This window comes from Pelodiscus sinensis, chromosome 19 (assembly GCF_052426305.1).
Source record: "Pelodiscus sinensis isolate ZL-2025 chromosome 19, ASM5242630v1, whole genome shotgun sequence".
In the NCBI taxonomy this organism is placed as follows: Eukaryota; Metazoa; Chordata; order Testudines; family Trionychidae; genus Pelodiscus; species Pelodiscus sinensis.
This window is the reverse complement of record NC_143070.1, coordinates 21,544,166-21,661,766: the sequence shown is the minus strand read 5'-3', so window position 1 is coordinate 21,661,766 and position 117,601 is coordinate 21,544,166. Positions and strand designations below refer to the sequence as shown.

Below are 117,601 nucleotides of genomic sequence, written 5' to 3'. Positions count from 1 at the left end.
GCAGGCACCAAGGCCATAGGCATGGTGCCCACTGGGGAAGAGACAAAGGTAGGGAGGGCATCAGAGATCAAAGAGGGGGAGGAGAAGGGGCAGGCAGTAGGGCACAGACCAGGGAGAGGGGAGGGGCTGGCACCAGGGGAAGGTGCAGGTGACAAGGAGACAAAGAGGGGTGAAGGGGTGGGGCAGGTGCTAAAGGGGCATGGGGAGGGTGAGGTGTGGGGCAGATTCCGGGAGGCAGCAGGGCAGGGAGGGAAGGGGCACTTACCCAGTGGGAGGGGGCATGAGCGTACCGGTGAATGCCAGGGAGACAGAGATGGGCAAGGGAAGGGCCAGTCCCCAGGAGGGCTGGGTGATGGGGCAGATGCAAGAAGAGCCAAAAGGAGAGGGGCAGGCACCAGGGAGCAGAAGGGGGAGGAAGGGAGCAGGGAGGCAGAGAGAAAGAGGGGTGTGGGGAAGGGCAGGCCTGAGGGGTGAGGAGATGTGGGCACCAATGCAGCAGAGATGGGGTTGCTCCCAGCCCCTCCCTGTGGGGTCCCTGCACAAGGGTGGGTCCGAGGGTCTGGTGGTATTGTCCCCCCACCCCCACCCCCACCCCAAGGGCCAGGTTGTGCCATCTCCCAGGCCTGGGGCACTGGCACAGTGCCAGGGGGCTGCAGGGAGGCAGTGTCGCCCCGGGGTGAGAGCTGGAGTCATCGACACCAGAGCAAGGCCAGTTTCCTGCAAATCCTCAGGCTTGCCTGAGTCCTGGAACAAGCAGCAGAGGGAGAGGTGATCAGAGCCCCCCAGAGTGGGAACAGGGATGTCCCAGCCCCTCCCGCTGCCCCCGGCTCTGCCCTGGCTCCCCACAGAGCAGGGTCCCACCGCTTCTGACTCCCCTTGGCTGCTCCGTCCCACGCTCCCTGGCTGGGCTCCCCCCGCGATGATCCCCTTGTGCCCACCCAGCCTAGGGGCTGCTCCGGGCGGGGTAACAGGCTCCCAGCAGCTTCCGTGCCCGGCCCTAGGGCAGCGCCCTGGGCTCCTCACCTCTCTCTGCAGCCTGGAAGGGAAGAGAAAAACCTACCACTTGTGGGGGCAGTGCCCAGGGCTCATGGCCCAGCTCTGCCCTGCGCTGCCAGAGGGACCCTGGGGAGTAAGGCCCAGGAGTCAGCTTCTTTCAGGCATTTCCACCCCCAGCTACGCAGAGAGGCCCTTGGGATTTCACACACACCAGTATGGGGAGGTGCCCAACTCCTATGGGCACTAATGGGAGTTAGGGGCCAAGCTGCTCTGGAGCTTCTGAAACTCCTGACAGGCACCTGTGTGACCTGTCAGGCACCTGCCCAGCTCTGAGCGTTTGGCCTAAGGGCAGGGGTGGCCCTAGACTAGCTGCCAGCAACTGGCGCCCTAGCAAACCATGCAATCGGCGCCCCCACCTCCAAACCCCTCAATGATATTGTGCTACCATTTGGCACCCCATTTAACTTGGCGCCCTAGGCAACCGCCTAGTTTGCCGCCCCTGCCCAAGGGGCTCGGACACTGGGCTCAGGTGCAGCTGGTGTTGGATAGGGAAGCTCCATGAATATCCTGGGAGCTGAAACTTGGGCCCTGAGTCTGTGACATCTCCCATGGCAACCAGCTGCCAACGTTCCCCAGAAACCTCCCCCTGCCCCTAGGCCCACGCAGGCTGGGCTGGGGGACTCTCTGCTTGGCAGCAGGAGGGGGCAGCTGCAGAGACTGGGGCAGCGAGAGAGGCACCTTCATTCCCTGCCCCTGTTCTCTGCCATCCATGTCCCTCTGGGATCCTGCCGTTCTGCTAAGAGCAGCCCCCCCGCTGGGCTCAGGAACCTGCCTGCCCCCCCCCCCCCCAGGAGCAGACTGTGCGATCTCAGGGACCCATATGGGCCTTTCCACGCCCTCCCCACACCCCCAGACAGTGAGAGAGGAGCCCCCAGCAGCACCGTCCCATACCCAGGAATCCCATCACGGCCCCCTGGAGACTGTTCTCTCCAGGAAGTCCCAGATTCTCCGCTTCAGCTCCAGGCACTTGGGCGCTGGATGCGGAGACATCGCCTCCTCACCCCTGCAGAGACACGAGGGTGTTAGTGGTCTCCTACCTCGGCCCCCCCAAGCCAGACAGGGGATCGGGTGGGGGCTGGGCCACAGGCAGAGCTCACAGGGCCCTGACCTCAGCTGCCCAAAGAGTTTCCTGCCAGCACAACCTGCTGGGCCCAGCCTGAGGGCCATGGGGTGGGGGCTCTGGGATGGGAACACTGCCCCCCATGGCCTGCCCTGGGACATTCAGCTCTTTCCCCACAGCCCCCCACCATGGGCCATGCCAAAGTTGGGGCCAAGTCCCAGCTGGGCCCTTGCGGTGACCAGCCTCAGCCCTATTAATAATCACCTGAGCTGGCCAGGTCCCAGGGAGGGTTTCTCTGCCCAGAGCTGTGGGGCAGTCCCTTCCAGAGTGACTCACACCCCCACAGTGCCCTCTCCTCAGCCAGAGGGAAAACAGCCTGGGCAGCACCCGGCCCGGCTCCTTCACACCTGGCCCAGCCCATGTGCCCCACTGGGATCTGGCTGGGCCACTCCAAGGGCTGAGAGATGGGCTGGTTCTCCAGCCCCAGCTGCTCCTCAGCTTCTCTGCTCAGCCCCCAGGGGCCTGCGCACAACTAATTTTGAATTGGTACTCTTTGTGGAGCAGCTACTCACGAGCAGCAACACAGGTGAGTAGCTGTGATGGGATCTGTTGGGTCGGGAGGGCTGAAACACCCCAGCCAGCTGGCTATGATGAAGGAGGCTGTGCTGCACTCCAGCTGATCCGGCAGCTTTCCCTCTGCTCCAGCCCATGTGGAGCGTGGTGCACCCTGGCTGCACCACGGCCAGCTGGCCAGGCAGCCGCTCCTCTTTGCTCCAGCCCAGATGCACTGCGCTCAGTCCGGGGAGGGTGCACCATGCTCCTGCTGGCCAGGAAGCTCTTCCTCTTTGCTCCAGCCCAGCTGGAGCAAGGCACAGCCTCCCCGAGCTGAGCACGGTGCAGCTAGGCTGGAGGAAAGAGAAGCAGCTGGCCGTGGTGTTCAGCTAGGGTGCACCACGCCTCACATGGGCTGGAGCAGAGGGGAAGCTGCCTGGTCAGCTGGCCGTGGTGTTCAGCAGAAGCAGAGGCTGCACCACACTCCAGCTGATCAGGCGGTTCTCCTTTGCTCCAGCCCAGGTAAAGTGTGGTGTACCTGGGCTGAACACCATGGCCAGCTGGCCAGGCAGCTGCTCCTCTATGCTCCAGCCCAGCTTCACAGCACTCAGCCCTGGGAGGCTGTGCCTCGCTGCAGCTGGGCTGGATCAAAGAGAAAGGGCTTCCAGATCAACAGGAGCACAGCACAGCCTCCCCTGTCTGAGTGCAGGGCAGCTGGGCTGGAGCAAAGAGAAGAGCTGCCTGGCCAGCTGGTCATGGTGTTCAGCCCAGGTGCACCCTTCTCTGCTGCAGGGGGGAGTCGGCCCCAGAGGAGGCGCCCACTGGGGCTTCCCTGCCTGCGAGGAGGAGTCCTGGGATGAGGCTGGTGCAGAGGACTCCCTGCTCCCACTGGCACCCTGTCTCCTGCTGCAGAACCCTGTCTCCTCTCCCCCATTGGCACCTTGCCCCCTGTTGCAGAACCCTGTCCCCACCCCAGAACCCTTGTCTCCACTGCCACCCTGTCCCCACCCCAGAACCCTTGTCTCCACTGCCACCCTGTCCCCTGCCCCAGAACCCACTAATACCCTTTCCTAGTACCATGTCCCCTGCTCCCACCAGCACAGTTGGGGCCACATTAGTGAATCTTGGGGGTTTTGGGAGGAGGGTTTTTTTTGCACCTCCCTTGTGTGGCCCCAACTGACTTTTCTGTGGGTCAGTGACTCCTGACTCAAAAAGGTTCCCTGCCCTTCTCATAAATAAAGACAATGCAAAAACTTTCTGTGTTTGACATAGTTTTTTATTTAAAAACTAGACAATTAGCTTGTCATAAGACAGGATTTTCAAGTCTCTCCTCCACGTCGGTCTTCTCTCCTGAGCCTCCGGTCTCTCTCTCTCTCCTTCGCCTCCTCCTCCTGCCTCCCCCCTCTCTCTCAGCTCTCTTCCGCTTTCTGCCTCTCTCTCCGTCTCTCTCTTTCTCTTCTCCCTCTCCTGCCTCTCACTATCTCTCCGCTCTCCTCTGTCTTCGTTGGGGATGCACGCTCATCCAGGCCTCACCCCCCTTTGCCTCCCACCTTGGTGCTCGACTGATTTCTGCGCTGCTCAGCCGGGCTGCTGCGCAGGAGCAAGTGGTACAAACGGCCTCTCTCTCTCTCTTCTCCTACTGCCTCGCCCTCTCTCTCTCTCCGCTCTCGTCCACCTCCTGCTTCTCTCTCCGTCTCTCTCTCTTTCTCTTCTCCCCCTCCTGCCTCTCACTCTGTGTTTCTCTTCTCTGCCTCCTGCTGCATCTCTCTCACTCTTTCTCTCACTGTCCTCTGCCTCCTCCGTTCTCCTCTCGGTCTCCTCCATATCCTCTGTGTCTGCTCCGCTTTCCTCCTTCTGAATCCAGCGTCCTTTCTTGACATCAGAGATGCACGCTCGTCCAGGCCCTGCCCCCTGGCTGTTCCCCCTGGGCGGCATTGTTGCCTCCCACCGTGGTGCTCGCCTGACTTCTGCACCGCCCAGCTGGGCCGCCGCAGGGGAGCAAGTGGAGCCCAAATGGCTACTTGCACTGCCTGCTCCCCCGCGGAAGCCTGGCTGAGTGGTGTAGAAGTCAGCCAAGTGCCACGGCACCGCCAAGAGGGAACAGCCATTGTTTCACTGTTACAGAGTCACAGACATTGGGCTGCTATATATATGATGAAGCCTGGCTAACAAACCCCCAATTAGGGCCAAGCCCCCATTTGGCCACAGCATCATAACACTCCTGCACCCCCCAGACCATAGATCAGAACCTAGCATACACTAGAACCCCCTGCCCTGAGCCCCTCATATATGCCAACCCAAATTCCTTCACCCTCACATCCACAAGCCTGTGGTTTGCTTAGTAGCCCAACCCTCAATCTGACCCCAACACTCCCCAGCCTGGAGCCCCCCTCTCCGAACCATCATCACCTCCCCTCCTCCTGCATCCAAATTCCCTTTGGGTATGTCTACACTACAAAGTTAATTCGAACTAACAGCCGTTAGTTCGAATTAACTTTAATAGGCGCTACACATACAAACCACTAGTTCAAACTTAATTTGAACTAGCGGAGCGCTTAATTTGAACTAGGTAAACCTCAATCTACGAGGACTAACGCCTAGTTCGAAGTAAGTAGTTCGAATTAAGGGCTGTGCAGCCACTTAATTCGAACTAGTGGGAGGTTAGCCCTCCGCAGCTTGCCCTGGTGGCTACTCTGGACACCACCAGGGAAACTGGAAGCAGTGCCAGCAGGGCATCAGATTAGGACTTAGAGCGTGGAGCTGCTGTCTCAGGCTAGCCGAGGGCTGTGCTTAAAGGGACCCGACCTCCACCCCGGACAGACAGTTCTCAGGGGTTCCCCGCTCGCTTGTCTAACTCGATGAGGGACAGCAAAGCAGTCCTGGCTTGGAGTACCCTGAATGCCCACACTCGTTACATCACAGCACTTGGCCATCAGCCCGGCTGCACTTGCCACAGGCTGCCATCCGCGGGGGGGCGGGGACGGGTGTCCATCAGGAGGCTGCAGGAGAGCTTCCACTCCGAGGAGCCCGCAGAGCCAACCCAGTACTCCCCATCGGGGGCTCGTACCCCATTCCTCCCTCTCCTCCTTCCACTTACCCCTCCCTAGTGCCCCTTCCTGATGTATAAAATAAAGGACACGTGTGTTCAAAAATAGAAACTCTCTTTATTGAATAAAACTCGGGGAGACTGGGAAAAGGAGGTGGGAGAGGGGAAGAGAGAGGGAGGGAGAGGAGAGGGCAACTAAAATGGTCCGGGGGTGGGAACAGGTCACATATGAAGAGAGGCTAAAGAGACTGGGACTTTTCAGCTTAGAAAAGAGGAGATGGAGGGGGGACAGGATAGAGGTCTCTAAAAGCATGAGTGGGGTGGAGAGGGTGCCTACAGAAAAGTTCTTCATTAGTTCCCATAAAGAAGGACTAGAGGACACCAAAGGAAAGGAATGGGTAGCAGGCTTCAAACTAGTAACAGAAAGTTCTTCTTCAAAAAGCAAATAGTCAACCTGTGGAACTCCTTGCTGCAGGAGGCTGTGAAGGCTAGATCTATAACAGAGTTTAAAGAGAAGTTAGATAAATTCATGGAGGTTGGGTCCGTGGAGTGGTATTAGCCAGGGGATAGAAATGGTGTCCCTGGACTCTGTTTGTGGAAGGCTGGAGATGGATGGCACAAGACAAATGGCTTGGTCATTGTCTTCGGCCTATCCCCTCCAGGGTACCTAGTGTTGGCCACTGTTGGCAGACAGGCTACTGGGTAGATGGACTTTTGGTCTGACCCATTATGACCATTCTTATGTTTTTATGTTCTAAGCTCAGGGCTCAGGGTCAGGGTCTCACTCGACCACCATGATTTTCATGCAAACCTGCTCCTGGGTGGCCAGGCTGGCAGCTATCCTGCCCTAGATGGCCACTTTCCTGTGCCTAGTGCAGAGGTCGTGGACTTTGGAGGCTTCCCCCCAATCCTGGATGAGGTCCACATTCTCTGCACTAGACCAGGTGGGTGCCCGCCTCTTGCAGCCCCAGGCAGGCTCCTGGGAAGAGGCGGAGAGCTGGGTGGCAGTGGGTGGCTGGCTCGTGCCGTGCCAGGTGCAGGGTCTGCTGGCTGGGTGCTGGCAGGCTTGCACCTGGCACGGGCACCGTAGCCAGACCATCCCCCTTTAAGGGCTCCGGGGCCGGAAGGGGGCAGACGACTTTCCCTGGTTGTGCCCAGAGTGGGCACCAGGGAAGCTGGGGAGGGCTAGCCTCCCACTAGTTCGAATTAAGTGGCTACACAGCCCTTAATTCAAACTACTTAATTCGAACTAGGCATTAGTCCTTGTAGAATGAGGTTTACCTCGTTCAAATTAAGCGCTCCGCTAGTTCGAATTAAGTTCAAACTAGCGATTTGCCTGTGTAGCGCCTATTAAAGTTAATTCGAACTAACGGCTGTTAGTTCAAATTAACTTTGTAGTGTAGACATACCCCTAGAGAGTGCAGGAGAGTGCTCAGCTCCCCTGGGGAATCAGCTTGGCTGTTCCCAAGGCAGGGGGAATGCACCTTTACTGCAGGTGAGTGTGTCCTGGGGTCTTGTAGCAGCCAGAGCCCAGTCTCTGCAAAGTGGAGAAGGAGCCTCTCTAGGTGGGCAACTCGGATCCTGGCTCTGGAAGTAGTAATGGCACAGACCTTAATGAACAAGATCAGCACTTGGTTAATTGCTCCCCCGAGCAATATTTCCGGTCTCCAAAGCTCATGTGCTCTCCTGGGTGGTGCGAGGGAAGAAGCTGTGAATCCCAGATCTCCAGGGCTGTGAGGAAGGAGAGATCATCAGTGACACCCACACAAGTTAGCAATCTGCTAAACTGACTCAGAAACCAATTTCTGGGTCCTTGTAGCAGGTGTCACTTGTGCATTTTCATTAAGTCTGACTGACCCTTCAGCCTGTCTTCACTTCAGTCTGGGCAGGGGGAAGAGATATGGAGAAGGACGCTGAACTCTTCATGTGATTATTCAATCTTTCCAGCCATTCTTTGGGCGTGTTCCCCCTTTTCTGTTTCTCATTCAGAATTTTTCTTTCAGCTCAGCACTCCTGTCTGGATTCTCTCTCTGTCCCAGCAGGTGATTGGATGCTGAGTGAGAACAGTGAGAAGAGTCTTCAGCCGGAAGCACTGGAGCTTCACATGGGATGTTATTGGGAGGATCGGAAGGGCATGTTTCCCAGATATGTGAGCAGGGAGAGACCTGTGAGAGTCAGCGTAGCCCACAAAGGCAGCAGGGAAATCATCTAGGAGAAGGACAGGGAAAATCCATTCACAGGAGCAGAGGGATGAAAACAAACACAGAAACTGTTAAACCAAAAAATCCCCCATCAACAGTCACCCTGCACTTGCAGTGACTGTGCAACTGTTATTAAACATGAAAGATCCCACACGGTCAGGGGTGGCCTGAGGCGGGCTGCCACAGCTGGTGCCCCATGTGGAACGCTCAATCGGCACCCCCTCAATGGCATGACGTAATCATTGGGCACCCTGGGCGCCCTGTTGAAGGCGGTGCCCTAGGTGATGGCAGAGTCGGCCTATATTCACGGGCCGCCCCTGCACACAGGAGAGAAGCCATTCAAATGCTCTAATTGTGGGAAAAGCTTCAATTGAAGGTCAAGCTTTGTTATCGATAGGAGAGCCCACACAGAAGAGAAACCATTCAATTGCTCTCACCTTTGGAAATGCTTCAGTCAGAGCTCAAATCTTGTTAGACATAAGAGAATTCATACGGGGAGAACCCCTTCAACTGCTCTCATGGCAGAAAAAACTTCAAGGAGAGTTCAAACCTTGTTAAACATGAAAGAAATCTCACAGGAGAGAGACCCTTCAGCTGTTTCTGACTGTGGGAAAAGCTTCAGTTGCAGCTCACACCTTAATATGCATTGAATAAGCCACACAGGGGAGAAATCCTTCACCTACTCTGACTGTGGGAAAAGCTTCAGTTGGCGCTCGCACCTCATTGATCACCAGATAATACATACAAGAGAGAGAACCCATAACTGCTCCAATTGTGGAAAAAGCTTCAAACAAAGGTCACACTTTATTCAACATAACAGAACCTGCATAGAGGAGAAACCTTTCTCTTGCTCTGTGGTGAAAGTGTCAGTCAGAGCTCAAATCTTGTTAGACATGGGAGAATCCACAGTGAAGAAGCCCTGTAACACAAGGCTACTCAACATGCAGCCTGTACTGTAGACGGTTTGTTTGCAACCCTCAGCAAGTTTGCAAATGACACTAAGCTAGGGGGAGAGGTAGATACACTGGAGGGCAGAGATAGGGTCCAGAGTGACTTAGACAAATTGGAGGATTGGGTCACAAGAAATCTGATGAGGTTCAACAAGGACAAGTGCAGAGTCCTGCACTTGGGACAGAAGAATCCTAAGCATTGTTACAGGCTTGCAACCAACCAGCTAAGTAGTAGTTCTGCAGAAAAGGACCTGGGGGTTACAGTGGATGAGAAGCTGGATATGAGTCAACAGTGTGCCCTTGTAGCCAAGAAGGCTAATGGCATATTAGGTTGCATTAAGAGGAGCACTGCCAGCAGATCCAGAGTTGTGATTATTCCCCTTTATTCGTCTCTGGGTGAGGCCACATCTGGAGTATTGTGTCCAGTTCTGGGCCCCCCACTACAAAAAGGATGACGCATTGGAGAGGGTCCAGTGGAGGACAACCAAAATGATTAGGGGGCTGGAGCATATGACCTATGAAGAGAGGCTGAGGGAGTTGGGTCTGTTTAGTCTGCAGAAGCGAAGAGTGAGGGGGGATTTGATAGCAGCCTTCAACTTCCTGAAGGGAGGTTCCAAAGAGGATGGAGAAAGGCTATTCTCAGTAGTGACAGATGGCAGAACAAGGAGCAATGGTCTCAAGTTGTGGTGGGAGAGGTCCAGGTTGGATATTAGGAAAAACTATTTCATTAGGAGGGTGGTGAAGCACTGGAATGGGTTACCTAGGGAAGTAGTGGAGTCTCCATCCCTAGAGGTGTTTAAGTCTTGGCTTGACAAAGCCCTGGCTGGGTTGATTTAGTTGGGATTGGTCCTGCCTAGAGCAGGGGGCTGGACTTGATGACCTTCTGCGGTCTCTTCCAGCTCTATGGTTCTATGAGTACAGTGCAGTTTGGGTTTACATGGGGCTCAACATGTGGCCCACAGGTGGGAGCTAAAACAAAAAAGCAGTCAATATAATGGCCTTCTCTTGAGATGTGTTTTAATAGTTAAATTCCTGGACTGTCATTGCCCATTAAAAATGCTGTCATATGGGTTAAAATCGGGTAAATATTGATTTTTATTAATAGCAGCAGAACTGACTTAAATGGGGTGTGGATATTGTGTAGTCTTGCCTTAATCTTTGTTTTCATGCCTGTCAGTGTAAAAGAAGCTATTGGTGTATATTTGCATGTATATGCAACCATATTTAAGTTGCAGCCCTTGGCATGTGCTGTGAATATCATTGTGGCCCTCAGGGCTTGCAAAGTTGAGAAGCCCTGCTGTAACAGGTGGGCAAAAGCCTCAAAGGGCTGAATCTGTCCTGCCTAGGGCTTTGATGGGGCCTGTGAGGCAGTGCCAGGCCCCTCCTCCTAACAGGAATGTGCCGCTGGGAAAAGAGCTCAACCCACCTCTCCTCTGCCCACACAGCCTCTGGAGAGGAGGCAGCGCTGGGGATGAGGCTCCTCAAAGGTGCTTTGGCCACGTGGCCTAGGGCTGGCCCCGGGAGGCTGGAGGCACCATAGCCACAGCACCTCTGACTTCTGGGCCTGGCTCATGGCCACGGCAGTGGAATCTCCTGCCTCCAGGGGCACATGGCCATGGCAGCGACACCTCTGGACTCTGGGACTGACCCACAACTACGTGGCTGCAGCAGTGGTGCCTCTGGGGCTAACTGTGTGGCCACTGCAGCAGCGGAGCCTCCCTCCAGGGCACAGTGTATCTGGAGATGTTGCTGCAAGGGGGCACAAAGCCAGGTAATGTTCCCCCTTATCCCCAGACCCCCTCACCCCAATCCCCTCTTCCTTCCCCCCCCCCCAACATCCCCATCTTGCTCTGACATCCTGCCTTGTTCTAGCATCCTCTCTGCCCCTTCCCTTGTTCCTGCTCCCTCCACCTGGCTAGACACCCTACTCCCAGGCTGCTTCTGCACCCCAGCTCCCTCCTAGATCCTGCACCCCATCCCTATCCTACTTGCTGGCAGCCCTGCCTCACACACTGTACTCCTCATTTTTGGTCCTATCCCAGAGCCTAAGGAGGTCCATGAAATCCACTACAGAACCCCAGAAAAGTAAATCTGGTCTATGGGAAGCCCTGAACCTCAGTCCCCCCTTCCCGTCTCTTCCCTTCCCCCCGTGAGGCTGAGGCACCAGAGGAGTGAGGTGTCTCAGTTGGGGCTACATCTGTAAGTGTTGGGGGGGACAGGGGTTGGAGGAATTTTTTTTTTTGCTTCTCACTTATGTGGTCTCCAGCTGATTTTTTGTGGGTCAGTCACCCCTGACCCAAAAACGGTTCCTCTCCCCTGCCACAAATAAAGAAAACATTGATACCTTTTGTGTTGGACATAATATTTTACTATATTTAAAATGAAGTTTGATAAACTAACATGAGAGAGGTAAAACACTTAATCTGTTTCATAATTTAAATTAAACTGTTCTTACTAGCTGCAGCTGGTTCAGAAAATAAAGTCACCATACCCAGCAGGGTAGTTCTCAATCCCACCCCCTTCCATGTGAGGCCCCGCCCCTTCAGAGTCATCCTGCAGCCACTTCTGAAATTTCTGAAATGCCCCCCCCCCTTTCAAAATTATTGCCCACCCCTGCCCTATAACCTGAGTTGCCTTTAAGCCAGGCCTGGGCAAAATACAGCCTTTGGGCCTGATCCAACCTGCTAAGCCACCAGATCTGGCCCGCAGAAGCAACTGGGAGCCCCAGGCAGGTTCCCCTGCTTTTCCTGAAGCCACACAAGCCACTTAGAAATAGGAATGTTAATTTAGTTTAGTCAACTAGTCGACTAGTTGATGACATTTCCATGGACTAGTTGATAAGCAAGGGAGCTGCAGCAGGATTAGCTCCCAACCCCCGAAGCTAACCCTGCTGCAGCTTTGCCTTTTAAATGCATTAAGAGCTGGGATGGGCATTTGTCTCCTGATCAGGGCCGGCCTGAGCCCTTTTGGCGCCCTGGACCTGGGCACGCGGTGCCGCCCCTGGGCACACAGCGCATGTACGGGCTGGCCACAACCATTGGCTTGCAGCCTGGGGCCTACCCCCAGGGCGCACGGTGCATGCGCTGCCCACCCTGGCCTGGCCAGCATTGCTGGCATGTGCACCGGGCCATGCAGGGCCTCACAGCCATGGGGGGAAGGGTGCTACGGGAGCCAGGTGCATGGCGCCTGATGGTAGCTGTAAGGGAGGCTGTGTGCCCTTTACAGCTGCCATCAGGCATCCCCCATCGGTTGGCGCCCTGCCAGCTGCCCAGCTCGCCCATGCCTTTGTCCAGCCCTGCTCCTGATGTTCTGGGAAGTAGCCTGGTTGGGCTGTTTTCCCACATCAACACAAGGTTCTTCCCTTGCATTTTCCCTTCTGCACTCAGGGCTTGTGGGTGGAGAAAGTGTCACTCTCAGAGGTTCCTGGTGCAGGGTTCATGCCCCAAATTGCCAAGCAGGGGGCAAACAGAGCGTGTGTTGTGCTGTTGGAGGGAAAATCCCAGCCCCCACAGGAACTTGGCAGCTCAGAGTACAGGCTCCCAGCCAAAGGTGCTACTGATGGAGCCAGCCATGGGACCTGACAGCGCTGGCCCTTCTTCCCCCATGGGGGCAGCCCTGGGTCCTTCTGTACTGCCCAGTATGTGGGGAAAAGCCTCTTGGGGAAATAGATCCTGACCCAACTGCCACAGGAGCCCTTGTGTGTCAATGGGCAGAGGCCCCACTAGGGATCAGCCCTGATTGCCCAGCACCTTGTGATGCTGCTCTGGGAGCAGCCTGAGAGGACCTTTTGTGGGTAGGGAGCAGACTGGCTGGGATGTGTGTGGGGGTCCTTAGGCCACATGGAGGCAGGGTCTTCCCTCCTCTTGCTCTGACTTGGGTTGCTCTGGGGCCTTGGCACACAGCTGCCAGTCCCAGCTGCCATTGCTCTATGTGCCCAGAGAAGGGAAGGTGTGTTGGGGACCAGGCTGCCTTGACTATTGAGCCCTGCTGCTCCTCCCTTGAAGTGCCCTGGGGGCAAAAGGAACAGCCTGGCAGCTGCTAATACAAGGACCAAATATGCGGGCATCAGGTGAGGTAGCGTGAGACACAACCTCAGCTCCCCTCAATCTCTAGCCAGGCTATTATGTTCTAAGGCCCCAACATGCAGTAGCCACCCCACTGAACCAGCCGGGCCAAACACCTAACTCTAGTGGACGTCAGTCACCCATCGGGGGGCAAAGGGCATTTAAGGACACGGAAGCAAAACACTGGCATTACCAAGAATTTGCAGCAAACCAACATCTCACCAGCAGGTCCCACTGAGATTTGAGCTCAGGTTGCAGGATTCAGACTCAACTGCCTAGGAAGGTACTGGAATCTCCCTCCATCACAAGCTGCTCAGAGAAAAAGCTTCTAGACCAGCTAGGAGCACAAGAGAGCAGACTATGCAGTCTCCAAACAAAACAGAGAAAGGCAGTAGGGTCAGAGCACTGTTGCAAACAGGAACAGTGGCTGTGTCTACACTGGCATGATTTTGCACAAATACTATTAACGGAAAAGTTTTTCTGTTAAAAGTATTTGCTCAAGAGAGCATCTATACTGGTATGTGCCTTTGCGCAAAAGATTTGCTTTTGCACAAAAGCATCCGTGCCAGTGTAGATGCTCTCTTGCACAAGAAAGCTCCAATGGCCATTTTAGCCATCAGGATTTCTTGCACAAGAAATTAATGTTGCTGTCTACACTGGCTTATCCCTGAGTGGGAGCGTCAGAATATTTGCGGAAGAAGCACTGATTTTGTACCTTACAATGTCAGTGTTCTTGTGCAAATACTTGCGGCCAGTGTAGACAGGTGGCAAGATTTTGCACAAAAGCAGCTACAATGTAGACACAGCCAGTGACATTAAAAAAAGGCAGAAAATGGAAGTGCAGCAAAGCATCTTGAGAAACAACAATAGGAAGGACATAGGCAGAGAACAGCTGTGTTTCTTTCTTTAACCATTAGCACCAGGGGAAAGCACAAACATAGTCCCGCACTATCACAAATTGTGCAGTCAAGTTTTCCCCATTTGGGGAAATTGCAGGCATCAGCACAGCCACAGTGTAATGATGAGCCTCACCCTGGGAAAATCATCTTCATGATCATGCAAAAGCAACAAGGAGTCCTATAGCACCTAATAGACAGATGTATTGGAGCATCTGACCAAGTGGGTCTTTGCCCATGAAAGCTTATGCTCCAATACATCTGTTAGTCTATAAGGTGCTACAGGACTCCTTGTCACTTGTGCAGAGCCAGACTAACGCGGCTACCCCTCTGATACTTGACTTCATGATCATGGTATTTCCCCTTCTAGGTAAGTATGAGATTCCCAGGCACAATCGTTGCCTGCCCCCAAGCACCACTCATAGTGGACTCGGATGTATCACCCCACATGACTATGCCCCCACTGCGCCCCTCCTGCTTGCACCCACCCTGATGTGCCCCAATGCTCCAGCCCAACCCCCTCGCCAAATTCGGGCCCTGCTCACCAGCCTGCTCCTGCTCCCTTCTACCTCTCCCACCAGAGAACTTCTCCTGGCCAGTCCTGGGCACATCATGCTGCCTCTTATGGGCTTCCCTTCTCCCACTGGCAAAATGAGGCTGATGAAGCTTCATGCCCCAGCATGAGACTTGGGTGGAGAACGATGCTGATGAGCAGACAGAGGCTTGGGCAGATGCTCCCAGGCCGAGGTGCTATTAGCAGGGGTTTGGGAAGCAACTGAGAAACACAAGTAAGTCACTGGGTGTCACCGAGGGGCGGGGAGTCACCGGGCCCTGTGCCCCCATCCACATCCAGACGTGACTCGCAGCTGGCAGGTAGAACAGAAGGTTTGTTATGTCATGGGGGACAGTGTAGAACAGACTTGTTAGCACAGGGACCAGACACCACAATGTGTAGATGGATTTGGCTTACCTGGCAGGTTGGCATTTTGTGTCCCTTAAGCTGACCTGACTGGCCTAGTAGAGCGGGCCTCAGGGAGTCATGCCCGAAATTCCCATTCCCATCTAGATAGCAGTGCAGTGCCCATGGAAACTGAGGCACACACAGTTCCACAGGACAGCACAGGACAGCGGGAATCACATGCAGCATAGTGGAGTGAACAGAACTGTGTGCCGCACTGTGTGACTGCTCCACGGGCATCTCCCCATTGCAGAGTGCTCCAAGCCAGGCTGTGACTAGCCAGCCCATCTCTGGGCACCCAGGGGATGTTTGGGTTTGTTACCAGCACTGAGCTTTGTACAATAGCCCAGGGAACATTGTGAAAAGGCAAAACCCTCCCGCCCTGGCTGTCTCTGGCCAGCCAGTGAGTGGCACAAAGGTTCCCAGCAGCACTTATTTTGGGTAGTTTGAAACAACCACCCACAGTTCACGAGGTGGGCTGAGTGGTTACGGCGATGGACTGCTAATCCATTGTGCTCTGCACACATGGGTTCCAATCCCATCCTCATTGGGTGTTTGCAAACCTCTCTCTTGCTTCTCCCAGAACTCTGTTCAGTTCAGTGCCAGCCCCTCCTGTAACACTACCTATCCCTGCCCCCTCCCACTGCAGTCTGGGGAAAGGGAAAATCTCCACAGAGACCTTCCCAGATGGGACCCTCAATCCCTTCTGCCCTCAAGGGGAAACCTCACAAAGGAGATTCCAGGCAGCCAGGCCATAGGGGTGTCTGAGATTGCCCCACCCCTGCAGCCTGTCCCACCTGGCTGTTAACATGGACTGTCTGTGAGGTCACTGCCTCCCAACCAATGAGCTGAGGTGCTGCAAAAGGCCTTTGTGATGTCACTGCTGCCTGGCAGGGCTCATGTCCTGCCCCTGACCAGCCCCTTGGCATGTTTGAGCTGCTCCCCATGTCCCACTCACTCAGGGTATGTCGACACTGCAAAGTTCTTTCAGAATATCAACTCGCAAAATAGCTATTTTGGAATAGTGCATCCACACTACAGAGAAACCTGAAAATTAGTTGGAGGCCAGCTCCCTTAATGCGGATGCACAACCACAATTTAGAGTCCCAAGAAGCTTTGGGCACTAATTACTTCAATGACTTGAGGGAGTAATTATTTCGAAATAGCAGTAGTGGAGTGTCCACACTCCTGCTATTTCAAAATAGTGCAACCTCTGCAGCCATGGAGAGTGACCCTCCTCTTCCCTCCCTTGGGATGGGCAGTGGCAACATGTGGAGCAGCTTCTTTCCAAACCCTAATGAATGGTTCTGTGTCCCTGCCCCCTACATCTGCCTGGCCCTAGCCCAGCTGGGGCTTCTTCCCTTCCCCCACCCACCCACCCACATCACTTCTGCCCCAGCCCCTCCTGCAGTTCTAACCCAGCAGCCCCGTCTCTGCCCCTCCGGGCACCTCTGTGCCTCCCAGGGTTCTTCCCCCACATCCCTGGGGCTGCAGAGAAGGGGAGGGCCTCTGGGCAATCACAGATCAGCAATTGGGGAGACAGGAGCCCTTTGGAGTGCAGAGATGGGCCAGACATCGAGGAGAGGCAGGGCTGAGTCTAGAGAAGCCCATTTCTTCGTTCCTGGGGTTGTTCCCCCCTCCCCTGGTCTCAGTGACACTGTCTGGCCCTGGGATCCAGCAGCGCACTCTGTGGTTTGCAGGGCAGAGACTGCATCCATCCATCCAGGGACATTCCAAGTCGGGTGTGGGGCCCAGGCCTCCCTCCCCCACTCCACCCCTACCCCAAGCTCTGCCCCATCACAGCTCCACCCCTTCCTGCCCCCCATACCCTCTTCCCAAATGCTCTCTCTGTGCAACGTGAACCAGGGGATTACCTGGGGCCTGGTGCAGGGCAGCAGGTGTCCACCCGCCACACTCACCATGGTGGTGGGAGCTGGAGTGACCCAGCAGCTGGCTGCAGCGAAGCAGAGCATAACAGGACGGGAGATAGCAGCATTGCGGAGCAGGTTTCTGGGTTGTGAGTGCAGGGGAGTCCAACTCCTGCCACCTGGCCCCCCCACTAATACTCCCAGGCAGAGACCCCACGCAGCCTCCAGTCACCCCAACTCCAGGGCAGAAAGTCCAGGGAAAATTGCCATGGAGACTGCATGGGCCCAGAGAGGCTGCTTTTGGGGCGGTTAGTGGGATCTTCTTTCTCTTTTGCCCTTCTACCCATTTCAGGGGCACAGTCTGAGGCAGGCGTCTGTATTCCAGAGCTGGAACCAGGGTCGGATTCTCTCCCCAGGGAGGGAGCCCGGCGGGAAAGTGAAGATTGGGGCCTCATGAACAGCATCGATAAATGTCACCTGCCCCCGGTCACAGTCCAGACAAACCCGGATCTTGCTGGTGCGTAGGTACAGCGGCAGGCGGGTATTCGGAATGGTGAGAGCCCAAAGATGACCTGACGAATGCTCCACAGCCCAGATCCCCCCCTCAGGCCTAACACTGATCCGTCCTTTCCTCCTCACAGACTCTTTGGCCACCCCCACGGCCCAGTGCTCCCTGTACCCCACCTCCACCTCCCAGCAATGTCTCCCCGAGGTGAAGCCCTCACAGCCCAGCACACAGGGCACAGAGTCAAATCTCTGTGAGGAATCAGGCACTCCCTGTGGAGTATTTGTCCATCTCACACGTTTCTGATCCTCAGACAGGACAAGCAGGGGATGGGCTGTGTCTGGATCCAGAGTCACAGTCACTGAGGAGAGAGAATCAGAGCGTGAGGGGCTGAGCTCAGCCCAGGGGGCAGCTGGGACCATTTCTCACCCTCCCCAGCTGCCCTGTTCCGCCTGACACAGGCCTGGGCCCCAGGGAGCTGAGACCTGCCCCTACTGGTGCAATCCTTAGTTGGGATTGGTCCTGCCTAGGGCAGGAGGCTGGACTTGATGAACTTCTGAGGTCTCTTCCAGGTCTTTGATTCAATGATACTGCAGCCTCCACTCCCAGGCTGGGGAAGAGCTGCCTCACCCCAGACAGCAGGGGCTGGATTTGGGTGGGGAAGCCCCAAGAGAAGGGAGGAGCGGACAGTATCACAGGCAGAGCATCACCCCAAGCAGGGAGCAGCTCCAATGGGAAAGCCCAGCCCTGTCTAGAGGAAAGGCTGGAAGGGGGAGAAGAGCGACAGGGCATCCCCTGCACCAGGGTACAGCAGAGGGAGGGGGCAGCTCAGGGCAGAGAGCTCCGTGTGGGTGCTGCTCAGGGAGGGTTTCTGTGCAGCAGCCTGGGCAGGATCTCAGCGCCACAGCTGGTGTCAGGTGTGTCTGTGTGACGGCAGCTGGGGATTCCCCCTGAGTTCCGGAACCCTGGTGGAACTGGGAGGGGAGGGGGGGAGAGAGGGAAGCACGAGGTCCCACAGCATGTGACCATACCCCTCCACGGCCCTGCCTCCTCTTCCTCTTGTGAGTGAGGTCCTGCCTTCTGCTCTGGCTGGGAGCCTTGGGTGCCAAGGGGTCCCCCTGACCCTCCACCTGGCCTGGGACAAGGCCATGTCCCCGCTCCTTGGAGTACACCACCCAATGCAGGGTCCATGGCTCAAAGGGTAACCGGGCCCAATATGGGGGGGCAGGGCCTTAAGGAAAGAGGAGCTGGGGTGCAGCCACTGGGATGGGCCAGCACAGGGAAGAAGGTGCTGCCTTAGGCAGGGCTGCCTTTGTGGTGGGAAGCTGATCAAGGGCCCCACCACAAAGTGCAGCCACAGCCTGCAAAGCTCCAGGCCTGCCCAAGGGTTGTAGTTTGTGGCCCCAAAACTATCCCCATATTAGGAAATAGAGTGGCCTGGTCATCTCACTTCTTCAAGTGGGAAACCTACAGCCCCCCCGGTCACATCGGAGCCCGTGCTCTTGGGTCTCCTCATCGATAAACGAGTTTTAGGGCTCTGCGTGTCGTGGTCACTGTGGGTTTGGTTGGTAACTTTAGCTTCAATCCCATGAAGATGTTTTCACTGGAATTTTCTCATCATTTAAACCAGTGGTCCCCAACCATTTGGGGTTGCTGGGCGCAAGGGGGCATGGCCGTTCGCCCACCGGGCGCCCGGGGGGTGGGGCCCCCCCATAGCCGCATTCCGGGGCCGGCGCTCTCCCCTCAAGCGCCGCGCGCCCCGGGCCGGCGCTCTCTCCCCCCCCTCCCCCAAGCGCCGCGCGCCCAGGGCCGGTGCTCTCTCCCCCCCGTCCCCCAAGCGCCGCGCGCTTTCTCCCCCCCCATGCGCCGCGGGGGGTGAATCCGCGGCGCCCCCGGGGCCAGCGCTCACCGTGCGCCACGCGCCCGGGGCCGGCTCTGGCACCGCGCATGCGCCACGTGCCCAGGGCCAGGCCAGCCCTGAGCACTTGGCGGGCGCATAGAAATGCCCCCGCGGGTGCCATGGCGCCCGCGGGCACCGTGTTGGGGACCACGGATTTAAAGAATCTCCACCTGCAAACTCACCCTGTCTGAAAGCTCCCATGGATTTTCCTCTGGCTCTCTCCAGTGCGGAGGGTAGAGTATCTGGTGGGGGAAATGATCAGAGAAGTCAGGCTTTCATAACAGCACCTCCACTCCACACTGCTAGAACTGCATTTCAATTATGACAGAGGAACAGACCAAGACACACAGAAGTGATTAATAACAGAAGATTTCTGGGTTTGTGCCATATTCTTTACTAGAAGATATAACTGGTGTTACTTGACTCCTTAACTCAATTTATTTTTCTGGGTTTTTAAATAAAATGAAAACGTCCATGGTTCATTTTAAATCATTGCCCTGGGGTGGCACTGTGGACAAGGGGTTCTTCATGGAGACTGCCCTGGAGAGGACAATCTCAGCCCTCTCTCTCTCTGCAACAGCTTTGGGCCAAGTGAGAAGCCCCTCTCCATGGCAACTGCAGCCCCGGTGCATGTCCCCTGGCTAGGGCAGGTCCAGCTGGAGTGAGGAATGCAGCAAACTGTGCACTTTCACCTCACTCCCTGACAAGGGGGAACTGCCAGCAATGCTGTGACGTAGTGGGGGGTACTTTGCTGGTTGCTATGCTGGGCAGTGGGTTGTGAGTAACCTCCACTGGCTGCTGTCTGCAGCACTGCCCAGCAGGGCAGGGGATGAGTCATTATGCAAGGGGACTTCGAATGTGTCTGACCAGTTATCTCCCAGGGAGTGGAACAATGGGAAGAAGGGGAGTGGAGCCCTGGCTGGGGGCAGGGCTGGAAGTGAGGGTATGTCTACACTACAGCGCTAATTCAAACTAACTTAGTTCGAATTACTTAATTTGAATGAAGCTAATTCGAACTAACGCATCTAGAACTAAAAACTAGTTCGAATTAGCGTTTTGCTAATTCGAACTAGCGCGTCCACATTAAGTGGACCCTGAACCGGGCTTAAGGATGGCTAGAAGCAGTGCCAGCAGGGCAGCAGAGGAGGACTTAGAGTGTGGAGCTGCTGCCTCAGGCTAGCCGAGGGCTGTGCTTAAAGGGTCCCAACCCCCACCCCGGACAGACAGTTCTCAGGGGTGCCCCGCTTGCAAAGCAGTCCTGGCTTGGAGTGCCCGGACTACCCACACTGGGCACATCACAGCACTCGGCCATCAGACCGGCTGCACTTGCTGCAGGCTGCCATCTGGGAAGAGGGGGCAATCGGGGGGCTGCAGGAGAGCTTCCACCCCCAGAAGCCCGCAGAGCCAGCCCAGACCTCCCCATCGGGGGCTCTTACCCCATTCCTCCCTCACCTCCTTCCACTTACCCTTCCCTAGCCCCCCTTCCTGATGTACAAAATAAAGATAACGTGTCTTCCAACATTGACTCTGTCTTTATTGAACAAAACTGGGGGAGACTGGGAAAAGGAGGTGGGAGAGGGGAAGAGAGAGGCTGGGAGAGGGGAGGGCAACTACAATGATCAGGGGTTTGGAACAGGTCCCATATGAAGAGAGGCTAAAGAGACTGGGACTTTTCAGCTTAGAAAAGAGGAGATGGAGGGGGGACAGGATAGAGGTCTCTAAAAGCATGAGTGGGGTGGAGAGGGTGCCTACAGAAAAGTTCTTCATTAGTTCCCATAAAGAAGGACTAGAGGACACCAAAGGAAAGGAATGGGTAGCAGGCTTCAAACTAGTAACAGAAAGTTGTTCTTCACAAAGCAAAGAGTCAACCTGTGGAACTCCTTGCTGCAGGAGGCTGTGAAGGCTAGAACTGGAACAGAGTTTAAAGGGAAGTGAGATCAAGTCATGGAGGTTGGGTCCATGGAGTGGTATTAGCCAGGGGGTAGGAATGGTGTCCCTACCCAAGGTTTGTGGAAGGCTGGAGAGGGATGGCACGAAACAAATGGCTTGGTCACTGTCTTCGGCCCATCCCCTCCACGGTCCCTAGGGTTGGCTGCTGTCGGCAGACAGGCTACTGGGCTAGATGGACTTTTGGTCTGACCCAGGACGGCCATTGTAAGCTCAGGGCTCAGGGTTGGGGGTCTCAGTGGACCCCCTTGATTCTCTTGCACACCTGCTCCTTGGTGGCCAGGCTGGCAGCTCTCCTGCCCAAGCCGGCCACTTTCCTGTGCCTAGTGCGGAGATCGTGGACAAAGTCCACGATGTCTGCACTAGCCCAGGCGGGTGCCCGCCTCTTGCGGTCCCAGGCAAGCTCCCGGGAGCTGCCAGCCTGGTCCCAGGAAGAGGGGGAGGGCTGGGAGGCATCGGGTGGGTGGCTCAAGCCGTGCCAGGTGCAGGGTCTGCTGGCTGGGTGCTGACAGGCTTGCACCTGGTACGGGCACCGTAGCCAGCCCGTGCCCCTTTAAGGGGTCCGGGGCCGGGAGGGGGGCAGACGGGTTTCCCTGGTGTTGGCCAGAGTGGCCACCAGGGAAACCTGGGGAGGGTTAGCCTCCCACTAGTTCGAATTAAGGGGCTACACAGCCCTTAATTCGAATTAGCTAGGTCGAACTAGGCTTAATCCTCGTGAAATGAGGATTACCTAGTTTGAACTAAGCGCTCCGTTAGTTCGAATTAAATTCGAACTAACGGAGCGCTAGTGTAGCGCCTATGAAAGTTAGTTCCAACTAACGTCTGTTAGTTTGAACTAACTTTGTAGTGTAGACATACCCTTACTAAAGTCGAGGTAGATTAGATCCACTGCATTTCCTTTATCTAAAAAATTTGTTACTTTCTCAAAAAAGGAGATCAGGTTGGTTTGGCACGATCTACCTTTTGTAAAACCATGTTGTAATTTGTCCGAATTGCCATTAGCCTCAATTTCTCTAACTACTTTCTCCTTCAAAATTTTTTCCAGGATCTTACATACTACAGATGTCAAACTAACAGGCCTATAGTTACCCGGGTCGTTTTTTTTCCCTTTCTTAAAAATAGGAACTATATTAGCAATTCTCCAGTCAAATGGTACAACCCCTGAGTTTAGAGATTTATTAAAAATTTGTGCTAATGGACTTGCAAGGTCATGTGCCAGTTCCTTTAATATTCTTGGATGAAGATTATCTGGGCCACCCGATTTACTCCCATTAAGCTGTTCAAGTTTGGCTTTTACCTCGGATATGGTAATATCTACCTCCATATCTTTAGTCCCATTTGTTAAGTTACCATTATCCCTAAGCTCTTCATTAAAGACTGAAGCAAAATATTTGTTCAAATATCGGGCCATTCCTAGATTATCCTTAACCTCCACTCCATCCTTAGTAATTAGCGGTCCTACTTCTTCTTTTTTGTTTTTCCTATTTATATGGCTATAAAACCTTTTTCTATTGGTTTTAATTCCCTTTGCAAGGTGCACCTCTACCTGACTTTTAGCCTCTCTCACTTTGTCCCTACATGCTCTAACCTCAATAAGGTAGCTTTCTTTACTGATCCCTCCCATTTTCCACTCCTTATATGCTTTCTGCTTTTTCTTAATCACCTCTCTGAGATGCTTGCTCATCCAGCTTGGTCTAACACACCTGCCTATAAATTTTTTCCCTTTTCTAGGGATACAGGCTTCTGACAGCTTCTGCAACTTTAACTTAAAATAATTCCAGGCCTCCTCCAGTTTAAGGTCCATAATTTCTTTGGTCCAATCAACTTCTCTAACTAATTTCCTTAATGTCAGGATGGCAGTTGGTTTCTAGCAGGTTGCCCCAAGGTTCAGTGGATTGCACCCTCAGCAAGTTTGCGGATGACACTAAGCTGGGGGGAGATGTAGATACGCTGGAGGGCAGAAATAGAGTCCAGAGTAACTTAGACAAATTGGAGGATTGGGTGACAAGAAATCTGATGAGGTTTAAGAAGGACAAGTGTAGAGTCCTGCACTTGGGACAGAAGAATCCCAAGCATTGTTACAGGCTGGGGACCAACTGGCTAAGTAGCAGTTCTGTAGAAAAGGACTTGGGGATTACAGTGGATGAGAAGCTGGACATGAGTTAACAGTGTGCCCTTGTAGCCAAGAAGGCTAATCGCATATTAGGTTGTATTAAGAGGAACACTGACAGTTGATCCAAAGAGCTGATTATTTCTCTTTACTTGGCTCTGGTGATGCCAAATCTGGAGTACTGTGTCCATTTCTGGGCCCCTAATTACAGGAAGTATGTGGATGCATTGGAGAAGGTCCAGCGGATGGCAAACAAAATGATTAGGGGGCTTGAGCATATGACCTACGAGGAGAGGCTGAGGGAGTTGGGTCTATTTAGTCTGCAGAAGCAAAGAGTGAGGGGGGATTTGATAGCAGCCTTCAACTTCCTGAAGGGAGGTTCCAAAGAGGCTCGGGAAAGGCTGTTCTCAGTAGTGACAGATAGCAGAACATGGAACAATGGTCTCAAGTTGTGGTGGGACAGATCCGGGTTGGATATTAGGAAAAACTATTTCACTAGGTGGGTAGTGAAGCACTGGAATGGGTTACCTAGGGAAGTAGTAGAGTCTTAAACCTGAAGGTGTTTAAGTCTCGCCTTGACAAAGCGCTGGCCGGATTGATTTAGTTGGGATTGGTCCTGCCCAGAGCAGAGGGCTGGACTTGATGGCCTTCTGAGGTCTCTTCCAGCTCTATGGTTCTATGATTCATGCTTGAGATCTGCTTAAAACCCAAAATCTCCAGAGGCAGCTCTGAATTGTAAGAGAGTTTGGGCTACTTCCAGCTCCGCCTTTGGATCAGGAGGCTTGTTTATCAACAGAAGGAGGCAAGGGGTTCAGTCCCTCTGAGAACTGTCACTTTTCCCTCCTTGATCTCTTCTAGGTACCTGTGAACTCCCTCAGAGTCTCCGACAGCGCAATCGTTTGCTGGGAGAAACCCCTGACTCGCTCGTCCAGTTCAGGGGAAATCTCCTCTGGTGGCTGGAACGGCCCCGTCTCACACCTGGAGAGAGACAACCTCACATGGTGACTCTGCACTGAGTGACGCAGTTCTCCAGCTCTGGCCAGTGAGTCGCTGATCTGCTGGGCCTGGAGTTCGAATCCTCCAGTTCTCCCAGCCCGAGAGCAGGGGCAGCACAGCCCTTGGTCCTGCAACATCCCTTCAAAGGTCCCATGAATAGTCTGCAGCTCTGGCCTGGGGAGACCAGCTGGGGGACAAAAGGGGAACTGAGTCTCCATGGCCAATTCACTCCTTGGCCTCCAGAAACTGAGGGACAGGAGGTTCGCAGGTGAAGCGCTGTCGAAATCTAACCACTAGGGACTAGACTGAGATACCAGCTCCCTCCTCCCCAGCTCCTTCCATACAGGTCTCCAAACAGCCCTCGGGTGGGACAGACTTTTGGTCCTTGCTACCCTGGGCTGAATATGCCCAGTGCCCAGCAGTGACAGACCCATGTCCCACCCCACAGCCCTGAGGCAGCCAGTCCCCAGGGAGGTGACAGCTCCAGGAAACATTTGAGGTCAAACTGTGCCCTGAATGGAGAATTCCAGAGCCTGCTGTGCAAGGGTGAGACCCTCAGAATTAAGTGAGTCAGAGACATTTGTACCCGACATGTGACCTTCCCCACACACTTTACTCTAGAGCAGTGGTCACCAACCAGTCTATCGGGATCTGCTGGTAGATTCTGGAGCCTCTGACAGGTGATCCTGACGGGTTTGGCCAAGTGGCTACCAAGTGCTGGCACTTCAACTGCCCCTCCCACCACTGCTGCTCATTTCCTGCCCTTTGCCTTGGAGCATCCCCTCCCCAGGAGCCTCCTGCTTGTGGTACAGGGAAGGGGTTGTGGTCAGGGTGCCCTCTCCCACACTGTGTTCTATCTCCACAGAATAAAAGGGCACAACAGGGCTTGGGATGGAGGGAGATTTGAGAGTAGTACAGGGCCAGGACAGGGGTGAACCTGCCTTAGCCAGCTGCACCACCACCCAAGAGCCACCCTAGGTAAGCAGTGTCCAGTTGGAGCCAGCTCCAAAACCCTGTCATGAACCCCCTCCTGCACCCCAAGCCCCCTAGACCTAAACTCCCTTACAGAGCCTGTACCCTGAACCCTCTCCTGCACCCCAACTACCTGCCCCAGATTCAGCTCAGAGCCCCTCCCACACTCCAAATTCCTTAGCCCAAGACCAAAGCCTGCACCCCAACCCGCTGCCCCTGCCTGGTGAAAGGAAGGGAAGGGGGGAGGACAAAGTGAGCAGGGGCAGGGCCTCGGAGAAGGGGTATGGGGGAGGCGAGGCAAGGCAAGGGTATTTGGGTTTGAGGTAGATCGTGCATTGCACTTAAATGCAAAAAGTGATCTTGTGCTTAAAAAGGTTGGAGACCCCTGATCCAGAGTCCTGCAGAGATGTGGTGCGAAATCAGCGCCAAGCTCCTCTCCAGTGTTGTGCAGTGTGAGGGGAGTGAGAGCCACGTACCTGCTCAAGGTGCTTCTGATATCCTAGAGAAAAGAGAGACAGAAAATAATCTCAGCCCCACTGGACACGCACAGGAGACTCCAGGGAAGGGCTTTTACAAACATGGCAACAAGTGGCCCTACTCTGGCCTCAGGGCCATGGATCCCTTGAGCAAATGGGGCTTTGCCATCTCTAATAGCTGTGTCTGCAAAGCACAACAGTCACTCACATGGCAGCAATGCACCTGCCAAGTTACACGCAGATCTGACGGCTGGACCCCAGTACCAGTGGTTCAGGAGCCTCCCTTCCCTGTGTGGGGACCTGGGATGTTTCTCCCTCAATCTCACCTGCAGGAATTTACTCGCTGGCTTCTGACACTTCCCCTCCAGCTCACTGATCAGCTCACTGAGACGGGAAATCTGCGCGGAGAGTTTCCTGACAGTGTCAGTCTGGAGCCTCCCAATCTCCTCATCCAGCTTCTCCAGCTGGGCCAGCAGGAGTCGCTCTTGTTCCTCCAGGAACTGCTGCAGCTGCTGAAACTTAGCCACAATCTTCTGCCTCTCGGCTTGTGTCTGTTTCTGTATGAAAACAGGGAAAGGGCTGGTCAGGGCACGGATGGAGCCCGGGGCCCTTTCATGGGGAGCTGAGTGCACAGCAGGAAGAACTTCTCAGAAAACTCTCAGATTACTGACATTTGACTCCACCCTGTTACCCCTGAAAGTCCTGTTTCTATGTCCGCCCTGCGCAGCATGTTCTGTTATTCCTGGGTGCTGGGAATTCGCACCCAGAGCAGCAGGAGGCAGGACTCAGCACCACCCAGACACAGACGCCAGGGGAGAAAAAACAAAGATGTTAAATAGGCAGACACAGCAGACAGCCCTTCCCAGGGACATTCAGGTCACTGCGGGAGGATTTCTGGGAAAGCCACAAGAGCTGGACATTAACGCATCCCCTGCCATGGAAGCTCAGGGCCTGTTTGCACATGGGTCTAACCCAGCAATCCATGGTCATGGAGCAACTTGCTATCCCACTTTCCCAAGGCCACACAAGAGCCTGCCTCCAAAGAGCCCTCACACTGCCTGACCCTGTGTGACGTAGTGGGGGTACTTGCTGGGCTGTGGTGACCCCTGCTGTCTGGAGCAAGACCCAGCAGGGAAAGCCTCACTAGGCAGAGGTAATGCCAAACTTGTTGAACCAGTGGCCAGACACCCCCCATGGAGAGGAACAAAGGAAGGTGGATGCTGCCCTGGCTGGGGGGCAGGGCTTGGAGAGGGTTAGTTAGTTCCTATCTGGAAGGCAGGGAATAAGGAGCTGGGGAGGGGGCTGGGACTCCCCTATCTCAAGGGGGGGCACTGAGGCCTCTTAGCCCCAGTTCCTGTAACCAGATTACATCTGTGCTGCACTGTGCTGGAGGAGCAATAAACCACCCTCAATTCCACTGGCTGGTGCAGTCTGTTTGTGCCATTTCGGGGTGCAGGAGACGGGGAACCCCCAACGCGCCGTCACACTGGTGTCAGGGGTGGGATCCACTGCACCCCGTGGATGAAGCTCCCAGCGGCAAGCGACAAGGCGCTGTAGAAGCAAGAGCCCTGGAGCCAGGCATGCTTGAGGCAGAGCGAAGCGGTTCCCTGGAATCGTGGGGCGCTGCAGCACTAGACTGGTGAGTCTGCACCAAGGGGACCAGCGGGCAGATGGCCTACGCCCGACTCTTGAAGGCAGAGCTGGTAGGGCTGTGCAGAGAGAGGGGCTTGCCTGTGCGGAAAGCAACCAAGGCCCAGCTGATTACCCAGCTGGAAGATAATGACCAGCCACAGGGCCAGGATCTTGTCCCCAGGGGAAGCAGCCAGACCCCCCCTGAGAGTGTGTCAGGCTCAGAGAGGGGGAGGAGCGCTGGAACCCAACGGAGAGATGAGACAGCGTCTCCCGGGAGGCCTGCAAGCCGTAGCCCATCTAGGGCAGGGACCAGCCCAGCGGAGCTGCAGCGGCTGGAGATCCAGCTGCGGATGAAGGAATTGGAAGTACAGGACCGAGAGAAGGAACGCCAAGATCGAGAGAGGCAGCGACAGCATGAGCTGGCCATGGCAGAGCGGAGAACCTGCGGGGCCCCGGCTGCGCCAAGAGTGGATGGGCCCCAGGGTCCCGGGGCTGCCAGGGGCTTGGAGAGGCTCACGGTGGCCCAATTGAAGGACGTGGGTAACATAGACGGGTTCCTCAGCTCCTTTGAGAGGGCCTGTGGGCTGCAACAGGTCCCCCCAGCTGACTGGCTACAGGAGCTCGTCCCCGCACTGAACCAGGAGGCGGCCGGAGTGCTCAGTCAGCTGGAGGACCTACAGCCAGGGGATTACAACAGAGTCAAGGAGGCCCTGCTGCACAAGTTCGGGCTGACCCCCGAGATGTACAGGAAGAAGTTCCGGGGGGTACAGAAAGGGCCACAGGAGACCTATGTGGACCTGGCCTCCCGCCTGGCGCAAAACTGCCGCAAGTGGGTGTCTGGAGTCGGAGCCCAGACTGCAGAGGAGCTGCTCAAGCTGGTCATGATGGAGCAGTTCTATGAAGCATGCCCACCCAAACTGAGGCTGTGGCTCAAGGACCGGAGACCAGAGAACCCCCAGGAGGCCAGGAGACTGGCGGATGAGTTCATGGAGAGCCGGTCTGGGTGTGAACGGGAGTCCCGGAGAGAGAGGGAACCGCGCAGAGACCGGATCTTGGCTGAGCAACGGAGAGAGACACCTCCGAGGCGAGCCCCAGGGACCAGGACCAGTCATCGATACCCCAGAAAACCAGCCAGGGCCCGGGCAGAGCCGACCCGAATGGGCCCACAGAACCTAACTTGCCATCGCTGTGGGCAACGAGGCCACAAGAGGGCTCAATGCACCAGGCGCAAGAACAGGTCCCATGTCCTGGGACGTTCCAGGGTTAACTGGCTGGGGCGGGAGGAAGGGCCGGCTGCCCCAGTGGCAGGGGCTGGCCGGCAAACCTCCGCTCGGGGAGGGGGGAAGGATGCTCAGTGCACCTCCCCTGGGAGGTCTGACCCTCGGGAGACAGATTTATCCGTGCACCGGGTGGGGGCGGGGCGACCCCTACGGAGGGACTGCCTCATACCCCTGGAGGTGGATGGTAGGAAGGTGACGGGTTTCTGGGACACGGGGGCAGAGGTGACGCTGGCCCGGCCCAACATAGTGGCCCCAGACCGTATGCTACCCGACACTCAGCTGACACTGAGGGGCATAGGCGGCACCCCCTTTAAGGTACCCGTAGCCAGGGTGCATCTGAAATGGGAGGCCAAGGAGGGCCCCAAGGAAGTGGGGGTGCACCCGCACTTGCCCACCGACGTGCTAATGGGGAGTGACCTAGAGGAGTGGCCAGACGGACCCCACAGGACGCTGGTCACCACCCGTAGCCAGAGCAAGCGAGGGGCTTGCGGCCCGGAACTCGAGGAGGTTCCCCAACAGGGGGCCCAGGGCCCCGTCCCAGCAGACCTAGAGTTGGACCTAGGCAGTGGGGGGAACCATGGCCCTGTCCCAGCCCCAGCCGCTGAATTCCAGGCGGAGGTGCGAGCGGATCCCTCCTTGCAGGCCCTGAGGGACCGGGCTGACCTGGGTGCCGCTCAACCCCTAGGAGGAGATTGCCAGGAGAAGTTCCGGTGGGAGAGGGGATTTCTGTACCAGGAATGGCTTTCCCCCGGGACGGTAGGCAAGTGGGGGCTCCAGCGGCAGCTGGTGGTTCCCCAAAGGTATCGCCGCAAGCTGCTACACCTGGCCCATGACATCCCGTTCTCGGGACACCAGGGGATCCGGCGCACGCGGCTGAGGCTGCTCCAAAACTTCTATTGGCCGGGGATGTTTGCAGCTGTCCAGCGGTACTGCCGGTCCTGCGACTCCTGCCAACGAGTGGGGAAGGCCCAAGACAGGAAGAAAGCTGCATTGAGACCCCTGCCCATCATAGAGGAGCCTTTCCAGAAGGTGGCGATGGATATTGTGGGGCCCTTCAACAGAGCGACCCGGACAGGGAAGAAATACATCCTGGTGGTGGTGGACTTTGCCACCCGCTATCCCGAGGCCGTGGCCCTGCCCTCCATCGAGGCAGACACGGTGGCAGACGCACTGCTGACCATTTTCAGCAGGGTGGGGTTTCCCCAGGAGGTTCTCACGGACCAAGGATCCAACTTCATGTCGGCCCTGCTCCGGTGCTTGTGGGAGAAGAGTGGGGTGCAACACACCTGGGCCTCGGCGTATCACCCCCAGACCAACGGGTTGGTGGAGAGGTTCAATGGGACTCTGAAGCAGATGCTACGGACCTTTATGCACAAACACCCGCAGGACTGGGACAAGTACCTACCCCACCTGCTGTTTGCGTACAGGGAAGTGCCCCAGGAGTCCACGGGGTTCTCGCCGTTCGAGCTGTTATATGGGAGGCGAGTGAGGGGCCCCCTGGACCTATTGAAAGACGAGTGGGAGGGGAAGGTCTCCCCGGAGGGTGAGCCGGTCGTGGAATACGTCCTGACATTCCGGGAAAGACTTGCCGAGCTCATGGGCCTGGCCAGAGAGAACCTGAGCAGGGCCCAGAGGAAGCAGAAGGTCTGGTACGACTGCAATGCACGGGCCCACGCCTACGCTACCGGGGACCAGGTGATGGTCCTGATCCCCGTGCGGAAGAACAAGCTGCGAGCCGCCTGGGACGGCCCCTTCAAGGTGGTTAAGCAGATGAACGAGGTGAACTACGTGGTGGAGCTGACGGGCCGGACGCGCGGCCAGCGGGTATATCATGTTAACATGATGAAGCCGTACTGGGACAGGGAGAACTTGGTGCTGGCCGTGTGTAAGCCCTGGGAGGAGCAGGGGGAGGATCCCCTGGTGGGCCTGTTCCCTGGGACCGGAGAGGACTCTTCGCTGGAGTCAATTTCCCTCTCGGACCAGCTCACCCCGGCCCAGCAGGCCGAGATCCGGGAGGTGCTGCGCTCCCACCAGCAGCTGTTCTCCAACAAGCCGGGTCTCACCAACCTGGCTGTCCACCGGGTGCAGACGGGCACTCACCCCCCGGTGCGCTGCTCCCCATTCAGGGTCACAGGGAAAACAGCCCAGGACCTGGAGAGAGAGGTCCAGGACATGTTGGCCCTGGGGGTGATCCAGCCATCCTCCAGCCCCTGGGCCTCTCCCATGGTGCTGGTTCCCAAGAAGGACGGGTCGATCCGGTTCTGCGTGGACTACCGGAAGCTCAACGCCATCACGGTGTCCGACGCCTACCCAATGCCAAGGCCCGACGAGCTCCTGGACAAGCTGGGGGGAGCTCGCTATCTCACCACCCTGGATCTAACCAAGGGCTACTGGCAGGTGCCGCTAGACCAGGAGGCCAGACTGAAATCGGCTTTCATCACGCCACTGGGGCTCTATGAGTTCCTGGTCCTGCCCTTTGGCCTCAAAGGGGCGCCGGCCACCTTCCAGCGCCTGGTGGACCAGCTGCTGAGGGGAATGGAGAACTGTGCCCTAGCGTACATCGATGACATCTGCGTCTTCAGCCAGACCTGGGAGGACCACGTGGCCCAGGTCAGCCAGGTACTGGATCGGCTGAGGGAGGCTGGGCTGACTGTAAAGGCTGGGAAGTGCAAGGTTGGAATGGCCGAAGTGTCCTACCTGGGCCATAAGGTGGGGAGTGGCTGCTTGAAGCCAGAGCCGGCCAAAGTGGAGGCCATCCGGGACTGGCCTGTGCCCCAGACCAAGAAGCAGGTCCAGGCTTTCATTGGGATGGCGGGGTACTACCGGAGGTTTGTGCCCAACTTCAGCTCCATCGCTGCCCCGATCACAGAGCTGTGCAGGAAGGGGAGGCCAGACAGGGTGGTCTGGACGGAGCAGTGCCAGAGGGCTCTCTGTGCACTGAAGGGAGCCCTGGCCAAGGCCCCAGTGTTGGTAAACCCAGACTTCGACAAGCCCTTTATCGTGTTTACTGACGCCTCGGACACTGGGCTGGGGGCGGTGCTGATGCAGGCGGACGAGAAAGGGGAACGTCACCCCATTGTGTACCTGAGCAGGAAGCTGCTGCCCCGGGAGCGGAGCTACGCGACCGTAGAGAGGGAATGCCTGGCCATGGTGTGGGCCCTGCAAAAGCTGCAACCATACCTGTTTGGCCGGCGTTTCACAGTGTTCACCGACCACTGCCCCCTGACCTGGCTACACCAGATGAAAGGGACGAACGCCAAGCTGCTGCGGTGGAGCCTGCTCCTGCAGGACTACGACATGGAAGTGATCCACGTCAAGGGGAGCGCCAACATCATCGCCGACGCGCTGTCCCGTAGCGAGGGGCCCGAACTTCCCCAGGTCACGAGCGGAGTGACCCTGCTCAGTTCGCTCTCGGAGGGGGGAGAACTGTGACGTAGTGGGGGTACTTGCTGGGCTGTGGTGACCCCTGCTGTCTGGAGCAAGACCCAGCAGGGAAAGCCTCAGTAGGCAGAGGTAATGCCAAACTTGTTGAACCAGTGGCCAGACACCCCCCATGGAGAGGAACAAAGGAAGGTGGATGCTGCCCTGGCTGGGGGGCAGGGCTTGGAGAGGGTTAGTTAGTTCCTATCTGGAAGGCAGGGAATAAGGAGCTGGGGAGGGGGCTGGGACTCCCCTATCTCAAGGGGGGGCACTGAGGCCTCTTAGCCCCAGTTCCTGTAACCAGATTACATCTGTGCTGCGCTGTGCTGGAGGAGCAATAAACCACCCTCAATTCCACTGGCTGGTGCAGTCTGTTTGTGCCATTTCGGGGTGCAGGAGACGGGGAACCCCCAACGCGCCGTCACACCCTGCTGGTCCATAGCCACCAGAGGTGTAGCGAGGGTGTTGTGTGCCTGGGGGCAAAGGCAAAATTTGTACACCCCCCCCCCCACACACAACCTGCTACACAGCCAGGCACCGGTACACGGCTGAGCCTGACCCTGGGAGGGTTGGGGAGCTTGTACCATGTCTTTCCTTCCCACTCCAGTTTGGGGCCAGGCTCTAGCACGCACGGGCAGAGATGGAGGAGAGTCAGGCTGGAGGCAGAGAGATGGGGAGGAGGTTCCAGCCGGAGGCGGCAGGTGGGGGAGGAGCAGGTGAGCTGAGGGATTATGGGGGGAGCAGAGGGGTTTAAACTGGTGCTCCCCCCTAGAATGGCACCCGGGGCAACTGCCCTCCCATCCCCCTGCCTCCATGCTTGCTACACCACTGATAGCCAGAGGCACCTACCAGATACTCCTTGCTTCTCCCCTCGCCTGTCGCTTTCCATCTCAGCAGCTTTTCTCTCTCTTCCCTCAGAGTCTTCAAATGGGCCTTGCATTTTTCCTGAGGAAACAAAAATGAGCTGGGAGGTTTCATTGTGAGGGATGAGAGGGGTGTGGAATGGGCCATTTTTCCACTCACAGCCCAAGATGACTGCTACTCCCAATGGCTTGGTGACATCAAGGCCCCCAAGAAAATGAAATCCTGTCAATGCAGAGTGAGTGTGTGTCATATTCTCACTGTTACCAATTCAGGTTGCGCCTTTTAATTAGACAGAAATCTCAGTTATCACCAAGCTTGATTGGTGTGCACAGGTGGACTAGTGGCACAGCATGTAACAGGGCACTGGAATCACATGGGCGTGAATCAATAAACCTGTTGTAAAGAAGGTTTAACTAACAAATCCAGATTTCATATAAATTTGCCACCTGGGTTTAACAATGGTCTGGGAGCTCAGCTCTGAGGACTGGTGACTGCCATGGTTGGACAGAGCTGAGCTAAGCACCAGGACAAACCCCATGAGATGTCAGGAAGCCTTGTCTGCACAGTCCCAGTTCTGTGGGGCTCTGTCCCCGCCCGGTGGGGACTCAGCCCTGGCCGTGGCTTTGTCTGGTGAGAAAGGAACAGGAGGTTGCAGCAGGACACCTGTGAGGGCAGGGGTAAGGGGGGTGGCACCTCCATAAAGAATGACATAGGTGGGGATGGTCTGACAGGGACAGGTCCACAGACGCCAACCAATGCAGGTGGAGGTGGTTCTGGCAGACAGGCATGTCCTGTGCTCTGGGGATGGGTCAATGACCCCCTAATTAGACATGCAGGTTTGTATGAGGAATGATGGGGGTTTGCCCAGCACTGTCCTAAACCCCTGCAGTGACAACGACATCTGGTCAGGTACCTGCTGCCTCACTCCCTGGTACAGTTCTGGGCAGCAGTGCCCTGTTGGGGGCAGGATTGTCCTTCGCTGTGGTTTGTGCAGAGTCCCTAAGGGCTACTGTGATACAAATACAAATAATCAATTCCCTTAAACACCATTCTATTAAAAACCAGAGACTGTAACTTCCCCATCTGTAGTCTTGCAGCCTAGCTGGCAACTCTGATACACATACCTCATGGTTACCCCTTCCTTGCCCTTGTGTGCAAAGTTCCTGCATTTCTCCAGCAGGGGCCGCATTGGAAGAGGGTTCAGCATCTCAGAGAAAACTTTCCCACAGCCAGGTGTCTTTAAAGACTTGGTATTTTGCCGCTGTTGCTCCCTCCTCACTCCGCCAAAGCATTTATTTTGTTACAGCCTTTGCCTGGGCCAGGGAGGCTTTAGTTGACTAGTGAGTTGTACTGGGCCAGGGAAGAGTCAGGGAAATCAGCCAGTGACTAAGACCCAGAGTAATTCCCCAGCAGACAGGGCAGCAGTTCCCTACCTTGTACTCCTGGGCAGCCTCCTCTAAAGGAACCACCATGTGCGTGCGGTGCGCCCGGGACTCTCTGCAGACCACACAGATGGGGGCTTGATCCTCCTCACAGAACAGCTTCAGCGCCTCCTGGTGCGTCCCGCACACCTCGCCCTCGCCTGGCTCCTGCGCTGCTGGCAGGCTCAGCTGTTTGACTAATTCTACCATGTTTGCCAGCTGCCTGTTGTGCGGGAGGACATCCTGCTGCACAGGGTCCCTGCACTGCGGGCAGGAGGCAGCTGGGCCAGGTCCTTCCCAGCACCGGCTGAGGCAGGCGCGGCAGAAATTGTGCCCGCAGGCTGTGATCACCGGGTCCGTGAAATACTCCAGACAGAGGGGACACGTTGCTTCCTTCCGGAGACTTTCCATGGGGCTTGCTGCAGCCATGGCTCCCCTGGCCTGGGGAACAGAATTAGTTTTGATTTCCTGAGCTCAGGCTCTGCCTTGCCTTCAGCAACAACCAGCTGTTCTCCTCCCTGCAGCTAACACAGGCTGTTTGCTGGATTGGAAAGAGCCAGCCAGAGACATCCCAGCCCTGGAGGCTTTGGTGAGAAATGTCCCACTAGGGCTCTGGCCCTGGCATCCGTCCCTGTGCTGGTGTGGAGGGTCCCTGGGGCTTCACTTGTTCCCCAGAATCCACCAGGCTGTGCTGATCATCTCCCAGAACTGTGTGTACAAGGAGTGAGAGTGAGGCTTGTGCAGAATTCATTGTGTCTGATGTTGACAGAGAAAGTAATAGCTGAGTATTTATAACTATCTAAAAAACAAATGGTCTGGTAGCACTTTATAGACTAACAAAACATGAAGATGGTATCATGAGCTTTCGTGGGCACAGCCCACTTCTTCAGATGATTGGAGTCTTCCAGAGGGAATGACCCAAACAGGGAATCCCCAAGTGACACACCCCAACGCCCATTCCCAGTGTCTGGCAAACAGAGTCCAGGAGCACTTCAGAGCTTGGCTTTGCAGGATATTGGGGTGTCTGTCAAAGCACCATGGGATTTACTGGGGGCTTACAGTGGCGATTATGGGGGGGCTGCATGGGAGGCTGTGAGGGGCTCGCAGGTGCCGTGTCTCTGTCCGTCCGAGGAGACACGTTCTGTGGCCCCGGGTTCCAGTAACCCCCCCAGCCCCGCCTGCCGCCCCCAGGCGATTTAACAAAGCCCGGGGGTTCCCGAGTCCGGCCAAGCCCGCGCGCTGCAGCCGCAATGACCCGAGCAGCGGGTCCGTGTCTCGCGCCAGGTGACATCGCTGTAGGAGCCGCGCGGGCCCCGGGCAGACGATGGCCGCAGCCGGAGCCCAATGGCCGCATCCCTGGCAGGCGGAAGCGCTTCACTCGGTTGCGAGGGGACAAGACTGCTCCGCCCCGCGTGCTGATTGGCTCGTGGAGCCCCGGTCCCGCCCGCCCCCCCTGCCCTGAGGCCCTCCCCCTGCCCTCAGCTTCTCTGGGGCAGCCCGGCCCTCCGGGCTGCAGGGGAATCCCTCAGTCACCAGGGCTTGAGAGTAAGGGGCGGGGCAAGCAACGGCACTTATGACTCTACAACGGGGGCGGGGCTCGGGTGAGGCAGGCGCAACGTGCAGGCGGTGTCCCGGGTGGTGCTGTCCCAGTTCTGCCACCGGGTCGCTGTGTGGGCTAGGCGGGGTGAGAGCCAGGGGGCTCTGGGGCAGGAGTGGGGTGATGGAGGAGGCGCAGGGGTTGCACGGCGGGGGGAGGGGGCGCGCTGCAGGGGCGGGGGCGAGGCATGGGGCTGAGGAGAGCGGGGCTGGAGCAGGAGGAGGGAGGTACAAGTTCCATTTACAGACGCGGCACTTTCCTTTACTCCCCCCAGCCCAGCGCCGCGGGATCCTCTCTGCCCGGGTCGGCCCGTGGGGGGGGGGGGGGGACCTGCAGCCCGTTCGCAGCGCGGCAGGGAGTGGCCGGGTCCGCGCGTGGCTCGTGATCTGCAGCGCCCCTTGGCCCTAGCGCGGGCCCTGGGCTCTCCTTCGGGCCCCCAGCGCAGCAGCTGGTTTAACGCCGGAGCGTGTTTCCGCGGGCAGCGCAGCCGCCCCCGCTCCGGGGGTCACGTAGAAAGCTCCCACCTGAGCGATGATGCCCAATCCCACAGGGAGCTGTTCTGGACGGGGACGTGCATGTAGGATGGTGCTGCCGCTGGCTGCTGTTCCCCTCAGGACCACTCTCTTACTATCGTACCAACGAGAGCCCCCGTAGCACATTCCTGCGCCGTCGGGCCAGGCAGCTCCAGCTCCTAGCTGGGACTGGGCGCTCGACTGCAGTCGGAGTCACTGAGTCGCAGCGCATGCGCACTCTGACCGTCTTTCTCTCTCCACCCTTATTTCGCGCCGCCGCGGCCGGTTTTCAATGCGTCCCGCCCCCGCCCGTCACTCCCCGTCCCCAGGCCCCCTCCACCCAGCTGTGGCCCGCAGCAGCGTCTGCTCCGAGCGCGAGCCGAGGGACTTCGCTGCAGTTACTGCGCATGCGCCGCGCCTTGCGGTGGGCGTTCTGAGGGGGCGGTTGGTGCAGTTGCTCGCTGCGGGGCTGGCACAGCCGGGCTGGGGAGGGGGCGGCCCAGAGTGAGGGCGCTGGGGGTGGGGAAGGTTTGGCTCGGCTGGGGCGGCAGGAGTCCTGTGCTGCTCCGGCTGCTGGGGCTGCCCGGCCCTGCCTCTGCGGTCGCGTCACAAACACTCAGCCCCGCGCGTGTCGCTCCCTCCCTTGGGCTTTTGGCGCTTCCTCGTGCGGGGGGGGGGGGGGGGTGAGCGCTGAGTCCGGGCCGGGGGCGCACAGAGGGGCTGTGAGAGGGGGCTGCAGAGTGTGAGGGATTTGAGTACGGGATGAGGAGGGGGGCCCTGCCATCAGGGGCGCAGAGACGGGGGAGGGTTCTGGCTGGGGCAGGTGACTGAGGGGGCCCAATGGAGGCCCTGGCGGGGGCAGTGGGTGAGTAAAGTTTTTGGGGCTTTTTTGGTTTTTAATTTTGATTTTTTTGGTATCATCAGTTCTGGTACCTCACGTACTGCCCTCTGGACCTGCCCATCCATTGCTGAGCTGAGGAAAGTGACAGGGCCCCTGTTACCCAGCCCAGAGACAGCCATGGCTGCAGAGAGCCCCGTGGAAAGTCTCTGGGAGGAAGCGCTTCATCCCATCTGCCTGGAGGATTTCACAGCCCCTGTCACACTGGAGTGTGGGCACAATTTCTGCCAGGCCCCCCTCAGCCCTCAGTGCAGAGACACTGAGCAGCAGGGACCCCTCCGGCCCAATTGGCAGCTGGCAAATGTGGTGGAACTAGCCAAGCCACTGAGTTTCCAGGCAGCAGAGAGAGCAAGATGGGATGGGGTGTGTGGAGAGCACCAGAAGGCTCTGAAGCTGTTCTGTGAAGAGGATCAAACTGCCATCTGTGTGGATTGTGACAGATCCCAGGCTTACATGGTGGTGCCGTTACAGGAAGCTGTTCAGGAGTACAAGGTACAGAGTTGCTGTCCAGTGTAATAGGAAATAATGTTGGATTTTAATTACAGGCTAATTTCACTGACTGTTATCTGGCACAGATGTGCCAAGGCTCTTTAAAGCCTTCATGGTACAAGAGATGCTGTAAAAAGTAAATGCTCTGGCTGTGTGGCAACTTACATCAAGTCTTTACACATACCTGATGTGGGAAATATTTCTCTGAGGCTCTGACTCCTGAAACCCAGCCTTCACTGGTGACAGAAGGGGTTTTAACATAAGGGAAGGTATTAACAATCAGAAAGATTTAGATCAATGTTTCTCAATCAGTGGTATGAGTACTCTTAGGGGTACTTGAGAGAAGTCTGGGGGGTACATCAACACAACTGAAATTTGGAGAAAACCTAATTCTTGTTTTAAGTTTTACAGCACTTTATTATTTTTGTACTTCTTACACCCAAAAATTTCACTGCCTGCCCTGCTATGGTTAAATTATTTAAACAAACGTGTTGCAATGGTAGAAGAAAAATTGTGTGTTTGAAAACTCTAGATACTGGGGGTACTTTATAAAAAAAGAAAAGCTGAGAAACACTGGTTTAGATTACAGGAGCTGCAGGCCAGTCTATGGGAGTGAGCTACCTTAGGACTGGAGAAGAGGAGGTTACAAGCTGTTACTGATTGGCTGAGAAGCAGTAGTAATCTGTCATTTGCCTTATAGACCCACAAAGGCATGTGTGCCCTGCACAACACCCAGAATGGGACAGTGAGCATGTCACCGTCTAGTTAGACAAATAGTGGGAAGGGAAAGTGAGGCAGCAAGTTCCCTCATGGTCACCAAGCACATCAGTGATAGAGTATAGGCCCGAATCCTGCTCTCTCCAGGCTCAGTCCAAGGCTACACTAACCACTAGGCTGCATTCCCTGTGCCTCTTCACATCACTGAACAATGATGAAGTGTGGCCCTTAGGAGGGAAAGACGCCTTGTTACAGGCCCACCAAGGAGAGCTGGTTTCCCACTGAGATACTGAATTTCTGGGCTGCTATATGAAGAGTTAAACCCAGATGCAGCAGCCAGCACTAGAGGAGGTCACTGTGCTGGATGCTGTGGGGCCCCAAGCGCCTTGAATCCACCCATAGCTGGGCTCCAGGCAGCGCAGGGCCATGCCAGGCACTACTGGGATTTGACTGGGTTGTAGCCAGAGTTCAAACTGGTTAACTGATGAATTAATGTTTATCGGTGCCAGTTACTGGTTAAACTCCCCGCTGTCCCCAGCAGTGCCTACTTGCCCCAGTAGCAAATGTCAGTCTGGAGCTGCTGGGAGTCCCTACCTGGCGGCCACTCCCGGCAGACCCCATGAGAAAGTCCTACCCACAGGAGAGCCCACGTCTGCTACTGGCCTTGTCTGTCAGGTTAAAAATACTGTAACTGACAAATAGGCTCCCAACATCTTATGGGATTTACTCTGGTGCTTATTTCTGTTTCTTCAGGAAAAATTGGAGGCCCATTTGAAGACTCTGAGGGAAGAGAGAGAAAAGCTGCTAGGAAGGAAAACGACAGCAGAGGGGAAAAGCCAGGAGTATCTGGTAGTTGCCTGTTGTTATGAACCGGCAGGGACTGGCAGTGGGAGGGCTGTGTTAGGAGGCAGACTCCTTTATGGCCTTCGTGAGGTTGGGCTTGTTTGTGTTTTTCCTGGATCATGGATTGCTGGGTTAGATCCATGTGTAGACAGGCCCTGAGCTTCCATGTCAGTGGATCAGTTAATGTTCAGCCCCTGTGACTTTCCCAGAAATCCGCCACCAAGGGAAATGAATGTCCCTGTGAGGGACTGTCTGCTCACTTGGTGCATTAACATCTTTGCTTCTTTTTCCTCCCTGGGTATCTCTGTCAGGTTGGTGCTCCTGATGCACTTGGTCTGAATTTCCAGAACCCATGAATAACAGAACATGCTGCCCATGACAGACGTGGGAACATCCCTTTCAGAGGGACCCAGGGGCCAAAGGAGATGCTGGGAGAGACACTCTCTCCCTAGTACCTGCAGAGTTGAGTCAAATGTCACAAATTTTAGGGTTTTCTGAGAAGTTCTCCCTGCTGCGCACTCAACTCCCCATGTAAGGGCTCCAGGTTCCACCCATGTCCCTGACCTGCCTTTTCCCTGTTTTCATACAGAAACAGACACAAGCCGAGAGGCAGAAGGTTGTGGCTGAGTTTCAGCAGTTGCGGCAGTTCCTGGAGGAACAAGAACAACTCCTGCTGGCTCAGCTGGAGAAGCTGGATGAGGAGATTGGGAGGTTCCAGACTGACATGGTCAGGAGACTCTCCGCACTGATTTCTCATCTCAGTGAGCAGATCGGTGAGCTGGAGGGGAAGTGTCAGAAGCCAGCGAGTGAATTCCTGCAGGTGAGACTGAGGGAGAAACATCACAGCTCCCTGCACAAGGAAGAGAGGCTCCCGAACCACTGGTGCTGTGCTCCAGATGTCAGATCTGTGCGTAACTTGGCATGTGCATTGCTTCCATGTGAGTGACTGTTGTGCTTTGCAGAGTCACAGGCACAGAGCTATTAGAGATGGCAAAGTCCCATTCACTCAGGGGATCCATGACTCTGGGGCCAGGCCAGGGTTTTTCTTCCTCATGTTTGCAAAATCCCTTCCCTGGAGTCCCCTATGTGTGTCCAATGGTGCTGAGATGCTTTTCTGTCTGTTTTCTCTAGGACATCAGATGGACCTTGAGCAGGTACATGGCTCTCACTCCCCTCACATTGCACAGCGCAGAGCAAGAGCTTGGAGCTGATGTTGGCACCACATCTCCCCAGGGCTCTACAGCCAGATGTTGGATACAAATGTCTCTGACCCATTTAATTCTGAGGGACTCACCCTTGCACAGCAGACTATGGAATTCTCCATTCAGGGGCACAATCTGACCTCAAGTGTTTCCTAGAGCTGTCACCTCCCTGGGGACTGGCTGCCTCAGGACTGTGAGGCTGGAACATGGGTCTGTCACTGCTGGGCATTGGGCCCATTCAGCCCAGGGCAGCAGGGATCAAGAGTCTGTCCCACCCATGGGCTGTTTGGAGACCTGTGTGAAAGGTGCTGGAGAGGGTGGAGCTGGTATCTCAGTCTAGTTCCCAGTGAGCAGACTTCTACAGACCTTTAGGTGCTGAGAGACAGGAGGTTCCCAGGTGGAGGCCAAGGTGACTCAATTCCACTTTTGTCCCTCAGCTAGACTCTCCGGGCCAGGGGTGAAGAACAGCAATGGGACCTTTCAGGGGAAGGTTGCGCAGCCATGGACTGTTTTGCCCCTGCTCTAAGGCTGGGAGAATTGGGGGAATTCTAACTCCAGACCTGTTAAGAGCTGAGACTCACTCACCAGAACTTATAAGTAAATTAAATACTATCACATGAAATTGTTTCTGTCCAGGTGCGAGATGGAGCAGTTCCAGCCGCCAGAGGAGATTTTTCCTGCACTCGAAAAAGAAGTCAGCAGTTTCTCCCAGAAAACGATTGCGCTGTCAGAGACTCTGAGGGAGTTCAAAGGTACCTAGAAGGGATGGAGGAGGAGAAAGTGGTTTAAGTATCTGAGACTATTAAATCTGGCCTCTGAAGCCAACCTTCCCCTGCCCCAATTCCCATGTGGAGAACGACGGCCCCATCATACTGCTCTCCTTAGATACTGAGTGAACAGACCCAACTGCTTGCAGATTGCGCCAGGAGTTTGCAAACTCTGATCCTCTCGTTAGTGTCAAAGGGCTCAAAATGGGTAAAGCTACTAGCATAGCAACGCCTTCCGCCACCAAAGCTTTAGGTTATGACAAGAGGGGGTAAGTGACTGAGAGAAACCAAGTGGGAAGGGATGAGGAGGGAAAAGTAAATCTCATTTACAGCTTGTCTCTACTGGGTCAGGGCTGAGGCTGCAGGGATGTTGGCACCATTGCTGGGAGGTGCTTGAGTGAGAGGGGAAACAGAAGGTTTCAGACCTTTTAATATTAAACACCTGAGTGTGTGCCTGTCTGGTCTCTGATACAATTGAAACACAGAGTTCAGAGTGGGGACATTGTTATAAAGAGGAGAGCCTGGAATCTCCCCTTTCTTATTCCTTCTCCCTCCAGACACTCTGCCCTTGGCACTGGAGAGAGCAAGAGGAAAGACCCTGGGAGCGTTCAGACAAGGTGAGTTTGCAGGTGGGGATTCTTTAAATGATGAGACAATTCCAGTGAAAACCTCTTCATGGGATTGTCGTTTAAGTTACCAACCAAACCAAGTGACCATGGCGCACACAGCCCTGAATCTCACCCACTAATCAGTGAGGAGCCCCAGAGGCACTGGATTGGGGACCTGTGGACACTTTCAGAAACACTGGTCTCTGGGGTGTGATGCTTAAGGGGTGATGCTAAAGCACACAACAGAGGGCATCTTCAGGCTCAGATTTCACTGCTCAGTCAGTTTCAGTCCGGGGTTGGTTTCAAACAATAAATAGGCTGAAAGACTGAGAGCTGACTGGCTTCCACTGTATCAGTTTGTTCATGGCAAGAAACTGTTGGATCCCCATGGACTCTTCAGTCTAGTGCAGGCCTGGGCAAAATGCAGGCCATGGGCCGAATCCAGCCTGCCAAGCCATCGGAATCCACCCACGGATGTTGGGGGAGCCACGAGCTGGTTCCATGCTTGACATGCCCCGTCTGCAAGCCACTCACAAAGTGACTGTGAGCCTGGGGGAGAGGGAGGGAAAGGCTTCAGGCGTTACTTCCAACCCCAGGGCAATCCCATTGGCCGGTTTCTGGCCAGAAACTAAGCACCACATCCCCTCTATTCCAGCTCTTAATTATTCATACACGCACATGGAACTGCAGTCTGTGCGAGGGTCGGGCAGGCTCCCTGCCTGCCTGAGAAAGGTGCTTGGGTACTGGTCAGGAGTAACTCAGGTATGCTTGTCTCTGGCATCCCAACCTCTCCCTCCTAATCTCTGTTCCCCTCTCCACATACCCAAACTCTCTGTCTTCCTCCTGTATCTATATTTGCAAGAAGTTCCCAGTGGTCAGAAACCCACAGTCCCTTATTTGTCCACTCAGCCACTTCCTAAATTAAAGTTAATTTAAATATCTAATGAGTCCAGGCTAATCCAGTGCCCAAGGTCACACCTGCCTCCTTCACTCAAACTCTCTTCCACTCCCCTGTCTCCCTCCTGGATCCCTTACCCCAAGCTCCCTTCTGCTCCCAACTCCTATCTCAGACCCTGCATTTCTTCCATTAATGTCATGGAAGAGTGTCGCTCTCAGCCATTTTCCAAAATCGTGGAGTGGCCCCCCATGAAATTGTATTGCCCATCCTGGTCTAGTGGATATGGCTCAGGAAGAGCCAATATCTGAAAGCTGAAGCCAGAGAATTTCAGGTTAGAAAAAAGGCACAAATGTTTGATAGGGAAGAGGATTAGATGCTGAAACAAATGAGCAAAGAACTGGTGGATTTTCCATCTCTTGATGTCTTCAAATCAACACTGGGCGACTTTCTAGAAAACATGCTTTGGAGAAAGTGAGCTTTGTGCCTAGGTAACTGGGCTAAGTGCAAGCAAGGGCTTATGCCACAAAGGGGGTCAGACTGCATGACTAAGGATATCTTCTGATCCCAAGAATCCATGAATTTTAAGATCTCATCCTGCAAACACTCAGCACACATGTTTAATAAGCGCCTGAATACTTGTATTAACTTCACTTAATTTCTGTTGTGGAGAAGGTTTATAAAGTCTCTGTCAGATGAGAGAACCAAAGTTTGCGCTGCAAATCAATGAATGAAGACTAAGGGTTTTAAATACAGCAGCCTAAATTTAACCTACGTCTGTGTTCAAGCAGATAAATATGTGGCTTGTTATCAAAAACACTGGGACTACATCTACACTGGCGTGATCTTGCACAAAAACTCTTCCAGAAGAGTGTCAACGCTGGCATGTGCTTTTGCGCAAGAGCATCCATGCCAGTGAAGATGCTCTCTTGCGCAAGAAAGCTCAGATGGCCATTTTAACCATAGGGCTTTCTTGCGCAATAAATTCATGTTGCCTGTCTACACTGACCTCTTGTGCAAGAACAGTTGCGCAAAAGGGCTTATTCCTGAGTGGGAGCGTCAGAGTTCTGGAGCAAGAAGCCCTGATTTCATACATTAGAACGTCAGTTCACATGCACAAGAACACGTAACCATTGTAGACAGGCAGCAAGTTTTTGCGCTAGAGCGGCCGCTTTGGCGCAAGATTGTGCCAGTGTAGACACAGCCTGGCTGCTGAGAACAGAATCCCATTGTTGCAGGTGCAGTAATGTTGAAACTCAAGCCAGGTACGGAGAGAAATGAATATGGATTTAGGATCTAACTTGTTTGTGGTGTTTATGGAATATCTAGACTCAAACTTTTGCCCACCAGGGCAGAGTCTAGCACGTGTGTCACCAGGGACAGAATCTGGGGAGAATGGGTGTGTGGAAAGGATTAAAGCTCTTTTTGAAATGTCTCCAATTGCTCCTCTCCCCCGACAGGCTGCAGAACTCCCATGTCTGTCTCCAGCACAGCCCCTGGCCTGCAGAGCCAAGGGCAGGAGAGGGCTGTGGCGGAGCCGGTGAGCTTTGAGGAGGTAGCTGTGTGTTTCTCTGAGGAGGAATGGGGTCTGCTGGACCTGGGCCAGAGAGCCCTCTACAGGGATGTGATGCAGGAGAATTATGAGGCTGTGAGCTGGCTGGGTAAGGATTCCTGTCCCCTCGGGCATCAGAAGCTGGGTTGGGTTCTGGAGGATTTGGGTTGGGTTTGGTTGAGGCCCTTCAATGTCCTCTGCCCCCCAGTGTCAGGAGTATCAGCTCCAATAATCTTGGCTCCTGTGTGAGAGACTGTCCCATCCATGCCTTCTCCCAGGGGAAGCAGGTTCAAGGACATAACAGTGGTGCTGCTCTTCCCACAGCCAAGGTCTCCATGTGCTTCCCCATCATCTTGCCCATGTTGTGCCTTGGCCACAGGTGTTCATGGAAGGGGCCAGGCAAGATCAGCAGGTGGGTCTGTGTCTGGCTGCTGTTAGTGCCTGTGGGGGCACCCTTGTGCAACACTGGCAGAGTGTGCTGCTTGTCCATGCCCCACAGCTCAGGGATGTTGCTGAAGAAAGACACAGGCTCTGTTCACTCTTGGCCAGGTTTACTGTTGAAGGAACATGATGCTAGTGTCCTAGCTACTCTAGCACAGGTACAGTGAGATGTGTCCCACCCCAACAAACGTACCAGCTCAGTCAGCACCCAGAACGCTGCCCCTCAGTATGAAACAGCTGAAATGGGAGGCTGAGTGATGGGTGGGAGTTGAGGAAGCAGGGGCCTGACCTTAAGTTCTAGCGAGGCAGGTGATACAGGCACAGAGGCAGGCAACAGGGCAGCCTTTATCTCCTGGGGGACATGTTGCATCAGCAGCGCTATATACTGGGCAAGCACCCTGAGGTCCACTCAGTCCTGCCACCCATTGTCCAGGAGATCAGACTGTGGTGACACCAGCATCAGGGACACTCAAGGAACCTCCACTCCCTGTGCCACAAGCTGGGGGTGAGCAAGAGGAATTCAGGCTGGAGCTTTCCACCCTCAGGCCGTGGAGCAGGTCTGGTGACAGAGCCCAGCTTTCAGGAGCTGAGGAGATCTCTGCAGCTCTCAGGGTATATCTACGCTAGCCCCCTAGTTCGAACTAGAGAGGCTAATGTAGGCATTCAAAGTCGCAAATGAAGCCCGAGATTTAAATATCCCGGGCTTTATTTGCATGTTCTCATCTGGTCGCCATTTTGAAATTCCACTAGCCCGAAGTAACTGCCCGCGGCTACTCGCGGCAGTGAAACGGCAATTCAAACTAAGTCCTTAGTTCGAATTAACTGTTACTCCTCCTGGAATGAGGAGTTCAAATTGCTGTTTCACTGCTGCATGTAGCCATGGGCAGTTACTTAGGGCTAGTGGAATTTCAAAATGGCGACCTGATGGGAACGTACACATAAAGCCCGGGATATTTAAATCCCAGGCTTCATTTGCAACTTCGAATGCCTACATTAGCCTCCCTTGTTCAAACTAGGGGACTAGTGTAGACATACCCTCAGAGATTTCAGAGAAGACATCTCAAACAGCACAGCCAGCTGCTGGTGGTATCAAAATACTGGGCGGCAGGGGAGACAGACAAATCCCCTGGGGCCACTTTCATAGTCTTGTGGTCTGACCTTGACTTGCCCCTCTTCATTCTACAACTGCCTGTTTGTTCCTCCTGTCTTTCCCTTTCCTTAGCAACCCCTCTGGCCGCCAGCAGAATGGGGCTTCTGCTGTGTTAGGCACTAGAGGGGGTTCGGGTACGCAGGGAGCCCAGGGCCCGCTGGCAAGTTCATGGCAAGCTGTTGCTGAGATCCCTGCTGCTCTGTGGGGCACAGAGAGAAGCCCATAGAGTTGCTTGGTTCGCTGCTGCTGAGGCTACTGCTGCTGCTGCAGTCGCTGATTTTCTGGGCAGCCCCTCCTTTGCTGGGTTGCCCTGCTGCTGCAGTTCCATCAATGCCGCCTTCATTCTGGCAGCGTTCCCGCTAAGGCAGCGGTTCCCAAACTCTCATGCACCGGGGACTGCCCATCCCAGTCACAAACTGGTAGCGTTGTATTTGTATGTTCATTATGCGAGTAATAAATATGCAAATAGTTACCAGTCCCAAACAGATCAGAGTTTGCAGATATCAATATTAAAAGAAATCACAAAAAAATTTCCCTTTTGGCTGCTGAGTGGGACAGCTCCTACCCTAGGGGCAGCTGGTGCCTGCAGAGGGAGGGGTGCAAGGAGAGGCACCAACAGTGGAAGGGGGCATTTGGGGCACCTTGTTTTGAAACTTTAGATATTTTGTTGGGGCACAGGAGCTGGTGTCCCCAAGTGCTACCAGCAATCAGCTTTGCCCTCCCCGCTCCTGCTCCATGGAGTGAGGAAGCTGCCATTGTATCTCCCCCATCTCCTTCTGTACAAGCCCTGCCCTGTGTCTCCCTCTTCCCCAGCCAGGCTGCTCTTGCTCTCTCAGGATCCCCCCAGCCTTCCCTTCCTGCATCCCCCTTTCCCTTCCTGTGATCCTCCCTGAGAGTTTCCCTCTATTGTACCCTTGCTCCCATCTACTCCATGTCTCCCCTGAATTCCGCAACTTCCCTTCAGTGCCTTCTGCCTCCCCCTATTTGACGGACCAGGCCGAGTCTGGGCACAGCTGTCCACTCAGGGTGAATTGCTCAAACTCGGGGCTCTATACAGCCCCAGACTGGATGCCCTTCCTAAATAGGCCACAAACCAGTCGCACAGAGCGCTTCAGCTGCCTTTCTGGCTAGCCAGAAGCCTCATGAGCAAAACCCCTCTGACACCCCAGCCCTATCTGTGCCCCTAACAGCCCCAGGCCTAACACGCAGGTGAAGGGTTTTAGAGCCCAATCTTGCCTACCCCAAACGGGTTCTTCCCAGTCCCAAGACACCAGTCACAGGTCCCAATCAATTTACACTCTGGATCTTACCCACAAATCATGCGGAGCCAATCCTTTAGAATCCAAAATCCAAAGGTTATTACTAGAAGAAAGAAAAGCGTGAGAGTAAAGTTGTTAAAGTAGAATACATTACATGCATCCAATCTCCCAGTTCTTGATGCAGGCTCATAGCAGAGATGTTATAACTGCTGGCTTAAAAGTCTTTGGTGTACATCCTGTGTCAGGATGGGTCCACAGTTCTTTCCGGCTCATAGTTCCCTGCGAGGCTGCATCTGGGATTAAGAGCAAATCTGAGGACCCAATGGAGGATGCCACATGGCGCTTATATATCTCTTCTGACATCTTCCCAGCTGGAGTAGGTTACTAGAGGTCACATGGTCAGTGGCCAGGCATTTAGAGATCTATTGTCCCTGGAGCCTCGCTCATCAGCCTAGCCATTGAGCAAACATTCCTGGCCCATTGCTCTGCCTCAGACAGAAAATTTTCCAGCATCAACAGAGTACATGTTTATAACTCACATACAGATGTTATACAATTACCTGCATAGCATATACAGAATCAGTAAAAGGTAAGCTTTCGTTTGACACCTCACATGGCCCCCTTTGTACCAACTTTTGGGGCAAACACCGCCCCCATGGGTGCAGCAGTGATCTGGCTGCTCCCCTTAAAATTCAGTAACGTGACATCCTGCATCACTGGGACCCTGTTCCTGGGGGGTGGAGGGGAGGGCCTTTGACCTGTCCTGAAGCGCGGCTGGCCCTGGGGCAGGGACTGGCAGGGCTGGGGGTGCTTCCTTGGGAGTGGCTCCCCAAGCACAGCTTTCTAAATACCACTGGCCCTGTGGGAGATTTCACTCTCCTGGCTGCAGCCTGAGCTGTGGGGCCCAGCAGCTCCATCACCCTCCTTCCTCACAGGCTTCAGGGATCTGGCCTTTGTCTGACCCCGGAGTCTTAGCAAGCAGAGACTGTAAGTCATTTCCTGCTGCCCGGCCAGAGCCAAGAATCACTTCCTGCTGCTGCTGCCAGGTCCAGTTGAGCAACGGGCTCCCAGACTCCTGCTGGCTGCTTCTGAGTCCTAGCGCTTCACCCGCCCCTGTGCTCAGGAAGTGTGCCGTGGCCCAGCAGCCAGCAGTTCACGGCCCATCACTGGTCCATGGACCGGCAGATGCAAGCCACTGCTCTAAGGTGTCTGCCTGCATGGCTGCACCTGAAGTGAATGGCCACAGACCCAGTGAGTGGAGCTGCATGAGGGGTTCTGTTAACGAGGTGCCTCTTGGACCCTGCAGAGGATTGGAAGATGGTCATGTGATGGGGAAATAGGGAGTGTATGGGGTAGCTTGGGAGAATAGGGGGAGGGGTGACAGGGTCAGTGGGACGAGGTGGGAGTGGGCTATTTGGAGCATCCCAGCACCAGCTGGGCTGCAGCTACTGGTGTTTGCTAGAGCCTGGCAGGAGGGAGCAGGCTGCACAGTGGGTGGGGTGCCAAGAGTGAGGTCAGTCCAAGCTGAGCCTCCTTTTTCGTGTTGTTGAGGCAACTCTGGGGCTGGGGTGAGGAGCTGGTGTTAACTTCCTCCTAATATTGTCGATGTTATTCTTGGCATATCTCAGACCATGTAATTATGTGATGAGGAGGAGGAATGTGGCGGCCCCACTATGTTCCACTGCTAGAATTATAGAGTAAACCCCAAGATCTTTTCTCTGTAGTTCTAGGCCAACAGGTGTGGCATCTCCTATCAGCAGGGACAGAGGAAGCACTTACATTTGGCCAAGGTGAGTTTCAGTTGACAGCTGGTGGACATCTCGTGGGAGAGGTTCGTTTGATGGGAGGGAGACAGATCCGGTACAGAGAGCTGAGGGGTTCTACCTGAGCAGAACTTGATGCAGGATCTGACTTGGATCGGTGTGTTTTTAATTGTAAAGCCTTTACGCTGCCTTTGTGGAGACACGTCATCCTAGTGTCCTGGGGCGGGTGAATATTTTAAAAAGTGCAGAGGAGGCTGCAGTGAAGCCATAACAGTCACTTACCTGTCTCCATACTTCCCACCACTCCTAGACACCACCTCCCCTTCCCCACTGCTTCCATTGGCCAGAATTCTGGCCAATGGGAGCAGAGGGGAAGCCTACAGGTGAGTGTTTTCCAGCCAGAGGGGAAGAGAGTGGCAGCACACAGAGCCATTTCCTTCTCCTGTAAGTCATAATATGCTCACAGGCTGGCTCTCCCCCATAGTGGGAAGCTGGTGCTGGCGCTCCAACTTTGGAGGGGGGCTCAGTGCACCAGCACTGGCTTCACACTGAAGGCTCAAAGGCAAGTCCCAAGCCTGCAGCCCACCTGCAAGATGGTCACAGACCACTAGTGGTCCATGGACCACACTTTAAGATCCATTGTCCTCCAGGGTGCAGCAGAGCACTCAGGTCCTCCACGGAATCAGCCGGGCCATTCCTCAGGCAGAGGGTGATGCACCTTTACCGCAGGTGTGTCCCGGGATCTTGTACCGTCCAATCTCTGCAAGGTGGGGAAGGAGCCTCTGTGGATGGGTGGCTCAGATCCTGGCTCTGGAAGCAATAATGGCTCAGACCTTAATGAACAGGGCTTGACAATCTATGTAATCTACTCACCCATGGCGAGTAGATTACATCCCAGAAGAGCCAGGTTCAGGCGATCTGCGCCTGCGCAGAACGGTCTATGCATGCGCAGAACACTGGATAGCACGGCTGGCGAGCAGGGCTCGCCATGGCTCGGCAAGCCCTGTTAATGAACAAAATCTGTATTTGGTTAATTACTCCCCCAAGCAGGATTTCCAGTCTTGAAAGCTCATGTGATCTCCTGGGTGGAGCGAGGGAGGAGCTGCGGATCCCAGATCTCCAGGTCTGTGAGGAAGGGGAGATAATCAGTGATGCCCACACAGGTTAATAATCAGTTAAACTGACTCAAACTAATTTCTGTGTCCTCATAGCAGGTGTCACTTGTGCATTTTCATCAAGTCTAACTGACCTTTTAGCTTGTCTTCCCCCCCCTCTCTGACTGGAGTTGCAAAGGTTAGACTTTCTCCTTTGGGAAAGGGCTATGGGGAAGGAGGATGGGCTCAGCTCATGATTATTGACGTTTCTAGGATTATTTGGGCGTGTTCCCCTTTTCTGTTCCCTATTCAGAGTTTCCGTTCAGCTCAGCACAGGGAATGACTCATGTCTGGTTTCTCTCTCTATCCCTGCAGGTGATGGGATGCTGAGTGAGAAGGATGAGGAGAGTCTTCAGCAGGAAGCTCTGGAGCGAATGGCTCCACATGGGATGTTATTGGAAAGATCTGAAGGGCATGTTTCCCAGATATCTGAGCAGGGAGAGGCCTGTAAGAATCAGCATGGCCCAGACAGGCAGGAGAGAAACCATCCAGAGAAGGGACAGGGTAACTCCAGTCACAAGAGAAGAGGGGTGAAAAGAAATATAGAAACTGTTCAACAGAAAATCCCCCATGAACAAGAACCCTCCTCTTACAATGACTGTGCCACTCTTATTGAACATCAGAGAATCCACAGAGGAGAGAAACCCTTCAGCTGCTCTGACTGTGGGAGAAGCTTCAGTAAGAGGTCAGACCTTGAAAGACATAAAAGAATCCACACCGGGGAGAAACTCTTTTATTGCTCTGACTGTGGGAGAAGCTTCAGTAGGAGCTCAAATCTTTTTAGACATGAGAGAACCCACACAGGAGAGTCGTGTTTTAACTCCTCTGACTGTGGGAAAAGCTTCAGCGAGAGATCAGACCTTGTTACACATAGGAAAATCCGCGCAGGAGAAAAACCCTTTAGCTGCTCTGACTGTGGGAAAAGCTTCAGTGAGAGTTCAAGCCTTGTTGCACATAGGAGAGCCCACACAGGGGAGAAACCCTTCAGCTGCTCTGAGTGTGGGAAAAGTTTCAGTTGGAAATCACATCTTAATATACATAGGAGAAAGCACACAGGGGAGAAATCCTTCATCTGCTCTGAGTGTGGGAAAAGCTTCAGCTGGAAATCACATCTTATTAATCATATGAGAATCCACACAGGAAAAAACCCTTTCAGCTGCTCTGACTGTGGGAGAAGCTTCAGTAAGAGGTCAGACCTTGAAAGACATAAAAGAATCCACACAGGGGAGAAACTCTTTTGTTGCTCTGACTGTGGGAAAAGCTTCAGTAGGAGCTCAAATCTTTTTAGACACCAGAGAACCCACAGAGGAGAGTCGTGTTTTAACTCCTCTGACTGTGGGAAAAGCTTCAGTGAGAGATCAGACCTTGTTACACATAGGAAAATCCATGCAGGGGAGAAATCCTTCATCTGCTCTGACTGTGGGAAAAACTTCAGTTGGAAATCACATCTTAATCAACATAGGAGAATCCACACAGGAGAGAAACCTTTCAACTGCTCTGACTGTGGGAAGAGCTTCAGTAGGACCTCACATCTTGTTACACATAGGAGAGTCCACACAGGGGAGAAACCCTTCAGGTGCCCTGACTGTGGGATAAGTTTTAGTAGGAGTTCACCTCTTGTTAGACATAGGAGAATCCATACAGGGGAGAAAGCCTGATTGTGGGAAGAGCTTCAGGGAGAGGTGAGGCCTTGTTAAACATTGGAGCATTCACATAGGAAAAGCTTTTTGACTCTGGGAAAACCTTGATTTGGCACTCAGATTTTAACAATCACGATACAATCTACACAGGAAAATCATAGAATCATAAAATCAAATCCTAATACACTAGAACTGGAAGGGACCTTGAAAGGTCATCAACTCCAGTCCCCTGCCTTCGCCAGAGGTCCAACACCATTTTATTTCTGATAGCTGTCTGTCTAATTTGCACTTGACTCCAATGATGGAGATTGCACAAGCTCCCTAGGCAATTTATTCCAGTATTTAGCCACCCTTACAGTTAGGAAGTTTTTCCTAATGTCCACCCTAACCTCCCTTGCTGCAATTTAAGCCCGCCGATACTTCTATCATCAGAGGTCAAGGAGAATAATTTTCCCCTCCTCCTTGTAACATCCTTTTAGGTACTTGAAAACTGGTATCATGTCCCCTCTCAGTCTTCTCTTTTCTGAACTAAACAAACCCAGTTCTTTCAGTCTCCCCTTTTTGGTCATGTTTTCTAGAACTGTAATCATAGTTGACGCACTTCTTTGGACTCTTATTTCTCTACATCTTGAAATGTGGTGCCCAGAATTCAACACAATACTTCAGTTAAGCCTAAGCAGTGCAGAGTTGAGCAGAAGAATTACTTCTCATAAAGCTCTGCTTGGAGGGAGACGCTGATCTGTGGGGCCCAGTGGTGCATGGGAGAATGGGATGAGGGGCAGAGCTGATCCATGGGGCTGCCAGTGGGTCCCACATTTTTTTTCTATGGATGTAGTAGCCCCATGGTACCCACGGAATCGGAGTCTATGGATGCAGCATCATTGCAAAGGCCTGGATCCAGAAAGTATATTAAACAATGTAATTTTCTGTAGTGCAGGATCAGCAGAAAAAGACCTGGGGATTACAGTGGATGACAAGCTATATATGAGTCAACAGTGTGTCCTTGTTGCCACGAAGGCTAACAGTATACTGGGGTGCATTAGGAGGAGCATTGCCAGCAGATTCTGGGCCTCCATTACAGAAATTCTATGGATGCACTGAGGAAAGTCCAGGCAGGGCAACCAAAATTATGAGGGGGCTGGAGCACTTGGCTTACGAGGAGAGGTTGAGGGATTTGGGTTTATTTAATTTAAGAAGAAAGAGAGGGATTTGATAGCAGCCTTTAACTACCAGAAGGATGCAGCGAGATAGTAAGAAATGGCAGAATGAGGATCAATGTTCTCAAGTTGCAGTGGGGAAAATATAGGTTAGATCCGTGGTCACCAACCAGTAGATTGCGATCTACCGGTAGATCTCAGGGGCTCTAAGAGTAGCTCTTGAGCCCTCTCTGAACTGCGCACCTGTGCAGTACATTTACATTAGATTTCCTCATGTAATGTAGGCAGGGCTTCAAGGAAGGGGCGGGGCAGTAGATCTTTGCCTGTTCTGAGACTTAAAAAGTGATCTTGGGTGTAAAAAGGTTGGAGACCACTGGGTTAGATATTAGGAAAAACTAGTTTACTAGGAAAGTAGTGAAGCACTGGAAGGGAATCTCCATCCCTCAAGATTTTTATGTCATGGCTTGACAAAGCCCTGACTGGGATGATTGAGCTGGGGTTGGTCCTGCTTTGGGTAGAGGGTTAAAAATCAATGAACTCTTGAGGTCTCTTTCAACTCTGATTCTATGATATCAAGACCATGTATGTGTAGATGTGAAATACATATCATAAGCATCACCAGCTCTCCAGCTTTTGGCATGGCTCAGGCACTATTTGGCATATTTATGAACGTAGGAGCTGCTGGGTATGGAAAGGAGGCAGGTCTCAGTACTGGAAACAAAAAGGCAAATAAAAGGAATCAAAATGTATGTCTCTTTAAAAATTCATGATTTTTGATGCATGGCCTTTGAATGTATATTACTGTCTGTGCTATATATCTGTGTGACCCTGGGCCAGAAAGGATGAAGCAACTATAACAGTATAGTTTTTCTTTAACCATATTTGAAGGCCTAAAGCCTCCCCCTACAGCCAGAATGAAGAACAGCAGACAGCTATAAAGTTTGGAGTCTCCTACTCACATTCCATCTAAATTGTATTAAACTAATGCAGTGTTTCCCAATTGTATTTGGCCATGGAACCTTTTTGAACTCAAAAGAATTTTGCAGACCCCCTGACTGCCTGTGCGCTCAGCGCAGAGTAGTGATGTCGTCGGCCTCACTCTCAGGCTAAGCTGGCATTACACAGGGACACTTACTGTGGCAAACAAATGAAAATTGTTTTCAATAAAATTCATAAATGCATGAAAATTCTATTACAATAATTCAGGCTGTAATGGAATTTTCTCACTGAACCCTTATTTTTGTTTCTTGGCAACCCAGGGTTCTGCAGAACACCATCTGAGAAACACCGAACGAGTGTAATATCAGGGTGTTAAGAAGGAGCCTGTCCTAATGGCACCCACTGTCACCAGATAAAAAAACAGATTTCAAGACGGGTAAAGAAAACTTAGTTGAATAACATTTTGTCTGGCAAGAAACTGTTTATCAATAGCTGAGGTTGTGGAGTCCTTATTTTCTAATTATAGTCCTCACTTTCTTATGCTTTGTATGATCTCTGGTTTAATTATTTGTCTGCTGTATAATTAATTTTGCTAGGTGTAAATCAATGAAGGTGGAAGAATATGATTGGGTTAGGTAATTCTGTTACAGTGTATTATATTGGTTAGTAAAATTAAACTAAAACAATTGATTAAGATAGAGCTAAGCAGGACTCAGGTTTCACTATATAAACTTGGGTCCAAAAGAAAATTATTGGGGAACCAACTCCAGGACACAGCTGAGAGTAGAGCTGCCAGATCTCAACCCTGTGCCAATGGCAGTGGTGAAACTGAAGTCCCCCAGATGTACCTGATCCTGACTGCTCATCAAGGTGAGTTCATCTGTCTCATTGGATGCAGTGAGCACTGGGTGCCTGATGTGTGCATCTGTTTGTGATGAGTGTTAATAAATAGAGATGAAGTAGAATATTACTGCATAAGGTTCTTTCACTGATAAGAGTCCAGAGATGCGTAAAGTGTAAGGTTACACCTGAGCCTTAGAAACAGGTGAGGGTGGGCCACAAAATCAAAGGGTCATTTGACTGCACATCTAGTAATTTGATCTATGCCAGCAGTGCCCCACTGCTATATATATTGGACAAACTGGACGGTCTCTGTGGGAAAGAATCAATAGACACAAATCAGATATACGTAAAGGGAACACAAAAATTGGTGAACATTTCTGCTTACCTAACCATACTTTAACAGACCTGCAGGTCTTATCAGAGGCCATCTCCACAAGCCAAATACATAGGGAAGCATTGGAATCTCACTTCATCCACAAATTCAATTCACATGCTAATGGACTCAATTGAGATACTGGCTGGCTAGGACACTACCTACTTCATAACCACTGAAGGTGCTAACAGCTCTGAGAGTGGTATCCTTCCTGTCTTAGCATTTATCTATTTACTTTGATCTGCTTAGGTTTAAGTACCCATTCTCCAGATACTTAATTATGCCCTATCTCTCTCACCCCCTTCCTTTTTCCTTTTTTTCTTTTTTCTCCCCCCTCTCCTTCTCTTCCTATTTATTTTCAGTTTTCATATCCTCTACTCATAACTCCAGGCATCTGAAGAAGTGGGCTGTGCCCATGAAAGCTCATGATACTGTCTACGTGTTTTATTAGTCTATAACGTGCTACCAGACTATTTGTTGTTTTTTACATCGAGAGGGTTACACCTGAGCCCTACAAATGAGCCAATGGTGGGTGCCCCTAGAGAAAATGAGTATTTTGTGTGGATAACAACCAGCAGGCTAAATGACCCGAATTGAAAATTGTGCAAATGTTAATTTAAATATCCATTCCCTTTAAATATCTAACAGCCATGATAGATAAGGCTGGAGCTTAAAAATGCAAGCTCGTACTGTTAGAGAATTTGATTTACTTAGTAATTCTACTTGGAGATTGCTCGTTAGATGTTAACAATGTAACTTGTGGATGTTAATTCCCTTTTATGTCTTCATTACATTATACCTAGCAATTAGGGATTTTTACATCAAGTATAGCATGTGCATTACCTGTTCTTTGCCCAAGGAATGCCTGACACATTGTCATACTGTCAGAAGGCTGCCACTGCCTGCTAGAAATCTCTATAGCAAAGCCATAGGGGTCTCTGAGATTGTTCCTGCCCTGTGGCCTGTTCCACCTGGCTGTTGTCATGGACTCCCTGTGAAGTCATCACCTCCTAACCTCCTTTAGCCAATAAGCTGAGATGCTGCAAAAGACCCTTATGTCATCGCCACATGCACTCTTGCTCTGAAGGGTAATGTCCTGCCCCTGTCAGTCCCCTTGCATGGTGGAGCTGCTCCTAGGGGTGAAAGTAAGACTGTTGCACCTGCAAGACCCCCTCCTTGGGTGGAGAAACAGTCAAGGCAGGAGAGGGTTGTGATATGACAGGACCTGTAAGAAATGAAAGTGTGGAGTGGAGTGCAGAAAACTCAGGGAGTGAGGATGTGGGTGGGTACACAAATTGGGGCAAGATATTGGAAGAATGAAGGGGCTTGGGCTGTGTGTGTGTTGAGGGGGTCAATGGGACTAGAATCCTAGCTCCCTCTGGTTTGGGCTCCCTGAGGCCCTTTAACACAGTCTCTGCAGCACACTGAGGAGAGGAACCCTTGAGCCAGTGACACAGACTGATCTAGGCAAACAAGGTGTTTCACTAAAGCTACATGTGATTAGATCCATCTACCAACAACTACCAGCCACATGCACACTTACAGAAAGTGAAGAATGGTTTCAGTAGGTGGAGATGGACTTTACAGGTCAAAGGAGAGGGAAAAAACAAAAATTCCTTTGTCCCTGTTAGAAATTCCTACCTACATCTCTTTTGGTTGCCTGCCACCTGGTTTAGGTAAGGGACATAGTTAACCCCTTAGTCCCCAGGATGCTGGCTAACCCTCATGATAATGACAGTGACCTTGGCCCATTCAGTGAACCTCTCCCTGTCTCCTTGGCCCTGTCTATACAGCAGGGACAGCAACACTCACAGGCCCCAGAGGAGGGGGCTGGTTTGATGCTTCAATGCACAGCCCAGCAACGAGCCCTCCCAAACTCTCCTTGTGCTCTGGCAGCCAGGTTTGTTGTTTGAATTCTGTGTAGCACAGTGGTCTCCAACCTTTTAACACCCAAGATCACTTTTTAAATCTCAGAACAGGTGAAGATCTACCGCCCTGCCCCTTCCTTGAAGCCCCACCCTCTCTATTCTCCTCCTGTCCATCACTTCCTATCCCCAGCCCTTACTTACACACTGATAAACAGTTTATTTTTAAACTGCGATACATACAATTAAAATCACGTGTTTATAGTTATGAAATAAATGGTCTGTTTTTTATTCATGCTATTTAAATCTAAAATGGAGCATTTATAATTATACATTTTGTGGGGACAGAGTACTGTGGCTGGGGGCAGGGGAGAGGGAACAGGGTGCTGGGAGGGCAGGGGACAGGGTTCTGCAGCAGGGGACAGAGTGCCAGTGGGGACAGGTTTCTGCAGCTGGGGACAGGGTGCTAGTGGGGACAGAGTTCAGGGAGTGGGGACGGGAATGGGGACAGAGTTCTGTAGCTGGGGACAGGAGAGTGGGGACAGTGTTCTGTAGGTGGGGAGTGGGGTGGCTGGGGAGGCAGAGAGTCCCCTGCATCTTCCTCCTCCCAGTATTCTCCCCTGCCCCAGGGAAACCAGCACCTGCCTGCCCCGGGGCCAACCCCCCTGCGCAGGGAAGCCCCGCGTGCATGCGCCTGCCCAGGGGGCCAACCCCCCCACCTGCGCAGGGAAGCCCCGTGCGTGCACCTGCCCCGGAACTAACTCTCCCCCCCACGCAGGGAAGCCCTGCGTGCATGCACCTACCCCGGGGCCAACTCCCCCCCCATGCAAGGAAACCCTGCACGAACGCCTGTCCCAGGGCCAACCCCCCCCCGTGTGCCCAGAAACCCCCTGCACGCCTCCCACGGGGCTGACTCACCCCTCCTGTGCGGTGCAGGGAGCCAATGCTCCCTCCCACAGTATACCCGGCCGGCAGAGCAGCTAGTGCACTTCTGGAATTGCCGGAAGTAGTGCTAAGCTGCGGGGCTTCTGAAGCCGACACTACCTCTGTTTTTTCTTGAGGTAAGTAGTGGGACTTCTGGGGGGCGGGAGGGAAATGGAGGCGGGGAGGACAGGACTCCTCATGAGCGACTGGTCGAGGTCTCGAGATTGACCAGTAGCTCGTGATCAACCTGTTGGTGACCACGGGTGTAGCAGGTGATGTCAGGCCTGGACACTGGGATTATTTACCAGTTTCCCTGGCCCTAGGGCACTGTTGAGCTCACAGTTGTGATGGTCAAGTGGTCAAACCCAATAGGGTGTCCTCTGCTGGTTCAAATCCTGCACACAATAAGGACTGTGTTTTGGCCACACCCCTAACCAGGACAACAAGCTTCACCACCCCTGAGACATTCTCCCCCTATCGCCTGTCAATCCCCTTCTGCTCCTGTCAGAGAGATGCCTGGAATGATGCCTCATGTTGGGTCCCTGGGGTCTCAAGCAAACTCTCAGCCCCTGCCACTTGCCCAGAGACCCCTGGCTCAGTTGTGCTCCTAGGTTCCCCAGGGTGTGACAGGAGCAGTATGGGCTGGAGAAGCTGCCTCCCTCTTCCTCTCCCAAAAAGATAGACTTGCAGGAATCAATTCCACATGCAAAGGGAGTGATCTGCAGCTTGAGCTAATTCCCCACCTGTGAGGCCAAGGGGAGGCACCAGCCAGGCAGAAGGGTGGCTCTGGGATCTGGAGAAGTGTCAGATGGGGGAGATATTTATATCTGGGGAAGGGTCCTGAGTCCAGGCCCCCAGCCATGGTCCCTGCCTGGCATCCATCACAGGGATAGGAGTGAGCCCGCAGAACAAGCACCATGCTGCAGAAGAGACACCCTGTTGGGGATCCCAACAAACCCAGGGGCAGGCCCAGCTCAGGAGGCCCAACTGCACTGATGCAGACTCCCTGGCACAGCTCACAGTGAACAGCCCTCGCTTGGCCTGCTAGACAGCCACAGACAATATTCCCGCTAAGCTTTTCCATCCATGTACAGAATATTTGTATCATTTGCACTGAGAAATGTGCACCACCAAGAGAAAGAAACCCCAGCTAATCAGCTGGGAGGAGTTTGAATCTCTCCCAAATAGCCACCCAAGCACACAGCTCACAGAGGGTACTGCCCACAGACATGTGGCCAACACAGCCCAGGCATCCTCTCCAGCTCTCTGCCCAGACCCCCAGCAGGGCAGCTGTAAGGACCCATGAATTCTAGTTTGTAAATCCCTTTGTGACAGATACTCCCACACTCCCCGGTACAAGGTGGCACAGTCTATAAGTGCCACTTCTGTTCCCATGACCTTCCCACCTGATTTGGTCAATTTGGCTCCATATTGTTACCTGTTCCAGCCTCAGGGGGACATGCCTAGGGGTGTGTCTGCAGGCACAAGAGCATTGTGATATCATGTGTGACACAACACACAGCACTCTGCTGCAGCATCCTTGCCCTGTCGATTGCCCTGTTGATGGGCTGGGCGGCTCTGCTGCAATGTGCAGCTGCTGGTAAACATGTGCTTAGGTTGGGGGCTCTCTGTGGGCAGGGACTAGCCTGTCTCCCAAGGCCTGTGCGAGGGAGTGGCCATGTTCCAGGCTAGGTAGCCAGGTGCCAATGGTGTGTGGGAGGGGTTTGAGCTGGGGGGGATGGAGGGGATGACCAGTGGGGTTCTGTTATTTTCTGTGTCAAGCCTGTCTTGCGGCAGGTGGCTTCTGGGTGCTATTCTGGCTCTGACAGGCTGTTTCCTCCTGTCCCCAAGGGGGGGGGGGGTGTTTCAGTGTTAAGAGAGTTTGATACAGAGCTGGTGGGTGTGTCTGTTTGGGGGATGGGAGCAGAGCCAATCGGATCTTAGGGCCGAGCTGCAAATAATGGGTTGTGTGATGTGTCCTGGATGGAAGCAGGAGGCATGTAGGTAAGACGAGGGGACAGTAGATTTCCAGTATATGCTGGTGTTCATGTGGCCGTCAGCGATTGGCACTGTTGTGTGCAGGAAGGGGATCTCTTGTGTGGATGGGCCCAGGCTGAGGCTGATGGTGGGGAGGAAATTGTTCATACCCTAGTGGAATTCTTCAAGGGTCCCCTCCCAGTAAGTCTGTATGATGAAGCTGTTGCTAATGTAGCATAAGTAGAGGAGAGGTACGAAGGGGCAGGAGATGAGAAAACATTGTTCTAGGTCAGTACATTTAGGATGCTGGATCCAGTGGGATGAGAAATAACTGCTCAGTCTAGGTGGTGCCCAGCATGAGAGGCACAAGACTTAACTCTGCTACTTCTCTTTCCCTCTGGTAACTCCTGTGACTTTTTGCCTGTCCCTGAACATCTGCCTTTTAGAGTCCAGGGACTTGCTGAAAGGCTTATATTTACCAGTGAGTTCACCTGAGGAGTTTGTGTTGTGGTTAGAAAACTGGAAGACCATTGTATTTAGAGGAGTTAGTGAATCATCCCAGTTCTCTTGTCTGCAAACTAGAAAACAGGCTTTGGCCTGCTGTTAGCAAGGAAAATTCCCAGCTAGCTAGCTCGTTAGAGAGATGGCTGAGCTCATCGCATAGTTGAGATAAGCTTAGAGGTAAACAAGCCTGTCTGTGTGAGTCTTCTCAAACGGGCATATGTTTGTTTTGGGTTTTTTCTTCCTTGCTCATAATTAGTTGTAGCATCTAGAATTTTGTGCACAGGCTATATATTGTTTAATGTTGCCAACACCCTTTAGATTTCCCGAAGGACCTGGATCTGTACAGAGGTGCCTTTTGGACCTGGCCCAGGAGTCCATCCTTTGCTGAGTTGGAGTCCTTAGCAAGCCAAAGGGACGTTGTAAGCCATCTCTTGCCTTTTCTTTTTATATCACCTGTAATCTTATCTTATAAATATTTCTGAAAGTTTGTTTGTTTCTTTGTCCCAAAAGATCTCCGAAATGGTAAGAGCTAGAAACACCAAAACTACTGATTTCCAAAATTAAATAACTAGAATGGTTATATCTCAAAATCGGTTCCCCCAGAGTCCCAAATGGGCCCACTGATAATTCAGAAAGATCTTCGAAATGATAAGAGCTAGAAACACCAAATTTTGAATGGATACTACTGATTTCCTAACTTCAATAAATGAATTGGTTATATCTGGAAATCGGTTCCCCCAGAGCTCCAATTGGACCCACTGATAATTAGCTTTTAGTAGCGCCCAATCATAGGAATTTGCTGGACTCTTCTGTTAAGCATGTCACATAAATTGGAACTACAAGAGCCTAGAAGATAAAGCATGTGGGCACCTGCAGAACCATCAAGGGAAAGCCCATGGGGGAGAGGCTACAGTGGGGCAGAGAATCAGCAAACTCCCCTATACTAGGGCACCAGCAGGTCTTCAGGACAGACCCAAATGTGGCTGATGCTGGCTGGGGTCTAGCCTTGCTAATTGTGGCTGGGAGAATCCTCCAGCTATCACAGCCGTTCAACATCTTCATGCAGCTGGGCTCTGACTGAACCCCTCCTGGGCTGTGTGCGCTATCAGCAAGTGCTCACAGGCATTATGCACTTTGCAGGATTCAGCTCACAGTACAAAGAGGAGGTGGACAAGGTTTTGAACACTGTGGAGCCAGAGGAGGACACAATACACTCAGAACAGCCTGTTCTCATTAGAGCAGGTACATTCAGGTGCTGCATGTTCTGATCACCTAGATATCACTAATTGCACCTGGTCTGAAGGGCTGTGTCTAGATTGGCAACTTTTTCTGGAAAATCAGCCCTTTTCCGGAAAAACTTGCCAGCTGTCTACACTGGCCGCTTGAATTTCCGCAGAAGCACTGACTACCTACTGTAAGAAATCAGTGCTTCTTGCGGAAATACTATACTGCTTCCGTTCAGGCAAAAGTCCTTTTGTGCAAAAATTTTATGCAAAAGGGCCAGTGTAGACAGCTGAGATTTGTTTTCCACAAAAAAGCCCTGATCGCGAAAATGGCGATCGGGGCTTTTTTGCGGAAAAGCGCGTCTAGATGGGCACGGACGCTTTTCCGCAAAAAGTGCTTTTGCGGAAAAGTGTCCATGCCAATCTAGACTCTCTTTTCCAAAAATGCTTTTAACTGAAAACTTTTCTATTAAAAGCATTTCCGGACAATCATGCCAGTCTAGGTGTAGCCAAGGTGTTTTGCTTTGTCTGATCAATGTAACCAGTCCAGCTACTGCTAGGAAGTCAATTCAGGCTCCCCCATATAGCGTGCACTGAAGGCACTTGGGGAGTGGCTACTTGGGGAGCAGTGATTTGCTGCTGCTGCAGAGCCCAGGAGACATCCCTTCCATTTCTCAAGGCTTCTGGCAAGGAGGTTACAGGCAAAGAGCCCTTAAGGGAAAATGGGCCTTCCTGATTTGTGGGGTTTGAGAAAAGAGACCCTGTGGGATTTGTCATTTTGTAAGCACATCACTAGTATGTTAATTTTTCAAGTAATATATGAGAGAAAAGTATTTCCAATAAAATATGCTATGTTAATGTCATTGACAGTTCATTCATCACACCTTTTACTATATTTTCCCTGGGCGACACTGGATATTTCTGCTAGTTTTAAAGAGAGTAAAACATTATGTCCAACACAAAAGGTTTCAATGTTTTCTTTATTTAAGGTAAGGATGGAGAACCATTTTTTGATTGGGAGGTCACTGAGCCACAGAAAAATCAGTTGGGGACCACACAAGTGAGAAACCAAAAAAATCCTCCAAAACTTTCCAGTGCTCATTGATGTGATCTCAACTGAGACACCTCACTCCTCTGAGGCCCCAGCCTCATAGAGTGAGGGAAGGGGGGGCACTGAGGTTCAGGACTTTCTATAGACCAGATTTACTTTTCTGGGGTTCCAGAGTTAGTGGACTTTATGGATCTTCTTAGGCTCAGGGGTAGGGACAAAAATGAGGGGTACATTGTGTGAGGTAGGGCTGCCAACAAGTAGGAAAGGGAAGGGATGCAGGATCTTGGAGGGAGCTGGGTTGCAGAAGCAGGCTGGGAATAGGGTGTCTGGCCAGATGGAGCAGGAACAAGAGAGGGTGCAGTGTGTGGCCAGGAGAGAGGGTGTAAGAACAAGGGAGGGTGTCAGAGCAAGCTGGGGATGCTGGGTGTTGGGGGGAGGGAAGTGAGGGGATTGGAATTGGGGGCGGGGTCTTCAGATGAAGGAAGAATAGTACCTGGCTTCGTACCCCCTTACAGCAACATCTGAAACCACACTTTCCCAGTTGCCCCGGAGGACACCGCAGGCTAGAGACACTGTCATGGCTCCTTCCCCACTCTGGCATGATAAATGCAGAAGTGGGGGCCAGCAAGTGCACCCCAAAGCCTTATCTATCAGGCTTTGGTATAAAACTTCCCCCAAAATCTAAAAAACCTTGATTTTGGGAATAAAACTTCTGCTGCCACCACCCAAATATTAATAACGAGATTAGGGGAAAGATCATTTGGGAAATCTCACCCCTATTATAAAAATCAGGATACACAAGTAACCAATGCCAGGTTATTAAAAAGAAAAGAGAAAACCTTTATTATTACAACAATATTCCTGTTGCAAGCATAAGGATCAGATGGAAAGGTAACAAAATATACCCATAGAGGAATTACACCATGGGCTAGAACTTAGTTAAAAAGAAAAGCCAAACATCTCTTAAGCAGTGCCTGATATCAGGTCCCATACCCAACCCTTAAAACAATAAAGCCTAACGAAACTACCTAAACCTTACCCTACTTACAGAAAGTGAAGCATTGTTTCTTAAAGAGAGAGACATGCTTGTCCCTCCCTGTAGCTGCAGAGGACTCTCTCAGAGAGAGAAAAGGAAAAAACCCAAATTCCTTTGTCCCAGTTTGAAAGTCCTACCTACATTCCTACTGGTCACTCCACCTGGCTAGGTGTAGTTAACTCCTTAATCCCCAGGCTGCTGGCTAACCCTCATAAACACTGCCACAGTCGTGCAGTGGTGGGTCAGCTCTGGAAGCCAGAGGCATCGCTGCTGCAGCCACATGGTCCATGCCAGAGTTGCCTCTGCCACAGCCATGCAGCCCAGAACCAGCCCCAGAGGCACCCCTGCAATAGCTACATGACCCCAGAAACAGAAGACTCTGTGGCCATGAGCCGGCCTTGGAGGCCAGAGGTGCAGTAGCAGCAGTGCCTCCAGCCTCCGGGACCAGCCCCAGGTCATGTGGTGAAGCTGCAGCCCCAGCACTGCCTCTTCTCCAATGGCTGCACAGTGGGAAGAGGAGCAGGATTGAGCTCCTTCCCTTGCATCATATGTCTGCTAGAGGGTGGGGCCTAGTACTCCCTTATAGGCAAGATCAAAACCCTAGACGGGCTGGATTCTGCCCTTTGAGAGACTTTTGCCCACCACTAGTATAAGGTTTCTCCCCTGTGTGGGTTCTCCTATGTCTAGGAAGCTGTGACCTCTGACTGAAGCTTTTACCACAGTCAGAGCAGGTGAAGGGTTTCTCCCCTGTGTGGGTTCTCCCATGTCTAACAAGGTGTGACTTCTGACTGAAGCTTTTCCCACAGTCAGAGCAGCTGAAGGGTTTCTCCCCTGTGTGACTTCTCCCATGTCTAACAAGGTGTGACTTCTGACTGAAGCTCTTCCCACAGTCAGAGCAGCTAAAAGGTTTCTCCCCTGTGTGGGTTCTTCTATGTGCAACAAGGCCTGAACTCTCACTGAAGGTTTTCCCGCAGTCAGAGCAGCTAAAGGGTTTCTCCCCTGTGTGGGCTCTTCCATGTTTAATAAGAGTTGCACAGTGACTGCAAGCGCAGGGTGACTGTTGATGGGGGATTTTCTGTTGCACAGTTTCTTTGTTTTTGTTCAACCTGCTTCTGTGACTGGATTTACCCTGACCCTCTCCTGGATGGTTTCCCTGCCGTCTTTGTGGGCTACGCTGACTCTTACAGGCCTTTCCTTGCTCAGGACTCTGAGAAACATGCCCTTCAGATCTTCCCAATAACATTCCACGTGGAACCATTTGCTCCAGTCCTTCCTGCAGAAAACTCTTCTTGTGGTTCTCACTCAACGTCCCATCACCTGTTGGGATACAGAGAGAATCCAGTCAGAAATCATTCCCTGTGCTGAGCTGAAAGGAAATTCTAAAAGAGAAATAGAAAAGGAGGAACACACAGAAAGAATGGCTAGAAAGGTATAATAACAATGAGCTAAGTTTACCCTCCTTCCCGATAACCCTTTCCCAAAGGAGAGAAACCAGCCGTCTCCCACCCAGCACCCTTTAACTGGAGTTGAAGACAGGCTGAAGGGTCAGTGAGACTTAATGAAAATGCTGAGGACACAGAAATTAGCTTCTGAATAAGTTTAGCTGATTGCTCACCTGTGTGGGTGTCAGTCATGATCTTCCCATTCTCACAACCCTGGAGAGCTGGGATCCACAATGCATCCCCTTGCTCCACCCAGGAGATCATATGAGGTGTGGAGACTGGAAATCCTGCTCGCGGTGGAATTAAACAAGAGTTGATCTTGTTCATTAAGGTCTGTGCCATTACTGCTTGCAGAACCAAGATCTGAGTCACCCACCCCGAGAGACTCCTTCCCCACCTTGCAGAGACTGGGCTCTGGCTTGTACAAGATCCAAGGGCACACTCACCTGCAGTAAAGGTGCATCCCCCTACTTTAGGAATGGCCCAACTTATTCCCTAGAGGACTCAAGAACACTGCTGTACTCTCTAGTGTACAACTCAGAATGGGCTGTGAAGGAGAGTATCTCCTCTATCCCAGGGCAGGACAGGAACAGACTGCTCAGAAGGGGAGCTCTAGTGAGGGCTGGCACGTCTGACACTGAGGCCCCAGGGCTCAGATTGCAGCTGCCACATGGTAGGTCACTAAGACTTGGAGAGGAAGGACCCAACAGAGCTCTAGCTCCCCAAGGGCTCTGTCCACAAAGCTCCTGGCTGGGGGGCTCAGCTCGCCCTGCTCTTTGGCTCAGATACTCTACTGGGGCCAGAAGGAGGCAGAGGAAGTTGTATGAGCAGCAAAATGAACCCTTGGCTGGCTGTTTCAGGCCCTGCCTATGCTCCACACTCCTGATCCTGACTGACTGTGCTTGGGTGGGCCGGACCTCCTAATTGCACTCAACAGCTGTCGCTCCCGCGGCCAACCAGGGCAGTGTCGGGCTGTTCCTGCAGCTGGGCAGGGCAATGTTGGGCTGTTCCTGTGGCTGACCAAGGTGGAGATGAGCTGTGCTTCTTCTCCGGTGCTTGTAGGTGTTCCTGTAGTTCAGATCCCCCACTGCAACCTCGGTTCTACTCTGCCAGCAGCAGCCTTTATGTGGTTTCCCAGCCTTCCTCTTGTGGCCACTTTAGCCTGCCATTTCGTGCCCCTCTCGGCTGCACAGAATCTACCAGAGGCAGGAAAGGACTCTGAGTCGGCGCCTTCCTTCCAGGGGCTCAGCCCACTGGCACAAGGGGACCCTACAGGCACTAACAGTAACTGCACCCAGCCCCACAACTCTTGTATCAGCCGTTCCTGCCTGGGCCCTTCCACTCACATCGCTGGCCTGGGCAGTTCCATTAAGACCTCTGGCCAAAGGACAACAAGGGCAAGATGGTGGGAAGCACATGGAGACCCTGGCTATAGGAAGAGCAGCATCATTATGTCCCTGAACCTGCTTCCTCATGGAGGGGACAGTCTGTCACACAGGAGCCAGGATTATTGGGGCAGGTAGTCCTGACATTGGGAGCAGAGGCAATGTGGGACCCTGAACATAACCCAACCCAGCTGCTCTAGATCCCACCCATCTTCTGATACCCAAGGGGACAGGAATCCTTACCCAGCCATCTCACAGCCTCATAATTCTCCTGCATCACATCCCTGTAGAGGGCTATCTGGCCTGGGTCCAGAAAAGCCCATTCCTCCTCAGAGAAATACACAGCCACCTCCTCAAAGGTCAGCGGCTCCACCATGGTCATTTCCTCTCCCTGGCTCTGCAGGCTAAGGTCTGAGCTGGAGACAGACATGGATGTTCTGCAGCCTGGCAGAGGGAGAAGGGCAATTGGAGACATGTCAGAAGGGGCTTTAACCCTTTGCACACCCCCATTCTGCCCAGAGTCTGACCCTGTTGATATACGTGCTAGACTCTGCCATTGTGGGCAAATGCTGAATCAAGCTATTCCATAAACACCACATACAAGTTAGCTCCCAAATCCACATTCATTTCTCTCAGTACCTGGCTTGAGTTACATTACTGCGCCTGGAACACTGGGATTCAGATCTGAGTGGCTAGTGTTTTCAAGAAAGAAGACTCTAGTTATGCTGCCTGAACATGGATACTGGTGTCTAAACTTAAGTTCCTGAAGCTAAAATATCTTATTTTCCTCCATATATTTGTAGCACAGACTCAGGCCATCTCATAAAGACTAAACCAACAGAGACTTTATAGCCCCTCCCCACAACAGAGATGAAGTGAAGTTAATACCAGTCAAATGTTTATTATTAAGCACGTGTGGTGAGTGTTTGCAGGATGAGACCCTAAATTTCATAGATTCACAATATCCATGGGAATGTTAGCCATGCAGCCTGACCCCTTCTGTGGCACAAGCCATTACACTTAGCTCAGCTACCCAGGCACAACGCTCTGTTTCCCTACAGAAAGTTTTTTACAAAGTTGCCCAGTGCTGAGCTGGAAAGTGGGAGGGAAGCGACTAGTTGAGTATTGACTTTACTAGCCCATGAGCATATACTTGTCAGTTAGATGATAACTTGGCTAGCCCCTTACATCTCTACTCTGGACCCTTAAAAATAAGAGAGAATTCATTTTAAAAACCTAGATTTGGCAATACAGAACTGTAGGACTGTCACAGTGAAAAACCTCATTGGAATGTATTATAATAATAAATGTAGCACACCATGGCTGTGTCTACACTGGGCCACTTATTCTGGAAAATCAGCCGCTTTTCCGGAATAAGCTGTGAGTTATCTACACTGGCCCTTGAATTTCCAGAAAAGCAACGATGCTCTACTGTACAAAATCAGCCGCTATTCCGGAAAAACTATTCTGCTCCCGCTCGGGCATAAGTCCTTATTCCGGAATACTGTTCCGGAAAAGGGCCAGTGTAGACAGCCCAGTAGTCTTTTCCGGAAAAAAGCCCCGATCGCGAAAATGGCGATCGGGGCTCTTTTCCGGAAAAGCGCGTCTACACTGGCAACAGACGCTTTTCCGGAAAAAGGGCTTTTCCGGAAAAGCAGCCTGCCAATGTAGACGCTCCTTTTCCAGAAAAACTGAAAACGGAATAGTATTCCGTTTTAAGCATTTCCGGAAATTCATGCCAGTGTAGACACAGCCAAAGAAACTGTGACACCAAAATATGTGATCAGAAGTAGAAATATACCAGTAAAATGTCAAATATTTGTTCATACAATAAAATAATAGAGAAGTAAAGTGGGTACTTCAGTGGTTGCAGGATGGGGAATTATTTACAGAAATACAGGCAGTCCCCGGGTTACGTACAAGATAGGGACTGTAGGTTTGTTCTTAAGTTGAATTTGTATGTAAGTCGGAACTGGCGTCCAGATTCAGCCGCTGCTGAAACTGACCAGCGGCTGACTACAGGAAGCCCGAGGCAGAGTTGCTCTGCCCTGGGCTTCCTGGAATCAGCCGCTGATCAGTTTCAACAGCGGCTGAATCTGGACACCTCGGACAGAGCAGCTGGGGCGCTGTCGGGTAAGTCCCCGCAGCGCTGCAACTCAGCGCTGCAGGGACCAACCCGGCAGCACCCCAGCAGCTCTACCCCAGGTGTCCCCAAGTCAGCCGCTGCTGAAACTGATCAGCGGCTGATTCCAGGAAGCCCGGGGCAGAGCAACTCTGCCTCGGGCTTCCTGTAGTCAGCCGCCGGTCAGTTTCAGCAGCGGCTGACTTGGGGACGCCTGAGGCAGAGCAGCTGGGGTGCTGCTGGGTTGGTCCAGTAGCGCCAAGGAGCGGCACTGCAGGACCAACCCAGCAGCGCCCCAGCTGCTCTACTCCAGGCATTATCAGAGAGAAAAGCCTGGTCTGCTGGGGGGGGGCATACTAGCTGCACCCCCCCCCAGCAGACCAGGGAGACGCAGGTGGCGGAACAGCCGAGACTCACCATGGTCCCGCCCGCATCCTCCGCGGCTTTGCTCCGCGTCTCCCTGGTCTGCTCCGCGGGGGGGGGGGGGAGGGGGGCCAGCAGACCAGGGAGACGCAGAGCAAAGCCACGGAGGACGCCGGCAGCGGGACAGCCGCGGCGCGTCTGGGCTGTCCCACTGCCCGCGTCCTCTGAGGCTTTGCTCCACGTCTCCCTGGTCTGCTGGGCCCCCCCCTCCCAGCAGACCAGGGAGATGCAGAGCAGCTTTTCTTGCCCCGGAGGATGTGGGCGGCAGGACCGCGGCACATCTGGGCATCCCACCGCTCGCGTCCTTCGGGGCAAGAAAAGCCCCGTTCGTAACTACGGATCCGACATAAGTCGGATCTGCGTAACTCGGGGACTGCCTGTACAGATTTTGGTAATAAGTTTGCAAGTACAAAATTATTTTGAAAAGTATCTCACTGCTTTCGTATTTAATCACCTGGCCTGTAGTTAACATTCAGGAAGCAAAATCTACCTAAGTGGCTGGTGATGTGAAAAAGCACCGGGCTGAGGGTGACCATATTTCCCTATGTTGGATTCTGGATACCTGGTAAAACAACTCGTCTTCAAGTGAGCTCAGTGGCAATCCATCAGAGCTGAGCATCACAAAGGTTCTAATTAACATCAAATCCCTGTTAAGCATAATGACTGTGTAGTTGGAGTCTTCTTATCTTTAAGGTTTTAGGGTTCAAAAGGGCGAGAGAGACACCCCACCTACACCTCTCTCACATGACTGAATGTCTGGCAAAGCTGACTAGGGATGTTAAATGTTGGTTAATTGAATAGTCGAGTCACCTCATGAATTCTTAACGGTTAGTCGACTATTCTATAGTCCCTGGGGGCGGGGCCGGCAACCAGTGTGCTCCAGCCTCACTCCTAAGGAGCCCCTTGCCACTCCGTGCTGCTGTCTCTGTATCCGTGCAGGGTGCCAGGTGGGACCCAGTTTAAAAACCAGCTCCCCTCGTGGACCAGCTACCTGTCACCCTGTGCTGCTACCTCTGATAAAGAGACAGTAATGTGGGGTGGCAGCAGCCTCTGCCTAGGGGCAGGGTGTAAACTCCCAGACCCGGTATGAGCTGGAACTGAGCTGGGCTGCCTGCCCACCAGGTGATAATACACTTTAAATGCAGAGACACAGCAGGGGTTGGTCCCAGACCCATTTCAATCCAGGACTGAGCTGGACTGCTGGCCATCCTGCTAAAAAATGTATTGGCAATTGTTGGGGGGAAAAGGGGGTGCGTGTAGTCTATAGCATTAACCTATAAGCCTTTGTTTATCGCTTAATTGACTAATCAACTAGACTATTACATCCCTAGAGCTGACCCTGGTGCTCTCTTCTGAACCCAGTCTGGCAAGAAGGGAGGACACACTCCTTTCCTGGGTCCTGGAATCACATCTCCCTGGGGCAGCACCTGCACAGGCCGCACCACACAAGGGTAGATGCAGAAGGGTGGGGGGGGGGGCTACGGGGCATGAAGGGACAGAGCAGGGTGAGGACAGCAAGAGATGGAGGATGCAAAAGGCCAATGGGGGGCAGCAGAGGGAACAAGTCACTAGCTGCTGCCTGGCACCTGCTCGCATGGTCCAGCCCTTGCTGCTGGTAGCACAGTCAGTACTGGATGGGAACGGGATGGTGTGTGTGTGGAGGGGTGGCCCTGCTGGCTGATACTAACACACAACAGAGGCTGCATGGATGGATGAGCTGGGGGGAGCAGCCACTGGTCCCCACTTCCTGGTGGCCGGCGGGCAGCTGGAGAGCAGGGATCTGGCAGCAGCAGGACCTGCCAGCACTGATGGGGAGGGAGACAGAAAATACAGGACAATTCACTAATTTTTAAGAACAAGCCAGGACCCTGCACCTGGGCTTAAATCCATCCCTGTCCCTTTAACACAGGATGTCTGCTGAGTGCTGAGCAGGAGGCAAAACAACAGCTCTCCCAGGCAGCCCCCAGCCACTGAATCTCACCCCCTGGAGCAGCGCCCCATCTGTCAAATAGGAAAGAGGCGCCTTCTCCAGCCACTGAACACCCACACAGCCCTCGGCAGCGGGTGCTGCCAACCCCCATCCTGGAAGGAGGAAAAATCCTCTGTCCTCTCTCCTGTATGTTTACAAACACTGTGAATCCTGCCCCGCTGTCACCCCCACCCCCACCCCGGGGGTATCTTTTTCTGGAAGGGCCCAGATCCTGTTCTTAACCCTGCTGCCTGTGTCAATTTTGCCCTTTGGCCCCTCTCATGACCCTGAAGCCAGTTGTGGGATCTCCCTCACCCGGTCAGTTTGGCCCCTGCATAGATTTTGCCTCCTCTGCAATTTCATGCGTCATCTTCCCTTCACAAATAAACTGCAGGGGGGTGGGGCTTTTTTGGGTCAGGGGCTGCACAAATGCATCCAAGATGGAAAAAATTCTCTCACTGATGTGGCCCCTAACTCTCCACATTCACCACACACCGACGGGGGGGGGGGGGGGGGGGAGGGGGTCCAGCCTAATAGATTTTGAGTGGCCAGGCCCTGGGGAGCAGGGGGGATAGAAATCCAGGGCAGACTTCCCAATATTGGAGGGTTCCCTGAGCTTCAGGGGTCAGTTCCAGGCAGGCCAGGGGCCATGTCTGGCCCCTGGGCCATAGGTTCCCTGCCCCTGCTTGAGAGTGTGAGCCAGGCAGCTTTAAGCAGACACAGAAGCCCAACAGGGATTCTCTGGGCCCTGAAGCCAGGCCTGGCCACTGTGGCTATGTCTAGACTGGCATGATTTTCCACAAATGCTTTTAATGGAAAAGTTTTTCTGTTAAAAGCATTTGCGGAAAAGAGCGTCTAGATTGGCATGGACACTTTTCCGCAAAAGCACTTTTTGTGGAAAAGCGTCTGTGCCAATCTAGATGCGGTTTTGCACAATAAAGCCCCGATCACCATTTTCGCGATTGGGGCTGTTTTGCGCAAAACAATACTGCGTTGTCTACACTGGCCCTCTTGCGCAAAAGCATTTGTGCAAGAGGGGTTTTGCCCGAATGGGAGCAGCATAGCATTTCCGCAAGAACACTGACAATCTTACATGAGATCATCAGTGTTCTTGCAGAAATTCAAGCGGCCAGTGTAGACAGCTGGCAAGTTTTTCCGCAAAAGCAGAACTTGCCAGTCTAGACGCAGCATGTGGGTTTGCAGGGGCTGCAGATAAAATGTTTCCATGCACTTGCCTAGGACTGGTGCTGGGGTGTAGGGTTGCCAGATGGTTTCAGAAAAAATACCAAACAACAAAACAAAGCAAAACAAAAAACACCCCAGGAAAAATTTGTGGAGGAAAAAAAAAAAAACCCACAGCATGGCCCCTTTAAAACCTATGTGGTGAGGCATTTTGGCCCTAACAGGCTGCTGATGGCCGCCCACCATCTTGCCTCCCTGCGTGGGGCTGGACAGCTCCCCTGCAGAACTCAGTAAGCACTAGGGTTGTCAGGCTGCCTCTGTATTGAGCTGGACAGTCCAGGATTTTTGCCTCCTGGCTGGGAAAAAATCAGAAAGTACAGGACATTTTAGGTGTCCAGTATTTTCTGATTTTTTTTTACCGGACAGGAGACGAAAATACCGGGCTGTCCAGCTGGCAACCCTAACTGGGGAGAACTCTGTTTCTCTTAGCCTAATGAAGACCCTTGTTCAGTGTCCATGACAGTGTCTCTACGAGTCTTTACCATTCCCGCAGGGCATGCACCGATGGCAAACCAGAGAGAGTCCAGTTTGACACCCAGCTTGCAAGTTTGAGACACTCCCGCCATCACCCATCCCCAACATGACTACACACTCGGGACACTAGCTGTCTGGAAACCCCTGGAAATGGACCACCTTGGCAACAGAGCTGCAAAGGACATAGGGTGCCCTAGTGCTGAATTCCCAGTCCCCTTTTGGGACCCCGTGCATGATTCCTGGAGGAATTTTATATAGAGGGAACATTTTGCAAAGGGGGCAGCGGTGGTGCAAAGCAGGGAGAAAGAGCCTTCATGAGTTCTTCCTAACTATACTCTTAGCTCCTTTTTTAAAAGGATCCCTTCGGGGTCTGTAGGGGCCCATTCTGCACCCCGCTGAATTCAACTAGTTCCCTGCAGCTCCCTCAGGCCAGGGAACGCCAGGAGGAGAGAGTAGCCTTCCCTGAGCTATATAAACAGCACCCACCTGGCAGCATTTGGGCTTCCAGATTCGGTGGATCTTTGCATACAATTGCACAGCAAACAGAGAGGATACTAGCTAGTCCCATTCCTCCCACCTGGCAGAAGTGATGCCTCCTAAACCTGGGAGATCAAGGCCCCTGCTTGCTGGGTCAGACTGGGGGAGGCCGTGAGAGTGACCAGAGGTCACTCCACAGAGCCTGGAGGCCGGTAGACCTCCGTTCAAAAAACGGATGGGTTGTGGCACACCAGAGCTATGTCTACACTTGGGCTTCTTGTGTGAGAAATATGCAAATGAGGCTAAACGTGGAATATCACCAAGACTCATTTGCATACCTAACGAGTTGCCATTTTTACAGAAGAGGCTCTTGCACCAGAAGGAGCTGTCTACACTGCCCCTTCTTGCGCAAGAAAATCCGCTTACGCTGAGGCTCTTTTGCGCAAAATCTTGCCACCTGTCTACACTGGCCACAAGTATTTGTGCAAGAACACTGATGTTCTACTGTATGAAATCAGTGCTGCTTGCGCAAATACTCTGATGCTCCCGCTCAGGGCTAAGTCCTCTTGCGCAAGTATTCTTGTGCAAGCGGCCAGTGTAGACAGGTAACATCAATTTCTTGTGCAAGAAAGCTCGATAGCTGCAGCGGCACAGGAGCCAAGCAAACAGAGCTGTAAACAGGGGAATTTGAGTGGGAGTTCTGTTGGAGGTGAAGTTTGTATCTGGTTTTATATTTGTATTGTTTGTAGGGGCAGTGTGCTGGGAGAGAAGCTGAGCCCTGATTAGGGGGTGGGGCTTCACTGATTAGGGGTCCTATAAAGGTAGCCTTCTAGTTGTGCAGCGGCACAGATAGCTGCAGTGGCACAGGAGCCAAGCAAACAAAGGCGTTTGAGTGGGAGTTTGTAAAGGGAGTTTAAATATTGGAACTTGATTAGGGTTTGTTTTTGCTGTGGAGGGGGGGTTTTGGTCTGTTTTTCTGTTAACCGGACTAATAGGATTTTGGTGAGAAAGTAGATAAAACACAGAGGCATTAGTGGCCATGGCCCAAGTAGCAGAGAACACAAGGAGGATGACTGGATGTGGTAGCTGTGGTATGTACATGATTCTGGAGGGGGTACCTGAAAGGAGTTTTGTTTGCATGAAGTGCCGTCTGATAGAGCTGATGGAAGAAAAGATCCAAGGACTGGAGATGCAGGTGGAAACTCTGGTTGAGTTTAGAAGGGGTTTTGAGCAGATGATGGGGCAAAGGTGTGACGTGGCTGAAGGGGAAAGCTTAGATATGCAGATGGAAGCAGGATCAAGGGCCTCAGAGGGGGGACTGCTGGGCGAAGAAAATGGACAGTGGAAGCATGTGACTCAGAGAACCAGGCAGAGGAAAAGATGGGTCAGTGAAGGAAAAATAAAGCTCAAGAACAAGTATGTGGAGCTGGAGAATGAAGAAGGGTAGATAATGAACATAGAAGGGTAAGGAAGAAGAGAAGAGTGGCTAGTCCAATAGATAAAGGGGAAGACTTAATGGAGACAACACCAATAATGAGCATTAGGAGGATACAGGATGGGTTAAAGAGGATTACAGGGGAAAATAGGAATGGCAAGGACTTGCAGCCAGAGGAAGCTAGAGATAGACTAGAGAATGTCACTGTCACTAGGAAAAGGCAGGTCTATGTAACCGGGGACTCCTTATTGAGAAGAATAGATAGGCCTGTAACCAGAGCTGATCCAGAACATAGAAGGGTGTGCTGTCTGCCAGGTGCTAAGATACGAGATGTGGAACTGAGGTTGAAGAGGATTATTAAGGGAGCAGGAAGGAATCCATTGATTATCCTTCATGTAGGAACAAATGATACGGCTAGATTCTCGCTGGAACGAATTAAGGGGAACTATGCTAGGCTGGGGAGGATGCTCAAGGAAATTGAGGCTCAGGTGATTTTTAGTGGGATTCTGCCTGTTCCTAGAGAAGGGCAACTAAGATGTGACTGGATTATGATGATCAATAGATGGCTTAGGCAGTGGTGCTATAAGGAGGGCTTTGGGATGTATGGTCACTGGGAAGCATTTATGGACAAAGGACTGTTCTCTAGGGATGGACTTCACCTAAGTAGGGAGGGAAATAGACTTCTAGGATGGAGGCTGGCTCAACTGATTAAGAGAGCTTTAAACTAGGAATTTGGGGGAGACGGTTGGGAGATGCTCAGGTAATCTCTACGCCAGATTTTAACACAGAGGCTACGTCTACAGTGGCCCCTTTTCCGGAAGGGGCATGTTAATTTCAGCGATCATAATAGGGAAATGCGCAGGGGATTTAAATTTCCCCTGCGGCATTTAAATAAAAATGTCCGCCGCTTTTTTCCGGCTTTTCTAAAAGCCGGAAAAGAGCGTCTACACTGGCCCCGATCCTCCGGAAAAAGCGCCCTTTTCCGGAGGATCTTATTCCTACTTTGAAGTAGGAATAAGATCCTCCGGAAAAGGGCGCTTTTTCCGGAGGATCGGGGCCAGTGTAGACGCTCTTTTCCGGGTTTTCTAAAAGCCGGAAAAAAGCTGCGGACATTTTTATTTAAATGCCGCAGGGGAAATTTAAATCCCCCACGGATTTCCCTATTACGATCGCTGAAATTAACATGCCCCTTCCAGAAAAGGGGCCAGTGTAGACGTAGCCTGAGAGGGAGGAAAACGAAGTAAGAAAGGATATAGCTGGGGGTAGGAGAATGAACATGAGGAAGGGTGGGGTGGATATTAGTCTAATAGGTCATATTGGAAGCATAACGTCCATGCCAAATTGGGTAAAGAATGTGAAAGAGGCCAAACAGCAAAAATTAAGATGTTTGTACACCAATGCGAGGAGCCTAGGTAACAAAAAGGAGGAATTAGAGCTATTGGTCCAGGAAGTGAAACCAGATATTATAGGAATAACAGAAAACATGGTGGAATACTAGGCATGACTGGAGTACAGGTATTGAAGGATATGTGCTGTTTAGGAAAGACAGAAATAAGAGTAAACGTGGTGGAGTCGCATTGTATATCAAAGATGAGGTAGACTGTAAAGAAATAAAAAGTGATGGAATGGAGAAGATAGAGTCTGTTGGGGCAAAAATCACATTGGGAAAGAAAACTATCAGATCCTCCCCTGGGATAGTGCTTGGGGTGTATTATAGACCACCAGGATCCAATTTGGATATGGATAGAGACCTCTTTAATGTTTTTAATGAAGTAAATACTCATGGAAACTGCGTAATCATGGGAGATTTCAATTTTCCAGATATAGACTGGAGAACAAGTGCTAGTAATAATAATAGGGCTCAGATTTTCCTAGATGTAATAGCTGATGAATTCCTTCATCAAATAGTTGCTGAACCAACAAGGGGGGAAGCTATTTTAGATTTGGTTTTGGTGAGTAGTGAGGACCTCATAGATGAAATGGTTATAGGAGACAACCTTGACTTGCGTGATCATGAGCTAATTCAGTTCAAATTAAATGGAAGGATAAACAAAAATAAATCTGAGACTAGGGTTTTTGATTTCAAAAGGGCTAACTTTAATAAATTAAGGAAATTAGTTAGGGAAGTTGATTGGACTAAAGAAATTATGGATCTTAAAGTGGAGGAGGCCTGGAATTATTTTAAGTTAAAGTTGCAGAAGCTGTCAGAAACCTGTATCCCAAGAAAAGGGAAAAAATTTATAGGCAGGTATGTTAGACCAAGCTGGATGAGCAAGCATCTCAGAGAGGCGATTAAGAAAAAGCAGAAAGCATATAAGGAGTGGAAAATGGGAGGGATCAGTAAAGAAAACTACCTAATTGACGTTAGAGCATGTAGGGACAAAGTGAGAGGCTAAAAGTCAGGTAGAGTTGGACCTTGCAAAGGGAATTAAAACCAATAGTAAAAGGTTTTATAGCCATATAAATAGGAAAAAAACAAAAATAGAAGTAGGACTGCTAATTACTAAGGATGGCGTGGAGGTTAAGGATAATCTAGGAATGGCCCAATATTTGAACCAATATTTTGCTTCAGTCTTTAATGAGGCTAATGAAGAGCTTAGGGATAATGGTAACTTAACAAATGGGACTAAAGCTATGGAGGTAGATATTACCATATCTGAGGTAAAAGCCAAACTTGAACAGCTTAATGGGAGTAAATCAGGGGGCCCAGATAATCTTCATCCAAGAATATTAAAGGAACTGGCACATGACCTTGCAAGTCCATTAGCACAATTTTTTAATAAATCTCTAAACTCAGGGGTTGTACCATTTGACTGGAGAATTGCTAATATAGTTCCGATTTTTAAGAAAGGGAAAAAAAGCGACCGGGGGAACTATAGGCCTGTTAGTTTGACATCTGTAGTATGTAAGATCCTGGAAAAAATTTTGAAGGAGAAAGTAGTTAGAGACATTGAGGCTAATGGCAATTGGGACAAATTACAACATGGTTTTACAAAAGGTAGATCGTGCCAAACCATCCTGATCTCCTTTTTTGAGAAAGTAACAGATTTTTTAGATAAAGGAAATGCAGTGGATCTAATCTACCTCAATTTTAGTAAGGCATTTGATACAGTACCACATGGGGAATTATTAGTTAAATTGGAAAAGATAGGGATTAATATGAAAGTTGAGAGGTGGATAAGCAACTGGTTAAAGGGGAGACTACAGCGGGTTATATTGAAAGGTGAACTGTCAGGTTGGAGGAAGGTTACTAGTGGAGTTCCTCAGGGATCAGTTTTGGTTCCAATTTTATTTAATCTTTTTATTGCTGATCTTGGCACCAAAAGTGGAAGTGTCCTAATAAAATTTGTGGATGACACAAAGTTGAGAGCTATTGCCAATTCAGAAAAAGATCGGGATATCATACAGGAAGATCTGGATGATCTTGTAAATTGGAGTGATAGCAATAGGATGAAATTTAATAGCGAGAAGTGTAAGGTTATGCATTTAGGGATTAATAACAAGAATTTTAGTTATAAGCTGGGGACACATCAGTTGGAAGTAACGGAGGAGGAGAAGGACCTCGGAGTCCTGGTTGATTATAGGATGACTATGAGCCGCCATTGTGACATGGCCGTGAAAAAGGCAAATACGATCTTGGGATGTGTTAGGCGAGGTATTTCCAGTAGGGATAAGGAGGTGTTAGTGCCATTATAGAAGGCATTGGTGAGACCCCATTTGGAATACTGTGTGCAGTTCTGGTCTCCCATGTTTAAGAAGGATGAATTCAAACTAGAACAGGTACAAAGAAGGGCCACTAGGATGATCCGAGGAATGGAAAACCTGTCTTATGAAAGGAGACTCAGGGAGCTTGGCTTATTTACCTTAACCAAGAGAAGGCTGAGGGGGGACATGATTGCACTTTTTAAATATATTAGAGGGATAAATACCAGGGAGGGAGAGGAATTATTTAAGCTTAATACCAATGTGGACACAAGAACAAATGGATATAAGCTGGTTAGTAGGAAGTTTAGACTTGAGATTAGACAAAGGTTTCTAACCATTAGAGGAGTGAGGTTCTGGAACGGCCTTCCAAGGGAAGTAGTGGGGGCAAAAGATCTATCTGGCTTCAAGATTAAACTAGATGGGTTTATGAAGGGGATGGTTTGATGAGATAACATGACCTTGGTAACTAATTGACCATTCATTATCAGTGGGAAATAGGTCACTGGAGGGATGATAGGAATTATTAAAGAACTTTCTGGGTGTCTGGCTGATGAGTCTTGCCCACATGCTCAGGGTTTAGCTGATCGCCATATTTGGGGTCGGGAAGGAATTTTCCTCCAGGGTAGATTGGCAGAGGCTCTGGAGGTTTTTCGCCTTCCTCTGTAGCATGGGGTAAAGATCACAGCTAGAGGATTCTCTGCATCTTGGGGTCTTCAAAGTATTTGGAGGCTTCAATATCTGAGATATAGGTGAGAGGATTATTCTGGGAGGGGTGGGTGAGATTCTGTTGCCTGCACTGTGCAGGGGGTCGGACTAGATGATCATAATGGTCCCTTCTGACCTTAAAGTCTATGAGTCTATAAGTGGCCATTGGAGCTTTTTTGTGCAAGAGAGCGTCTACACTGACACAGATGGTTTTGCGCAAAAGCACATCTTTTGCACAAAGGCACATGCCAGTATAGACGCTCTCTTGAACAAATACTTTTAACAGAAAAACTTTTCAGTTAAAAACATTTGCGCAAAATCATGCCAGTGTAGATGCAGCCTGAATATTTTCAGGAATAATGGCATTGCTCAAGACTGTTTTTCTTGCGAGAGAAGGGGCAGTGTAGACAGCTCTGTCTGGCACAAGAGCCTCTTCTGCAAAAATAGCAGCTCCTTAGGTATGCAAACAAGGTTTGGTGATATTCCACGCTTAGCCTCATGTGCATATTTCTAGGGCAAGAAGCCGGGAGTATAGACATAGCCAAACAGTGATCAGCAAAGAGAAAGGCCGGGCTGAGGGCTGATCTACCCCGTTTCCCCAAACGAGTGAATGAGCAGCTGAGTGCTGGGGGGGTCTGAAACCACCGACTGAACCCGCCCTTGATACTGACGGGAGGAGATTGCTGTCTAACCCTTTCTTTCAAGGGTTTTTATTTTTACCTTGCTCTTGCTCGCACCTTCACAAGCCTAGCGGCAGAGCGACTGGTGGGAGAAAAGGCCACAGGTTAACAATTCAACAGTCCCAGCCTTGAAAGCAAGGGGCACTCGGTGAGGACACGGGGTGTCTGTTGTTTGTGACGCTGCATTAAACTCGCCTAGTTCAGCGCAGATTCTCCCCCTCCCCCCATCTCCAGCGGGGACTTTAGTAGGGGAGGAGGGCGCCGATGCGCCGCCTGAGGAGGCTGGGGGGGGGGGGGGAGCGGGGAGGAGGGCGCCGATGCGCCGCCTGAGGAGGCGGGGGGGGGGGGAGCGGGTGTCTCTTCGCCAGAGACACGACTCCCCTTCCCCCCAGAGGAGGCGCTGACTCCGGGTTCCCCACGCAGGGCGCTGGGGCGCTGCCCGGTCACTCTCAGGAGCCCCACGTGGCTCTTGCTCCGTGCAAAGGGCGGCGGGGTCCGTGGGGGCTGCGAGGGTAGGGGGCCGCTCACCTGCTGGTCCTGCGGGGCGCCCGAGACCCACCTGCCGGCCAGAGCTGCAGAGGGCCAGGGCCAGGGCCAGGGCCGGGCCCCGCCTCCCGCTGCCCCTATTGGCTGGTTGCGGAGCAGCGGGGAGATGTGTAGGAGGGTCCCTGCACACGTGGGTCCTGGGGGGAACAGCAGCACTTTCTGCTGCAGTTGCCGGGACATTGTCCGCGCTCAGAGACACATGGGGGGGGGGGCGCGGCGCTTGAAATCGGGGCCTGTCCCGGGGCTAGAGCCCTGACGGGATATTTCTCTCCCAATCCCCCTGGGCTGCAATTCCCAGCGGCCCCTCCCCAGCCCAGGAGCAGCCGGGTGTGGCTGGGGCGGGACGGGACATTGAAGCTGCCCCTGAGAGCGCCAAGCCCCGAAGAAAGTCTCCGGCAGTAAGCCACGTGAACCTCTGCCCGGAGTGTCACGGACCCGAGGTTACAGCCCGCGGGCACCATTTCTGCGGAGGGACCCGGGCCAGCCAGCGCCGATACACCCCCCGCGCTAGGACCCAGGGGGCGCCGGGAGGCGTTGCAGCCCCTGGACTCCACCCCCAGGGAGCCCCTCCCGCGGGGAGCAGGTGAGAGCTGCCCCTCCTCCGCGAGCGCGGGTCCCCCAGCCTGTGTGAGGGTGGGGGAGCCTACAGGGGGCGCGGGGCAGTAGGGATGCGGCAAGAGGATCTGTGAGGGGCGGGAGGAGAGGGCTGGGCCGGGGGGGAGGCTGAGCTGGGACCGGGAGATATTTTCAGTTGGGGGGGGGGTGAAGGGAAGCAGAGAGGCTGCGGGGGATGGCCAGGAGGGGGGATATGGGAACAAGTGCAGCCTGGCGGGGGAAGGGGAGAGAGACACTGGCAGCTGCCCCAGCCCGTGGGATTGGGAAGAGGGCGGTGCAGCTACAGAAACACTAACTTCTCCAGATTTGCTACTTTGGGTGCACTGAGCATGCCACCCAAACTGAGCAAACTCAGTAGCCTTCGCTGTAGCCGCTGCCCTCACTGCCTCTTAGGATTTGCTTCCTCCTCTTTGGAGGGGTTTAAAATGATTGGGGGGGCAAATAGCAGCGGGGGACTGACATGGTCTGAGCAGGGGACAGAAATTTACCGGCTGGAAGGATCAAGCTACTGTATGTAGCGTCAGAAGAGGGGCTAAAGGGGAAAAATCGGGGTGTGGGGGATGGTAGCCGGGGTTAAGTCGGGGGGGGGGGGAGGGAGGGGCTGATACTACCAGCCCCTTTTTGTATACAAAACCCCCGTTTCGGGAGGGGGATAGGGGGGAGCAGTTACCCCGCAGTATGAGCCACCTGCTGTCCTTGTAAATACCGGGTTGCAAAGGGTGCAAAGGGTTTTTTTCTTTCTCTTCCCCGGACGGACGCTGCATGTCAGCCCTGGAGCAGGGGGTGGGCTCCTGGGCTTGAGTTCTTAAAGGCACAGGCCTCCCAATTCGTAGACGTCAATGCTTAGACACCAAATGTATACAAGTGTGATAATTGTACAGACAGTTCCTGCCTCAAACTCTGCCTCTCACGTTTGGAGTATTTAAGATTCTTCTCTCAGTTTCTATGTCGATATGAAGTCACTGCAGCTCCTTTCTCTTATGTACTGTGCTGAGGTGCTAAACTCCCTCCCAGAGCCCCCACATCCATACCCCCTCCTGTACGGCAATCCCCTGCCCCAGGGCAGAGCCCTCATCACCCACCCAAACTCCCCCTAGCCTGCATCCCTCCTGCACCCAAACTCCATCCCAGAGCCTGCATCCCAAACAGGTTAACTTTTTGTGGGCCCTCACGGGGGCAATGGGGACATGGGGCAGAGTCCTCAGAGCAGGAGTCTCCAACCTTTTTAAGCATGAGATCACTTTTTGAATTTAAGTGCAATCCAAGATCTACCTCAGATATAAATACCCTTGCCCCATTTCCTTCCTACCCCTTCTCCAAGGCCCTGCCCCTGCTCCCTCTCTCCTCCTTCTCTTGCCCATCCTCACTCACTTTCATCAGCCTGGGACAGAGGGTCGGGGGTGCAGGCTTTGGTCTTGGATTAAGGGATCTGTAGTGTGAGAAGGGCTCTGAGCTGCTCTTGGGGCAGGCAGGTAGATGTAGGAGGGGGTTCTAGGTGCAGGCTTTGGGAGGGTGTTTGGATGTGGGATGCTCAGAGCTAGGATAAGGGCTTGGGTACAGGAGGGGTTCATGACTAGGGTAGGAGTTTTGGATGTGGGCTCCATTTGGGCACTGCTGGTGGCTCCTGGGTGGTGGTGCAGTGGGGCTAAGGCAGGCTCACCCGTGCCCTGGCCCTGAACCACTCCCTAAAGCAGCCAGCAAACTCCATCCCTAGTCTTGCTGTGCCCCTTCTCTGCTCCGTGGAGTGTGGAGAAAGAATGGGAGCGAAAGCACAGAAAGTAGGAGACTCTCAGAGGGAGGGGCAGCTCCAAGGCAAAGGGTAGGAGATGCGCAGCAGTGCAGGGAGGGGCAGCTGAAGTGCTGGCACTTGATAGCCTCTTAGCCAAACCACACAGGATCACCTGGCAGGGGCTCCAAGATCTACCAGTAGATCATGATCGACTGGTTGGTGACCGCTGCCTCAGAGTGAGGGGCTGGCCAGGGGCAATGGGTCATGTCACCACAGGGACAACCCTGCTCCACCCAGCCCAGTAAAAGGGCACTGTTTACAAACTGGCATCCACCAGACACACAGTGGCCCTCCTGGCCCTGCACTGCTGCCATCATGCTTCTTCCCCTTGGGGGTGAGCCCATGCTACCCCTGTCCCCCACCCAGCACCCCTCTGACCCCTACACACAGTGCCACACCACTCAGAGCCCCCCACAAATCACTATGCCCAGTGCCCTCCCACAGACTGCTATGCCTAGCACACCCCACCCACCCAGAGGCCCCCCCACAGATCCCTTGACTGCCTAGTGCCCCCAAAAAACCCCACTCCCCAGAATCTCAAAACAAACAAACCTTCCCTACTGCCAAGCACCTCCCACCCCATCACTGCCCTGCAGCCCCCCAGGCCCTCTAGAGACCTACTCTCCCACACCTGGACCCCCCCATCCACAATAGCCAGCCTTGATAGGAGGAGAGGGGCCAGACCCAGCTGTGTGGGTGGGTCTGGTGCCACAGTGCCATTGGCACCATTGTAAACCCGGTACTGATGCCAAACCCCCTCCCTTCTGTCCCTGGTGCTGCTTTACTGCTACATGAGACTTGGTGCAGTGGACTAAGTTAGGGTATGTCTACACTACAACACAAATTCGAACTAACCTAATTCGAATTAGTTAATTCTAACTAAACTAATTCGAACTAGCATGTCCACATTGAGTGGACCCTGAACCGAGGTTAAGGATGGCCGGAAGCAGTGCCAGCAGGGCATCAGATTAGGATTTAGAGCGTGGAGCTGCTGTTTCAGGCTAGCTGAGGGCTGTGCTTAAAGGGACCCGACCCCCACCCCGGACAGACAGTTCTCAGGGTTCCCCGCTCGCTTGTCTAACTCAATGAGGGACAGCAAAGCAGTCCTGGCTTGGAGTGCCCTGAGTGCCCACACACAGCACATCACAGCACTCGGCCATCAGCCCGGCTGCACTTGCCACAGGCTGCCATCCGGGGGGAGGGTCAATCTGGGGGCTGTAGGAGAGCTTCCACCCTGAGGAGCCCGCAGAGCCACCCCAGTCCTCCCCATCGGGGGCTCGTACCCCATTCCTCCCTCACCTCCTTCCACTTACCCCTCCCTAGCCCCCCTTCCTGATGTACAAAATAAAGGACGCGTGTGTTCAAAAATAAAAACTCTCTTTATTGAACAAAACTTGGGGAGATTGGGAAAAGGAGGTGGGAGAGGGGAAGAGAGAGGGTGGGAGAGGGGAGGAGGAAACCTGGGAGGAGGGAGCTGGAAGGGGGAAGCCAGGGGAACAAGGAGGAGGAAAAGTATCAAACTATGGTATGCCATATCTTCAGTACTGTGTACAGATGTGATCTCCTCTCCCCAGAAAAGATATTTTGGCCTTGGAAAGGGTTCAGGAAAGGACAACTAAAATGATCAGGGGTTTGGAACAGGTCCCATATGAAGAGAGGCTAAAGAGACTGGGACTTTTCAGCTTAGAAAAGAGGAGACTGAGGGGGGATATGATAGAGGTCTCTAAAAGCATAAGTGGTGTGGAGAGGGTGCATAAAGAAAAGTTCTTCATTAGTTCTCATAATAGAAGGACTAGAGGACACCAAATGAAATGAATGGGTAGCAGGCTTCAAACTAATAACAGAAAGTACTTCTTCACAAAGCAAATAGTCAACCTGTGGAACTCCTTTCCGCAGGAGGCTGTGAAGGCTAGAACTATAACAGAGTTTAAAGATAAGTTAGATAAAGTCATGGAGGTTGGGTCCATGGAGTGGTATTAGCAAGGGGGTAGAAATGGTGTCCCTGGCCTCTGTTTGTAGAAGGCTGGAGGTGGATGGCATGAGACAAATGGCTTGGTCATTGTCTTTGGTCCATCCCCTCCAGGGTACCTAGTGTTGGCCGCTGTTGACAGACAGGCTACTGGGCTAGATGGACCTTTGGTCTGACCCAGTACGGCCATTCTTATGTTCTTATGTTCTAAGCTCAGGGTCGGGGGTCTCAGTGGACCACCTTGATGTTCATGCAAACCTGCTCCTGGGTGGCCAGGCTGGCAGCTATCCTGCCCTAGACGGCCACTTTCCTGCGCCTAGTGCGGAGGTCGTGGATGAGGTCCACAATCTCCGCACTAGACCAGGCGAGCGGTCACCTCTTGCGGCCCCGGGCAGGCTCCTGGGAGCCGCCAGCCTGGTCCCAGGAAGAGGCGGAGGGTTGGGTGGCAGCGGGTGGCTGGCTCGTGCCGTGCCAGGTGCAAGGTCTGCTAGCTGGGTGCTGGGAGGCTATCACCTGGCACGGTCACCGTAGCCAGACCGTGGTCCTTTAAGGACTCTGGGGCTGGGAGGGGGGAAGAAGAGTTTCCCTGGCTTGGCCCAGAGTGGCCACCAGGGCAAGCTAGGAAGGGCTAGCCTCGAACTAGCTACACAGCCCTTAATTCGAACTATTTAATTTGAACTAGGCGTTAGTCCTCGTATAATGAGGTTCACCTAGTACGAATTAAGCGCTCCGCTAGTTCGAATTAAGTTCAAACTAGCTGTTTGTATGTGTAGTGCCTATGAAAGTTAATTTGAACGAACGGCTGTTAGTTCGAATTAACTTTGTAGTGTAGACATACCCTTACCTACGTTCCCTCAAATTCTGTCACACATTTTGAGAATTTAAAAGAGTCTCTTATCATTGTATATCTACATGAAGTCTCTTAACAGTTCCCAATCTGGTTTTTATCTGCTGATGTGATTCCCTGAATTGCGCTCGCTTCTTGTAAACCATTTTAATTATAGTTTTGCACCTTTACAAATGTTATTTCCATTACTCCGAACACATTGTCCTTTATCTGTATTATCACTTTGCAATGCATGTGCTGTTTATTTTTTATTTTAATAGCTAATGATCACCCAAAAATGTTAAGTAAGTAGTTGTTATTGGTTTTAGGAATTACAGATCTGTGTCTTGCTATGATTTTTGTACTTTGATTTGTAATTAGGAGTTTTTAAACCTACAGCATAGCAAAGGAGGATTTGGCTGGGGAGGAGGCGCTGGGTTGCTTAGCTCTGAAGGAGGGAGATTTAGTGGAGGGCTCTGGGGTTGCTTGTCTCTGAAGGAAGGGGATTTGGTTGGTGGAGGCGGGGGGGCTCTGGGTTTGCCTGTCTCTGAGGGAGGGGGATTTGGTTGTGGGAGGTACTTGGGGTGCCTGGCTCTGGCATCAGCTGGTAGAAAACCTGCCAGTCTCCAGCGGCAGCCCCTGGTCAGGCAGACCAGGGCCAAGGGCATGGAGCAGGGGGTGGGGGGTCAGAGGCATATCAGGGTAGGCAATGGCAGGGGGAGAGCACAAGTGGGGGGTGGATCTTGAGAGGAAGAGGTAGCTCAGGAGCATTTTTAGTGGGTGGGCAGTGTGTGTGGGGCCTTGGGGCAAGAACAGCAGGGTGGGGGATCATGGGTCTGGGTGCTTGTGCCCCCCAACCCCACATTTTGTGCAGCAGTGCCCAGCCAAGGCAAGGGACAGCACATGTTAAAGACCCAGAATAAAGTGATAGCTTGGCTGGTGGGGAAGCAAGAAGAGCTTTGTCATTTGTGAACTCTGCCCGCAAGTGCTGGGAGTGGAGGAGTGGGGAGTCCCGTCCCCGTACGCTGAATTTGCCAGTGACCTGCCGCCTGGCACCCAGTTCCCTGACCACTGACTTCCAGCCACTCACCCGCCTGTCACTGGACTTCCTCACTTGATTGCATCCAGACACAAAACGCTATCAAGCAACTGATGGCACCATCCGCCCACTGGAATGGTACCAAGCCCACGTGACCAAGGCAAGACTTATCCTTGCCAGCCCTTGCTCCGCCTATTGGTAACTGTGACGGGGCGCTCCCGCCCCGCACTCGGAGTGCCCGAGTGACGACGGGTGGACACGCCAGGGGGTGGAGAGCCGGCACGCCTCCGGGACGGCAGGCCGCGCTGCCGAGTCGGAGCTCAGTGCAGCGAGCAACAGGGAGAAAGGAGAGCCTCTGGGCAAGGCCCAAGGAGGAGGGGCTAGAGAGGCACCGACGTGTGACGTCACGGGGGAAGGGGGGTTGCTGGGCGACTCGGAGGAGATGACGCACGGGGACAGGGCCGGCGGGGGATTTAAACCCGGGGCCGGCACCACGGGAGGAGGAGGGAGAAATGGAGAGTCAGGGAGGAAGGAGGCTGGAGAGGTGAGGCTGGGATGCGCGGCAGGGGCCGGCCCTTAGGAAGGACGGAGTAGGAAGTGGCCCAGGGCGGGGTCGTGGAGCCCGTGAGCGGGTGTGTTTTGGGGCACTTCCCCCATCCGCTAGGGAGGGACCGTGAGTCCCTGCCTTCAGGGCCCTGGGCTGGGGTTCGGAGAGGGGGTGGGCCCGAACCCCCCTACTCCGTTGGCCGGAGAGGCAGCCTTGGGCGCGCATAAAGAGAGGAAAAGAGGAATGTGAACAGGGCGGGTCTCTGCGGCGGGTTGTGCCTGTTGCTGCAGGACTGTCCCGCCCGACCAGTAAACCAGGTGACATTAGCCGTGTTGGTGGTGAACTATGTCAGACTCTTTTACAGTAACACTCAAGTGTGTCTAAACTACATGGCTTCATCGACGGAGCCATGTAGATGAGGCTGATCGGCAGAGGGAAATGAAGCCGCGATTTAAATAATCTCAGCTTCATTTAAATTTAAATGGCTGCCGCGCTCTGCCAACCAGCTGACTATCAGCTGTTTGTCGGCAGATCGGGGCAGTCTAGATGCTCCCCTGCCGACATGAAAGCCCTTTGTCGACCTCCCCGGTAAACCTCATCCCACGAGGCATGCCTGAGGTCACACACCAGGCTGGACTAGAAGCTCAGTTTCCAGTGGTTCAGGGGCTGTCTACATGGGTTGCAAAGAGGTGAGTGCAGCACAGACCAGTATAACCTGGCTCGCTGCAATCTGATTCATGTGGGGAACAACCACAGAGTGGGGGAGCTTCAGCAATCACGCCCTGTCTAGCTTGTGCTTTGATCAAGCCACCCCTGCTCAAAGGAGACAGCGAAGGGCAGAGATGGATATCCGGCAGCCACCTCCTGCCCCAGCTTCTCCCATCTGCTCAGCCCTGCCCCCAGGCTTGAGGGGTCAGGAGGCTGGAGGGGTCAGTTGCCCCTGGGTACCAATTTATTCCCATTCTGCCCCCCCTCCCCTTCCCTCTCCCCCTTCCCCATCATCCCTGAGCTCACATGCTCCTACTCCGCCTGCCACTGGCACCTGGAGCCTCCTCCCTGCCTCTCTGCTCCAAGCCCAACCCTCCTCCATCTTGACTGGCAGGTTAGTGCATAGGGGAGCCCAGCCTCAAACTGTAGGGGGTGGGGAAAGATGCGGTACAAGAAGCGAATCATCTTGTGAGTGTTTTCGAGCAGAATCCCCATTCCCTCTGAATTTGCAACCCATGGACCAGGAGCAAAAGGCCCCCTCCCAAGGCAAAACACCAGCATCCCCTGAGTCCGTTAGCAAGGAGGGAGGAAATTGTGAGAGTTTTCGACCAGAATCCCCATTCCCTCTGAATTTGCAACCCATGGACCAGGAGCAAAAAGGTAGCAAGTCCTGAGCAGTAGCAACGAATTCCATGTATGCACGACAGAAACTGCAACGGTAGCAAAAACGGAGAGTAGCACTTTCTGCCTATACACCGGCGCTGCTCAGCCCAGCCCAGCCCAGCATAGCGTCTGGGGGAGAATCTGTTTTTAACACAGACTAAATTGGGCACCATGGAGGTGGGGCTGCACCGGGATATTTGCCTTGGACACACTGAGCCCTTTGAGGGAAGTTCCCTGCTCACCCCCCGTCCCCCATATGCTGATTTGACCAGTTGTAGGGAAACACGCTCAGCATTTGCGGCGCCTGAGACCACGGGGCTGATCCGGTTTCTGCCCAGGATCCGGTGTCAGACCAGAGTCGCTGCTGTGCAATACTGCCAGGGAGTGCAAGGAGGGGGGCGGCGGCTCTGTGTAGACTGGTGTTTGGTTTCCCTTCTAGTGCAACTTACCCCTGATGGTTCAATTCCTAGCAGTGCCCCAGTGTGTGGGTGGAGGGGCTGGAAATGGGCTCTGGGGCTGGCTGCAGTGGGGCACTGAATTTGGAGTGTGGGGCCTGTGGCAGGTGGAGGTAGGAGCAGGGAGGGAGGGAGGGAGCCTGTCTGGGGGAGTGCGGAATTGGTTCCCCTTGCTTTTGTTTGAAGAGTTACTGTAAAATTCTGGGGCCAGGGAGCCCCCCACAACTTCTCCCCCATTTCCTTCTGAGCCTGTGGGCTGCCCCTTATACCGCTGCCTGTGGTCGCACTCACACGCCCGTGTGTTCTCTGGCTCTCCTGTTTTACAATACCACAGTTGTTTGAGTTTTACTTGATCACACATTGTACTTGGGGACCATTTCCCCCAGTACAGGTCAGATTGATGGTTCAAGTCTGGTTCCAGCTCAGTTAAAAATCCTGGTTCTCTGGGCCTGGTTCAGTTCTGGTGTCTCCAGCTGAGCCAATGGAATATTCATCTGCTGAACTGTCCCTAGGGGCTGTGGGGCAGCCTAGAGGGGCTCAGGCATGTGGAGTGGGGTCCCTGGTTACTGTGCAGGTAGAGGAGTCTGGTGTCTATCTCTGCTCAGGGTACAAAGCCTTAGAGCTGGCTGAGTTTCCTGGGTCAGACGCTGCTGCCTCCCACGTGATCTGGGAGCCTAGGCTGAGCAGCAGGTCTGTGGTGGGGAGAGACATTCACTGCAGCCTCTCTGTGCCCACCCTGGTGGGGACATTCCCGGTGCCTGTTACTCACCCCTTGGGGCAGCCCCAGGCTCTGCTGGCAACAGCTCCAGGTGAGGGGAAGAGAACTGGGGGACAAAGCTTGGGAGGAGTAGGAAAGTGATTCAGTCAAACCAGCCTCTTCCAGCCTGAGTTTGTGTGGGGAGAGGGGGCTCCTGTGTGTCTGTGGCTCCCAGAGCTGCTGCCTGAGTGACAGAGCCAGGCTCCTACTGGAGAGAAAATGCCTATGGGTACCGGGCAGGTACCAGCACTCTCAGCAGAGGGGAAAGGGCAGGTGTCAAGAAGGGGTCTGGGGAGACCAGAAGGGAGGCAGGCAAAGGAAGTCGGGAGAGAGGTTCCCAGCTCCCAAACTTGCCCAGAGCCATTCACTGCATCACCCTCGGCAGATTGACAAGGGGTAAGAAAGGAAAATCCAGTTCCTGCTCTGTCCCAGTCCCTGTTAGGTTTATAAGAAGCACACAGGATCTTTTTCAGGGGAAAAGGCAAGATGCCACATTTATTGAGAACTAGCAGAAATACCTGGCATTGTCCAGGGAAAATATAGTAAAAGGTGTGATGAATGAACTATGTCAATGACATTAACATAGCATATTTTATTGGAAATACTTTTCTCTGGTATATTACTTGAAGAAATTAACATACTAGTGATGTGCTTACAAAACGACAAATCCCATAGGGTCTCTTTTTTTCCTCAATCCCCACAAGTCAGGAAGGTCCATTTTCCCTTAAAGAATCTATGCAGACCAATGCTCGCAGCCTCCTTGCCAGAAGCCCTGAGAAATGGAGGGGATGTCTCTTGGGCTCTGCAACAGCAGCAAATCACTGCTTCCCAAGTAGCCACTCCCCGAGTGCCTTCAGTGCACGCTCCATGGGGCAACATGAATGGACTTCCTAGCAGCAGCTGGACCGGTTGCATTGATCAGACAAAGCAAAACACCTTCAGACCAGGTGCAGTTAGTGATATCTAGATGATCAGAACATGCAGCACCTGAACGTACCTGTTTTAATAAAGATAGGCTGTTCTGAGTGTACCGTGTCCTCCTCAGGCTCCACTGTGCTCAAAACCTTGTCCTCCTACCCACCTCCTCTTTGTACTGTGAGCTGAATCCTGCAAAGTGCATGATGCCCATGGCACTTGCTGATAACTCACACAGCCCTGCCAGGAGAACGCACACAGCCCAAAGGAGGCCAAGTGGTGCGATGGCTGGTTTGGGTGTGGGGAGAGGGAAGCAACTTTAATTTCCAGAAGGGATTCAGTTGGAGCTTGGCTGTGATAGCTGGAGGCTTCTCTCAGCCACAATTAGCAAGGCTATACCCCAGCCAGCAGCAGCCACATTTGGGTCCATCCTGGAGACCTGCTGGTGCCCTAGAATAGGGGAGTTTGCTTATTCTCTGCTCCACTGCAGCATCTCCCACATGGGCTTTCCCTTGATAGTGCTGCAGGTGCCCACATGCTTTATGCTCTAGGATCTTGTAGTTGTAGTTCATGTGACACTCTTAACAGAAGAGTCCAGCAAATGCCTATAATCAGGCACTACTAAAAGCTAATTATCAGTGGGCCCAATTGGGACTCTGGGGGAACCATTTTCAAGATATAACCAATCCAGTGATTCAAGTTAGGAAATGAGTAGTACCCATGCAAAATTTGGTGTTTCTACCTCTTACTGTTTCAGAGATTTTTTGGGACAAACAAATAAACTTTAAGAAATATTTATAAGATACAGTAGAAAAACAGAATATGCTCACACACACACACAGCATCTTGCCACTTGTTATAATTACCAGTCTGTTGCTCACCTTAATGTACTGGGTAGGCAAATTAAATGCAAGGAGGAGGGGCGGGGGCTTCTCTCGGTCTGATCCGACACTCTGATACTGACAAGACTAGACCCAGAGTTTCATGCAAGATTCTCCATCATTTACAGGAGCTTCAGGGGGTAACCGAGATAGTCTGTTACAGAAAAAACCAACAAATGGTCTGGTAGCACTTTATAGACTAACAAAACAACCATCTACATGTTTTGTTAGTCTTTAAAGTGCTACCAGACCATTTGTCATCTTTTATAGAACTTTTCTCCCATTCAGGTCTATGCACTTTGCTTTGTCAGCTCTTAATCACCACCCCTTCTGCTCAATATCTGTTTATTTGAGAGTTATTCTTTACTCTCACATCAGCATGTTGGGGTCTCCTTTCAAGTGCTATTTCAAGGCTGTTTTGTTTGTAACAGGGTGCTTGCTTCTTAACACAACAAGGCTGTCCATATGTCTTCTGTCGGTCTGCTTTGTATCGGGCCTCAATTTATCGTACCTTGCTGCCTCTGAATCTTCCAGTCCCCTCCCCTCTGTATCAATCTAATTCCTAATACAAAACTTCTATTAGTACAAATTTTTAATTCATTCATTATATTTTTGTTATAAAACACTGTCTAAATCTACATTGGCAAGATTTTGCGCAAATACTCTTTAACACAAGAGTTTTTGCGTTAGAGTATTTGCACAAGAGAGCGTCTACACTGGCATGTGCTTTTGTGCAAAAGCATCTGTGCCAGTGTAGACACTCTCTTGCACAAGAAAGCTCTGATGGCCATTTTAACCATCGGGCTTTCTTATGCAAGAAATTCATGTTGCCTGTCTACACTGGCCTCTTGCGCAAGAATAGTTGCGCAAGTGGGCTTATTCCTGAGCAGGAGTGTCATAGTTCTTGCACAAGAAGCACTGATTTCTTACATTAGAACGTCAGTGTTCTTGCACAGGAACTCGCGGCCAGTGTAGACAGGCAGCAAGATTTTGCGCAAAATCTTGCCAATGTAGACACAGCCTCTATATTCTAATTACTCATAAGAGCAACAGTGTGATCATGCTGAATCACAAAGATCCTGCTGGTCTTCTGTCTTGACATCACACACACACACACACACACACACACACACACACACACAACGTCTAGACTGGCATGATTTTCCGCAAATGCTTTTAATGGAAAAGTTTTCCGTTAAAAGCATTTGTGGAAAAGAGCGTCTAGATTGGCACGGATGCTTTTCCGCAAAAGTACTTTTTGCGGAAAAGTGTCCGTGCCAATTGTGGGGAAAATCAAATAACTCCAATTGTGTCTAAGGGGGGACACTGGAGGAAATCAAAACTCTCTAAAAGAAAACTGCTGTAAGGGTTAAAAGTTTTCCAGACCTCTCTCCCTGTATCAGAGTGGAATCATCTAAACTCTAATCAAAGACCCTTACAAATGCCTATCTCAAATTCATGGATACTCCTAGTCTGTCACAAATTATCATGTAAACTCTTATCTTTGTCACAGTTTGCCTTGTAAGACTACTCACTCCACATTCTCATGTGCCTTTGTTTTGTAAAACTTACTTCTAGCACTCCTGGTGTGAACAGAAATCTCAGAGTACTTCTGCTGAGACTTTGATATGTTAAAAAAAATCAACAACTGAACTGTCTAAGCATTCTGTATAAAGGATCCAAAAACCTGTAACTCAGGGATGACTGCTATTGTTCTCTGGTAGCTGTCAGACTGCATGCATGCATAATAAAGTTTTTCCCTTTAGGTTTCTCTCCTGCCTCACTGATTTGACTTCCAGCCTCAGACCGTTCTGGGGGCTCTGTACCCCAGGGGAACGAGATTTCCCCCTCACAATCTAGATGCACTTTTGCGCAAAAAAGCCCCGATCGCCATTTTCGCAATCTGGGCTTTTTTGTGCAAAACAAGTCTGAGCTGTCTACACTGGCCCTTTTGCGCAAAAGCTTTGCACAAAAGGACCTTTCCCCGAACGGGAGCAGCATAGTATTTCCGCAAGAAGCACTGATTTCAGACAGTAGGAAGTCAGTGTCCTTGTGGAAATTCAAGCGGCCAGTGTAGACAGCTGGCAAGTATTTCCACAAAAGCAGCTGCTTTTGCAGAAAAACTTGCCACTCTAGATTCAGCAGTTTGCCTGATGCATCTTTATTAAGGGCCTGGAAGACTGTTGTTCCCTGCTACCAGAGAAGGGGGTTGGGTCCATTTCACTCCCTAGTTCCCCCATGCTCTCTCCCAGCAGACAGATACACTGGGCTCAACTGCTCAGCTGCCCTTCCCCCGTCCCAGCTTGCCCCCCCACCTCAGAATTATCTCCCTGCCCCCTTCAGCACCCCAAAACCCCACAGCTCACCCCACACTCTCCCCTGGCTCCCACTGCCCTGCCCCTCCAACTCCCCTTCCCCCGCTGATTCCCTTTCTCCCCACAAGGGGGGTCTACTTGGGGGGCAGGGTCCCAGGGGCTGCAAGGCATGAAGGGCATCCATGTCTGAGCCCCTGCAGCTCCTAGAAGTCCCTGCCTGCGGCCAGGCTGAGGGGCTGTGTCTAGACTGGCAAGCTTTTCTGCAAAATCATGTGATTTTGCGGAAAAACTTGCCAGCTGTCTACACTGGCTGCTTGACTTTCCGGAAAAGCACTGACGATCTCATGTAAAATTATCAGTGCTTTTCCGGAAATACTATGCTGCTCCCGTTTGGGCAAAAGTCTTTTTCTGAAAGACTTTTGCGCAAAAGGGCCAATGTAGACAGTACACTAGTGTTTTCCGCAAAAAAGCCCTGATCGTGAAAATGGCGATCAGCGCTTTTTTGCGGAAAACCGTGTCTAGATTGGCCACGGATGCTTTGCCGCAAAAAGTGCTTTTGCAGAAAAGCATCCTGCCAATCTAGATGTGATTTTTCTGAAAATGCTTTTAATGGAAAACTTTTCCGTTAAAAGCATTTTTGAAAAATCATGCCAGTGTAGATGTAGCCAGGGAGTGGGACTGTTCTGCCTGGTGTCCCTGGGGTCCTAGCACCCTGTATTCTCTGGGGCTCTTTGCCCCATGCCTGTCCCTAGCTGCACTGGCTACTCCTGCCTCTTCAGGCCATGGAGATTTTAAAAAAAAAAAAAAAAAATGGAGATTGCCTATCTCCTAGAACACAGGTTTGTCTCCATTGACTGGATCAGGGAAGGGCAGGAACTGCTCCTGGGCAGCGTAGCGAACAGGGCTGGCCACTGACCAGGCTCCCCCACCCCTCCCCTCCCCTCCCTTCCCCTCCTGCCTTGCTGCCTCCTTTGGCAAGCAGCACACAGGAGGCAGTCAGAAGAGCTGGCCACCAAGGGCAAAAGAGGCCAAGGCACAAGCCTCCTGGGGCTGCCCCTTTCCAGAAGTGTGATGGGGAAAAATGCTGCTGCTGCTTTGCCTCTCACTGACATTCATGGATGTTCTTTTCTGCTGCACTGTCTCTGTTCTCTGCCTCTCCCCTTTCCCCACCCCTGGCTGTGTCTGGCTCTGGCTCCCTCCCTGCTGCCTGGCTGCCTCCAGCATGGGCTGAGTGGGAGGATGAGCAGCACTGGGAAGAGCAGAGGCTCAGTAGGAGGGAGGGGTCAGCTACTTTGGTCTGGGAAATTGACAGAGAACACCAAGACCCTGACCATGACGCTGACCAGGGCCATCCTGAGGGGATCTGGAGCAACCTCCCTGCAGTGCCCCAAGTCCCTTTCAGCCCCCAGAAGAAGTAGGTGGCCACAGTCCCCTCCCAGCAGGCTGGGGCTGCACAGGGTCTGTGTCTGCTGGTCCCTGCTCCTGCCAGGACTCCTGCCTGCTGCTCAGCCTGTTTCTTGTCATAGACTCATAGGCTGTGTCTACACTGGCCACTTATTCCGGAAAATCATCCGCTTTTCCGGAATAACTTGCCAGCTGTCTACACTGGCCCTTGAATTTCAGGAAAAGCACTGATGATCTAATGTAAAATCATCAATGTTTTTCCGGAAAAACTATGCTGCTCCTGTTTGGGCAAAAGTCCTTTTCCGGAAAACTGTTCCGGAAAAGGGCCAGTGTAGACAGCAGAGATTTCTTTTCTGCAAAAAAATCCCGATTGCGAAAATGACGATTGGGGATATTTTTGTGGAAAAGTGTGTCTAGATTGGCCACAGACACTTTTCCGCAAAAAGTGCTTTTCCGGAAAAGCATCCTGCCAATGTAGATGCACTTTTTCCGAAAATGCTTATAATGGAAACGTTTTCCGTTATAAGCATTTCCGGAAAAGAGTGCCAGTGTAGATGTAGCCATAGACTTTAAGGTCAGAAGGGACCATTATGATCATCTAGTCTGACCCCCTGCACAGTGCAGGCCACAAAATCTCACCCACCCCCTCCTAGAATAATCCTCTCACCTATATCTCAGATATTGAAGCCTTCAAATACTTTGAAGACACCAAGATGCAGAGAATCCTCCAGCTGTGATCTGCGCCCCATGCTACAGAGGAAGGCGAAAAACCTCCAGGGCCTCTGCTAATCTACCCTGGAGGAAAATTCCTTCCCGACCCCAAATATGGCGATCAGCTAAACCCTGAGCATGTGGGCAAGACTCACCAGCCAGACTCCCAGAAAGTTCTCTGTAGTAACTCCTATCATCCCTCCATTGACCTATTTACCTCTGATAATGTATGGTCAATTAGTTACCAAGATCATGAGACAAAATACAGGACTATGTAGCACTTTAAAGCATTGGCCAGACCCACTTCCTCAGATCAAATAGTGGAAGAAAATTGTCACAACCATATATACCAAAGGATACAGTTAAAAAAAATGAACACATATGAAAAGGACAAATCAAATTTCAGAACAGAAGGGGTATGCGGGGGGGGGGGGGGGGGGAGGATAGAAGGTAGATGTCTGTGAGCTAATGGTATTAGAGGTGATAATTGGGGAAGCTATCTTTGTAATGGGTAAGATACCCAGAGTCTTTGTTGAGACTCACGCGTAGAGTGTCGAATTTTAGCATGAATGACAGTTCAGAGGATTCCCTTTCAAGTGCAGATTTGAAAGGCTTTTGGAGCAGGATGCAGGTGATTAAGTTGATAGCTTCCTCAATTATCACCACTAATACCATTAGCTCACAGACATCTACCTTCTCCCCTACCCCCCCCCCCCCCCCCCGCATCCCCCTTCTGTTCTGAAATTTGATTTGTCCTTTTCATATGTGTTCATTTTTTTTAACTGTATCCTTTGGTATATATGGTTGTGACAATTTTCTTCCACTATTTGATCTGACCCACGAAAGCTCATCAGCTAATAAACCATCTTGTTAGTCTTTAAAGTGCTACATAGTCCTGTATTTTGTCTCAGCTACACCAGACTAACACGGCTACATTTCTATCACTCACCAAGATCATGTTATCTCATCAAAACATTCCCTTCATAAACCCTGTCCTGGCCTCCCCTCTCAGGTAGCTAAAGGAGAAGAGGCCACCTTGCCAACAGCCTGAGGGGCCCAGCAAGGGGCTTGAACCCAGCACCCTGAAGTTAATAGCCCCCAACTTGAACCAGCTGAGCCTGCCAACCCACAGCAAAGTGACTAGCTAGTGGCCCTTTCAGAGAAGAGCCAGAGGCAGCTGCACGCACATTGTGAGCTGTGGACTAAGGTGAGTGGCTCAGAAGCCAAACATGCACCTACAGGGGAATTAGCTCAAGTGGCAAAGTGCTTACTTTGCATGTGAGAGGCAGTGGGACTGATACCCACCTTCTCCAGTGCCAGGGGTATCTCCTTCCTTCTTTTCACTGGCAGAGCCAACCCAGGGGCTAAGCTCTTCCCCCTCTTCCTACTTGGCCTCCCAAAAAGACAGACCTGGCTTCCCCTTTGTCTACCCAGTAACTGCAGGGCTGCAAAGCAGAGAGTGGAGATGTTGGGTTGCCTAGCCAGTGGGGCTTTGTGGTATAATGGAAAGCATGTTGGACTTCTAAGCTGTGGTGTTTTGTGTGAGCCACGCCAGTCATTGTGGACTCAAATCCCACCAAAGTCATATTAGCTCACTGGGCAGCTTTTACAGAACAGACAATCCCTTGTGTGTGGCCAAAGGGGCCCAGGACAATGGAAGAAGCACAAGGCTGGTCACCAGGAGCTACAAGTCTGTGCACCACAGGGAGACACAGTGGCACCCTCTGCCACACACAAAGAAGTGAAAACTGGGGAGGAGCAGAAGAAAGTTCAGCTGCCTCCTGGGGCTGCCCCTTTCTAGAATTGTGATGGGGAAAAATGCTGCTGTCCCTTCGCCACCCACTGACATTTATGGTTGTCTCTGTTCTCTGCATTGCTCATTGCCCATCTTCTGATCCTGCCCAGCTCTGACTCCCTCCCAGCTGTCTGGCTTCCTCCAGCATGGGCAAAGCTCAGAGGCCTGGGACTGACCTGCTCTACAGCTAAGATGATATCAGGTCCCTCCTACTGATCTGCTTACTCACTTAGTACATGCCAGGGAGCCAAATGATTGTGCCCTTGAATGGCATTCTCTGTTAGCCAATCAGCTTTGTGGGGAAGGCCAAAGGGCCTGGGCTCTTGTGCTTGGTCAGCAAGAGAGCAGCTAATGCCTCACTCCCAGGAAGCCAGCTGGAGATCATGTGGAGGGAGCCACTGCCTCTCACGGGTGTGCTAGCCACTTCCCCACCTGAACCACTCTGCCCCCTGGGGCCTGTCTCCACCGCTCCTGCCACTTCCAGGCAAAGGGAGGCTGGGTCCCAGCAGCTTTCTGCCCCGTATGCCTGGCTTTAGAGGAGAGCAAGTAGAAAGGGGGAGAGGCCACTGCAGGCACTTAGCCCCCTGGCAGGCTCTGCATGCTAAGCAGGCATTCTACCACTTGAGCTAATTCCCCTACAAGCAAGTGCATGTCCTGCCCAGAGATGGAACGTAACTAAGTAGAAATGCTTCATTACACTACTCAAGTACACTTTTTCGGTATTTGTACTTTACTCAGGTTATAGGGGCTTACGAAAGAGGAGGTTTTCTCTCCTAAATGGGTCAAATGGCAGAAAAGCATCTTCTGGGGAAAAAATGGAAGAAGGTATGCAAATGTGAGCACTATTTGCATACCTCTTCCAGAACCTGTCCCCTGCACAGTGTAGCCGTACCCTTTCAACCCACCCAGTCAGGGGATGCAGACGTTGGAGGTACATGCTTTCTCTTCTCTTGCCCTCCACCATGCAGCTCTTCTGGCCCTGGCCACTGAAATCACTTTACCACGCCCTGAGCATGGCTACAGCAGCTCTTCCAGCCCCACACCCCAGAGCCACTACAACCCAGCAGCTAATGGGACATGGCCAGGTTATTGGGAACTGCTGCTCTATGACACTGGAGATGCAGGGATTAGCTCCAGACTTTCTCAGCCACACAATCTGTAGCTACCATGGGGAGAGAGAAGCCTCAGGCTGTGTCTACACTGGCATGTTCTTGCATGAAAACGGCTGCTCTTGCGCAAAAACATGCCACTTGTCTACACTGGCCGTGCGTTCTTGCACAAGTAAACTGAAGTTGTACTGTAGAACATCATACAGGACTATGTAGCACTTTAAAGACTAACAAGATGGTTTATTAGATGATGAGCTTTCGTGGGCCAGACCCACTTCCTCAGATCAAATAATGGAAGAAAATAGTCACAGCCATATATACCAAAGGATACAATTTAAAAAAAATGAACACACATGAAAAGGACAAATCACATTACAGAACAGAAGAGGGATATGGGGGGGGGGGTGAAGGAAGGTGAATGCCAGTGAGTTAATGATATTAGAGGTGGGGAAGGGGAAATGTCTGTGAGTTAATAGTATTAGAGGTGATAATTGGGGAAGCTATCTTTGTAATGGGTAAGATAGTTGGAGTCTTTGTTAATTCCCCTGCGGAGAGTGTCGAATTTTAGCATGAATGCCAGTTCAGAGGATTCCCTTTCAAGTGCAGATTTGAATGTCTTCTGAAGTAGGATGCAGGTTAGCAGGTCATTCAGACAGTGTCCTTTCTGGTTGAAATGACAAGCAACTGTTTTTTCTTTGTGATCCTGTCTAATGTCTGTTTTGTGGGCATTGATTCTTTGGCGAAGTGTCTGAGACGTTTGTCCAATGTACATAGCAGACGGACACTTTCGGCACATGATAGCATAGATTATATTTCTGGAGGTGAAGGAATATGTATTCTTGATCTTATAACTCACTTGGTTAGGCCCAATAATGGTGTCAACAGAGTGAATATGTGGACAAAGCTGGCAGCGGGGTTTGTTGCAAGGGAAAGTACCAGGGTTGGTATTAGTGTGGTATGTCCTGTGGTTGTTGGTAAGAATCCGTCATGGTTACATTCCCTTTGTGATAGAAATGTAGCCTTGTTAGTCTGGTGTAGCTGAAACAAAAACAGGACTATGTAGCACTTTAAAGACTAACAAGATGGTTTAATAGGTGATGAGCTTTCGTGGGCCAGACCCACTTCCTCAGATCAAATAGTGGAAGAAAATTGTCACAACCATATATACCAAAGGATACAATTAAAAAAATGAACACACATGAAAAGGACAAATCAAATTTCAGAACAGAAGGGGAATGGGGGGGGAGGTAAATGTCTGTGAGCTAATGATATTAGAGGTGATAATTGGGGAAGCTATCTTTGTAATGGGTAAGATAATTAGCGTCTTTATTCAAACTTGAGTGTAAAGTGTCGAATTTAAGCATGAATGACAGTTCAGAGGATTCTCTTTGTGGCAGTGATGGGAAGGGACATGCAAACATCCCAGCAGTGGTTGTTAGATGTTGTTATTCCAGATGGGTAGGAACCTAAAGGGCTAAATGATCAGTGGATCCAGTCTCTTGTAGAGACATTAACAGAAATCCACAAGAAAATAGCAGAACAGTTGGGTGTTAACATCCAAAAGATGGATAAAAGGCTGGGATGGGTAAAGAGGCCTGTTGAATAGGAAGTTGGGGTACGTCTACACTACAATGTTAATTCGAACTAACTTAGTTCGAATTAGTTAATTCGAACTAAGCTAATTCGAACTAACGCGTCTTGAACTAAAAACTAGTTCGAATTAGCGTTTTGCTAATTTGAACTAGCAAGTCCACATTGAGAGGACCCTGAACAGGGCTTAAGGATGGCCGGAAGCAGTGCCGGCAGGGCATCACAGGAGGACTTAGAGCGTGGAGATGATGTCTCAGGCTAGCTGAGGGCTGCGCTTAAAGGGTCCCGACCCCCACCCTGGACAGACAGTTCTAAGGGGTGCCCTGCTTGCAAGGCAGTCCTGGCTTGGATTGCCCGGAGTACCCACACTGGGCACATCACACCACTTGGCCATCAGCCCGGCTGCACTTGCCGCAGGCTGCCATCTGGGGAGAGGGGGTAATCGGGGGGCTGCAGGAGAGCTTCCACCCCCAGAAGCCCACAGAGCCAGCCCAGTCCTCCCCATCGGGGGCTCGTACCCCATTCCTCCCTCACCTCCTTCCACTTATCCTTCCCTAGCCCCCCTTCTTATTGATGTACAAAATAAAGATAACGTTTCTTCCAACATTGACTCTGTCTTTATTGAACAAAACTGGGGGAGACTAAGAAAAGGAGGTGGGAGAGGGGAAGAGAAAGGCTGGGGGGGGGGCAACTAACATGATCAGGGGTTGGGAACAGGTCCCAGATGAAGAGAGGCTACAGAGACTGGGTCTGTTCAGCTTAGAAAAGAGGAGATGGAGCGGGGACAGGATAGAGGTCTCTAAAAGCAGGGGTTGGGTGGAGAGGGTGCATTCAGAAAAGTTCTTCATGAGTTCCCATAAAGAAGGACTAGAGGACACCAAAGGAAAGGAATAGGTAGCAGGCTTCAAACTAGTAAGAGAAAGTTGTTCTTCACAAAGCAAAGAGTCAACCTGTGGAACTCCTTGCTGCAGGAGGCTGTGAAGGCTACAACTAGAACAGAGTTTAAAGGGAAGTGAGATCAAGTCATGGAGGTTGGGTCCATGGAGTAGTCTTAGCCAGGGGGTAGGAGTGGTGTCCCTGCCCAAAGTTTGTGGAAGGCTGGAGAGGGATGGCACGAGACAAATGGCTTGGTCACTGTCTTCGGTCCATCCCCTCCAGGGTCCCTAGGGTTGGCCGCTGTCGGCAGACAGGCTACTGGGCTAGATGGACCTTTGGTCTGACCCAGGACGGCCATTGTAAGCTCAGGGCTCAGGGTTGGGGGTCTCAGTGGACCCCCTTGATTTTCATGCACACCTGGTCCTGGGTGGCCAGGCTGGCAGCTCTCCTGCCCTAGACGGCCACTTTCCTGTGCCTAGTGCGGAGATCGTGGATGAGGTCCACGATGTCTGCACTAGCCCAGGAAGGTGCCCACCTCTTGCGGTCCCGGGCAAGCTCCCGGGAGCCGCCAGCCTGGTCCCGGGAAGAGGGGGTGGGCTGGGGAATATCGGGTGGGTGGCTCTGTGCCGTGCCAGGTGCAGGGTCTGCTGGCTGGGTGCTGGCAGGCTTGCACCTGGCACGGGCACCGTAGCCAGCCCGTGCCCCTTTAAGGGGTCCGGGGCCGGGAGGGGGGCATAGAGTTTCCCTGGTGTTGGCCAGAGTGGCCATCAGGGAAACCTGGGGAGGGCTAGCCTCCCACTAGTTCGAATTAAGGGGCTACATACCCCTTAATTCGAACTAGCTAGTTCGAACTAGGCTTAATCCTCGAAAAATGAGGTTTTCCTAGTTCGAACTAAGCGCTCCGCTAGTTCGATTCAAATTCGAACTAGCGGAGCGCTAGTGTAGCGGCTATGAATGTTAGTTTGAACTAACGTCCGTTAGTTCGAACTAACATTGTAGTGTAGACATACCCTTGGAGATTAGGTGCGGTATCTGAAATTGTCAGCACAAGATCACTCTTTGGGAATGAAGTGGGAAGGCCCAGTGTACATTGTGGAAAAGGCCAGCCCAACAGCGTACCAGGTAGAAATCTGGTCAAAGAGGCTAAACATGCCAAAGTTAAAATGGTTCCATTCTTCCCAGCTCAAACCATGGAAAGGGGACTCCAAGCAGTAACCTCTAACTAGCCCCACACAGGGGGGTAGAAAAATGTCTGTCTTGTCTTTCAGAGTTCTAAAAGACTGACGCCAGCAGAAGAACACAAGTGACCTGGGCACTGTTATGAAGAAGCTGTTGTTGTGACTGTGTGTCTCTGTGGCTGTGTCTACACTGCATCTCTTTTCCGGAAAAGGGGTGCAGTGTAGACACAGCCTGTGTGTTTTATGTTCCATGTTGTTTGTCTGACAGTGAACCCTATTCTTTGGTCTGTTGACATCCATGTAGTAAATGTATAGAAAAATAATTTCTGGGTAATGGCACACTTCTGGATCAATCCTATAGTGTTCAATCACACCACCTGTTGCTTGTGCTGGGAAAAGGCATTCACTCATTACCATAACATAACTGGCAGGCTGTCACCAGAAGCCCCATTACAATCTAAGTTGTCATTAATGACTGGATACTCTAACACTATGGAAGGAAATTGTATGGGACCAAAAACCACAGTTTTGGTTCTCACTCAGATACAAATCATCAGTCCACTTAGGATCCCTGTATTCTCTCCAAAATGTGGGATACTGAAGGTTATGGGGCTTGCATGGCATCCAGGAGGGGACACTGACATTAGGATGCTAATGGGGTTTAATGAACCTCATTTGCTTCAAATCTAGGAACGAAGGCCCAGCACCCTGACTAGCCTCTTAGGGAAACAATTGCAAATATCAGGAAACTGCACTAACACACCGTGGCAGGTGGATACCCAGGACATTGGAGAACTGGGACCCCCAAAATGGATTAAAGAAACACGGGGCAGTAATTGTGCTAAAAGGCAGCCTAACGTTCAGTTACAATATCAGTGTCTGATTAGTTTTCTTGGCATCCCCATGGAAGTAGGTGAATATATATTACAAGGCCTCTGGGTAAAATTACATTTTAAAATAATTGCCACTGAGTCTGATATGCAAAAACCAAGAAGACATCAATTGAACAGTCCACATGTGGTAAAACTGGATCACAGAGAGCAAGTCATATCACCAGAGGTGTATTGGATGCTGTTTTGGATGGAACTGGGTTAGGAGTTGGAGTACTGGATGCCACTAAAATAGAGGTATTGGCAAACAAACTGGCTGTGTGTACACTGGCAAGTTTTTCCGGAAAATCATCTGATTTTTCCGAAAAAATTGCCAGCTGTCTACACTGGCCGCTTGAATTTCCGGAAAATCACTGCTGATCTAATGTAAAATCATCAGTGCTTTTCCGGAAAAACTATGCTGCTCCCGTTTGGGCAAAAGTCTTTTTCTGAAAGACTTTTGCCCGAAAGGGCCAGTGTAGACAGCATAGTTCTGTTTTCCGCAAAAAAGCCCCAATTGCGAAAATGGCGATCGGGGCTTTTTTGCGGAAAAGCGCGTCTAGATTGGCCACGGACGCTTTTCCGCAAAAAGTGCTTTTCCGGAAAAGCGTCCTGCCAATCTAGACGTGCTTTTCCAAAAATGCTTTTAACGGAAAACTTTTCTGTTAAAAGCATTTCTGGAAAATCATGCCAGTGTAGATGTAGCCACTGAGTTATGTGACAGGTGAAATAAAAGAGCTGGGAAAGCCTGTCAGTGCATCCTTATAAAAATTAGGAATGGGACAACAATTATTTTCTAGAATATTGCCACTATGGCAACAGCAAGGGGAAAATAATTTGTTGCTGTTAGCAGGAACTATGTGATCAATACAAGAAAATGTGTCCCTTGGTTGGCCTATAAACAGGCTCAGGAAATCCATCAGCAATTGGTCATTCAAATAATCCAGGAAGGTATACAAGGAAATTTGCCTTTGGAAATAAGAAAACTGTCATGAGAAAATGTTACAGAAGGGGAGAGACAATTAAGGGCATGGTGGAAGTTGGTAAATTTCACCCTAAACAAAGATCAAATGGTTTTAAAAGCATATGTAGTAACTGTATACCCTAGCCTAACTATTGATATCTATTCAGTGGCGCCTATGGGAATACAGCTCACAAAAAAAATTATTATGTATTCCACTGATCATCATTCCTGGGTGTATAAGGAAAACCTACAATGGAAAACCATTGACATGTTTCAATGTGTGACCCATGACAATTCGGGATATGTGGGTGAGGATCAAAATTTACAAGAAAGAGATGAATGATTCTATGTAAAAGACAAAGGAACCTGGAGATGTATGTTTGACATATTCACTGAACAAAAGTCAGCTGTTGTATATGCAGGAAAAGGATGTGTATGTGCGAGAAGTCATTTTCCAATTGTAGTAATAGATGATAAGGAATTGTATTTTATGACTCATTTAGTTAATAGATGTTTGTAACATTACAAAGATTAAGAGTTGTGATTTTGAATACTATGTACCTGTATGGACTGTAAATTACTTGAAATTTAAACCACAACTGTATCACAATGTACCACCTGTAACCTTAAGTATGACTATGACTATGATAAGAAAACTGTTAATCCATCCTATGTTACAGTCACATTTACAGTATATTGCACAGACAGGAAAATAAATACATGTTGAAGTGCAGCATAATAATGCAGAAATTATTCACAAACTTAAAAGTATTGTGGATGCAGAACATCATTCCTGGTGGGAAACATGATTAGGTTGGTTACCTTCTACAACAGGTGTGCTAAATATAATGATTCACCCCATTGTGGTGATCACTGGAATCCAGTTGGCTTTGTTAGTGAGTATGATCACTTTGGTTTGCTGGGTGAAGAGAACTGTTTGAAGAATACAGGAAGCTGGCATGTAAAGTCAAATGAGGCCCTTGTTAATATTAACCAGGAGGCAAGACCAAGCTCAGCCAGTCTGAGTATTGGACTCCTGAAATAGTAATGACAGCTTTGGTAAAAGCATCATTAAGGAGGGGACTGTAATAATATGGCTTTTCTGTAGCCATGTTGGAAGGCCTGTGGTAGGCCTGAAGTCATATTGGCAGCCAAAGCCGCCTTCTGCAGCCAGACTGAAGAGCAGCAACCATTAGCTGTAAGGCCTGGAGTCACATACTCACATTCCATCTAAATTATATTAAAATAGTGTCACACCAGGTTGTGAGAAGGGGATTTTGTCCTGATAGCCGCCACACTGTCACCAGATAAAGAGACAGATCTCAAGATGGGTAAAGAAAACTTCAGTAACACCATTCTGTCTGGCAAAAAAATGCTTATCAATAGCTGAGGTTGCAGAATCCACACTCTATGGGGTATCCTCACTTTTCTATTGTTTGTCTGTATGATCTCTGTGTGGTTTGTAACTGTTGTATAATTACTTTTGCTAGGTGTAAATCTATTAAGGTGGTGAGGTAGGATTGGTTAGGTAATTTTGTTACGATTGGTTAGTAAAATTATACTAAACTAATTGGTTAAGGGATAGCTAAGCAGGACTCAGGCTTCACTATATAAACTGGGGTCTAAAAAGTAATAGAAGCAGAAGGAAAGAAGCAAAAGGCTGGAAGAATACCAAAGGGAAGCAAGAACAGAAAAGATCATCAAGAAGAAGGGGGAAGACCTGGAAGAACTACTCACCTCCAAGACACAGTCTAAGACCAGGGCTGCCAGGATTCTCCTGCATGACTGTTACCCACCAGCTCTGTGATTATTGGGGAACCAGAACATGGTCACCTTGTGCTCTTGGGGAGTCAGGGAGTGACATTCATGGAAAACCATTCCCTTCCCTCAGGCCTCTGCTAGAATCAAAGACAAAGCAATGAAAAGGCCGGGGGAAGACACACCTAAACTGCTTCAGACAAGGGTGATATAATTAAGGAAACACCCCAGCCTCATTTGCATTAAAGATGGAACAGAGGGACATCTCATTAGCATACAGAATGGAGAGCAGCTCTTCCAAGGCAGGAACCGCACTGAACTATGGGACACCGAAAGCAGAGAAGCACTGCCTGATGGGAAATCCCTGCTCCAGATGCTAATGAACCTAGTCCTGCTCACACCCAAATTAGTCATTATCAGACCAATTCTAGTAACGATCCTATTGACATCTAAAATACTGAAACTGCCAAGTTGCATTGTGAGCTCGTTCAAGGAACATCACCCATAACCAGGTGTGATCAGTCTCTATTGTCTCTCCTCTTTCTCTTTGAACTATCTCTATAAAACTCCTATCCTTGCCCCAAGAAAACTGTTCTGATACCTGGACTTAAACTGCATCAGTTCCATTGAGACTTCTTCATCTCCTGTCTGATCGTGCTGGGGGCTCTGTCCTGCTTTTCTCCTGCCCTCTGGACCCCCGGCTACCATCATCATCTGGGAACCCTGATCAGTGCAAGCTCCATGGAGTGGTGAGGTCTCTCTCTCTCTCTTTCTCTCTCTCTCAACTATCTCTCTAAGCATAGCCTCCTGACCCTGCCCTGTGTAAACTGTTATATGGTTACCTAACATTTGTAAGCAGCTTCAATTTAGATTTAATATTGTAATATCTATTCACTACTCAGAAATAAATCACTTTAATTGTTAAACTGGTTGCTTCTCTCTCTTTCTTTCTCTTTTGCTCACTCTTCCTTAAGGGGTGTTGTTTTGGCTTCCCCATTCGCTCTGCAACAACGCTTCTTGTACCCAAGCAAAAGATCCCTGTAGTGCCCAAAATCCTGTGGGGTTTGCTCATCGTGTGGTTTACCTGTGAATGACTGTGGTGTGAAAGTGGGGATAGGGGGTGCTGAACCTGGGGGCTTATGAGGATAGCAGCTTAAAGTGCTGTTTAATCCAGCCCACGGAGTCCAAAGGCACATGAGGGTGCAGTGTGGCATTGCTGTGAAACCCAGCCAGCTGAGTCCAGGGACATATGAGGGGGTCAGCTTGTGAGTGCTGAGTACCCAGTCCTCTCAGACGTGCTCTGTTAGTGGGTGTGAGTGTCTGTGTGTGTTGCTAAGGTGGGAAGAACCCCATCCTGAGGAACCTAGTTCCTGCAGGAGAGCTCCAGTGGGAGGGGGAATTGGCAGCAGGGAGAATTCAGCTCCATATGAGAGCCCAAGTAAGCACCAACAGCACACTGATAGAACTGTTAACCTTCCCCCAGTCCCATAAGGGTAACCCTGATAAATGAGCATACCCCAGAGTATTGGGCAAATCTGGTAACAAATTGGTGGAGAATGTGGGCAGCACGTGATCCTGATCACGGGGTACTTGTTGAGTAGTTGCTGCAGAGTGGGGAAACTGAGGCATAGGGGTTTTTTTTGTTTCCTCTTTTCTCTTTCCTTTTTGTTGTTGTTGTTGTCTTTTAGTGAGCTGCTTCTATCATTTCTATAGACTACTTGGTAAAGTTCTGAGTAGTTGCTCCAGAGTGGGGAAACTGAGGCAGTGGCCTGAGTCAGTTTTTTTCTCTCTCTTTTTTTTTTAAGCCTTTTATTGAGCTCCTTCTGTCATTCACATAGAATACTTGAAAAAGTTCTGAACTGTGTTTGGAATTATTGTAGCTGAACTGTGCTTGGAATTATTGTAGAACTGGAACTAGGAATTAATGTGGTTACTGGTCAGAATTGTGCTTGGAATTATTGTAGAATTATTGCAGAGTTGTGCAAATAGGACTTAATGTGGTAAAGGTTCTGAATTATGCTTGGAATTATTGTAGAACTGTGCATTTAGGAATTAATGTGGTAAAAGTTCTGAATTGTGCTTGGAAGTATTGTAGAACTGGAGCTAGGAATTAATGTGGTAACAGTTCTGAATTGTGCTTGGAATTTTTGTAGCTTGAGCTATGCTTGGAATTATTGTAGAACTGTACATTTAGGAATTATTGTAGAACTGTGCATTTAGGAATTATTGTAGAACTGGAACTAGGGATTAATGTGGTAAAGTTCTGAATTGTTCTTGGAATCATTGTGGGACTGTGCAATTGAAAGTTAAATATTGGGCTTGAAAGTAAATGTGTTAGAGTTATATTGACTGCAGGTAAAAGATAACTAGTAAAATAAGGAAAGTAGAGATGTCTGAGAGAACCCCTTTGGCTGCTCGCTTGAGACAGGAGAAAAGCAATAGGTTAGAGAGATGGGTAATGAAGAAGGGGAAATGTCCCTGGGAAAGAGGGTGCTTTAAGGGTGAGGATCCCCTGCTTGAAGCAAGTTTGAGCTTTGAACAATACTGCACAACCATTAAACCACGAGGTAGTGCAAAAGATGCAGCTGCTGCATGGGCATTGTTTTATGCATGTCTGGACATGGCCGAAATGGTAAAGGGAAGGCAGGAATTGGAGCTGGAGAAAAAGCAGTTACAACAGTGTTTGGACAGATGTGAGATGGATGGATGTGAATTTATAGCAGAAAAGCTTAAAATGGTGACTTTACTTAGAAATATGCAAGAGGAAAGGGACAAGGCCAATATGGCTGCAGAACAGTACAGAAAAGAGTTGTCTCACACTACAATGTTGTTAGAGGAAGCACGAGCAGCAACTCGCTTTCTAGCAGATGAAAACAAGGCAGCTAAGGCAGCAGCCAGCCATCAGAAGTGTGAGGCAGAGATCAGTAAACTACTTGCCCAACTTAGTGCCCATAAGGGGGTGGTAGCAGCTGTAAGGTTAAGAGAGGACTGTGATTGGGAACCCCCTACAAAAATAGAAATACTCCCTGATACTGAACCCCAAACCCCATTTAACCCCCAGTGGTCTCACAGGCACAATGTTGCCCCTGTTTCCACAAGGGAAGTTAAACACATAGTTGCAGGAACTGACCTTCCCACAACAGAGCTAGTCACCGATGTAACAAGGTGGTCTCCTAGCCAGGCCAAGGCTATTGCTGAGAGGCTGGGACCACTGAACGGTGACACAGCTGTGGCATGGATGGCTCGCATTTGGCAAATGTACCCCTCTGCTGATGGCATGGACCTTACCCAGTTGGCTCAGTTATGTGCTTCTCCTGGTGATGCAGATGCTCTGGACATAGGCATAGGTTCATGGGAGCGGACTGCCCCTGGGCCCCGGGAATGGATGATAAGTGCTCTCAAAATATTACTGCCTGCTTCTTCCCTTAAAAAACTCTATATTCTGGAAGAGCAGAAACCTGGAGAGGCCCCTGAAGCTTACCTAATTCGCAAAAAGATGCTGGCAGCTCTCTCTGATTCATTGCCCCAGACAGAAGAGAACGGAATTATCACTTACCAGTATCAGGGACATGAATTGGTACAGAGCACATATGCAGGTCTAAATTCCCAGACAAAAATGACCATGGGGGCTGTGGATTTGGAACACCTCACATGGAATGAGCTAGTGGCAAAAATTAAACAGGTGGGAGATTTGTTAAGAGAGACTGGTGTTTTAAAAAAACAGATCAGCAAAAAGACTAACTGTGAGCCTGTACAGGCTATTACTTTTGCAAATAATGGTCCCCATTCTGCCAGTCGCACTCCCAGTGGTAGTCCCCCTACTTCCCACCGTATTGGGCAGCGCCGACCCAAGGAGACCCTTAGGAATGTGATCTGGATGGAGCTAGTAAAGTTAGGGGAAGACATGAGAAAATATGATCGCCAGCCCCTCAGCACTCTAATTAATGCTTTGTCTCAGGTTACACGGAGAACAGAGTTGATGGAGGGAGCTCCACCTCGGCCCACTGCTCCAGTGAGGAGTGAGTCCCCAACACTCACTCCCTGTCAAAACCAGAATCCTGCCTCCTCTTCTGAGTGCAGGCTTTCAAGGGAGTCAGCTGATCAATAGGGGTGCCCTGTTCCCCGTGGGCCTCCCCAGCTGATTGCAAGACTTCATTGTGACAGGTGGGGGAGACCAACTGTAAGGGCTACAGTGGGGAATCCAGGGACGTTAGCCCAGCTGCTAGTGGACACAGGAGCCTCAGTAAACATTCTGAGTCCTCGGTGGATCTCGGGAGGGAGACCCACCATTAAACAGGCTCAGCTCAGTGGGTGTGGGGGAGAAATCCAGGAAGAACCTGTTTGGCAGGATGGTCCCTTGCTAGTAGACAGACTACAGGGACAAGTAGAATGCTGTGCTCAGGAGGGAATTGACATGGAAAGAACTGGAGACACTTGGGTGATTCACACCAAGGGGCATCAGAAAAATCCCTCAGAGGAAGCACACTGGAACAACAGAGCTGATGCCTTAGCCAAAGCTGCTGCTATCAGTGACCATACCAAAGACACAGACCCGGTGGAACAAACAGAGGCAGTAACTACTCAGGGAAAACTTTTAGGTCAAGGAATAGATACCTTAGACTTGGGTACCCTTCAAGATGGGGATACAGAAATTCAGTCCCTAGCCAAGAAAGGGAAAGATCACACAGGAAAATACAGGATTGAGCAGGTAGAAGATGTCTGGTGGGCAGTGGATGCAGGTGGTGAAAGGCACTGGATAATCCCCAATCAGGTATGGGGAGACCTGATTCAATTTGTGCATCATCAGGGACATAAAGGGAAACAAGACAAAAAAGTACATTGGGGAAAACCTCTGGTAGTATGGGAATTAGGCCAACCAGTAATGTACAAAAAGTTTTCAGCAAAACAGCATTCTCTGACACACACCCTCTGCATGACTGTGAATTGGGCTAGCCCCAGTGTTGACCAGGTAGAAATCCTGAATAGGAAAAATGGGAAACTCTGGCAGAAATGGTTTCATTCTTCACAAATCAAAGAGTGGAAAGATAAACCACCTGACCTGCAAGGAATAGCATAACTGACTTCTCCATCCTGCCAGCCACCCTTCTTGACTAGCAAGAAGGAACAGCTTGGGGCTGTTTAAAAAAAAAAAATACATGTCAGCTAGGCTTGTCAGTGCCTACCCTGATGCTGAAGCAGGAACAGGCCAAAGAAGTACTGGACTTATTATGGCCATTCTTATATAGGCCACTATTTCATGTTCACTCTGTAATAATAATTCCCGATTCTCCCCGTATATACGGGGGGAGTGTGGAGTTTTTCTCTTTTCTGCCCTTTCACAGATCCTGAACAAGAGCCATGACAGCCCACTGTTGCCTCAGCACTCTGCTGGCCCTAAGTATCTGGAGTCTGATGCTACCCAAGCTCTCAGCTGGACCTGTGATCCCCCTGAACCTATGGAGGTGCCTACTTGCTGAAATGGGAGCAACCCCCTGGCCCTGCAGTGTCACTATCAATTCCATGCTATTGGCAACTCCTCAGAGTACTCCTGGGAAAGTGGCCAATTGTACACAGGTTGCCACCGGAGAGTCACTCAAGTTTTGCTATGAAACTAAGACCACACCAGACTCCATCCCCTTACTCTGTAAGTTGTTGTGATCTTGAAAGGGACACCTACCATCTGATGCCACTAATGACAGCCTTCCAGGTGGTGAAAGATACTGAATAATCCTGGTTTCTTCAGAAGTTTGGGTACCAGCCATGCCCTTGCATGTCATCATTTTCACTGGCACCCAGACACCTCCATTACCTGCAGCAGAGCTGCAGCTGTCTCTAATCACACCCACCAGCAAGAATATCACATGGTTCCTTGTAAACTGGGAACCACTGAACTGGACTGTAGCGGGGCATGACCTGATTCAGCAAGGTCCCCCAAATGGGATTGTGGAGACCAAGCATTGGAGGAACATGATTGTTTCTTCCCACAACTGGGAAATAAAATCTCACTGTTCCTTTGATGTTATCTAGAAAGATGGGTTTGTTATTGTCTATTGTTAAAGCATGTGTGCGTGTAAAAACAAGATTGTACTAATTACATTTGTAATTATTGTACTATTGTATGTATTAATGGACATTGGATCCAACTCATGGTGCCTTACATTAATCGTAATCACATTGCACTGGGAATGGGTCTCAATGTTATTAAGGTACTATTAAATCATCTCTCCTTACAACATGAGCTTCAGAAGCTCCAAACTCTGGATATCTCTAGGCTAGCAGCTACAGCTGCAGACACAGGCCATCACTCCTGGGGGGAGACGTTGCTTGGGTGGAGCCCTAGTGCAACTGGTCTTTTAAATATTATGCTTCACCCCATTGTGGTGATCATTGGTTTCCAAATTACACTAGTAATTGGTCTGATTCTACTGGTTTGCTGGATCCAACGACTGATGCGACAACTACAATGGATTGAAGACCAACCTCACTATCATGGACTAAGGATGTGATGGGGATACTTGCTCAGCGCAAGCACCCCATCAACGGGGGGACTTGTTACCCACCAGCTCTGTGATTATTGGGGAACCAGAACATGGTCACCTTGTGCTCTTGGGGAGTCAGGGAGTGACATTCATGGAAAACCATTCCCTTCCCTCAGGCCTCTGCTAGAATCAAAGACAAAGCAATGAAAAGGCCGGGGGAAGACACACCTAAACTGCTTCAGACAAGGGTGATGTAATTAAGGAAACACCCCAGCCTCATTTGCATTAAAGATGGAACAGAGGGACATCTCATTAGCATACAGAATGGAGAGCAGCTCTTCCAAGGCAGGAACCGCACTGAACTATGGGACACCGAAAGCAGAGAAGCACTGCCTGATGGGAAATCCCTGCTCCAGATGCTAATGAACCTAGTCCTGCTCACACCCAAATTAGTCATTATCAGACCAATTCTAGTAACGATCCTATTGACATCTAAAATACTGAAACTGCCAAGTTGCATTGTGAGCTCGTTCAAGGAACATCACCCATAACCAGGTGTGATCAGTCTCTATTGTCTCTCCTCTTTCTCTTTGAACTATCTCTATAAAACTCCTATCCTTGCCCCAAGAAAACTGTTCTGATACCTGGACTTAAACTGCATCAGTTCCATTGAGACTTCTTCATCTCCTGTCTGATCGTGCTGGGGGCTCTGTCCTGCTTTTCTCCTGCCCTCTGGACCCCCGGCTACCATCATCATCTGGGAACCCTGATCAGTGCAAGCTCCATGGAGTGGTGAGGTCTCTCTCTCTCTCTTTCTCTCTCTCTCAACTATCTCTCTAAGCATAGCCTCCTGACCCTGTCCTGTGTAAACTGTTATATGGTTATCTAACATTTGTAAGCAGCTTCAATTTAGATTTAATATTGTAATTGTTAGATTTAATATTGTAATATCTATTCACTACTCAGAAATAAATCACTTTAATTGTTAAACTGGTTGCTTCTCTCTCTTTCTTTCTCTTTTGCTCACTCTTCCTTAAGGGGTGTTGTTTTGGCTTCCCCATTCGCTCTGCAACAATGCTTCTTGTACCCAAGCAAAAGATCCCTGTAGTGCCCAAAATCCTGTGGGGTTTGCTCATCGTGTGGTTTACCTGTGAATGACTGTGGTGTGAAAGTGGGGATAGGGGGTGCTGAACCTGGGGGCTTATGAGGATAGCAGCTTAAAGTGCTGTTTAATCCAGCCCACGGAGTCCAAAGGCACATGAGGGTGCAGTGTGGCATTGCTGTGAAACCCAGCCAGCTGAGTCCAGGGACATATGAGGGGGTCAGCTTGTGAGTGCTGAGTACCCAGTCCTCTCAGACGTGCTCTGTTAGTGGGTGTGAGTGTCTGTGTGTGTTGCTAAGGTGGGAAGAACCCCATCCTGAGGAACCTAGTTCCTGCAGGAGAGCTCCAGTGGGAGGGGGAATTGGCAGCAGGGAGAATTCAGCTCCATATGAGAGCCCAAGTAAGCACCAACAGCACACTGATAGAACTGTTAACCTTCCCCCAGTCCCATAAGGGTAACCCTGATAAATGAGCATACCCCAGAGTATTGGGCAAATCTGGTAACATGACCGTGATGTGCAGCAGCTAAATCCAGAGAGACATATTGCCTGGCCAACGGGAAGTCTGCCTGCCTTTATCAGGATCTGTGAGCATGATACTGTGGGCTTAGAATGTGAACTCTGTTTGCTTGGGAATTGTCAATAAATGAAAATAAGAATATTACTGTGTGAGGCTCTTTCAGTGGCTAAAGATCCTGCAAACCCACAGGAAGTTCCACCCTGAGCCCTAGGAATTGGGTAAGGGTGGGTGTATAAATTAACAAGTATCAGAGGGGTAGCCATGTTAGTCTATATCTGCAAAAGCAACGAGGAGTCCTGTGGCATCTTACAGACTAACAGATTTCTTGGAGCATAAGCTTTCATGGGCAAAAACCCACTTTGTTACACTTTGAGCCTTAGGAACTGGGGAGATGTGTGTCCCTATAGTGTGGAAAGGACAGAGAAATTTCTGCAAGTAACACCACCCCTGCAAGTTTCCCTGCCCGGCTGTTAGTTTGAACCGTATCCAACCCCTATCTCTCCCTGTCCCCATCCCTACTGTTAAATCTGCCCCTGCCCAGCCCCCACCTCTGCTCCTTCTGCAGCCCCAGTGGGATCTTCTTCTTACCCCTCCCATCCCTGGGGCTGCAGGGAGGGTGGGAGGGAGAGGAGCTTTCAGGCATCACAGAGATGAGGAGACAGGGATTGGTATGGGGGAGTCCTCCAGGGACACTGAGACTAGGGTGTATGAGGCTAGAGAGGCTGATTTCAGGGACACAGGCTGAGCTGGGATCCCAACCCCACCCAGATCCAGAGTCGGATTCTCTCCCCAGAGAGGCAGCCCAACGGGAAAGTGAATATCGGGGCCTCGGCACCAGCATCGATAAATGTCACCTGCCCCCAGTCACAGTCCAGACAAACCTGGATCCTGTGGGGGGCCTGGCTCAAGGAAAGGAGTGTCATAGGGGAGGCATAAACCTGCAACTGACCCCCCCAGAGCACAGCCCAGATCCCCTCCTCAGGGCTAAGGCTGATCAATCCCTTCCTGCTCACAGACTCTCTGGCCACCCCCACAGACCAGAATTCCCCACCTCCACCTCCCAAGAATGTCTCCTGGAGGTGAATCCCTCATGGCCCAGCACACAGGGCCAAAAGTTAAATCTCTCAGGGTTGTTGGGCAGTTGCTGGTGTGTATTTCCACATGTCACATGTTTCTGATCCTCAGACAGGACGAGGCTGGGATGAGCTGTGTCTGGATTCAGAGTCACATTTGCTGGGGAGAGACAATCAGAGCGTGAGGGGCAGAGCTCAGCCCTGGGGGTAGCTGGGGCCATTTCTCACCCTTCCCAGCAGCCCTGTTGTGGCTGGGACAGGCCTGGGCCCCAGGGAGCAGCCTCTGCCCTGGGCCCTGAGACTGAGCCGAGCTGTCACTGCAGCGCCTCAGCCTGGACAATGGGACCCACTTCAATAATTTCTCATTTGTGAACAGAGGCTGCAGCCTCCTGCCCCCCACCTCGGGCTGCTCCATCCCCAGGGCCAGGCCCAGAGCAGGAGGTTCAGTGATTGGGGGGGGGGGGGGCAGAGGAGGCAGGTTCCAGCTTTAAACCCCAGAGGGAAACTCCCTCCCCTGCTGCAGCCTCCACCCCCCCTGGCCAGGGCACAGAGGGGAGGGGGCAGCACGGGGGAACAGCTGCCTCACCCCAGAAAGCGGGGGGGAGGGGAGCATTGGGTGGGGCAGCCCCAGCCCAGAGAGAAGGGAGAAGCTGCCAGCATGACAGGGAAAGCCTCTCCCCAAGGCAGGGAGTAGCTCCAGTGGGAGAGCCCAGCCCTGCCCAGAGGAAAGGCCAGATGGGGGAGAAGAACAATGGGGGCCCCTTGCACTGGGGTAAAGCAGAGGGATGGGGCAGCCTCAGGACAGAGAGCTCTGTGCGGGTGCTGCTCAGGGAGAGGGTTTCTGTGCAGCAGCCTGGGCAGGAACTCAACCCCATGGCTGGTGTCAGGCATGTTTGTGTGACGTCAGCTTGGGGTTTCCCCACCAGTCAGCGTGTGCGTTTTTAGGGCTGGGTGTGTCAGTCGGCATCGGTTTGGTGGTAATTTCAGCTCTAATCTCCTGCAGATAGTTTCTCTGGAATTTTCTCCTGCTGCAAAGACAAATGCCACCTGCAAACTCACCTGCTCTGTGAGCTCCCAGGGGCTCCCCTCCTTGTGTCCCCAGGGCAGAGGGCAGAGTGGCTGGTGGGGAAGGAGACAGAGAGGATTCAGGCTGTCAGCAGCATCCCCACTCTGAGCTCCCAGGGCTGCAGTTTCATCATGGCAGAGAAGCAGCCAGGGAGGCCCAGAGACACACTCAGGTCTTTAGTACAAACTCGTCTGAAACCTCTTTCCTCACCAGCAGCCTCCCAGCACTCAGGGCAGACAGGCTGTGAGGGGGATGTACGGCCGGTTAGTTTCTCTCATTCTCTTACTGCCTGTGCTGTCAGAGTTTGGCACAACAGTAGTGAGGCCACTGGGTCCCTGGGAGTAAGGGTAAGTTAGGAGCTGTGTGAAATCCTGGCTCTAACTGTGAGCTGCGGGGTCTGTTTACTCAGCGTCTTGACAGAGAGCAGCACGATGGGGCCTTGTCCTCCACAGACATAAATATGAACGACAATAAAATCATTTTATCCAGGAGGTGGAGGGAGGTTGGCTCCCTGGGTCAGTTTCACCCAGTACCAGTCCAGGCAAGTGGGGAGGGCATTTGTGATCCTGCTGGTGAGTGGCTGCAGGGGCTGGGGCAGAGCATCCGGGTTACAATGGGCCCGTGTGCCTGGGCCAGGGAGCAGAGAGCCAGAGGCCCAGCTCTACACTGACTACACTCCTCTGTCCCTCCTACCCCCCCTTCCTCCATCCCCACCCCATCCCCAGCCATCCCAGGAACATGCCTCCGTCCCTCCTACCCCCCCTTCTCCTCATCCCCACCCCATCCCCAGCCATCCCAGGAACACGCCTCCATCCCTCCTACCCCCTTCTCCCCATCCTCACCCCATCCCCAGCCATCCCAGGAACACGCCTGGGTGCTGGGAATTAACACCCAGAGCAGCAGGAGGCAGGACTCAGCACCACCCAGACACAGACGCCGGGGGAGAAAAAACAAAGATGTTAAATAGGCAGACATAGCAGACAGCCCTTCCCAGGGACATTCAGGTCACTGGGGGAGGATTTCTGGGAAAGCCACAAGAGCTGGACATTAACGCATCCCCTGCCATGGAAGCTCAGGGCCTGTCTGCACATGGGTCCAGCAATCCATGGTCATGGAGCAACTCGCTATCCCACTTTCCCAAGGCCACACAAGAGCCTGCCTCCAAAAAGCCCTCACACTGCATGACCCTGCTGGTCCATAGCCACCAGAGGTGTAGCGAGGGTGTTGTGTGCCTGGGGGCAAAGGCAAAATTTGTACTCCCTCCCCCCCACAACCCGCTGCACAGCCAGGCCCCTGGTGCATGGCTGACCCTGACCCTGGGAGGGTTGGGGAGCTTGTACCGCGTCTTTTCTTCTCCCGCCAGTTCGGGACCAGGCTCTAGCACGTACTAACCCACGGGCAGAGATGGAGGAGGGTCAGGCTGGAGGCAGAGAGATGGGGAGGAGGTTCCAGCCGGAGGCGGCAGGTGGGG

The 117,601-nt window shown here is 51.8% G+C and overlaps 3 protein-coding genes and 1 pseudogene across 4 annotated transcripts; 2 read left to right on the top strand and 2 right to left on the bottom strand.

The window, feature by feature from the left end:
• Positions 1-10,710: 10,710 nt before the first annotated feature.
• Positions 10,711-36,435, bottom strand: LOC142821619 (zinc finger protein RFP-like). 2 transcript variants are annotated; one of them, XM_075913163.2, is made up of 8 exons: positions 36,296-36,435; positions 34,187-34,882; positions 32,739-32,834; positions 25,884-26,114; positions 25,558-25,580; positions 23,976-24,091; positions 19,239-19,298; positions 10,711-17,517 (listed from the first exon to the last, which is right to left on the bottom strand). In XM_075913163.2, exons 2-8 carry the CDS (start codon positions 34,601-34,603, stop codon positions 17,000-17,002), a joined length of 1,461 nt encoding a protein of 486 aa, XP_075769278.2. In that variant the 5' UTR covers positions 34,604-34,882; positions 36,296-36,435; the 3' UTR covers positions 10,711-16,999. The 2 variants fall into 2 exon arrangements, with proteins under 2 accessions (XP_075769278.2, XP_075769277.2); XM_075913162.2 differs by having other exon boundaries at positions 34,187-34,615; positions 36,296-36,430.
• A 78-nt stretch (positions 36,436-36,513) lies between these two features.
• Positions 36,514-54,843, top strand: LOC102455832 (uncharacterized). Its single transcript, XM_075913017.2, has 10 exons — positions 36,514-36,707; positions 37,208-37,673; positions 39,141-39,236; positions 39,820-40,050; positions 40,362-40,384; positions 41,069-41,184; positions 41,757-41,816; positions 44,163-44,363; positions 48,829-48,894; positions 50,337-54,843. Exons 1-10 carry the CDS (start codon positions 36,514-36,516, stop codon positions 51,677-51,679), a joined length of 2,796 nt encoding a protein of 931 aa, XP_075769132.2. The 3' UTR covers positions 51,680-54,843.
• Positions 54,844-63,329: 8,486 nt separating this feature from the next.
• LOC106732270 (zinc finger protein 75A-like) lies at positions 63,330-80,216 on the bottom strand. The gene is made up of 4 exons (XM_075912645.2): positions 80,141-80,216; positions 66,624-66,824; positions 65,169-65,282; positions 63,330-64,870 (listed from the first exon to the last, which is right to left on the bottom strand). Exons 2-4 carry the CDS (start codon positions 66,808-66,810, stop codon positions 64,146-64,148), a joined length of 1,026 nt encoding a protein of 341 aa, XP_075768760.2. The 5' UTR covers positions 66,811-66,824; positions 80,141-80,216; the 3' UTR covers positions 63,330-64,145.
• A 23,789-nt stretch (positions 80,217-104,005) lies between these two features.
• On the top strand, positions 104,006-105,094 carry LOC149522259 (uncharacterized; annotated as a pseudogene).
• The last annotated feature ends 12,507 nt before the right edge of the window (positions 105,095-117,601 follow it).

Excerpts from the sequence above, each read along its gene's own strand:
- LOC102455832 (XM_075913017.2), top strand. The coding sequence starts at position 36,514 with ATGCGCACTCTGACCGTCTTTCTCTCTCCACCCTTATTTCGCGCCGCC. Across the intron at positions 40,385-41,068 it reads ATCAGATGGACCTTGAGCAG|GTGCGAGATGGAGCAGTTCC; the intron begins GTACATGGCTCT and ends GTTTCTGTCCAG. Across the intron at positions 41,817-44,162 it reads CCTGGGAGCGTTCAGACAAG|GCTGCAGAACTCCCATGTCT; the intron begins GTGAGTTTGCAG and ends CTCCCCCGACAG.
- LOC106732270 (XM_075912645.2), bottom strand. The coding sequence starts at position 66,810 with ATGTCTGTCTCCAGCTCAGACCTTAGCCTGCAGAGCCAGGGAGAGGAA. Across the intron at positions 65,283-66,623 it reads TGAGGCTGTGAGATGGCTGG|GATTTCCAGTCTCCACACCT; the intron begins GTAAGGATTCCT and ends CACCGCGAGCAG. Across the intron at positions 64,871-65,168 it reads CATGACTGACACCCACACAG|GTGATGGGACGTTGAGTGAG; the intron begins GTGAGCAATCAG and ends GTATCCCAACAG.
- LOC142821619 (XM_075913162.2), bottom strand. The coding sequence starts at position 36,430 with ATGTGCTACGGGGGCTCTCGTTGGTACGATAGTAAGAGAGTGGTCCTG. Across the intron at positions 26,115-32,738 it reads GGAGAAGCAAGGAGTATCTG|AAACAGACACAAGCCGAGAG; the intron begins GTAGGTGCCTCT and ends GTTTTCATACAG. Across the intron at positions 25,581-25,883 it reads CAGCGAGTAAATTCCTGCAG|GATATCAGAAGCACCTTGAG; the intron begins GTGAGATTGAGG and ends TCTTTTCTCTAG.